We start from the raw sequence: 122,461 nt of genomic DNA, 5'->3' as shown, positions 1-122,461 counted from the left end.
CGTTTTCATGATAGCAAGGTGCTCCCCTTTATTTGAATACCCACCTACAGCTTTGATTGTTATTACTTTTGAGAGCCAACCTTCGTTTCTTGGTGGAGAAGGTGTTTCCTTGTGGGGAAGATCCTCATCAATACACGTATTTTGCGGGATCCTTTCCTTGTAGAGACTTCGCTGATTAGGGTTAGTCTTAGGGCGCAAGACATTTCCATATGAGGTTCCTTGGAGACCACTTAGGCCACATGGCTTCACTAACCGTCTCCCTTGTGTCCGTCTTGTTGGAGTCTGTCTGCTACGAAGAGTCCGTCCACCATCCTGCCCTTCCATCCGGGACACGATCCCTTCTACCAGTTACTTGACTATCAATCCTTTTAGACCGTCCCTTTTCTTAACACCATTGCTTATGACTGACTCAATTAATTGGATCCATCTACCTTGGGTTTTATCCCCTTCAATTTCAATTTTTAATGTGTTAAAATAGAAGATCTAAAAGTTGATTCATGAAAATATGTAAAAGTTAGGTTTTAATTTTTACAAAACCTAGCTTTTAGATCTTCTTTATTCTTGATTTTTTAGTTCTTTATATTTTGAGATGAGAGAGACATAAAAGGGTAACAAAAAAACAAATTTACCCCTATTTTTAACAGAGGTAGGTAATAGGAGACAAACGAAGCTAACCCCAGGTGCGTAAAATGCCAATTTTTAAACCACAGTTAGAAAAAGTGTTTTTCGGGTAAACCATAGGTGGGCTAAGTGTAATTTCCCCATTTTTTAAAGAGTTACCTATTATATGAAAAAACTCAAGATCTTCATCAGATCTATACATATTCATTTATTATGCTAAACTTATCTTGGTACGTGCAACATACAGTGTAACCTTTCTTGTGTTCACTATTGGGTTCCAAATAATATTATCACAAAAACTATCCATTTAAAATAGCAATCACACACAAGAACACAAATATTTAGTGGAAAACCCTTTCTCCTTGAAGGGAAAAACCACGGAACAAATTTCGAATAATTTCATTATTATCAAATCAATTACAATAATTCTTATGTATTTCTCATGGTTAAAGAAAAATCTCTCTTATTTTTATTTACTCTCACACACACTACTCAAAGGCGGCAACACTTTACTCTCTCCTTTCTATTTTTCTTCTCCACGCATAGCTCTCTCTCTCTTGGCTATCTTCTTTTTCTCTAAGCGGCTCCCTCTTGGCTACGCTTTCTTTTCTCTTGTGTGGTTTCTTCTTTCTTTGTTTTCTATTCTATATGCGGCACACCCTCGTTGTTGCTCTCGCCAATTCTTATGGTGCACACTAGTCCTTGCTTTTATAAGCATGTCTACCGCCCCACATGAATCCTAGGAACACATGGATTCCTAACACTAGTTTAACTAGAATTCTTGTCATGTACGTGGATACTTGTTTGCCAACTTTGGACAATCCCATTAAGAAGCTCTAGCCTTATGTGGGATGGATCAATGTGCGTTGATGCACCCAACAATCTCCCCCTCCAGCCCACCAATGGGAGGAGATCTTCATTCTATCTCTTCAATTCAAATCCACGCTAGTCAAGTCAACACAAGGCTTGACCTTCTTCATTATCTTCACTAGCACTAAGAGCACCTTATCAATGTTAATACCTTTCATTCTCAAAGAATTCATCTCATCTTGGATTTCCTTAATCCAATTTCTTGGCTCCCCCTTATCAGAAGCCCAATTATTCTCGAAGCTTACAGTTCAAAGTTGTCCAATAGTCCTCTTCTTATGAGGTTCATCAATCCCTAGTTAAGGATATTGCTCCCATTGCTCAAGACCTCTATGATCTTTCACTTCATCATCATCTCAAGTATCTTTAGCATCTTCATATTCTTCATCACCTATTACTTCCTCATCTAAAGCACTATTAGGCAATGAGAATTTCACCCTCTTGACATCATCACCATCAATCCCAACTCTCATCTTTGGAGTCCTCTCAAAATCTTTAATCTCATTGAGCTTCTTCTTACAAGTCTTCACATGAGTCTTGTACATACCACTATAAGCATGTCCTCTTGCAACAACCAATGGCCCATTAGTAAGTTTCCATCTTCCATTACCAAGGTGGTTACTATAACCCGCTCGATCCATAGCCATTGTAGAAAACACATTCATCCTTAAATCTGGAACATGTCGCACATCATTCAACCTTGTGGTGCTACCAATATTGGTTTCGATGCGCACATCACCAATTCCCACAATTTTTTAGTAACTGGAATTACCCATCTTCATTGTACCAAAATCTCCTACTTTGTACATGGTAAACTACCCTTTCTTAGGGATAACATGGTGGGAGGTATCAACAACCCACTCAACATCATTATTAGCAATATGCTCACACTTTTGCTCTTCAACAGAGAGCACCACAACGTCCTCAACAATCACAGCAACTGTAGTATTTTTCTCACTATCATTCTTTTTATCTTTGCCTTCAGTTTATTCTTTATTCCAATGCCAAAAATCTCTTCTTATGTGACCCTTTTTCTCACAATAAAAGCATTCTCTAATTTCCTTAAACTGAGATCTATCTCTTGATTGTGACCTACTTTTAAATTTTCAATCATTAGGTCCTTTACTTCTACCTCTGCTTTTGTTCTCCATGACAAAAGCTTGATCTTATGCATTGTCTATATTTGCATCTCTCTTGCGAACCTCTTCACTTAAAATCAAATCTCAAATATCATCATACTTGAGTTTGCTTTTCCCTGCAGAATTACTCACTGTCATTCTCATGGCTTCCCAACTATTTGGTAAAGAAGCAAAAAGAATCAATGCACGAACCTCATCATCAAATTCAATTTCCACCAAGGATTATTGATTTGTGATTGTATTGAACTCATTCAGATGCTGCGCTACAGGAGTGCCTTCTGCCTTCTTCAAATTAAACAACTTCTTCATCAAATGCACCTTGTTGTTAGCTGACAACTTTTCATACATGCCAGACATAGCCTTCATCAAATCCACTGTGGTATTTTCTTTCACAACATTGTATGCAACTGATCTTGATAGAGTTAATTGAATAACTCCCAATACCTGTCTATCAAGAAGGTTCCAGTCTTCATACTTCATAGTTTCAGGTTTCTTCCCCAAAAGAGACAGATGCAATTTCTTCCCATAGAGATAATGTTCAATCTGCATCCTCCAATATCCAAAGTCTGTTCCATCAAACTTCTCAATTCGTGAAGCCTTGCCTTCTTCTCCAACCATTGCTTCCACTTAAACCTTAACTCTGATACCACTTGTTGGGTCCTAAATAATATTATCACAAAAACTATCAATTTAAAATAACTATCACACACAAGAATACAAATATTTACATGGAAAACCCTTTCTCTTTGATAGGAAAAACTAGAGGACAAACTCCCAATAATTTCATTATTATCAAATCAATTACAATAATTTTTGTGTATGTCTCACAGCTAAAAAAAAAAAAAAAAAAAAAAAAAAAAAAAAAAACTCTCTTGTTTTTCTTTACTCTCACACACACTACTCAAAGGTGGCAACACTTTGCTCTCTCGTTTCTATTTTTCTTCTCCTCACATAGCTCTCTCTCTTTACTATCTTCTTTTTCTCTAAGCGGCTCCCTCTTGGCTGCACTTTCTTTTCTCTTATGTGGTTTCTTCTTTCTTTGTTTTCTATTTTATATGTGGCACACCCTTGTTGCTCTCACCAATTCTTATGCGGCACACTAGTCCATGCTTTTATAAGCAAGTCTACCACCCCACATGAATACTAGGAGCACATGGATTCCTAACACTAGTTTAACTAGAATTCTTATCATGCACATGGCTACTTGGATTCCTAACACTAGTTTAACTAGAATTCTTGTCATGTACATGGCTACTTTTTTGCCACAACTTTGGACAAGCCCATTGTAGAGAGGGAAAATTCCCGACCTATCACAAGCTGACACGTCACATTACCGAGTCCACAAAATACAGCCAATTACAAAGCACCATGTATTGCTGCTAGGTTTTGCTATCACTATTCAGAAACCAATAGAAATTCGCCAAGTGTCATGCAAAAACCAATCACGCATCAGCGTACGTGTAAGCGATGACTCAAGCAGCATCGTACGTGTAAGCGATGACACAAGCAGTCTAGCACGTGTAAGCGATGACATAATCGGACCAATCAGGCTGTGACATATGTCACCAATCGGACTCCGCCACGTGTTGCTCACCCACCTCCAAACTCCTATAAATAGAAGCCTTCCTAAGACATTTAGGAGGGCCAAGATTCAGAAGGACCAAGATTCAGAGGACCAAGATTCAGAAGTGAAAAAGCTCTGCTGGAATCAAGCCTTGAAGCCTCCAGGAACTTCAAGAACTTCAATCCCAAAATCGAAGGACATTCGAAGCAGAATCATCCAAATCATCTGCCTAGATCCTAAAGTTTGTGGGAATCAAGCTCAAAAGTCCGAAAATATCAACAAATCACAAATCAGTGAAGCTCTACGGATTCAAGCCTCCAAAGCCCCGAAGAACTTCCACCACAAACCTTCGAATACAAAGAACATTCGAAGCAGAATCATCCAAACTACCTGCCTAGATCTCAAAGGTCACTGGAATCAAGCTCAAAAGCCTCCAGAAACCTCAAACAACCACAAATCAGTGAAGCTCCACGGATTCAAGCCTCTAAAGCCCCGGAGAACTTCCACCACAAATCTTCGAAGACGAAGAACACACGAAGAACACAAAGAACGTGAAGAACAAAGGATTTCCAACAAGCTCATAGCTAGAGATTCATTGTAATTCTATTCCAAAGATCTTCGATCCATCCCTCAACCAAATTGAAGGATATCTTGTGTTTAAATCGAAATCACATCACTACAAATCCAATCAACAAATCTTTGAAGGAGATCGAATCAGAGGATCAATCTTTTGTAATCACAGAGAATTGTACCACACGATCATCAATACAAATTCACATTTGTGAAACTAATTTTTCTTGTTTGATTTATTTCGAACCGAGAAATTTAGTCGCTTACACCCATTAAGAAGCTCTAGCCTTATGTGGGCTGGATCAATGTGCGTTGATGCACCCAACATTCACTTCCCTATCTATACTATATATAAAAACGGAGGCCTTTAGCATTAATTAAGATTGCATCATGTTGAGCCAGGTAGGACTCCATGCTCAGTCTTCTCTTAAGAAGCTTAGCCGTGTCTTCTTCTTCAAAAGTTAGTGGTTTCAGATTACCAACCTCTCTTTCTTCTTCATTAAACGGTTGTTATTACGTTCGAGTTTTCTTTTATTAACAATGAAATGAACCCGTTTTTATTAACAGTGAAATGAACCAGTGTAAGGGTCGTTTTCAAAATTTATCTGAATTGAAATACGCCCCCCCCCCCCAACACCCCCTTCCCCTCCCCTCCCCTCCCCTCCCCTCCCCTCTCGGCTTTTCTCATCATCAAAGATTTGTCAAGAAAGCCATCAAATGAGACTGCACAAAAAAAAAAAATGGCAGATGATTACTAGCCAGGAAGAAAGAGAGAAAGAACTTAAAGGCTAAGAAAGACAGTCACAGATGCAGTAGGAGCAATCTTTAAAAACTATTAGTGTTTTTTGGTCAAAGATTCTTTTTCTTTTTAATACAAATGTTGTGTCTCAATTAATATGCAATTTTTAACCCTTTCATTTGCTTATCCTACTTGGAAAATTAACTTCCAACTGACCACAAGCATTGAAATTTTTCCTTTGCTTAAGTCTTGCATCAGTTTTGCTGCTTTTGGGATTTTTTTGTAGAAAAACTGATCCCTTTTTTCTTTTTCTTTTTTTCTTTTTTTTTTTTTTTTTTTTTGGAGGAAACTATTGGTTTCATTTGATAATAAATGAGTTGTTTTGGTTTTATGCTCTAATACATTTTTTTTGAGATTTGGCTGTGTTAAGATTGGACTAATTGTTTTTATTGGTGGTGCATGCCAACAACTAATTGATTGGCTTTCAACTACATGTCAGAATTTGTTATGGTATTATGAGAAGGGGAAAGAATGGTATCGAAAATATAATTGACAGATTGGCTTGAAGGCGTTGATGCTTTGTGGTTGTAGTTCTTTTATTGACAAGGTTTGAGTTCAAATTAAAAATCCAGTTTTGAACAAATTGAAGTAAAGTGAAAGATGTATCTTCTTGGTAGGCCATTTATCATGAATTCTATATGAGCATTGCTCAAAACATCTGCCTCTCTAAATCGGAGATGTACCTGGAAATTACAGTAAACAAAAAAGAAATTGTAAATCTTCTCTTTACTTTTTTTTTCTTTCTTTCTCTCGGGGTTAATAAGGAGAATTAGATTTGGTCACATTTATTTGGAGTACAATAAAAATATCTAAATTTTTTTTATTCTTATACCATTCCTGCATTATATTATTAACATGTGCTTTTTACAATTTTCTCTAAGAAATTTGGGCAAATTTTAACAATGTAGCTGACTATTCAACACTTGGACTATAACATGCTTCTACCTTGCCATTCTTATTTTTGTTTTTCTATCCATTTATTAGGAAGACAATCCTTCTTTTCTTTATTTAAATATTTTTTGTATAGAAAATCCAGTTATCTTTGTATAGCATTACTGAAATTTTGAATTAAAGACGAATGTGTTGGTGATCAAGTCTTCAATTCTTTGATTATTGATATTACGAACATTGATATGTTTGGCTTTATATATATTTTTAGAATTAAATTTGTTAGAAACTGAAAAGAATATGAATGGACACCCAAAGTGGGCATGTCCTTCTGTATACCTCAGATTGTAACATCTAGGAGTTATGGAGTAATGGTTTAGACCGTTACTCTACCCCACTAAGTCCACTATTCCACTCAATATTAATGGAGTGGTGTGTATATAAACACCCTGGAGTGGTGTGTGTATATAAACACCAAGAGTGGTACCCATTGTACAAAAAAAAAACGAATTCCACATTTCTCATAGTGTTTACAGAGTGTTGTGAGGCTCTTAGATTGTGGGTAATGTTTGCATCACTCTAGTAGTGTGTAACACCGTCGGAGAAACGTTTTTGGTTCGTGGGTTGCACAAACTGGAATTCAAAACGTGTTTGGATAGCTGGTCTTCGTGGAGGCTGGCCCTAAACTGCATAAAACAATCTCAAAGCTCCTGTGTGATCATCGGTTTAGGCCAAGAGAGGTATGCCGAAAAACCGATTACTTATATTCCGCTGCAAGTTTCTATTTCTTACATTGGTATCAGAGCATTCATAGGTTGTTCTCAATGTCATAGGCATATATGATTAGTTCTTAATACGTTTTATACTTCTGTGATGTGCTATGAATTTCTATGCACCTCACATGGCCTTCAATGGCAAGTTTTGATTCAGAGCATTTCGTGCCTTGAAATTAATATATGTTGATTATATTACATGTATTAATATCTACCTTAAGTTTTGTAGCAAATCTCTTAGTGTGCCATGAGATATAGTTTCACAAAGCTTAGAACACCGAAACTTTAAGGACAAAACTGCTCTTATATGATTTCTGTTTTCAAAATATGATTTCATATTATGAATCTATATGTTATAAGCTTAAATCGGTATATGGTACGTTAAAAATGGACTTGAAATGAAGAAGATATAAAACTTTGAAACTCATGTCTAAAACACGTTTTTTTTTTTTTGTTGAAAAAAAAAATTTTGAGCAGAGCGGATGAAGGTTGAAGACAACATCACGTGTTTCACTTTTTTTTTATGGGACATCACGTGTTTCACTTGCCAAATGGGCTGGAGTGATAGCAAATTAAAATATATATATATATATATATATATATATAATAATCTATATATATATATATAAAACCGAAGCTTTTTAAGCTCCCACAATTTTCCACGTCAGCAATATCTTAATAAATAATAATAAATCTTTAAAAAGCTTCCACAATTTTCCACGTCAGCAGTACCTAAATAAATAATAATAAATCTTTTTTTTTCCACCAAATACAGATTACAAACCGTAGGTTTCAGCCAATACTTAAATAAATAATAATAAATCTTTTTTTTTCCACCAAATACAAATTAACCGTAGGTTTCAGCCGCAACTATCTCAAACCTATCTCTCAAATGCAAAATCAGCCCTAACAAAATACAAATTACAAACCGTAGGTTTCAGCCGCAACTATCTCAAACCTATCTCTCAAACGCAAAATCAACCCTAACAAAACCCTCGATCAAACCCTCTTTATTTCAAGCTCACTCCCATCTCCTTTTTCTTCTTCTTTAACTCTCTCATTCAATGCAGCTCCCTCCTTTTCTCAGCCACAACTCCTCTGGCTAATGTCAATTTTGATTCATGGTTATTTTGTTCCCATAGGTGTATAAAATTTGTTAATCCTGACAAACTTTAGTCGTTTTGGAAATCCTTAAACATTTTTGGTAGTTATAAATAAACAGTTAAGTTCTTTCTCAATCTAACATTTTAATCTATTTAGATTTTTATAATTTTGGGTGTGTTATTCATGGTTGATATACGTGCCAATTTGTTTGGTTTGTTATCCACTCATCTTGTAACTCCCTTGATATCCTTGCTCCAGGAGGTATAAAACAATGCAAGAAAGCTTGGCAAGCTAAAACTTTTAGAGTTACTTCCTTTCCAATTGAGTCTAAAATCTTAACAATTTATGTTAGGTTTGTTAATTCTGCTCCCAACAATCTCCCTCTATGTTCTTGATATTTGGTTCTTCATTTTGTGAATTTTAATTATTTTTATTTTGCTTCATTCATCTCTCTTCAAATATTATGATTATTTGTTGGTGATATTTCTACATTATGGTGTTTTTAAAATAAGGCTGCTTTTGAATCAATTTGTATCTATGCTAATGGTGTATATATTGAGAATTTTAATAATAAAGGCATGCAAGATTTTGATAAAATCATGAATCTTAACTTTTGTTGAGGGCTGCAAAAGTAGGAAATGAAAATTCTGGAATTCTACTTTTGTCTGCACAGTTTTGCAAGGCAAGAAGCTTATGATGGGGGAGCTTTAGTTGTAGAGCACAGAGAAGAATGAAGCAATCCAAGAGAGACTCTTTGTGATACTGTGTAGAGTCAACAACAATATGGTTGCACCTATTTTCTCATATTTAATATGATAACTTAAACAAGTCTTATGAAGAAAATAATTTTTATTGATAAAATATAGTTAGTGAAGCTGCCCTCAGCAATTTAATAAGATTTTGTTTTTGATCTACAAAACTCTTTGAATATTATGATCATTTGTTATTAGTGCATGTCATATATTTTACTTTCTGTTAGTGTTTCTTTTAAATGTGATATGTAATCTTTTGATTTGAAATTTTGCCCTTTTTGTTGTGAAGGCAATAACCAGTGATAGAACATCATATTATTTTTCATCTACTCAAATTGTAAATCACAACAACAAAAAGTATGTAAGCTTCTGCCTAGAATGAACATTGTAAATTGCTTCAAATGAGCAATAATTTGCTTTGTTGGCAGATTAAGAAATATTTGACAAGGTCACTATATATATATATATATATATATATATAAAGACACACGCACACCTACCTTGGTTGACCAGCTCAAATCCTAATGAAATTTGTATATTCCTTTTTGTGAGAGTTATTCCTTAAAATCCAAAGCGAAAGGTTCATTTAAGTTGACTAAATTTTTCTCAACCCGACAAAAAATGCATTTAATTTGATTAAAAAAAAATATTTAGCATTTCTAAGAACTTTCCCGTGCATCACACGGGTTAGCGACTAGTAATAATAATAATAATAGTAAAGAAGAAGGAGGTCCCAATTGCTTCTTAAACACCTATTTTTTTTCTTTTGGTCTATTAATGTGCACTACTCAGCGTGCACATGTTCTCCGTCTGTTCCACCATTATTTAAATAAATAAATAAAAAGGGGTTCCACAAACAGTTTATTTCCTAAATGCATGACACGTGAATGGTGTTTAAATATCATGACGATTCGTTCTTCTTACATTTAAAGGGCTGCTGCAATTTACTATGGTTGATGCGGCTCTTTATTGGTGGTGTATATTTTTTTTTTAAGAAATATTTAATGATATGGAATTGATTGATTTAAATTATTTAATTCTGTTATTATTTCTTAGTGAAATATGGTATTAAAAATATTTACACAACGTTAAATATTATATTTAACACGACAAAACAATAATTATTAAAGCAATAATTATTTCTTAGTGAAATAATGATATGCCTATATGATTTATTTTCATGAGTTTAAATTGTGATAGCATGTTTGGCTTAATAGTTAATTGACAAAATTGGTGAATTATTTTCAATACATATATTTTGCAAATATGTTTAGAATTGAAATATGGAATAATGGGAGTATGGTTGAGTTGCGTTATCTCCCATACATAATTTTGCACGAATAGATTAAAATTAAGCTTAGTAATAAACACTAGTGGCACAAGAGATGATTAAGAAGTTTAGCGAATTTTTGATCTTGTGACATGTGTTGATTATCTAAGTTTATTTTAGATCGAACGTCAAAATTTTTGAAATGTGTGTGTAATGTCCTATTTGTGAAATTTTGTAGTGAAATGGCTTCCAAAGGTATAGTTGCTGATCTCAATAAAGGAGAGAAACTGGATAGTGAAGATTACAATATTTGGCACCGCAAAATCCAGTATGTGCTGAATGAGCAAGAAGTCCTAGAGACTCTAACTCATTCGTTAAGTAAACCCGATGAGGGAAGCACTGAGCAACACCAACGTGATCTTGCTGCCTATGAAAGTTGGCGCAAGAAGGATTTGTGTGCGCGCTTTACAATGATAAGCAGCATGCACAATGACTTGATTGGTGAATTTGAGCAGTATACAACTGCACAAGACATGTGGAAAGCTCTAAAACTAAGATATGGAGGGACATCAGCCACTAGACTGCGTGGCTTAACAATGAAATTTGATTCATATAAGATGCGCTCTGAACATACGATGAAGCAACATCTTAGGACGATGTCCTCCATGATTCGAGAGCTCAAATCAGCTGGAAACAATCTTACTAACGAACAACAAGTCCAGGCAGTGATTCGTTCACTACCAAGTTCATGGGAGATGATATGTCAAAACTTGACACATAATGAGAACATCAAAACATTTGATGATGTGGCTCATCACTTGGAACTTGAAGCTGAGCACCTTGAAGCAGCCAAGCCGATTAGTTCTGTGCACATGGCTGAGACTAGCTTGCGTAAGGCATCTAGGCCTAAACACAAGCAACCTGATTACGCTCCTGGACAAGAGAGACCTAATGGGCCACCGTCTAAGAAGGCTAAGTTTGTCAAGCGCAATACTAGAGGAAAGTGCGCAAAGAAGGACACAAGTCTAAGTTGACTTGTTATAATTGCGGAAAGAAAGGACATTTTGCTCGTGAATGCACTAAGCCAAAAAAGGTAACACCTAATCCTACATCTCACCATGTTTTTGTAACTAGTCATGTCCTTGTTGCTAATTCTGCTCCTATGTGGACTGTAGACTCAATAGCAACAGAACATGTAGCAGGAGATAGAGTGGGATTTGTGGAGTACTGCCAAATTGCTGTTGGGTGTAGCGACATCAAGGTAGGAAATGAAGCTAGTGTGGAGGTACTTGGAATTAGTACCTACAAGCTAGAATTGCGAGGTGGTCGCACTCTGTTGCTCCATGACGTGTTGTATGCTCTAGAGATCCGGAGGAACTTACTTTCCGTAGTTACTTTGTTAAGACTTGGTTTTCAGTTTATTTTTTAGAATAATTATGTTTTATTGCATTTGGGAACAGTTTATTATGGCCGTGGTTTTATTTCAATTGGTTTTTTAATTTTGGATATTGAATATTATAATAATGATAGTTCAGTTTTTTTGACTTCATCTGATAATGCTTCTGATAATTCAATTATATGGCATGCTAGGCTTGGTCATATAGGGTAAGAAAGGATGACTAGGTTAGCTAGAGAAGGCCTTATGGGCAATCTCGCTAAGGTCACTTTGTCCACATGTGAACATTGTCTTGTGGGAAAGTCAAAAAGAAAACCATTTGGAAAAGCCACAAGGGCATCTTTTCCATTGCAACTAATACACTCTGATATATGTGGTCCAATGAATGTGAGGGCAAGGCATGGAGGTTTCTACTTCATCACATTTATAGATGACTATACACGTTACGGTCATGTCTATTTGATTTCTCATAAGTCTGAGGCTTTAGATTGCTTTAGACAATACATGAGATTGGTTGAGAATCAATTAGACAAGAGCATTAAGGCTCTCAAAACTGATCGTGGGTGTGAGTATCTATCTGAGTAATTTAAGGAGCTCTGTGATGAAAAGGGAATTGCAAGGCAGTTAACGATGCCTTATACACCGCAACAAAATGGTGTGGCAGAAAGGAGAAATCAAACACTGCTAGAGATGGTTAGGTCAATGATGGCGCAAGCAAACTGTAAGGTTGAATTTATTCAACCATCTAATTGGCTTTATTCCGTGCCAAATTTGCTTGTAATTCAGCATTTAGTAACACTGTATTTAGGTGGGTTTGATGTAAGGGTAGTGAGTGAGATAGAGTGAAGTTTGCTCAAGAGTGTGCAAGAAAACAGAGACTCGCGGCTTGGCCTCGCGGGTGACTCGCGGCTGCAAGCCGCCAAACGCAGCACACGTGCCAAGCATGCCAGAAGGTGAACAGTCATGCTAGCTGGAGCACTACATAACAAAACAGGACAACTGGCCATACGGTTATCTCGCGACTGGATCTTGCGACTTAGTCAAGCCGCGAGCCACCCCTGTTTTGTAAATCCTGACGTTTCACATTCCTCTCCCACTCCAGTATAAATACCCCTTTTACCCACAAATGTAAGAGAGCTTCCAGAGAGAATTTTGAGAGAGAAACCCTAAAGAAAAACAAGATTGATTCACCAACAATCTATACATTAGAGTCTCTTCAAATTCCTCAACTCTCTTCCTCTCCATTGTCAAATCCTTGAGAGGCATTTTACCAAACCTGATTCTCACCATTTTCATTACTGTGAGAGAGCTGTTTAGATTTTTGGGAAGCAGTTAGGAAGGAACCAATCTTCATTGGTTGATGCTACGGTCTAGTAGCGGAATCCGGGAAGCTAGAAAAGAAAAAGGTTTGGCGCAACCTCGTTGGAGCAAGAAGCTTGGAAGGCTTAGGTGCACTAGGTAGATTAGGCTTGGAGGGTCTATTGCTGTCCATGTATCCCAACTATATTTTCTAGTGGATTGTTTACCGCTTGGAGGGCGGCGGAGAGGTTTTACGCCGAGGGTTTCGGTTTCCTCTTCGATAACACATCGCGTGTTGTCTTTGTGTTTGCATCTTCCTTCCTCTTTATCTTTGCCTTTTTATTATCTGCTGTGGGTTGTAATTTTAATTTGGCTTAGATAGTTTTACCAATTCCATATTATAGCTTATGTTAAGTTTCCGCACACTAGTTGTTTGACATAATGCTTGAATTGGTTAAGTTGTAATTTGAGAGTCTAAACGTTCAAGGGTGTTTACACACATATTTGAACTTTCACAAACTTACCGATTTCGTATTTGGGGGATGCACTTTTGACTGCAGCCTATATACTTAACCGAGTGCCCTCTAAATCAGTATCTTCCACACCTTATGAACTATGGACCGGCAAGAAACCTGACTTGAATAACTTGTGGCCATGGGGTTCAATAGGTTATGTTCACAATACTTCTCATAGACATGGGAAGTTGGGGCCTAAAGGAAAGAAGTGTATCTTTATAAGATATTCTGAGCATTCCAAACGCTGTGTTGATAGGTGAACAACCTGATGGAAGTGTAACTAAATTGGAGTCACGTGATGTTGATTTCATTGAAAATGAATTCCCTAACATAGGTGAGGTTGAAAAGAACTTGACTCTTTATGAAATGATGAATCAAGAGGTAGGCACCCCAAGTAGACTAGTAGAGGACAAGGAAGAAATTCCTGAAACTCCTAGAGACTGTGGGAGCGACTCACAACCTAATGGGAGCATACCACTAGAAGTTGATCCACAACAACCTCAGCCACGTAGAAGCAACCGTGGAAATATTCCTCGTCGTCATTTTGAGATTGAGGGGGAAGCTTTCATTATTGCTTCACAGGATGATGATGAGCCAAAAACTGTGCAAGAGGCTTTCTCATCTTCTGTTAGTGATGAGTGGATGAAAGCAATGAATGATGAAATGGAGTCTATGAGGACTAATCAGGTCTAGGATCTGGTAAACCTACCATCAGGGCATAAAGCAATTGGGAAAAAATGGGTTCTTAAAATCAAACGCAAGGCGGATGGGTCAATAGAAAGGTATAAAGCTCGATTAGTGGCAAAAGGATACACTAAAAAGGAGGGTGTTGACTATGAGGAAACCTTTTCTCCGGTTGTGAGGTTTGCCTCTGTTCGACTCATTTTGGCCATTGTTGCAAACTTGAATTTGGAATTATACCAAATGGACGTTAAGACAGCTTTTCTCAATGGAGAACTAGATGAAGAGATCTATATGGATCAACCTATTGGCTTTGTGACCAAAGGTCAAGAGCACAAAGTGTGCAAACTTAAGCAATCCATATATGGTTTAAAGCAATCATCTAGACAGTGGTATATGAGATTTCATCGAGCCGTTCTATCGAATGGGTTTACGATGATCGAAGAAGATCATTGTGTCTACGTAAAACGATCCAAGGGAAGTTTCATTATTTTTTTCATTGTATGTCGTTGACATATTACTGGCTGGAAATGACATGGAGATGATTATCGCCACAAAAGGGTGGTTGTCCTCTAACTTCGAGATGAAGGACATAGGTGAGGCAAATTATATTCTAGGGGTTAAAATCCTTAGGGATCGCTCAAAGAAACTTTTAGGTTTATCACAACAAAACTACATTAAGAAAGTTCTTGAGCGTTTCCAAATGCATAATTGCAAACCCATAAATACTCCAGTCACAAAAAATGAGAGCTTAAGCCTTGATATGTGTCCTAAGACTCAAGATGAAAAAGAAAAGATGGCTCGTGTTCCCTATGCTAATGCAGTTGGAAGCTTGATGTATGCAATGATGTGTACTCGGCCTAATATATGTTATGTTGTTGGATTAGTAAGCAGATTTCAATCTAATCCAAGACTTGCTCATTGGAAAGCTGTCAAGAGGATATTAAGGTATCTAAAAGGGACAGCAAACTACGTCATTTGTTATCAGGGTTCAGATTTGCGTATGATTGGCTATAGTGATGCTGATTGGGGTAGTGACCTAGATGAACGCAAATCTACATCTGGATATGCTTTCTTGCTAAATAATGGTGCCATCACTTGGAGTAGCAAGAAACAACCTTGTATAGCATTATCAATAATGGAAGCAGGGTATGTAGCATGTTCAACAGCTGTTCAGGAAGCAGTTTGGTTAAGGAGGTTCTTTCAGAATCTTGAGGTTGTCAAGGATGCCTCGGATCCCGTTACGGTACATTGTGATAGCATGGCAGCACTTGCCTATGCTAAAACACATTTCTACAAGCCTCATGATTGTTGATCCTCTTACAAAGCCTATAGGAAGGGATGTCTTTCAGACTCATGTTAGGAGTTTAGGGCTATGTAGAATATGATGATATGCTGTTTTTAGTTACCATTTATTGTACTTTTTTGGGTTTTTTTTTTTTTTTTGAATACATATGATGTTATTTAGTTAATAATATGTATGTTTACACACACATATACCATATGATGAGTTCTGTGGTATGAAAGGTATGTCAGCAGGTTTAGGTCGGCTCACTCACACGAGCGATCGCCTCTGGCACTTGAGTAATGAGCAAAGATGAGACATTGTGTCATTCAATGCTTATGTAGCATATATAGATGGTTGACACAAACAGATGTCGCCTTAGTTGGGACTAAGATGAGGTCTATAATATATTTATCTTGATTAGACCGTACATGGATAGCCCATGATCCATGTAGCCTATGGTTAGCCAAATGCGAGAACTTATTTAATGCCTAAGGTGGCAAGCGAATAAAGGACTTGAGTTAGGCGCTTGAGTAGCGACTAGACTAAGATTTGTACGGTGTATTGAGTTAAGACATAAACTCTTGCTTAAGAGAACTCCACCGTAACATGTATTTCATACTACATGTGCTTGCTTGACCAAAAGCAGAGGTGAGAGAATAAATCCGTGCTTCTTCACCGTGTGAGTCCCATGGATCTTTCATTAAGATCCTACTTATGCCCTTGTTACTTTTGACTATGTCATGAAGTTGAGGTTTTGATATCTGCTACTATGGCATGTTACCCATGGCCATGTTGGATTTGGTCTAAAGGGACATTGCTGGGAAAGCGATTGGACCAAAGTTGAAGGACATGAGTGCAAAGGGAAGACTATTTTTTTTTAACACATCCTTATATTTGTACTCACTGTTAACAGGTTATAGCGCTTAAGGTAGTGAAATAATCGTGAGTACATCTAGATAGTTATGATGGATCAAGCATAAGTCTGAGTATTAAACTCAAGAGGGGTTAGAGATGCTTGATTCGATGTGTTAATATATGTCTAGGGCATAACGAGACATTTTAGGGATGTTGCTATGCTGGTCTTGGTATAAGATTCAGTATAGTGCTCCCAAATTTGTTTTTTTTTCAAGTGTGCTCGGTAGTTGTACAACCTATTTGCCAATATGAACGCACTGAGAAACACATTGAGAGATGGATAATAGGGCCATGCCCACAGTGGATGAGTGGGAGATGTTAGAAACTGAAAAGAATATGGATGGACATCCAAAGTGGGCATGTCCTTCTGTATACCTTAGATTGTAACATCTAGGAGTTATGGAGTAATGGTTTAGACCGTTACTCTACCCCACTAAGTCCACTATTCCACTTAATATTAATGGAGTGGTGTGTATATAAACACCAAGAGTGGTACCCATTGTACAAAAAAAACGAATTCCGCATTTCTCATAGTGTTTACAAAGTGTTGTGAGCCTCTTAGGTTGTGGGTTATGTTTGCATCACTCTAGTAGTGTGCAACACCATCGGAGAAACGTTTTTGGTTCGTGGGTTGCACAAACTGGAATTCAAAACGTGTTTGGATAGCTGGTCTACGTGGAGGCTGGCCCTAGACAGCGTAGAACAATCTCAAAGTCCTGTGTGATCATCGGTTTAGGCCAAGAGAGGTATGCCGAAAAACCGATTACTTATATTCCGCTACAAGTTTCTATTTCTTACAAAATTGATTGGAAGTGGAGAGGTATTTAATGAGGACCTTTTCCAAATGATATATGTTAAAGATATAGTAGCCCAATAGTATAGGCTCAAGCTCTACCTACTTTGTGTCCTAGCCAAATCTTTTACTTGTACCACAAGCCTATTAACCATAGATAGTGTATGGTTAGTCTAAGATTTAGCCTATTATAAATACCCATAATGGGTTCATTGTAACACATGATTTGTATTTAACTATTATAATAAAGATGTAGTTCTTTTTTATGTTTCTTTAGCAATTTAGATATGAGATTTACAACCAAAAAAAATCTGCGAGAACTACTCATTTCATTTGTTTGAATGATAGCAGTTGCTACTTTTACATTTTGCAACATTCTTGAGGATATCATGCAATATTATGTATCATATATCTTGCATAAAGTTAATTGTGGGTCATCTGGAGGCGTTTATTAATTAGTTGCTGATCTTACTGGTGGCACTATAGCCAAATAGAATTCAGAGTTGGTGAAGGAACTTTATGTGGGGGGGGGGGGGGGGGGGGGGGGGGGGGGGGGGTGGGAATGGTACAGATTCTTAATATACATCTCCTTAAGTTTTTGGCTTCAGATCAGGTTGTTATGAAGTTAAAGGAGATTATCAACTAATCTGTCCCAATGAAGACCTGTTAAGTTAATAGGCCAAATAAATTAAATGGAAATTTCATAAAATTTGGAACCTCGAACTTCCTTTTAAGGTTATGACTTTACTATGGAAGATTTGCTCTGATGGTCTTCCTGTTAAGGCTGAAGTGGGCAAGGGAATTGCTTTGATTGAAATCTTATATCCATTATGCTCCTCTAATACTAAATCTCAAGACCATCTGTTCTAAGGCGTAATTTTGCTAAAGCTCTTTGGTATAGCTTAAGTAGTGGGCTTAAAACTAATACACTAGGTGTATGAGTGATTTTGCAATAGAAATGCTAACTAGATTGATTCTTTAGAATTTATTACTTCATGTGCTGCATCATGTGGTCAATCTGGATTACTAGAAATGAAGTTGTATTTGCAAGGAAAATTGTTTCTCTGAATCTACTTTAGCTATGAACAGAAGGTGCTTTGTTGGCAAGAACAGATGGGGGGAAATATGGTAGTAGGGTGTCATGACGGGGAGACACAAGACAAAAAGCTGACGACATGCATCAAGATCAGAGAGCTATTATCAATTCTGCAGCGAGGCAATTCAACCATCATCTTCCTTCTGTTGAATAACATTGTGGTGGAATTTTGCAAAGGCAACAAAATTCCCTGATGGATGCCTCATTTTCTCTTTAGTGACGTGAGACAATTTAGTTGGTAAATAGATATAATGGCTTTTAAGTAGGTCAGACTGTTTTCTAAGAGCCCCATCAGCTAGCTACTTCAATTTGCTTTGAATTGAAGTAATTTGCTACTATATTATTATATGATATATGTATGTATGTCTAACGTAGACTGTTTGTACGATTGTATCCTAGGCCTTCATGCTGATGGTTACAATCATTCCATATCATTGTAATTTTGAGATGAATGTTGTATATATGACCAATTTCTTTAAATCTATTTTGTCAACCTTTATTTGAACTATAATTTTTTAATCCATTTGCCTTCATGTGATTTTACCATTGAGCAAAGTGATTTTTAATATTTTACAAATTGGGTTTTAATTATTTGTGAATTGGTTGAGCATTTCTTGAAACTCTGATCATGAATTGGGGTTCAATTACTCTTTCATATTAGTTCAATGGGTTTCAGTTACATAATTTGTGATTTTAGTTTGAGGAAGTTTTTTGATAATCTGATTAAGTGTAAGGTTGAATTTAATCAACCATGTGTTGGCTTTATTCCATGACAAATTTGCTTGTAATATAGCACTTAGAAACCTTGTATTTAGGTGGGAATCATGTAAGGGTAGTGTGTGAGAGAGTGTGAAGAAATGCTCAAGACAGTGCAGTGAAGCAGAGACTCGCGGCTAGGACTCACGGGTGGCTCGCGGCTTGCAAGCCGCCAAAAGTTGCTCACGTGCAGAGCATGCAGGGGAGATGAACAGTCACGCCACCTGGAGCACTACACGACAAAAATCCAGACTGGCCATTAAGTTAGCTCGCGACTTAAACTCGCGACTCAGTCAAGTCGCGAGGTCAAGTCGCCAGCCAGCCCTGTTTTTTTGAAAAACTGACTCTTCGTATTCCATTCTCACACCAGTATAAATACCCCTCATTCCCACAAGATATGTGTGGCTATTCAGAAAGAAAAAACCCTAAGAGAGGTTTCTTCAAAACACCCACCCAATTAGAGAGAGCTACTCATTCCTAGAGAAATCTTTGTAGTCTCTTCTCATTCCCTCTCTCATTGTCATACCTATTGAGAGGAGATTTCTATCCAAACACTACCCACACCCATTCAGAGTGTTGAGTGTTTTTGGAGCTTTGGGAAGCATTAGAAGATGCCAAGGATGGCGGATGCTACGGTCTAGTAGCAGAATCCGGTAAGCTAGAAAAGAAAAAGGTTCGGCGCAACCTCATTGGAGCAAGAAGCTTGGAGGGCTTAGGTACATCGGGTAGATTAGGCTTGGAGGGTCTATTGCTGTTCATGTATCCCAACTACATTTTCTAGTGGATTATTGACCGCTTGGAGGGCGGCGGAGAGGTTTTACGCCGAGGGCTTCGGTTTCCTTTTCGATAACACATCGTGTGTTGTCCTTGTGTTTGCATCTCTCTTCCCTTTATCTTTGCCTTTTATTTTCTGCTGTGGATGTGATTTATAATTGGCTTAGATTGATTTCCAATTCTGTTTATAGCTTATGTTCATTTTCCGCACACTAGTTGTTTGTCATAAAACTTGAATTGGTTATTTTGTATTTGGTGGTCTAAACGTTCAAGGGTGTTTATACACATATTTGAACTTTCATTAAGAGTTGGATTACTTATTATGTGAAAATTTTAAAATTATTTATGAATTTTGATTTGCAACCAAATTTTTTTTTTTTTTTGAATAATATTCATATTATTTCAATGGGTTCAATTGCATTTTTTTTTTTTTAAAGAAGAAGTTTCTGTTTATGTTTTTTTTTTTTCATTTAATATTTTATAGAAAATTGGATATCAAAATTGTCATGGGGAAGAACTCATGTTTTCTTTTCATTTCTTTCCCTTTTTATTTCCGAGCTTCCGTGTGTGTATGAACATAACATTAGATGTCTACATTGTAAGATAATTATTGGTCATATAATTTTGCCGACTAATTGAATCAAATAACAAGTGGGTGGTGCCAAGAACAACTAGATGTGGCGGATTGGTTTTATTTTGGAGAAACTCCGTCAGATTAGATGCGGTGGATTCTCATAGATACTATATTGATGCGGTAATCAATGCTGGTGGGGATGATGAATGGAGATTTACTGACTTCTATGGTGAACCAGAAACAGCAAGAAAAGGTGAGGCATGGGAGAAACTGAGAAGACTTAGCCGAAGCATAAACAAACCATGGTTATGTGCAGGGGATTTCAATGAGATTATTGGTCAAGATGAAAAATTGGGGGGTGCCTTGCAAAGCCACAATCGAATGCAGTTATTTAGGGAGGTAATCGATGAATGTAGCTTTACGGACATGGGGTTCGTTGGCTCTAAATACACTTGGAGCAAACATTTCGATAATGGGGTGTCTATTTGGGAGAGATTAGATAGGGGCTTGGCGAATAATAGCTAGTTTCTGAAATTCCCAGGGGCCAAAGTACACCACCTTTCATGCAACACTTCGGACCATTTACCCCTATTTTTCAATCTATTTGGTTTGGAGATTCCTGTAAGGCGGAAAATATTCAGGTTTGAGGAGATGTAGTTGTCTGATTCAAGATGTGGGAAACCGTAGAAGCAACATGGAGGCATTTGGAGGGACAGAATTTTGATAACATAATTTTACAAAAAGTGGCAAAGTGTGAAAAATACCTTACCTGGTGGAATAACAATTGTTTTGGGAATGTCCGAAAACAGTTGGAGAAAAAAAAAGAACAACTGGCAAAAGCAAAAAGAATAGCAATGGTGAGTGGAGATAATTTTTTAGTTCGAAAATTGAAGGGTGAGATAAATGTTTTGCTTGATAGAGAGGTTAGAATGTGGAATCAGAGATCAAGGGTCTTATGGTTGAACAATGGGGACAACAATACTAAGTATTTTGATAGCAAGGCCATAAAGAGATTTTGAAGGTATTCTATAATGGGTATTCAGGTTCAGGATGGAAGTTGGGTGAATCAATTGAGGGATATTGGACAATGCTTCATTCGGTACTATATTGAGATGTTCACCAATTCAAACCCTCAAAGAGTTCAAGAAGCAATCCAAAATATTCCTCCAATGGTGACCGAATCCATGAATGCTAATTTGGTTGGTACTTTTCATGAGTGGGAAGTTGTGGCAACCCTTAAGCAAATGGCTCATTTGAAGGCACCAGGTCCCGATGGAATGCAGCCCTTGTTTTACAAGCACTTTTGGCAAACGGTTAAGGGTGATGTAACCAGTTCTATCCTCTTATGGCTTAATTCATGTACTCTACCTTCACCTGTTAACCATACTTTTATCACTCTCATCCCTAAAGTTGATAGTCCTGAATTAGTCACTGAGTTTCGGCCTATTAGTTTGTGCAATATCTTGTACAAGGTGTTTTCAAAAGTTTTAGCAAACCACTTGAAAAATTCTTACCAACCATTATTATTGAAAATCAATCAGCTTTTGCAAAAGATAGGTTGATATCTGACAATATCCTTATAGCTTTTGAGACCTTGCATTGTATGAAAAATTATAAATCCAAGGGAGATGGTTTCATGGCGATAAAATTGGATATGAGTAAAGCCAATGATAGGGTTAAATGGGGGTATTTGGAAAGTATTATGAGGAGAATGGGTTTCTGTGACAAGTGGATTAATCTAATGATGATTTGTGTTAAAACAGTTACTTATTCGATTTTGGTGAATGATGAACCCCATGGGCTTATCCAGCCTACTAGAGGGATTAGACAAGGGGACCCACTATCCCCCTTCCTATTCCTTTTATGTACGGAAGGACTGCATGGGCTTATCACAAAAGTAGCAGCTGATGATGATTTGAGGGGCTTTTCTATATGCAAGGATGGTCCTAAACTAACCCATTTGTTCTTCGCAAATGATAGTTTGTTATTTTGCAAGTCAAATAAATCATAATGCCAAAAAATTCTAAATTTGTTGGATATGTATGAGACGGCATCGGGGCAGAAAATAAACAAGGAAAAAATAGCACTTTTTTTTTCAGTAAGGCGACTCCTTCGTCAATGAAAAATGCCTTAAAAAACCTTCTTGGAGTACAAGAAATAAATTTTTATGAGAAGTATTTGGGGCTGCCATCTTTGATTGAGAGGAGAAAGCGTGCAAGTTTCAATTACATCAAAGTAAGAGTTTGGAGAAAGCTACAAGGGTGGGAGGGAAAATTACTCTCACAAGCTGGGAGAGAAGTGCTCATTAAATTTGTGATTCAAGCCATTCCAACTTTTACAATGGGTTGCTTCAAATTGCCAATAGGGTTGTGTCATGAAATTGAAGCCATGGTGAAAAAATTTTGGTGGGGACAACGTGGGGAGAGAAGAAAAATTCATTGGATCCAATGAGAGGAGTTAACAAAATCCAAGTTTGTCAGGGGAATGGGCTTCAAAGATTTAATCCTATTCAATGATGCTCTACTTGCTAAGCAAACATGGCGCCTCCTCAACAACACTGATTCTCTCTTCCATAGAGCCTTCAAAGCAAAGTTCTTTCCAAATTGCTCTATTTTGGATGCAAAGGAGTCAAAGGCAAGTTCTTATGCATGGAGAAGCATCCTCAAAGGGCGAGATGTGCTTCTAGAAGGCGCTTGTTGGAGGGTTGGCGATGGAAAGTCCATCAAAATTTGGCAGCACTGCTGGCTACCTACAAAACACCCAACCAAAATTCCATCCCCTATCCTGGATTTAATGGAAGAAGCAACGGTGGAATGCTTGATTAATCAGAACAATAGAACTTGGAATCATGAAATGATTGATGGGATTTTTGCTCCACAAGAGGCGGAATTAATCAAAAGAATTCCCTTAGCAAAAAATGCAGCCAAAGATTCAGTGTTTTGGCCTAGAGTTGAGTATGGGCAATACTCTTGCAAGTCCAGGTACCAATTTTAAAAAATCAAGGTGCTGGTTTCGCTCATCCAGATCCACCAGACCCTGCTCAATCTCTTTGGAAAAAAAATCTGGGCTCTTGATGTTCCAAACAAGGTGAAACACTTCATCTGGTCTGGCGTGCCTGTAGAAACTCTCTACCAACGAAATGCAATCTGGTTCGTCGACAGGTGCTCACTGATCATCACTGTGACAGGTGTTCAACATCTCAAGAAATGCTTCATGCACTTTGGTCATGTCCCGAATTGGATGGGGTGTGGGATGCTACAGAATGGAATTTCAGGTCTTGGGTACATTTCCAAAACTTCAGGGAGCTACTGAACTAGATTTTTGATCATGGCAAGCGAGCTGAAACTTTTTCAGTGACAGCGTGGTGTATCTGGCAGCAGCGAAACAAGGTGCGAAATCAACAGCCCCACCATCCTATTGATCAGCTGTCTCGGGTTGCTGCAGAATGGCTATCTGAATTCGTTGTTGCCCAGCCAACCACACGTATACGGACTGCACAACCCAGTGGCATAAAGTGGAAGACCCCTCCTCCTAGTTCCTTCGAAGTCAATTATGATGGAGCTGTTTGTACAAGCTCAAATTGTTCAAGTATAGGAGGTGTTATCAGAAATCATGATGGTTTGGTTATCGCGTCACTTGCTCAAAATCTCAGTCAAGCTTACAAACTGGTGGAGATCAAAGCTATGGCAGCAACCCGAGCCATTGAGTTTGCCGCAGAAGTTGGTGTGGATAGAATTGTGATTGAAGGGGATTTGAGTGTGGTTACGGAAGCATTAAGGTTCAACAATGCAAGATTAGCATCATATGGTTAACTCGTTGAAGATGCTAAGCTATTAGAGAAGAGCTTTTCAGAATTATCCTACTCTCATACAAAGAGAAAGGGTAACAAAGTGGCACATGGTTTGGCGAGATTAGTGCTTAACTTGTATGGATGGAGGATGTTCCACCATCAATTTCTCATTTTGTCCAAACTAATTTTATGTTTCTTTGGAATAATATAAATGAACTTCTTCTTTCTCAAAAAAAAAAAAAAAAAAAAAAATTTGAATCGAATCGAGTTTTTTTTTTTTTTACTACCTCTGTCCCATTTTATTAGGCCTGTTTAGAAAATCTACATTTTTAAAGAAATATCTTTAATGCATTGTTTTTTACATAAAAATGTACAAGTTTCTAAAACTACCCTCCCTAATTTAAACTTTAGCGAATGAGAGGTATTGATATATATATATATATATATATATATATATAATAATAGCTAAAATTCAAAGAAAATCTAATTAAATTTTAATAGGATTCTCAATTTTGCACCACATATCCGGTTTAATTTTTAATTTTGTGCAAAGTGAGTATTGACTGTAAAAATTGAAAATTCCAAGTCCAGTTAGATTTTAAATTGAATTTTCAATTGAAGTCCAATTTTCCATCATGTATCCATCTAAGTTTTTAATTTTTGTTGTAAGTGAATTATTAGGTGCAAAAACTGAAGCGTCTAAATCCAATCAAATTCTATATATAGAGAGACAGAGAGACAGAGAGAAACCATTACATATTTTAGAAATTTATGGTTTAAAAAAAATGTAAACTAATATCATGTATAATTTAAACCTCTTCTCAAAAAAATGTATAATTTGAACTGTATACTTGTGATTATTTTTAATTGTACTCATATATATACACGGCACTACAAACTAGTTTTAAATAAAGTGAAAATTATATTAAGAAATTTATTTTTTGACTGGAATAGAAGCATCACTCACATCAAGAATGCTAAAAAATATAGCATTTAGCAACTCAAAACACTATTTATCTATTTTAACACCCCACTTTATAATATACCCAATATCAAAAGTTTTATATTTTTGACCACTTCGTTCAAATATTATTTCTTTATTATTTTGTAATTATTTTTTAATTTCAATCCCATCTCTACCTCTCTCTTTCTTCCTCTCTCTTTTTATACGTGTATCTCTCTTCTCCCAAAAAAAAAAACACCCAACCCACTGCCACTAGCCACCACCGCCCAAACCACACCCACTACCACAGCCATCACCATCGCCACCCATAACCTCAACCCTCAACCTCCAACCACCAAAATCACAAACAAAAAAAAAAAAAAAAAACCCAAAACCAAATCATAACCCCAAAATCAAATCACAAACTCAAACCCAAACCCACACCCACACCCACTGCCACCAGCCACCCTAGCCACAGCCATAACAGTCACAACCATCACCAACGACAATGAACCCACCCATACCACAACCAACAAAAACCCACCCACAAAACCCAAACAACCACCACCATTCCACGCCGAAGACCCACACCGATCTTCACGCTGATCTTACCTCGACATTGATGCCCACGCTGGTCAAAGAGTTTCAAGCTTGGGTTTGGTCTTAGGCATGGGAGAAAGGAAGGGATGGGTTGAGGGAGAACCAACTAAAAAGATGTGGAACAGGGTTTAGTGTGAGAAAGAGAGAGAAGGAGAAACTTAGAGGCACGCTTGAGGGATTAAATAAATATTTGTTGGCAACTCACTGTAGCTAACTGTCAGAATTTTTAACATTTGAGAGCTTTAATGTAGTAGGTATTTTTGTGTGTAGGTTGTTAAATGGCATTTTAGCATTTTTAGCACTCTTGATGTGAATGCTAAGAGCACTAGCATTGGGGGTGTAAAACCCCAAGTTGCTATTTTACAACCATATTCACTAAAAACTCACTCCATTGGGGCATGTAGTTGTATAAATATATGCCACCTTGATACAGTAAGTTTGCATATTTGCAACTTATTGTAGTTGGGTGGTAAACTTAAATATTATTATTTTAAGTAGTGTGTAGGTTTGGTGGAGAGAGAGAAAGACAAAAAGGTGGAGAGATGGAAGAGTTGTATTATTTTTTATATTATTTGTTGGTATAATTTATATTATTTGAATGAGTTATATCTAAAAATAGAAACTGAGATGTTAGGTGAGTTGTAAAATAAGATGGTAAAATAAATAAAGTAGTGTTTGAGAATGTAAAATATATGTTTTTTTACATCCTCTATTGCTAGTGCTCACAATTTAGTACCGATAGGGTATATAAATATAAATTAGGCCTAGAGAAGAGGGATAAATGAAAACAAATTAAATTAATAGCTTTTTTTCTTAGAGAGCTTTAATCTATGGGGCGTCCGCTCCTGATAATAACTTTTTATCATCAAATCAAGATACCAATTAATTTATGGAGTAGGCGGTGATCAAACTCCAAATCTCTTATTCAGTCGTAACAGACTCTATTGAACCACAATTAAATTAAGGACAAAGTTTAGCTACAAAACCATTTGTAGCCTAAGGCTACAAACTGTTTTAATAAATTGACATGTGTAAAAAATGGTATGTGCATTGCACATGATTACTTAAGTAAACTTAACCCAAATAACCCTAGTTAACTACACCACCTATTAAAAAAAATAAAAAACTAAAATAGATACGTATTCTATCTCTCTCTCTCTCTCTCTCTCTCTCTCTCTCTCTCTCTCTCTCTCTCTCTCTCTCTCTCTCTCTCTCTCTCTCTCTCTCTCTGTGGCTTCTCTCCAAACCCGAAAACCAAATCCCTCTCACTACTGGTCACCCCCTAATCTACCACGTGAGTCTCTCTCTCTCTCTCTTTCTTTTATTCCTTTCTGCATTTATTTTTCAATGCCACCAACTGTTTTTCAATGCCCAACAACTATTTGAAACAATGACTAAATCAACATGTTTTTATTTTTCATCATTGTTATTGATTGAAAACCTTTTCAAAGGTGATTATGACACAATTCAATGGATATTAAAGGTTTTGATTGGTTTAATGGATATTGTATTATTGTTGTAGAATGGGTCGTATAGTGGCTTCAAGGGTGCCGAAACTAAATTAATATCTAACTTTGGGAAGAAACTAAAATCATATACACTGAACTTTTAATTGATAAATGTTGCTAGCATTGAAAACTGAAGCCTCAATGATGGTTTGTTATTTTGTATACATAACGAGGAAGTATTTCTTCTTCTCTAATGTGTAATAGTGCTGTTATTTGCTGTCTTGTACTGTGGTTTTGTTGTAGTTTTTGTGATACTAAATTTAGCTGAGTTGTAGAAATTGTATTCCTTTTTCATTTAAATTTGAATTTATCTTTGATTCATCTAAAAAAATTTGTTTTTCTTCTTCATATTGACTTGATTTTAAAAAAATATAAGCAACTAAGGGTAAGTAAACTTTATAGGCTTCTAGACTTAGACATTCTAAAACTGTAATGTTTTTAAGTAATTCATTAATAGTATTCTTTAATGGGTCCAAAATATTGGAATACTACATATTTAATATTGTTTATAAAATTTTCCTTTTTCTGATTTGATTTTGAATATGTGTTTTGACTATAGATGATGGATACTAGTCAAATCATTTTATTGGAAGATGAATTGAATGGTTACATAGCTGATCAACAAGAGAAGGCTCAAGTAGAACCTACTCATGGAAGCCCAGACAAATCAAATACTCCAAGTAAATATAGCAAAGAAATTGTAGAAGTTCCAGAAATTGTGTTGGAAGATGAATTCATTGGTTGGATACCTAATCAACAAGAGAAGGCTAAAGTAGAAATTACTCTTGGAAGTCCAAACAAATCAAATACTCCAGCAATTCGCATGAAATTTGATTGTGATGATAGTGCATATGAATTTTACAAAGACTATGCTCACCGAATCGGCTTTAGTGTACGAAAACATTCTGTAAAGCGAGGAAATGTGGGGCAAATTATAAGGAGAACATTTAGTTGCTCAAAAGAGGGTGAACGAGTTTTTGACAAACATCGCGAAAATGCATCTTATCATCGTCCAATTTCACGAACAGGTTGTTTAGCACAGATGACCTATCATCTTCAAAAGGATGGCATGTTACATGTTGTTTCTTTTCACGGCCAACATAATCATGAGTTTGCTCCTTCGCCAATGAAACATATGTTAAGATCGAAGCGAAAAATTTCACTTTCTCAAAAGGCCATTACAAATGATGCAGAGAGGTCTAGAATATCACTAAAACAAACCATTGAATTATTGAGCATGCAAGCTGGGGGTCGTGAAAATCTTGGGTTTATGGATGTTGACTATAAGAATCATGTACATAATGAGAGGAGGATGGCTTTAAAGAAAGGAGATGGACCTGCAATGATGGAGTTCTTTCATAAGATGCAATTGGCAAATCCATCTTATTTTTATTCAATACAAGTTGATGATGATGGTCAAATCATAAACATTTTTTTTGCTAATTCTAGATCAATAGTTGATTATGGGAACTTTGGAGATGTTATTTGTTTTGACACAACTTATCGAACAAATAAATATGATCGTCCCTTTGCTCCATTCATTGGGGTTAATCATCACAAACAATCAATTATCTTCGGTGCAGCTTTACTTTATGATGAGACTATAGAGTCATTTAAGTGGTTGTTTGAAACTTTTTTAACTGCAATGTCAGGAAAGCAGCTAAGAACTATACTTACAGATCAATCTGCTACAATGGCTAAAGCAATAACAGAGGTATTTCCTAAATCTAATCATTGTTTGTTTGTATGGCATATTTATCAGAATGCTGCTAAGAATCTACATCATGTATTTCATTCATCTAAGCAATTTGCAAAAGATTTTAGTGATTGTTTATACGAGTATGAAGATGAAGATGAATGGCTTGTTTCATGGGATTATATGCTTAAGGAATATGGTCTTACTGATAATAAATGGTTGCGTAGCATATTTGATGTGAAAGAAAAATGGGCTATTGTATATGGTTGACACATGTTCACTGCTGATATGAAAAGCACCCAACGTAGTGAGTCAATAAACAATATGTTAAAGAAATATTTGAAACCAAAACATGATTTTGTGCGCTTTTCAGAACATTACTCTAGAGTTTTGGTGATAAGAGACATCAAGAACTACAGGCAGAGTTCAAAATGAGGCAAGCAAAACCGATTTTACAATCTAATGTAGAGATGTTGAGACATGTTATAGAGCTATACTCCCCAGAAATTTTTCAAATGTTTCAAGATGAATATATGAAGATTGCTGATTGTACTATTTACAAGGCTAATAAATCCGATACTATCATAGAATACAAGGTCAAATATAGTCAAAGAATTCAAGAGCACCTAGTTAAATATGAAGCCTCAACTACTTCGGTGGAATGCAGTTGTAAGAAGTTCAGCTTTGTAGGAATTCTGTGTGCCCATACTTTGAAAGTTCTTGAACATAAAAATGTTAAGAGACTTCCCGTTCATTATGTATTGAAAAGATGGACGCAAGATGCAAAGGTTGGTTCTATCAAGGACTATCATGGCATTGATATTAAAGGTAATGCTCAAGAGTCAATAGGAAAACGCTACTCTTATTTGAGCCACAATGCTCGTGAAATTTCTACACTTGCAGCAGAGAATGAGATAATGTATGAACATACCAAAGAATCTTTTGAAAAATTAATGAAGGAATTGCAAGAGATAAGAAAAAAATGTCATTCGAATAATATGGAAAGTTGCACAGAGGTCCATGGTGATGTTACTACAGATGTTTTACAAGGTGATAGCATATGTAGGATTAAAACAAAACCTATTGTTGGGCATCCAAAGAAAAGGTTGAAATTTGCATTAGAGAAGAAAAATGGTAAATCTCGAAGCAAAACAACACATGCTAAAAAACATGCCAGTGGCTTACAAAAAAAGGTTTGTGAGGCGAGACAAGTTGAATCACTTGGAAGCCTAAATAAAGTAAGATATGTTACATTCCACTATAATTTGTCAATCTTGTAGGCACATAAATTTGTTTACAGTTTGTGACAATTATTCTTTGCTATTATTTACAGGTTTCAATAGCTACTTCTGATGTTATCCAAGAAGAGCATCATATTGGCAAAAGCACTAAATAGACTGGAGTTAGGGTGCAAGAATTTTGGGTGGAGATTGAAGACTATGCAAATTTATTTGTTAGAGATTGAAGACCATTTATTTTTGTTAGACCATTGGCTGATTGAAGACTATTTTTTATTGTTAGACCATTGGCAAATTGTTAACTTTTTAGCATTTTTTTTTTTTTAAATCGTTAGACCATTGGCAGATTAAAGCTGGTTTTTCAGAACCATTGGCAAATTGTTAACTTTTTATTATTTTTTTATTGTTAGACCATTGGCAGATTGAAGCTGGTTTTTTTTATTGTCAAACCATTGACAGATTGATGACTATTTCTTATTGTTGTACCATTTGAAATGCATTAAGTTATTGTTTGATATAAAGTTTATAGATACAATTTAGGCTGAATTTATTTTGCCTATTGTGAGAGATAAAGTATGTGGTGCAAAATGGTACCACTTTTTCTGCATTCCTAGTTCACATTTGATAGGAAACCAAGAAAACTCTATTTGTGTTTATTAATTTCCCTACAAATTACAATGCTGTCTTTATGTGCACATGACTTGGTGCAGATTATTGGAAGCTTGATTTTTATTTAATTAATTATATTATTTTATCATATAGCTGTGTGGATCCTCTAGAATCTGTCGATTTATTGTTTGTAGATTAATCAGAATTGGTCTAGTTCTATACCCCAGAGTCTATGTGCTGTGAACCGGTGAGTTTGAAAGGAATTAGTTGTATTCAAGGTGACAACCCTCCAAGAAATTAATAGACGAGAAGAGAATAGTTTAAATGGAAAATATTTGCTGCCTTTTATTGTTGAAGTTGTAGCTTAAATACAACCATGACTAATTCTTAAAACATAGCACTATGGAGGGTGCTTTATCATAAGTGTTATCTTCAATCTAGAAATATTACAACCATTCCATTATCTTCAATCTAGAAATATTACAACTAATGCCGCAACCAAAGCATGATCATCAGATCCAGGAAATATGGTTAGTCGAAATTTATTCCTTTTAGCATAAACTGCTGCAACCTGTACCTGCATCAAAACATAAGAGTGAGACCTTATGTTGAAAACCACAATGAATAAGATTGTACTTATAAAATTAAGAGAAAAAAAATATAACCAATCTACAACACTTACATTGCAGCAGCTAGTGGCTCTTAACAAATCTATGAGACATAACTTTAAGGAACGAAAAATAAAATAAAATAAAAATAAAAATAAAAATCATGCATGAGAAATTAGATGAATCTATTGAGAGATGAACAAGACCTAAAAATCATGTCATTCTGTAACCTATACATATAACTAATTCCCTGGCAAGAGTAATGTATTTCAACTGTTCAAGTCAAGAGATCAACAAGATAAATTAAGGCCACAAAAGAAATCATGGTTTAAAAGTTCATAACATAAAAGCAAAAGTCATGTATCTTATCTTAGTATAGCTAACTAAGCAATTTGTTGAGCTCTTAGCAAAAAAAAAAAAAAAAAAAAGGAGAGTGTTGGGCAATGCTATTAAGTTTGTACCAAGTACATATTTCTTTGTCCAGTCATCAAATGTATGTTGTTGTTAAAAATCTTCAATAATTTCTAGTCTATACACAAATCACACACACTAATCATGTACTTAAACCTCTGGTAAATAACAAAATATGGTTCTGCAAAGTTACTGATCAGGCTTAAAACAATATATCTTTGTTGCATTTTTCAGTAAATTCCACAGAACACAAAGCAAATCTGAATCATTGAGGCTTTAGTTTTCAATGCTAGCAACATTTATCAATTATTTGTACCTGAGCCAAAATATCATTGCCTCTGTAGATAGTGCAGGACTTCTGGAAAGAGGAAAACCTTTCACCTTTAACTTAGAGGCTGAGTCTTCCCATCCTCAACAATAGCCCATTTTTCTTTCACATTTTTCAGTGTATATTCAGCACATATGATTTTAGTTTCTTCCCAAAGTTAGATATTAATTTAGTTTCTGCACCCTTGAAGCCACTATACGACCCATTCTACAACAATAATACAATATCCATTAAACCAATCAAAACCTTTAATATCCATTGCACTGTGTCATAATCACCTTTGAAAAGGTTTTCAATCAATAACAACGGTAAAAAATAAAAATATGTTGAATTCTCCAGATCTTTCCCTGAAGAAGCGATCATGTGGGACTCTCACTCTCTGCCTCCCGAAATCCTCCTCGATATTATCATACGACTATCCATCAAATCCATCATAACTTGCATCTCTGTTTGCAAAACATGGAAATCTCTAATCCAAAACCCTTCTTTCATTTCCGACCATCTCCGCCATTCCACCACCAAATACCTCCTTTTCAGCCTCTACTCTAAGACCGCCTGGCAAGTATATAAAATCCCCCACGAACAAGGAAAAGAGCACTACGCTTTGCATTGGGACGACAACCGAGATTTCAATGAATACACCAAGTTTTACTTCCCTCTTCTCCATGGTCAGGAAAGATTCCGTGTGGTGGGTACTTGCGACGGCCTCATCTGCCTTGCCAATTATATATGTTGCGACACTTTCATCATCAGAAAGTTCGTCCAAGTGAGTAAAGCTCTACCTCTACCCAATATCCCACCATTCAGATACAGTGTTTCTGTTGGGTTTGGAATTGGTTCCAAAACCAGTGACTATAAGGTGGCGAGGATTCTGAGTTTTCGAGATAGAAAAAGCGCGTCTCCACCCAAGCTTGAGGTTGAGGTTTACTCACTTGCCACTGCTGAATGGAAAACGCTTACTACAGCCTTGCCTCCCACAAGTACTGAATGCTACGGTAACCCACATGCTTCTGTCAATGGGGCTCTGCATTGGGTTGCTTCCAGAAGAACTAAAGACAATATACTTATCAAGTTTGTTATGGTAATTGATTTGGAGGATGAGATTTTCAGTGAGATAGCCCCTCAACTATTTGCCAAAATTTGCCGAAAATGAACGTAACTTGCCCTCAACTATTTCAGCATATGGGAATTCCCTTGCCTTGTATCAAGAGGTTTCTATGAACTATCTCAGATATTACAGACCAAGTGCAAAAGGTTTTAGGAAGAGTGGTGAGGTTATATTGAAAATGAATGACACAAAATTCATCTCGCGAGACCTTGAGACCCAAGAGATTAAAGATATTGGGAATGCTGGATATTATCATACTTATGTTGATTATTATGTCGAGAGTGTAGTTTTGAATGACAAAAAATCCCAACTGTGCAGTTACTGAGAAAAATTAAAGAGGAACAACAATAGGCAAGGTAACATTCTATTTTAATCCTTATTTTTATGATTTTCCATTTTGTTATTCATATATACTTGGCATTGATTATGATTTGGATGTGAATATATATGACACTGTTCTTTAAATTCTTATTTATGATTGATTACCTGAATTGAGTGGCTTTATATTTAAAATAGATAACTTATCATTTATCTATTTTATTATACTTGTGAAACAAAAAACAAAACAAAAAAACAAACTGTTTCATGTTGGTTATTAACTTTTGCATGCTTAATTATCAAGTGCTTAAAGATAAATGGATTGTGTGAATTTCATGTTTCCTGCCACTTATAAATTACATTTTATAGATAGATGTACTCAACTTTTTCTTTCTTGATAATGTTATGGTGACTTCTTTTTAACTTCATATTCTTACACTTTTACTGAATGCTCTTCATGGATTTTTTTTTCTTTTCAAATTTTTTTTTTTATAAAAAATCTTAATTTGTTACTTATCAAAAAAAAAATCTTAATTTGTCAATTGTGATCTATTTATGCTAAAGATATTTCATATACATTTTAAATCTTCCATTCCCACATCTTATTGAAAACATTCAAAAGATCAATGTTCATTGACAAACCGGCTAAACGGTGGCTATTGCTTGCTTTGGATGTTTAAGAATTGAAACTGACTTGTTTATGATCCTTGTCTTAAACTATTTTTGTTATCTTAAGCTCCTTCACATAATTTGAAAAAGAATTTTAACCCAATATTAGTGAAGCCATCAATAGGTATATATTGATACTTGAATTAATCATGAAGAAAATGAGGAAGCTCTCTGTACATGGATGCACTTTTTTGTAATTCAAGTTTCACTACAAGGGAATTTTTTACGGAGTTACTTGTTATGTGAAAAAACTCAAGATGTTCATCATATTTGTACATATCAGTTATTATGTGAAACATATCTTGGTGCATGCAACATACCGTGTATCCTTTCACGTGTTCACTTTCCTAGCTATAGTATATATAAACAAGGAAGCCTTCAGCATTAAGATCACATCCTATTGAATCGCATAGGACTCTGGTTCTGCCTTCCCTTAAAAAGCTTACCTGTCATTTCTTCTTCTTCTTCTTCTCAAAAGTTAGTCGTTTACAGTTGCCAACCTCTCTCTCTTCTTCATCGAATGGTAGTTGCATTCCACTTTCTTCCATTAAAAGTGAAATGAACTGGTGTACGGGCCATTTTCAGAATCTATCCAAATTGAAATAATCTCCCCCCCCCCCCCCCCCCCTTTTTTCTCTTGGCTTTTCTATTCATCAAAGATTAGTCAAGAACAAGATCCGCACTAGTTAGATTGTGTAAAAGGCAGGCCACAACAAGAACAGCTCTTCGGAAATGGAAGAAGGAAGTTTTCGAGCATTGTCAAGATAAAATCAAGAGATTGATGGATAAGATATCTGACATTCAAAAAAACCCACCTTCTGAGAACAATGGCAAAGCAGAAGAGACTTCAATTGGAACTATCAGAATGGTTCACAAGGTGCGAAATACTCTGGAAACAAAAATCTAGAGAATTATGGCTGAAAGAAGGGGACAGAAATACAAAGTTTTTTCATCTCTCCACTATAATCCGTGAAAGGCATAATAACATAGATGCTATCAAATCTGGTGATGGCTCATGGGTCACTAGTTCGAAGGATATTAGACTTCTGTTCTTCAACTCCTTTAAAAGTATGTTCACAAAAGAAGTAGTTTCCTTCCCGGATCACTTGGAAAATCTTATACTCCCCTGTATCACTGAAGAGGAAAATGCTACCCTTAGAAGTATCCCAACACCCGATGAGATCAAGGCCACTCTTTTTCAAATGCAAGATATGAAAGGACCTGGTCCAGACGGTTTCCCGGTGCTGTTCTATAAAGAGTTTTGGCATATTGTTGGTGAGTCAGTTACACAAGCAGTAACCTCATTCTTCGAGGTTGGAAGGTTGCCTAAAGAGGTGAATAGTTCTCTCATCATGCTCATTCCTAAAATTTCGAACCCCTCCTCTGTGAATAGCTTCCGCCCTATCAGCCTTTGCAACGTTGTGTATAAGATCATCTCAAAGCTATTGGTTGCCAAACTTAGACCTGTGCTCCACAAGCTCATCTCTCCTTGCCAATCCGCATTTATTCCAGGAAGATGGATTGCAGAAAATCAGGTTGTTGTTCATGAGCTTCTACACAGCTTCAAGGTCAGGAAAGTTAAAACGGGTTTCATGGCTATTAAATTGGACCTCCAAAAGGCTTATGACAGAGTTAACTAGCGCTTCATCCAAACTGTGCTCACCAATTTTGGATTTGACAGGGGCTTTATAAGTTGGATTTTAGCTTGCATTTCATCAATGTCATTCGAAGTTCTTGTTAACGGTGGCAAGTCTGAACAATTTAAACCTAGTAGGGGTTTGAGGCAAGGAGATCCTCTTTCTTCATACCTATTCATTCTAGGGCAGGAGGTTCTTTCAAGAATGCTGGATAAGGAACTTTGCTCCGGAAACATTAGCGGAGCCAAGGCAAGCGCTAGAGGACCCGCTGTGACACATGTTATATACGCAGATGATATTGTCCTCTTCTCAAAAGCCACTAGAAATGATGCGGAAATCTTGACGAAATGCCTTGACAGGTATTGTGATTGGTCTGGTCAAAGTATAAATAGAAGCAAATTTGGAATATTCTTTTCCAAACATACCTGTTCGTCAAGTAGAAGAGCCATAAAGCACCAATTCCAAATGAGGAACCTCAAAAAGGAAGCTATATACTTAGGAGCACCCCTGTTCCTATCTAGATCCCCATCAAAGGATTTCAAATTCCTTCAAGAAAAGCTCGAAGTTAAGCTGTCAGGATGGAGAAGCCGTTGTCTCTCCTGGGCAGGCAGGTGTACCCTCATTAATTCAGTTGCCCAAGCATTACCAAACTACACTCTCTCCTCTTTTAATATCCCTGAGAAGACCTGTGATAAGCTTGATTCCTTAACTAGGAGGTTTTGGTGGAAACCAAAGGAAAAAGAAGGTAGATTTTTAGCTTGGAAGGCTTGGGATGTTCTGTGTCGTCCTAAATGTGCAGGCGGTCTCAACTTCAAGAAAACCAAGGAAATGAACTCAGCCCTCCTTGCTAAACTAGTATGGATGGTTTGTTCAGGTGTGAAGAGCATTTGTATGGATCTTCTCTGTGCAAAGTACAAAGTTAGCAATGACTGGCTCCGAGTTGAACCACCCAAAACAGCTTCACCTACATGGAGAGCAATTGAGCGTGCCAAAAAACTTGTTGAAAAAGGAGCATGCTATCAGTTTGGTGATGGCAGAACAATTAATGTCTGGACAAATCCGTGGGTCCCATGGCTAGAAGGTTTCAAGCCTCAACCCAGAGTGAACACATTCACTCAACACCCTCTGAAAGCATTTCAGCTGATCAATCAACGCTCTAATTCCTGGAACTTCAGTATGATCTCCAATTTGTTCTCTACTGAGTCAACCAAAGCTATTTTAGCTATCCCAATTCTTTATAATCCCGGCAAGACAAGCTCATTTGGGTGCCAGATTCTAAGGGTATGTTCTCCGTCAAATCTGTCCATGATTTGTCCTTCAGACCCGCTATCAGTAATAACCCTCAAAACAGCCGCTGGAAGAAGCTGTGGAAAGCAAGGCTGCCTGAGAGACTAAAGATGTTGTTGTGGAGGATTGGAGTAGACGCCCTCCCTACGAAGGTGAATCTAAACTGAGAGCTTAATCATATTGATCCTACATGCATCTTATGTAACTTTGGAGAGGAAACTTGTGTACACCTCTTCTTCGAATGTCCATTTTCGAGGGCTCTTTGGGATTCAGCTTGCTAGGGTATTAGATTTAATGGCTCCTCCGTTGTTTCCAATGAGGATATTGTTAAGCTCATTATATCTCCCCCAAGCTCTCCACTCCCAGCTCATGATCAATGGACAATTTCACTCAAAATGGCGATAATTATTGATGAGATCTGGAGGACAAGGAACCTGATCCAATTCCAAGAAGGTAATGCCAATATTCACAAGTCGAAGCATATTGTGCTTTCAAGATTTGTAGAGCTGTCTAAGACCTTCTCTGTCTTGAATACTACCCCTTTTGTGCAACCCAGTTCTGAGTGGACCCCTCCCCCCCTAGGCTGGATCAAGCTCAACGTAGATGCCGCACTGAACAACTCCAGATCTGCTTTAGCTGTAGTTGCCAGGAATTACGCTGGTGAGATTCTGTTTATTTGGGGATCTGGTTATCATCTTTGTGCACCATCTCAGCCAGAAGCAGCGGCTACTCTGTGGGCAGTCCACCTTGCAATACAAGAACATTGGAAGTCTATCATTATTGAAGGGGATGCACAAGTGTGCTTCAATGCTCTTTCATCACCTGACTTCGCTCCTGACTGGAGCATTAGCACCTCTGTTAGTAACATTTTTAGTTTACTGCCTTATTTTGTTTCTTGCAAATTTAGATGGGTTAGGAGGAACAGCAATTCAGCAGCACATGCAGCTGCTAGATTTGCACTCACTTCCCCCCATCCGTTTTGTTTCAATAGAAGTAATCTTCCCGGTTCTCTTGAGTCGGTTTGTAAGGGGGATTGCTCACCATGTACTTAGTTTGTTTAATGTCATTGAAGTTTAGCAAAAAAAAGAAAGCCATCAAACGAGATTGTAAAAAAAAAAAAATAAATAAAAAATAAAATTGATATGATTACAAGCCAGGAAGAAAGAGAGAAGAACTTAAAGGCTAAGAGAGACAGTCACAGATACAGTAGGAGTAATCTTGAAAGACCATTAGTGCTTTCAGGTCAATGATTCTTTTTCATTTTAATACTAATGTGTGGGTGGGGGGGTTGATGCTGTAATCATGTTTATGCCACCGTTCTTGTAACCATTTTTATTAATCCATCAATTATTACAGTTGTTCAAGCCATTCTAATAGCTTTTTTTTTTTTTACTAAACTCTTACCTTTGAATTTTTTTTCCCCTAAACCAAACTAGTTCCATATCCATATTACTTGGTAACAGACTTTGCATTCCATATAAGATCTCATACCCATCCCCCACAAGCAATCTTTGTCTAATTGCATTCCATGGTTATCTACTTCTAGACCTCCCTGAGTTTCCAAGTTTCCAAATCACTATGTTCACAAGCCCCTCAAGGACCATAAAATTGAAATATTGGTCCCTTAATGAGCCATCTATCACCTTCCATTGTTTTTTCCTTTCTTACATGGAATATTTCTGTTTTCTGGTTGTTGAAGAGGCAGTACTAAACAGCTTAATTTCTTGATTTAATATTATTAGAAAAAGAGATTGGTTTTTTTCTTTTTAAGGTTGGTGTGTTTGTGATTTGGCTTTATTTTTGTATTTTGGTTGGTTTCAAAAATTAATATCCAGGACTTCTAGTTTGGTTAAGTAATGGAATTATAGTAGGGTATGCTTCAAGTTTCAACTCTTCAATACAAAACAATGTGGAGGATTCTTTCAAACAAGAAATATAGGTTAAATAGAGTTCATCTTTTAATTATAGTACTGAGATCAGGGAACTCCTCCACTAATTGGTATCAAAAGGAATTAAATTCTTAAAATTCATTTAAGCTAATTTCTAATTGACCAAGTTTGATAATGGTGGGGTATGTTTCTGTGGCTGTCTCTTCTTTTACTCAAGGATTTTGAATCCCATATTTATGGGAGGAATTTTCTAACATAAAATATCTTCCAACTTTTTAAGCATAGCACAGGGAACTCCAAATCTGCTGCAATGGTCACAATCTGGACTTAAATTTGTGATTTTTGAGTGAGGTTGGCTTTCTTTTTTATATAAATCAGTCTCTAATTCAGTTTATGATGTAAGCAAAGCCTAAAATTTTCTTTCAGTTTTATAAGCTCCAATAGTGAAGTGGTGCTTGTCATTTTAAACCCAAACGCTAGCAGCTGTAGTGCAGAGGTATTAGTAACGAAATTCTGTAGTGGGACTAGCAGTAATGGTGGAGAAAGTGAAGGTGGCTTATCTGTCAGATATGACATGCAACCTATGTTTGTCTTCTTCAGTCTTCCTATAATTTTCAGAAGCGGCCGAAACATGATGGACCTGGCTGTAAAATACTAAACATACCCAATTAGCCTTGTTGTGTAGATCCCCAATGCACGTTTAAATGTGTAATTGATGATTCTCAAATGGAGTCTGATTTTCTTATCAATTGGGTGCATAAAGTTCAAACTCAATGGAGATTATCTTGAAATTTATTGATGTAGTGAAGCATTTTTCTCATATAATAACCTGATCTCTCATCATCTCAAGCTCTCCCCTCTTCTGGATTTCAATTTTATAATGTCATTCTTTATGTGATGTATATAGTTTCTTTGTTTCCCCTTTTTCTTTGTATATAAAATATATAAGTGAAGTCTCATTTCAAGGTGGTTCCATAATATCTTGTTTTTGTATTTGCGGTGGGGGCTGTGTTTCCTGCTCTGTGAACTGGAAGATTTGTATCAACTAGTATATGCCAAGAATGATTTATTACGTAAATTTGCTTGCTTGTAGGGATGTTTTGATTTTCTTGTTTGTTAAAAAGAAAGTCATATTTTTTTATTTGTTAATAGATTAATTTTTCACCGTATATGTCTCTTATTGATCTTCATATTCTGTTTGTTAACTAGCAGTTTTTTTATGATCTGAATTTCATACAACTATACAAGTAATTTTCTTGATCTTCATATTAGTACTTATCTTTGATCTCTGAACAGGTGCAGTTGTTTGCTTTGTTGGATCAATCTAACTCAGATTTCAAGGCTTATAGTGAGACATCTTCTCAATGAGGGGAAATCATGATAGCGCTTAAAGCTCGCAACTGTGGCCCTGTTGACACTGATAAGCTTTATGCAGTGGTGATGGCAACAGAAGCTTTTGATGAGCAGATGCTTGCAACTGCTTATGATCATTTGGTTTATGATGAATTGGCAGGAAGATTCTTTAGGGCTAAAAATGCTAAACTGTGAAAATTTTGGTTAGAGAGCTTTTTCACCAAAAATGGTGGTCACTAAACTTTGTTAAGCATTATGAAACAATGTTAATGGTAGTATTATGGTTATATATTAGGGAACAATGTGTCTTTTGAATAAAATTGGATGGTAGTAGTGTTTTGGATGGTTATGTATTAAACCAGGATGGGAATGGTATAATGGTTGTGTTATGGAAGAATGTTAAGTGTTTGGATGATTATGAATTATAACTTAGATGGTGGGGGTATTATTGTTATGTATATGTATTACAAATGCTTTCATTTTACCTAAGTGTGTCAAAGTATATGTTTCAGAGGTAGAAGTGCAATCAATCTATATGCCTTGTAAAAAATAACTAGACTAGTGTTCAAGATTAAAACAAGGCAATGGACCTTAATGTCCCTCTTGTGTCCTGTACTGCAATTTTTCAAAAAAATAAATGACACAACTGGAACACGTGTGCAAATGTCTCAGGTTGTCCCATGTCCTACACGGTACTGCACCTCGAATAAAGTTTTCATGTTTTCTAGCTAATAATTGCTCAAAAATTGTAGTACTATTGGAGATTTCAAAGAGAGATATAGAGCAAATAATTATTGGACTATCAAATCATTGTTTTCAGATTTGAATTTTTATTATGTAGTTGTTCCAAGTCCATAGCATTGGAAATAGTTGAATAGGTAACTGAATAGTTTACGTTTTTGTCATGTTGCTTATTTTTAACACCATTTTGCTTCCAATTGATTTATCCAAAAGAAGGCAAACAAGCTCTCCAACTGGTCTCTCTCTCTCACTCCAAATATTACTGTTAAACTCTTCTATTTACTGCCTCTACATTAATCTCTAAACCCTTTTCTCTCATTTCTCTCTCTTTGAAGCTTGAAACAAGCAAAGAATAATATCAGACTACTTGCCTCCTAAAGTCTGCAAATCTTTATTCACCAAAGGAGCGATGTGGGACCACCGGGCCTTCTGGCCTAACTGGTACCCGGTTATCCTAGTGACCGTCAACTCAAGAGTTCACAAAAAAACAAAGAAGCGATGTGGGACTCTCTACCTCTTGAAATCCTAACCCATGTTCTCATACGTCTACCTGTCAAATCCATCGTAACTTGCACCTCAGTCTGCAAAACATGGAAATCCCTTATCCAAAACCCTACCTTCATTTCCATGCATCTCCACCAATCCTCTAACAACAACAACCATCCCTCCTCCTCTTCAGACAAACAACTGACCAACATGAAAAAGAACACTACGCATTGCATTGGGACGACAACGAAAATTTCTATGAACACACTAGGTTTGGCTTCCCTTTCCATGATCGAAGCCCTTGCGAAATATACCGTGTGATGGGTACTTGCAACGGTCTCATCTGCCTTGCTGATGATTTTTATATAGACTATTATAAATTCATTCTCTGGAACCCTTGTGTTAGAAAGTTTGTGGAACTTCCTCAACCCAATATCACCTTCCACACACATGGTGGGCACGATGCATCTGTTGGGTTTGAGTTTGATTCCAAAACCAATGACTATAAGGTGGTGAGGTTTCTGACTTTTCTGGATAAAGATGACTGGGACTACGAGTCTCCACCTGACGTTGAGGTTTACTCACTTGCAACGGTTGAATTAAAAACGCTTACTACTTTGCCTCCCACAGGAGCTGTAAGTTTTTGCGACCCACAGGCTTTTGTAAATGGGTCTCTACAAGAGATTAAAGATCTTAGGATTGTTGGAAATTGTCATACTTTTGTTGATTCTTATGTTGAGAGTATAGTTTTGCTCGACAAACCAACTGTGCATTTACGTAGAGAAGAAAATGTAGGAACAACAACAGGCAAGGAGCAATTTATTATGGTCCTTACATTTATGTTTTTCGCTTTGATGGTACCTGTTTTCATTGCTCTCAAGCCTGAGGACTCTCGCTTATAGACCATGTTTCAATGTTTATTGAGTCATTTTCTTTTTGTTTTAGTTTGTAATTCCTTAGGCCACTTTATGCCATTTGTGCATGAAGTAGTCTCTTTTTATAAAATTTTATTACTTATAAAAAAAATTAGAACATATATGGCACTTTTCTTTAATTCTTATTTCTGAGTGATTGCCTTAATTGAGTGGTTTTATATCTAAAATAGATAGCGTATCAGTTTTATTGATGAGATAGTTGAGTAAATAGCATTTATTACATGTACTGCAGAGTGATTACCTTAATTGAGTATGTATTGGTACTTGAATTAATCATGAGAATAAAGAAGTTCTATCTACACGGATGCAAATTTTTGTAATTTAAGTTTCACAGCAAGGGATTTTTTAAAGAAGTCAAGATCTTCAAATATCTGTACATATCGGTTTTTATGTGAAACAGATCTTGGTGCAGGCAGCATACCATGCATCCTTTCTTGTGCTCACTTCCCTAAAACTTTAATCTAAATCAGAATAAGTTTCCGGGAGACCAGCAAATTGGTATTTTCTTGGTGAATGATTAGATAAAAATGCGCATCTGTTAGTTATTGTTGAAAATTGAATGATCTGGATCTGCTTTTGTTGATGGGGAGTGCATGTATAGTATAGTCAATATTGTAAAATCGTAACCTACTTTTCATATTGACTTGTATCTAATTACATGTATGTGTTCCATCAGAAGAAAAATTATTGCATGTATGCGCCTCGGGTATGATGCCAGTACGGCAGTACTTGTCTGACATAGATGAATTCTGTTGGTATCTCACACCCTTGATCTGATGCCGGTACTTGTCTGATATCAGATGGACTAGTACAGTCAACAAATGCACACAAACCAACCAGATGGTAATGCATTTTCACAAGGTCAGTGGTTTTATTCAACAAACATGATAATTAAAAGCAATAAAGAGTGTATCCTATATTATAATACAGAAATTGAAGAAGGCTTACATTCAAGAAATGGTATAAAGTCCAAAAGAGCTGTATCATCTGCATCATTTTTCTTCCATGGCTTAACAGGAACAAATTTATCTTGTTGAAGGCAACTTTCTAGTGCATGGCCACTCAAAGAAAAAATCTTTGCTGGCTCTCTATTAGGTTTTGAAAGATCCTACCCAGAGAAATTACATCTTATTATCTGCACTTTCTATCTGGTCTAGCATCAGACTTGATATATTGACATGGATTCACTGCCTAATTTGATTCTCTACAAGTATATTATACAAAAATGCATCAAAAAAAAAAAGTATATTATACAAAAAGATTAGTTGCTAATTAATTCCATATGAATGTTATATTCGATTTTTTCAGTCATTTCTGCATTTTTTACAGAAAAAAAAAAAAGCTAAAACTTAACCCCTGTTCATCTTCTTTCACTGATGTGCTCTTGACCTCCAACCTGTGGTCACTTAGAATCCAGGCTACTGATTTGTAGCTTGTTGTTGGTAGATTTGAATCTTATAAGGTATAGTAGACCTATAGTCAAAGTTCTCCTTGCATGCCCAATTTCTCCAATGTGACTAGATTTTGATGCCAATAGTTTGGATTTGAAATCTCTCTCTCTTATTTGGATATGTACATGGAAGTGGAACTGCCCTCCCAGGACATCGATTTATTGAAATGCTAAAAATGACACAACCCTAGCACATGGGAAGCATAAAAGGAGAATTGTGTAATTATAATAAAAAATAAAAATAAAAATAAAAAAATCAAAGTTAACCCCGAATAAATTAAAGGTCCAAATAAATCATGGAAGAAGAGAAGGAGAAGCAACTAGATCCAGCTATCACTCAAAAATCGACCACAAGTCTATGCTTCAACTTATCACAGAAAGATGGAACCCCTCAAAGGTCCAAACATGTATATAACTGCCTTACACCCTTACCAAGGCCAACTGCAAGCAGCTGACATAAATCTACACCTGCAGCTGTCTTAAGGACCAATGTAAATCACCTGTGTTTGCAACTACACGTTCAAGTTGACTATTGACAGATTATCACAAATGGAATTTGAAGTGATAATTGATTTATCTATCGACATCTAAGGACCTCCCTAGTGACACAATTGTGAGAGGCTGAGAGTTCAAGCCACCCAACTATATTTTAGCAAGAAATGATATCTGGGAATTAATGTAATTCACTGATTACCTTGTGCACTTGAAAAAGGCAGATAGGTTGGCGGGTGAAGGCAATTAAAGTTACAAGACCAAAAGTACTCACCTCTCCTTATGTTCAAATCTGCCATCTACATGGCAGCAGTAGGTAACTCTCAGAGATTCATGACAATATCATTCTGTGTGGCCTCCAGTGTCCTTAAACACTACTATTCAGCAATTTGATAGCTCACCAAAAATAATTGACTTTGTCAAACATTTTAAGTTACCTGGTTAACTTTACATGTTGGAGCCAGGCATAGAAATACAGAGAGATATTCAAAAGTAATGTTCAAATAAAATATTGAATTAACCAAAATAATTGAGATAAATCAAGAACAGATATTTGATTATATGGCAATCCAATTTGGCTCAAGATTTTTATTATTGTTACAGCCAATGGCATACAGCAGAGGCCCCTTTCAACAGGTGGTAGAATATGCATGGCAAAATTCAGGCCCTGCACCAGGTATTATCAAGTCAAAAGCTTTCAAAGCCTGAAAATGTATTGAAGACAATATACAACTAACAGCTGTGAATTATTCATTTTTCATCGGTTAAAATTGTTTTAAGTGATATATCATATATGAAATGTCATGGCCAACCACGATTGCAGGTAGAGAGGACACTCGGCGGACGTGCTGATTGATACCTAAGTTTTCTTTTCTTTGGTGTTGATTCCAAACTAACCTATATTTTATTTTATTTTTAGTTCTACAATCACACTTTGCCATAACTTGGCCCGCAATTTGATATTATATTAATATTCGCACTCATCGGACTGTAATTAGTAAACCATCACTTTCATGTGAACCCCAAAACTCACAATCTCACGTGTATGCCAATAATCCAATTTGGCCAAGGTTTGCATATTCACCCTGTTGTAGGCCATATATTCCCTCTTCTTCTTCTTCTTTCTTTTCTTGTTTTTTCCCTCTTGTTAAAACGTTTAGAAATATTCTTTCGTTCAAAACAGAGGGGAGAGCGAGAGATAACTACTATCAGAATGAAAAGCAAAGGCATGACCACCCTCAAGCTCTCAAGAACAACACACCACTCCTTCTATTCATCTTCAGCCTGGTACAAGTATACTCCTCCACCATCACCTCACCAAGAAGACCCTGTACTCTCAGCAATCTCTAAAGCCATTCTCAACTCCAAAACCAAACCACTCCACCACTCCTCTCTCAGAAACCTCCTCACTTCTCTCACACCCCAACATGTTATCAACCTCATCAACCACAACCCCTACTCTCTCCCTCCACACTCTCTCCTCTCCTTCTTCCAATGCCTCTCTTCTCACCCCACTTTCCGCCACACCCTCCATTCCTATTGCACCATGGCCCACTTCCTCTGCTCCCACAACATGTTTCCTCAAGCTCAGTCACTCCTCCACTTCCTTGTCTCTCGGAAAGGCAAGGACTCGGCTTGCTCTGTTTTTGCTTCCCTCGTCGAAACCAAAGGTACCCATTACTCCAATTCTGTGTTTGATGCTTTGATGATTGCGTATACGGATAATGGTTTTGTTTCTGATGCTATTCAGTGCTTTAGATTGGTTAGGAAGCATAATTTTCGAGTCCCATTTCGAGGGTGTGGGTCTTTGCTTGATAAGATGATGAAGTCGAAGACAGCCTCATCGGCTTGTGCGTTTTATATGGAGGTTTTGGATTGTGGGTATCCACCAAATGTGTGTAACTTCAATGTTTTGATGCATAAATTGTGTAAAGAGGGTAAAATTAGGGAAGCCCAGCTTGTGTTTGAGGAAATTCCGAAGTGGGGTTTGCGTCCCACGGTTGTTAGTTTCAATACTTTGATTAATGGGTATTGTAAGTGTGGGGATTTAAAGGAGGGGTTTAGGTTGAAAAGGGTTATGGAGGAGAGTAAAATGCATCCTGATGTTTTTACTTACAGTGTTTTGATTCACGGGTTGTGTAAGGAGGGTAGCTTGGATGATGCGAATAGGTTGTTTGATGAAATGTGTGAGAGGGGGTTGGTTCCAAATGATGTTACTTTCACGACATTGATTGATGGGCAATGTAAGAATGGGAGAATTGATCTGGCCATGGAAATTTATCAGCAAATGTTGGGGAAAGGTGTGAAACCTGATTTGATTACATATAATACACTCATCAATGGACATTTCAAGATTGGAGATTTGAAAGAAGTGAGGAACCTTGTTGATGAGATGAGTGCGAGGGGATTGAAGCCTGACATGATCACATACACTATTCTTATTGATGGGAATTGCAAGGAAGGAGATTTAGAGTCAGCCTTAAAGATTAGGAAGAGAATGAGTGATGAAGGGATTGAACTTGATAATGTGGCTTTCACAGCTCTTATTTCAGGGCTGTGTAGGGAAGGAAGAGTTGTTGATGCAGAAAGAACAATGAGGGAGATGTTGAGTGCTGGTATGAAACCTGATGATGCAACATATACCATGGTCATGGATGGTTTTTGTAAGAAGGGTGATGTTAAAATGGCTTTTAAGTTGCTTAAAGAAATTCAGAGTGATGGCCATGTTCCAGGTGTTGTAACATATAATGTACTTATGAATGGCCTTTGTAAGCTAGGGCAGATGAAAAATGCAAATATGCTCTTAGATGCCATGCTTAATTTGGGAGTGGTTCCAGATGATATTACATACAACATTTTGTTAGAAGGGCATTGCAAGAATGGAAACCCAGAGCATTTTGATAAATTACGCAGTGAAAAAGGCCTTATTTCAGATTATGCTTCTTATACTTCAATAGTTAATGAAATCAATAAAACTTTAAAGGATCGCCAAAGGAGATGATTACCGTATCTCTTGGAAAAATTACAAGTATCAAGGCTAGTTGGCTCAATAGACTGGTGAAGGCCAGTCTGGAACATGAACATGGGAGACTTAGATGATTTCTTTACTTTCCATCTGCTAAGAGAACAAAAATGAATAGAGAGACTTAAGATGATTGCCATCGTAGATATGGTTTTCGGTCATGGACATGGTTGCAGCTCTCTGACAGATTTTGAAACAGGAACAGAGAGTTGCTTTCATTTGGCTGTATCATCAAAATAAGGCAACGTTTCCTTTTGAGCCAAAGACACTATCTTGATAATTTCTTGATGTGTTTTTTATTCTATGGATGACCAGAAGCACTTTGAGAGATTTGATCATTGTCTCAAAATTTTCTGAGACGGAGAAAACTTTCTCTAAACACTCTCAGGTTTGTTGTGTATACATCTTAGAAGCTACATCTCACTTTCATGTTCTAAGCATCTTCATTCCTTGTATAATAGAAGGCAAGGCATATATATATGAGAATTGACAGATATAATCAGTAAATGACTATATGCAATTACATGGATCTTGCTTGCTAATTGATTTGTGCTACAGAGATGATGATATTTATGTGGCACCTCAAGTCAAATGGCTTTTAGATTATGTATACAAGAACTTGGGGGTTATCATTGAAATAGGCACCAACATAGATGCTCAGAGAGTTCCTGAACTAGGACTGAGACACCCTCAAAAATCCCTTGGTTCGCTAGAATTTTAACCAATAGAGCACTACAGGTAACTTGATTTTTAAGTTGTTCTAGTCTGACAAACATATGACTTGTTACTTTTCCCTTTTAATTTTAGTCTCATAATTTTTCTTATAAAATAAATATATTAATTATTTAAAGCTTCATGGCTGACATGGTTTTAAAGGAAATTGGGTACTTCTAAATCCTCTCATTAGTAGGACAGGGAACAAAAGTAAGAAAGGTATGAGAACATTAAGGAGTTTAGTCTCTTCCATTAATTATGATAGGAAGGCTGGTACAAACTCTAAAGGTAGTTTGAAATCCATTGGGTTGGGCTCAAATCAGTATCCATGAATTTAAAAATCCTATCCTAGTATGTGAGGGGTTTAAATAATTTTCATAAGAGGGGTGAAAATTTTTCTTAAGGAGTGGAAGGGTGATGTTATTTGTTTACAGGAAACCAAATTGAACAGTACAAACTCTACCGTTGTGAAAAGTTTATGGGGCAGCCCATTTGTAGATTGGGCAGTTTTGGTCCTTTTGGATGCAATTCACACTTGCTGGGGGTATTTGGTTGGCATGGGATAGGAGGTTGTTTGAGAAAGTTGATTTTTTTGTTGGTAGATTTTCTGTTTCTGTTTTGTTGAAGGGAATCGTAGACGGTTTTGAATGGGTGTATCTGGGAGTGTACAGTCCATTTGATGACAGTGCTAGGAATGATATGTGGGTGGAACTTGATTCTATGAGATTGCAGTGGAGTGTTTGATTGGTGATTTTAACATCATCAGATATCTGGTAGAGAGGCTTGGTTGTAACTCTTTTAGCTCAACCATGTTTAAATTCTCTAACTTTATTTCGAAACACAATCTAGTTTATCTGGCTTTGGAGGGAGGTTATTACACCTGGTTTCATGATTCTAATAATCCTTCCATGTCCAGAATTGATAGGGCTCTGATTTCAGCTGATTGGGAGGATCATTTTTTGGATGTGACACAGAAGTCTCTTCCTTGGGTGGTGTCAGATCATTGGCCTATTTTAGTGGAGGCAAGAGGTATGTTGAGGGGGAAGAGTGCTTTTAAATTTGAAAATATGTGGTTGAAAGTGGAGGGTTTTGTGGATCGAGTTTGGCAATGTTGGAGGGGTTATCACTTTGTGGGGCCTCCAAGTTATGTTTTAGCTTGTAAATTGAAGGCTTTGAAAGGTGATTTGAAGCATTGGAATAAGCATGTGTTTGGGGATGTGGCTTTTAGGAAAAAATGTCTTTTGACTAAGTTGTTGGAACTTGATATGAGAGAAGAGCTACAAGTTTTGTCTCTAGAAGATAGATCTAGAAGAACTGTGATCAAAGTTGACATCGAGCATTTAGCTTCTTTGGAGGAAATTTCTCGGAGGCAAAAATCCAAGCCTTGTTCATAAAAGAGGGGGATAATAATACTCGGTTTTTCCATAGGTTGGCTAACTCACACAGGCGAACCAATCAAATTAGGGGAGTGGAGGTTGAGGGTGTGCTTTATGAGGATGACAGGGAGGCTCAAGCTCAGGTAGTGAAATTTTATAAGAATCTATATCAAGAGCCTGAATCTTGGAGACCTACTATTATTGGCCTAGAGTTTGCTTGATTGGATGAATTTGAGAGGCTATCTTTAGAGAGGGAGTTCGATAAGGAGGAGATTCTTGCAGTTTTAAAGGAAGCTGAAGGTGATTAGGCACTTGGGCCAGATGGTTTTACTACGGGTTTTTTCCAAACGTGTTGGAGTGTGGTAGAAGAAGATGTTATGGCTTTTTTGTGGATTTTCAATAGAACTTGCATCTTTGAAAAATCTCTTAATGCCACTTTCTTTTGTCTGATTCCTAAGAAGACCAATGCTATTAACATTAAAGACTTTGTACTATTAGCCTTGTGGGTAGTTTGTGCTATCAAAAGTGTTGGCACATAGGCTTCATTGTGTTTTGGATAAACTTATTTCTAATTCTCATAATTCTTTTATTGGAGGGAGACAAATTCTTGATTCCATTCTCATTACTAATGAATGTTTGGATAGTAGAATGAAGAGTGGAATTCCAAGTGTGATTGTCAAGTTGGATATTGAGAAGGCTTATGATCACGTGAATTGGGATGCTTTGTTTTATCTCATGGAGAGGATGGGTTTTGGAGAGAAGTGGTAGAGGTGGATGAAGTTTTGTGTTTCTACAGTCCAATTTTCAGTTCTTGTTAATGGCTCTCCAATGGGGTTTTTTGGTAGTACTCGGGACCTTCGCCAAGGGGACTCTTTGTCTCCTCTCCTTTTCCTGTTGGTGATGGAAGTTTTGAGTAGGCTGTTGAAAAGAACAGAAGGAGGAGGCTTTCTTAGGGGTTTTCAAGCGAATTCCCATTCCCATTCACAAGGATGTTTGCATATTTCTCATCTTCTTTTTGCTAATGACACTATCCTTTTTTGTGATGCAACTAGGGAACAACTTTTATATATTCGGATGGTGATGATTTTCTTTGAGGCTATCACAGGCTTGAAAGTTAATATTGGTAAGAGTGAGATTGTTCTAGTGGAGTTGGTAGGGAGTTTGGATACTCTGGCTAGTGTCTTAGGTTGCAATGTTAGTAGGCTACCCATGATTTACTTGGGTATGCCTCTTGGAGCTCATTTTAGGGATCCATCAATTTGGAATCCTATTATAGAAAAAATAGAAAAGAAGTTTTCTAGTTGAAAATGTTTATATTTGTCGAAAGGGGGTAGATTAACTTTATTGAAAAGTACTTCCCACCAATTTCTTATCTTTGTTTCCTATCCCTCCAGCTATAGCAGATAGATTAGAAAGGATCCAGAGAAATTTCCTGTGGGGAGTTCTGAGGAAGCTTTCAAATATCCACTTGCTGCTTGGAATAAGGTGTGTTAGCTAGTTGAAGTAGGAGGTTTGGGGAGAAAGAGGTTTGGTTTGTTTAATAAAGCCCTAGTTGGAAAATGGTTATGGCGTTTCGGAAGTGAAATCAATCATTTATGGCGTTAGGTTGTAGCTACCAAGTATGGGGAGTCTAATGGAGGTTGGTGCACTAGAGTTAGTAGATGTGCTCAAGGATGTGGAATGTGGAAGAACATTAGGAAAGGTGCTGAGAGTTTCTTTGGTCATGTGTTGTATGTGGCGGAAGAGGGTCTTCGTATTCAATTCTGGTATGATCTTTGGTGTGGGCACATTCCCTTAAAGGATCTTTACCTTGATCTTTTTTCTCGTGCTATAGGTAAAGAAGCTTGGAATTCTGAGTTGATTAGTATTTCACCAGATGGTGGTAGTAAGAGTCGGAATATTCAATTCCACAGGGCTCCTAAGATGGTGGCAGTAGGAGTCAAAATATTCAATTCCACAGGGCTCCTAATGATTGGGAGAGTGTTTGCTTTTTACAAGCTTATTTATTCCAAAATACCTAGGGGAGAGGGGACTGATAGTTTGTTTTGGAAGTTAATCCCGAATGGTGTTTTTGATGTGCGCTCTTTCTATAATTCCTTATCTACTCCTACCTTTCCTTTCCCGTGGAAATGAATTTGGAATAGTAAGATACCTAAAAGAGTGTCTTTCTTTTTATGGACTGCAACTCGAGATAGTATCCTTACTATTGACAACCTTGTAAAATGGAACTTGTCTATGGTTAATTGGTGTTGCTTGTGCCGTTGCAATGGAGAAACAGTGGATCATCTTTTACTTCATTGCATGTTCGCACACACCTTATGGAGTGAAGTGTTTTTGATGTTTGGTTTGCAGTGGGTGATGCTAAGGACGGTTGTTTCTCTTCTTTTTGCATGGGAGAATTATTTGGGGTTACACTCTTCTTCAGTCTAGAATATAGTTCCAACCTGTTTGATGTGGCTAATTTGGAGGGAACGAAATACCCGCACTTTTGAGGATGTTGAGAAATCTACTAATTTTTTGAAGTCTTTGCTAGTTGAGACTTTGTTTGGGTGGTCTCGTATATGGGGCTTTACACAATGTATTTCCATTTCTGATTTCGTGCATTCTATTTCTATTTGATTTGTTTGTATTTGTTTCTAGTACTTTATGTTCATCATTGTGAACGTACTTTTTTTAATGAAAATATCTATTACCTATCAAAAAAATAAAAAGTTTAGCTGACATAAAATTTTCAACTTTCCTTCTGCCACAATCCTGCTGTAATTGATAATTTGATGTAGTTGATGTCATAAAAATAAATTCATTGATCAATTCTATATCCTTTGACCATAATTCTTCTTGTTTTTTCTTTGTTCCAGTTCATGAGTTTGGTAAATTATAAAAACTTGGACCTTCCACATGATGTTCTATCCTTGACATATCAGCAACAACAATTGCTCAAGATGAGTCGAATGTTCAAAAGATCCTATCTGCAGAGAGTAAAGGTCTGCCAGTATGCACCAAAGATTATATACTTTTGTCAGTTTATCATCTGTAATGCATCATTAGCATATCCTCCCTCAAACCTACATTCCACTTGCAGGTTTTCATTTGCATGAACTTCAGCACAATTGGGGAACATTCTCTGGCTTTTCATAAAATGATTTCATAAGAATCAGCTATATTGAAATATAATAAATATCACTTACTGGTCAAAAAGGAAAACGAAAAAGAAAATAATCCCCTGATTTACTAAAACCGTTTTCTTTCAAAATGTGTTATCTCTTTACAACAAGACCAATAATGTCTGTTTAGGAATTCCAGGATAGGTCAAAGGGCAATATGGAAGAGTTAATTGAATGAGTATGCCCTGGAATGAAAACAAGTTGTACTTCTTGTTTCATCTTGTCTATTGATAAACCTAAATGAGTTTTATGAGCATAAAATTGCTGATATGGACTTTCATCTCGTTTCTTTTCTGCCATACATTTATGCTTCAACCCAAATTACTCATTTCCTAAGCATATCTGATACATTAACTGAAGGAGCATTGTTGACACTGAATGCCAACCTTCAAATTGTGTAGGTAAAGGAGATACTAGTGGGAGCAAATGAGCTTGATCGGTTGAGAGCACACAAGAAATCAGTGCATAACCCCAGAATTTTGTTTTATTCTCATTGATTTCAAGTTTTGGATGCTTGAGGGATGAGTATTACAATACGAGTTTTCAAAAAGAGAGCCTCATTTGATGAAGCTTCTAGGATGGGTTTCAAACCCCACCCCACCCTCCGCTCACATGCTCTCCGGGGAGCCACCAAAAAATAAATCTGTATCGATGATGTCTGACAACCGAGTGTTTGACCCAAGATTGTCCAATTGCACGTCAAAGCATATCAGTCTGGCAAAAATTGAGCCATGTCTACAGCTTCCCTGGTTTTCATAAGCTGTTTGATACATCAAATAGATTGGATTGATGTTATCAACACGTTTGACTTAATTGCAATAGTAAACATTTAAAAGTCATTTTATATTTATATTGTCATCCCCATATCTTACCATCCCATCAACATATCATATTTCGTTCTCGATATATGCAAATGTAAATCAGGTAAAGTTGGTAAACCACCCGATGTAAGATGAAACAATGGCTTATGATCAAAGAATTCAAACTGGTTATGAAACAAGCAGAAGGCCAACCCCATAAATAGCAGTAGCTCTAAAATTTCAAGGTCACAAATCCTGATATAAATAATGTAATTGCCATTGTTCCCAATCATAGCATGATAAGCTTCCTGCCTTTTAAAATGCATGAAAAGCCAAATTATTTAATTGATTTCCTTGAATTAGATTGTTGGGGGGGAAAAACAAACTTGCGGTATAATATAATTAGGCATTGTAATTTGATATAATCTGTAATTAAGACAAGCTCCCAGGTATAAATACTCAAACAAAATTTATTTTAGACATACAAAACTGCCCAGACTACAAAAATTGATAATCCCTCCGCACAAAAACCTATGACTAACTAGCAGGAAGCTGGCCGGCAATCTACCCTAGGTTGCTGGACAAAGTTCATGCGTATCGCCCTTGGCATCTGAGACCTGCTTGAATTTCTCACCCCCTTCCAGCTTGTCTGTGTCTCCCCTTAACTCGTTCTCACTGAAGAGATCCCTTTGAACAGGGACAGACATTTGCTGCTGGGAGGAAATAACATTTGCAATAGCTCTGAAAGCTGCTGCAGATGCCTGACTGCTACCCACTTCATCTTGGTCAGCACCAAAAACATTGGGTTCATCTGCCAACTTGTCTTCTTGTCGTGGGGGGGGCACAAAAAAGGGTATTTTACCTCTCTGCCAGTCATGGAGGACCATCTTTGCCGCAGTCATCAAGTCAGGTTCACCACCCTAGACAGCCCATTTGTAACATAGTAGTGTCAATAATGAACCACAGCTGTTAATTTCAAAAGCAAAAGTAAAAACATCAAGAGCCGAGTTGCCACTAATGGATTGGTGTTGTACGTATAAATCTAATGGCACATATGCTAACCATTCAATGTTCAATGGCGTCAGAGTTATGGACACTTGTTTTATGTCTCTTGAAGTAAAGTTGGGTGATGCTGAGTTCAGTGATTGCCCACTTTATATGCTGGAAAGGGGTAAGCATGACAGTAAAGAGGCTTGGGAGTCAATTTTTCTGTGCTTAATGAGTAACACTGTATAGGTATACTTTTGAGGGAAAGGACATGGCACGTCTGAAGTTTTTGTTCCTCATCTATGAGTGGATGTTGACTTTCACCTCTTTTACCACCTAAACCTTGTTAACTTCCAAGCTGACATGAAGTTTTCTCAATACTATTGTAATTTTTTTTGTTTTTCTTTTTGGCTCTTCCTTTGTATACTTCCCATGTACTAGGGCTGTGCCCCTTCCTGTTCCTTTTTAATGAAATTACTTATAAAAAAAGAACCTCAAAGACACATAAGAAAAGGCACTAGAGTCTTCTAATCTTGTTAAAAATCATATCAGGCTGAATTGAAGAATAATTGCAAGCATTTGACAAAAGTGGTATCCTAACATCACCATTAAGCATTATAGCCAATATAAGTACCTTACTTATCAAAAATAATATATATCTCTATAAAAATTGTACCTTCAAAAGCTTTCCTGTCAATTTGCATAGCTGAACTAGAAAGTCATTATCATCATTCCTGAGATCACCACCAAACAAATAATTAGCATTCTGCAAACAATGTTGTATATTTCTCTTAAAGAAAGGAAAAGAAAAACATTGCAAATAAAGGAATTAAGAGTCTCATACAGAAGCCTAGACAAAGCAAGCAAACAAAATAATACACATGCTATAAAATCCTAGAATAAAAACCAAGGAAAATGTTAAACTGTGCCCTTTTTTGTATTTACTTATTGTCAAATTCACTAAAATCAGACTCAAGGTAGCTATTACCTGAAATCCATTGATAGCAATCATTGATAATGATCCATGTGACTTTTATATCTAATATCCAATATTTGGTATTTTTAACACCAAGAAGACCCAAGAAATGATGGTGTATAATATAAAAAGCAAGAATGAATTCTGATGATGTGAAGTTTTAGAACTTTGTTCATAGCTGCAGTTTTAACCTATGAAGCACAAGTGCATTTCCGGATTCGGGTGCGGTGCAATTTTTGAAAAAGTAGCGTGCGGCAGGGTGCGACGATTAAAAAATTATTAAAAATATTTTTATTTATATTTTCTATATATTTTTACCATTAAAATATTCTTAAAAAACACATTACTATGGCCTTGGTTCACAAAACAAAGAAAGAAGGCAAGAAACACAAAACAAAAAAGAAAACACAAAAGAAGTAACAAATATTCAAAATCAAATTGAGGAATGACAAATTTAGGATGTTTGGGCCTTGTTCAAAGCTGATTTCAGCTGTTCCGGCATGATTCAAGGCCGATTTCAGCCTTTCTCGACCATTTCAGTCAGTTTCGGCCGGTTTTGACTGCCGGCCGATATGATTTGATTCGGCCGATACGACCAGATTCTAGCTGAATCGGTCCAGTTCGGCACGAATCGAAGCCGAGTCAGCGCGAATCGAAGCCGAGTCGGCGCGAATTGGAGCCGAGTCAACGTTAATCCCAAAAAAAAAAAAAAACTCAGACACTGTACCAACACGGCATGGGCAGCCGCGTCAGTGGCCACACCCCGCGTCAGACTCTGGTGCGGCAGCCTCCCAGCCGCATCGGTGCTTCCTAGGATTTAACACCAACAAAAGCCCAAGACATTCAAAGTGGAAAGAGACCACTTGACAATGAGCTCTAGCCCATCTAGCACCTCCTCCCCTATTAAATACTACATGGAGGGAAAGATCTTGGGTTCAAGACCCACAAAAAATAAAAGTGCAAAAAGACCTCTTGCAACGAGACACATGGAAAGGCAGGATGCTCTAGAATGTCTCATTAGAATCATGACATGATATTTTATTAAAATTAAAACTATATAAGAGAGAGACGCACCAATCTTTTATCTTATATGCTCTTTCCAAGTGCTCCTTCTTCACACGTTTCAAAACTTCTCCAATGTGTTCAGAAGCATCCTGCAGGTTCGTGACACGTACCTGGAAACAGGGGCAAAATCCTTATTAAAAACAATATAAACGACTTATAAAATACCAATTTGCTTAATAAAAACACACAAGCATTAATATGAAATAGAAAGAGAGATACAATGGAGTTCTCTACAGAATCAATAAAATAAAGAGGCGAGATAGCAATCATCAGGGAGAAGGACCTTATATAACAAAGCAAAATCCAAATAGGCTAGCCCCACGTATAATATGCAACAATAAGGTAAGATTAATTTACTGACATGATGACCGAATTCTCATAGATCAAGTAAAACAGATACATCATCTAAAAATTAAAATTAAAATTAATACAAAAACTTCAAACATATAAACCACAAATAAAATTAAAGATAAAAGGCACATGAAAACATGGCAAGATAGCAATCATTAGGAAGAAGGATCTTATATAACAAAGCAAGATCCAAATAGGCTAGCCCCATATATAATGTGCAACAATAAGGTAAGATTAATTTACTAACATGATGACCGAATTCTCATAGTCAAGTAAAACAGATACATCATCTCAAAAAAAAAAAAAAAAGTAATAGAAAAACTTCAAACATATAAACCACAAATAAAAATAAAAAATAAAAGGCACACCAAAACATGGATAAAAGCAAAACTAGTTTTAGAAATGTTTGTGGAATTGTTATACAAGACTGATACCAAATAAATAGGATGAATAGCTATTGAAATATATATATATATATGAGGAAGATGTTTATTATAGTTGCATGAGCTTATATCAGCTTCTATGCCTAAGATAAACTAAATTAACCCTGAACAGTTTCAAATCTAGCTCAAGACAGTTTGAACATGATGCCCAATCACATGGCACATACAATACAAGTTTGACCACAACTTTATTGCATAATGTAACTCAATCATGATGATATTGCTTCAATGGCTCATTCCTGTATTCTACAGTTTAGAAACCAAAGGCATAGTTGAGAACAAATAAGGATAATTATAACAATAGCATCAGCAAATCAATGTTTCGAAATTGGTTAAAATTTATCATGGAAGCACATAATTAGAACATACCACGCCCTTCAGTACAACATCTGTTTCAGAGTCACTGCTCTTATAAACAACTCCAGGGCTGTCAATCAAATGGATCCTATTTGTGAGGGTAATATACTTCCACACTTTAGTCTCACCAGGAATAGGAGCAACATTGCAAACCTTTGAAGAAGAACACAAGTATGTTAGTAAACCAAACCATTAGCACAACCTTGTCACATAAAAGCAATAGATCACAAACATCATTAAAATCAAAGTCTTCCTTTTTCCTCATATCAATAAACTGGATGCTCTCTCTCTTGACCAGATAAATTGGACTCTCTTGTTTTATGGATAAGAAATATTGAACTTGTCTTTCCTCCAGAAGGAACACAAGGATATAAATCCTGAGAATGGGACCCTTTACCAATGTCCTTTGCCGGCAAGCTTCTTGGTATTGACAGTAATGGTAAAATGTGTATGCAAACATCCAAAGAAATATTCTTGCAATGTAAGATTGAGATTTAATCAAAGAAGACACTACCAGAATTGCATAGATTTTACATGAAAAAATAACTTGTGCTGACAAACAACAAAAAAGAAAAGTCATAGCTTTAAACCACCATCACAAAATGCACAAAGCTTATTGCAGGAATTTGATTATGCTTTCTTGTTTTGGCCTCCCAAAACATAGCTCCACACTCATGCATGTGTTTCAGGCAGTAGGTTGAGCTACAGCCCGGCAGAATGCCACCGCAAGCACACAGTAGGGAGGTTGAGGATGTTGTACGACAAGCTACATATCTCAATTCTAAATAACATGTTCATATCCTAACATTATGGGGCATTCAAAGTCTACTACAGCATAAACAGAACAAATCACAAATAAATCCAAAAAATTTTGAAAAGTAAAATGAGTCCAAATTTAAATGCAATCTACTTGCACTGCACAAAAGGTAACCAAATTGTTTAAGTTCTATTTTATAATCCAGTGATCAAACTACTATAATATATCAAACATAACATTAAGAGAAATAAATATATGAATAGATCCTTGTTTATACAAACAGGTCTTGTATATACAATTATGCGTGTGCCCGCACACCCTTAAATTAAATTAGCAGCTGTAGAAGAATAACACATTTTAGGCAGCAAAGGAGAAGAGAAATATTACATTCTTTGTGCGAAGTGTATTGATAACCGACGACTTTCCAACATTGGGATACCCAACAAATCCGACAGATATGGATTGCTTGTCACTTTTTATGCGAGCAAATTGTCTCAATACTGACAGAAGAGAACCCTGAGTCCAAGAAAGATATAAATTTGAAAAAGAACATATTAGAACAGCTTTTTAAGCTAAATCACACTAAGAGTTACACATATACAATGTGCCATTTATATATTCAGTGAATCCTAAACTTTGAGTATAAGGTCCTTCCATATTAATCATGTTAAGTGACTGTTTGGAAACAACTTATTTAGTTAAAACTGAAAATTTTTTGCTAAAAATACTGTAGGTAAAGGTAAAAGTTAGCTGAAATAGTAAAGTGGGACCATAAATAGTAGCAAAAATAAGCTAAATAGTAAAATAAGCTCGCTTTTTAAGCCATTGCCAAACGTAACCTAACAGTTCCTTTGGATGTAGCTTGAAAATAAAAGAAGGAAATGAAAATTAAAAAAAAGTGTGTGTGTATATTTGGCCATAACATTATATGTCTACATTGTAGGATAATTGTTGGTCATATAATTTGGCCAAACTAATTGAATTGAATTGAGTTTTTTTTTTTAGCTCCCTCCATCCCATTTTATTAGGCCTATTTAGAAAATCCAATTTTTTAAAGGAACATCATTTAATGCGTTGTCTTTTACATAAAAGGTAAAATTTTCCAAAACTACACTCCCTAATTTAAACTTCAGTGAAAGAGAGGCATTGACATTTTAAATAAGGTAAAAAAATATGATAGGAAATTTATTTATTGATAGTAATAGAGGCCTAAAAATTTAAAAGGGAGGGAGTATATAAGTTAGGCCCCAAGGGGAGGGGGGAAAATGAAATACAAAGTAGTGACATTTGCTTCGTGAGATGTATGTAATATAGTAGTGCATATAAAAGGGGAGGTAATATTATAGGAAACATCTGGAATTTGTAGTAATAATAATAAGTTCTGCAAAGCATACCACACATTGTCAGATATCAAGAAGTTAGCAGTTATCACGACCACAAAGTTACATGAGCCAATAAGGGTACCTTGCCAAATGACTTTTTGATGCTTGCATGGAATGCTAGAGTTGGATATTCCTTCGATAACACTCTAAGCCATCCTTTTGTAGCCCAAGCAGGAATAAGATCACACTGAGAAAACCGAACATTAGAATGTTCAAGCAGCAGGAGGGAACATAAAAGAATAAGGAAATCCTTATCATCTCACCAAACTCATGCTGTATAAAACGCAACAAACCTTGTTTAACAAAAAAATCAAGTTTTTATGCTTGCAATGCTCTTTCAAATGCTTCTCTAGATGGTAACATCTCGTACCTAGTGGGTCCCTCCCATCCAAAACCTGCAATGCATAAGAACAAATTGAAAGGAACAAAAGAAATTAGGAAGGGAAAGGGGAATGTTCAACCAAGCAAAATGTGTCCTACCAGCAGTATTTTGGCATGAAAAGGCATGGCAAGCAAGCATAAGACAAAATAAATCACAAAAAAAAAAAAAAAAAAAAAAAAAACTAAATTAGAACATTTGATAATTCCAACCATAGTAGTCAAAATGTAGATCATATCATGAATTGATTATTTATTTTTCTGTATCGTGTATAATAAGATACACAAACACTAATAAAATTTATACAAAAATTATATTCATTATAAATTTAGATTATATTCAACTAATTAGTAATTTAATATCACTTTATGTAATAATATTTAACAAGTTGACTAAATAAATCAAATTGTGTATAATATACATATTAAAATGATAATACATGACAAATAACCCAAAATAATAATTTATTTTCATCATATTCTTCACCTTGCCTAATCAATTCATCTACATCAATATTATCATCATGTTTATCATTTTGCAAATTTATTTATTCATTGAAATTTTATTTATCATCATCAACTCTCTTATTGTTCTTTTATTTTGATAAAATTTTTTGTTTTTTTTTTCTTTTATATTTCTTCTTGGCGTACTAACTTCTTCAACTTATAATAACAATGACAAAAATTAAAAAAATCATTATATTGCCAATTAATAACTTACTCATAGTATAGAAAGAAATTTGCAAATATGAAAGTAAAGTGTAAGTGTGTAGTCCAAATTTTGTACAAGAAAGAGAGAGAGAGAGAGAGAGAGGGAAAAAAAAAAAAAAAAACCTTATGATAAATTAAATAACCTAATATTTTTGTGTTAAAAACAAATCTAACAACTTATTGGATTCAAATAAAAGCACAAATTTTAACCCAAAAAAAACCATTTTAAAGAACACGTCTATGTATCGTACAATTCATGAGCACTTACGATATGCCCTTACAATACAGAACTTTTTATACACAATACGATACTTATTGCACGATACATATCGCGTATCGTACAATTCTAACCACTATGATTCCAACCACCCATGAACAAGCTCCTTAAAAAACATTGTCGCCAATAATTAACCATCCAAAATAATGCCTAGGAGTACAAAGCAAGCAATACCCTAAAAATAGAACAAGAATCAAAGCAGCTTGCCTGGAAGGTGAAATTTTATACATTACTTTTTTTATAAGAAAATAAATTTTAATAGTGTGTAGGCACCAATAGACGCAATCTGCTGGAAATCAAAGCAGCTTGCCTGGAAGGTGACCCTTTAATAGTTGATTTTTGAGAAGGGCCTCTTAAAAAGGCTAAATCCTATGCCATTTCCCTCTTCTCTCCCTTCTCTTTCAAACCCCACCCCCCCCCCCCCCACGACACAAAATAAATTTATATAAATAAAACCCTAGAAAAATATAATGTGTGAAGTTCAGAAAGCAGATTAGTCAACACTCTCAGCCTTTTTTTTTAACGGTAACTTCTCTCAGCCATTTGATATGGCAACAGATGCTTGGGCAATTCAAGATCAAGGGCACTGATCAAACTTCTCAACCTTCCCTTGGTACATGTAGCCACCCAATAAATCAATATCAAGATTGCAAAGGGCTAAAAATTAAAAAAATAAAAAAGCTAACAAAATAAAAAAGAGTGCCTATGATAATTGAGAGAGAGAAACAAGACAGATATAATTTTTTTTTTTTTTGATTAGTAAGAAAAAAAAAAAGACAGATATAAATAGATTTATACATTTCAACCAATCAACAAAGAAACACTAACCTGGACAACCACATCAGAAGAGTCTACTACTTTATAGAGCTCACCCCATATACGCTTACTTTGACCCTTTTCAAACATTGTATGCCGAACCAGGTCCCGAAGTCCATCTTCTTCATTTCCTTCAGCAGAGGCATTAGCAACATGCTTCTGCTCAAATGCATCTAAGTAATCAATAAAAATAAATTAAATAAATAAACGTTTTAAATTCATAATATACTGAGGTATCACATGAAACTGCAAACACAAAATGCTTTTTTCACATTCTAATCATGGCCCAGTCCAAAGAGGCCAACCAACTAAATGGAAAGAAGACCTAGAAGAGGGAGAAACGGAGGAGAAAGAGAGGAGAGAGGAGGGAAGAACATTCATGTACCCTGAGAACCATCAGCTTTCTTAACCAAGGAATCATAATCTGCTGCCATGAGCTTTGGACGCTTCCTCTTTGACTTAGGCCCAAATGTATTCTCAAATGGCTGAGTGTCAAGAAGATGAACTCTGGCTTGCTTCACAGATATATAAAGCACTCAATTAGCAAATGAAAATAAATAATACTTTCATCAATCTAAAACTGTGACTACAAAACTTGCTTGAATGGTAAAACGTGTTACTATTTCCACTAATAATTCACAAGATTTAGCATTTATCATGACTGCATGAATCAAAACCAACTAAATCTTGTAAACCAAATTGTTCAATTTTTTTTTGATAGGTAAAAGTGTAAAACCAAATTGATCAATGATTTCAATGTTTGATCATGTATGCACTGCCAAATTGATTTTGATCAGTCTCGTTTTAGCAGTGACTATAGATATTTCCATTGTATACTTCCCATGTAATAGGGCAGCGCAGGTTTTTTTTTTTCTCTTTTCTATTGAATATTAATATTACTTATCAAAAAAGCTGTGACTATAGATATTTCCAGGGTGTGGAAGATAAATATGTGACACCAAACACAATGGAATAAGCAACTATAGTCAGCTAAAAATGGTGTAAGTGATTTCCCTTTTTTTTGTGTACCAGGTGTAAATAATTTTATGTTTCCTCCACAAAGTAGAACAGAAAGCTAAAATCTAGAAAGCTCAATACCTTTTGGTGATCATTTACGAGGGACCAGGGAACACTCTTCGAATTCACTATGACATGGTAGCCACTAGACATATGGTTTTGAATCTCTTCACGGCAAACTTCAAGCTTTTTCTGATCCACCACACGAGTATTCCCTGCAAATTCAGCCAAAAATTTTAATGAGAATTGCAAGTTTGTTAATTGTCCCCAAATTAGAGATTAAGTGACAATCACTGTGTAAATAAAAATTGCTATTTGCAAATACTTCTACTAACTTTGATCTCTTTTCTTTTCAAAATTACTTACATAATGTTAACATAATACCTACGATGTATGATATTATTTCTCTGAACCATAAATGCGGTATAGAGCTCTCCTCGTCACAAATCACCAACAATGATGGACAAAAGAAATGAAAAGATAAGACCCCCCCCCCCCCACTAGATAGGGCTTCTTTCGCTCTTTTTACAGAGTTGTGGATTGACAAAAGAAACAAATTTACACCTCATTTAAACTCTAAAACTAACCTAGACCTTAACACACAGAATTTCCATCAAAAACCAAAACTTCTTACTACCATTCCTTGGTTTCTAAGCAATACTTAATTTGAGTTACCAAAACGAATTCTAAAGCCGAAAAAACTCAATACAATCTATAAGCAGAAACCAAACCCTAATTACATTAATTCAAAGCATACGATATGATATGCAATTCAAACTGGGGATATTTACCGAACCACTGGCGGTTGGGTTGGATTCGAGTGTCGGGCAACTCTTTGGATTGGAGGTCGTGCTTGAGGATCTTGCCGCCGCTGTTACGCTTGGGCCTGGTGTTGTACATCTTGAGGCGGCGCACGGTGGCGGCGCTACGCTTCGACCCATTCTTTCCGCCGTCGCTACGGTTGGCGTCCAGCGAGTGCTTCGGCTTTCCCGACACGTTCACCTTCTTCTCCTTCTTCTTCGCCATTGTAGGGAGCTTTAGGGATTAGCAGCTAAAAATTGAGGTCTAGGGTTTAAGAAGAAGAGAGAGGAGGATCGGTGCCTCGGAAAGATGGATGGAGCTTTAAAATATATGACCTGGTCCTCAGCTTTTAGGTTATTGCATTTTGGTACTAACAAAAATTTAAATTTGTGGCAATGTATTCGTGCTCCTCTTTAAACACGGTTCAATGTGGTCCTAGTCATTTTTCTAACTAAAAAAAACTGTTGAGTTGTGCTAGCCTAGGTCACAAAAAATTGTCACAGCATTTGAGATATCAATCTCTCGACAAAGTTTGGTTATAAACTTGATGGTAGCCTAACTTCTTTTTTAAAAAAATTACATTATTACATATTTTGAAAATTTAACCATTGGATTACATGTTGTAAGGTCTCGTTTCGGGGTCCAGGCCCAACAATTATGTGGTTCCGACCCAAGGAGCCCTAGACAATGAATTTGTAAAGGGTGGGTTACAGAACTGGGCCCTAACGAAGTGTGTGCTAGTTATCTTTGGGCCATACAACAATCGAAAATAGGAAAGTCTCCTTCAAGTCCATTGAATATACGGTTCGAGGAGACGTATGGGGAGTATCTCTGTCTCTGGTCCAGAACTGTGTTTCTTCTCTCCTTCTTCTGTTCTAAGTTCCTCTCCTTTTCCTGTCCCCTTCTTCACGGGGACTCCCTTCTCTTATATAGCCTCTTTGAAGTCATCAGAACCTTACACCTGTTGATCATCTGGACCTTCACTTGAGTGCCCGTCCCATCGGACATCTCCCCCATCTTTCTATGAGTTGTAGTAGCCAAGGTAACACTGTTTGCCAGTCCTCTCCACATTAATGCGGCCAGAAAAGTAGCTGTCATGTATTTAATGTGGCAGCTGTAGTCTCTCCCTTGACATCCTATACTCTCTTCCCTCTCACGGGCTTGTGGGACTCATCCCTGCTACTAATACTCGTTGGAGTGATTCTTTATTACTCGTAGGGTGCATGTTTGAGCCATACTTGGTACATCCGAGGAGACATTTCTCCTCGGACTGCCTTTTAAACAAGTTTGGGCCCATAAGAATTGGGCCGGGAGCCCTTTTGGCACCCACACCTTCTCCTCGGACATGGTTGAATTCTATATGGGGCCCAAGGCCCATTGTTTCATCCTGGGGACTTTACCCCTACACATGTTATTTACGCTTTTAACACACATGTTAATTTTTTCGTCAATTAGATGTTATTTACTATATGATCCATAAATTTATTTTTTATGCATAATTTTAGATAATAAAACTTGCAATTTAAATAATTAATTAATGACATGGCTATTGAAATTTTGCAAGCATGGATTTGTCAAAATTCACATTCAATAAAAAGATATTGAGTGAAGTTGTAGCATTGGACTACAACTAAATTTGTAACTAAACTTTATCCATCACTCGTAAGTCAAAATAAAATAATTAAATATTATGAAAAAATTTTTGACATTTTGTTGTGTACCTAAAATTTCTCAAAAACTATTGATATAGCTAATAAATTGCTTATATGTCACTCAGCCACAATATTAAAAAATAAAAAAGGTAAAGCTTATATAAAATATATTAGGTACACTACATTAAATTTCTCACTTGAATTCAAGTATTTTGGTTGTTTTAATTTTAATTATTCTTATAAAAAAAATAACATTGTATTATTCTTATATTATTGGTCAATGTAACCAGGTGTTTGAATTCAATTAGAAAACCTAATATATTGCATCTAATGTACTGTGGGTCTGTTTGGGATCTACTTATTTTTCTAAAGCTAAAATGTTTTTATTGAAAGTACTGTAGATAAAGATAAAAATTAGTTGAAATAGTATAATAGGACTCATAAATAGTACCAAAAAGTACAGTGAGACACATGAATAGTTGCAAAAATAAGCTAAATAATAAAATAAGTTGACAAAATTAATCATGTCAAACGGACACTATATATAAGTTTTTTCTTTAAAAAACATGTCAACAAAAAAATGCATAAGTTAAAAACCACACTCATAAAATGATAAATCAATTTACTTTCCATTGTTGTGCTTCATGTTCTTACACTTTATTTGCAATCAAACACCAACACACATGGCACATAAGTTGTTGCAAAACAATTAGCCTCACAAGTTGCATTGCATAATACCCCAAACGCTCACTTTCTTCACAACCAAATGTAATACTCATGTGGTAGATCCACTTGGTCCGGGTGCACTCCCTTCGTCCAGTGCTCTCATGCTCCTGTGCTTGTAGAAGCAGTAAAGTGTCTTGCAGCTACTTGTAAGAGTTTATGTATCCTCCATAGTGCGAGGGCTTGTGGTGGTCCTCTCTCCCCTGAGAAGGGCCCCTTTTCACATTTAGTGGAAAGTCTCGGTAGAGGAATAGCATGGCTAAGGAGCTAGAAGCGTTATGGAGTAAACTGTCCTTTACAGAAGAAGAAGCTAAAGGAATAAAGCTGGATTTTAAAAGTACAAAAGCTGCAAGGGAACTAGGGAAGAATTGTGTGTGATGAAGATCATGTCTCATAAATCCATAAGTATTGATGCACTTAGAAAGAATTTGAGAATGCTATGGAAGCCAAACAAGGGTCTCCAACTCTCTAAGGTTGACGAGGACCTATTTTTGGTAGAATTTGGGGACAGAAAGGATAAGAAAAATGTGCTTGATATGTGCCCATGGAGTTATGAAAAGCAGCTGGTCCTAATGCAAGAGTTCGATGGAAAGCAAACTCCGAAGGAGATAGAGCTTAAGTGGTCACCCTTTTGGGTGCAAATATTCAACCTCCCCCCTAAACTGTAGAACGAAGGAAATTGGATGGGCAATCGGGTTCAAGCTGGGAGAGGTGTTGGATGTGGACGTCCCGGACTCTAAAGTTCAATGGGGAAGGTGCTTACGGGTGAGGGTGCGCCTAGATGTGTCCAAGTGACTGGTCCATGGAAAAAAGATCATTGTAGAAGGAGGGGAATGTAGGTGGGTCAATTTCAATTATGAGAGACTCCCTAACTTCTGCTATAGGTGTGACCTCCTTTGTCATAAACTAAAAGACTGCCCTGCAAACGGTGATGGCAACAAGCAGATTGAGAACATGGAGTTACAGTATAGGGCATGGATGAGAGGAGATATTATGAGAAGAAATTTGCAAGAACTGACAAAGTTTGGCATGGGGAGAGGAGATGGTATTGGTACGAGGCTGTGAACCATCGGAGTTGAACCTGAATGAAGAACGGAGCCGATAAGGATACCGATGGTTTCAGCAGAGTTTGGTGGGGCTCACGAACCAAGAGTGACATGTACAGAGCATAGTCCGCTAACACAGCTAAAAGTAAAGGATAGGGCTTCGGTCAAGGAGCCAAACAATTTGCATGAAAAAGGAAGGGTCAATGGGTTGTAGGAAAACAAGAGGGGAAGTAGACGGAATTAGAAGATATTGCCTCAAACTGTCCCAAATCCCAGGCAAAAGTGGCAGAAAGCATGCAGTGGGAAAAAGGTGTTGGCTTTCTAAAAAATGAGGAAAAGGCGAGAGGATTAGAGGTCTGTCCTAGCCTGGCTAAGCACGTTGGGCTTCATAATATTGATGTTAATGTACCTGAATCCCCTCATATTGGGCTGAACCTGGTGGTGCCAATGCAAGCCCAACTCGGTGTGGTTAAGGACAAGACTGTAATGCCCCATCAAGCCCTAACTATTAGGCCCGAGCCCCTTAAGTCTACACCAGAATTACAAGGGAGAAAATGGGTTAGGATTAACCGCCCAGCCCAGGACTCTTTTAATAAATCTTCAAGTGTTGAAGTTCCACGTGAATGACCTAAACTTGAAGCTTCAGAGACCCAACCTGCGAAAAGAATAGGGGTTTGCAGCAATGAAGTCTCTACACAGTCTGTATCATCGGCGGTGGCTGAATCCTAGCCTCGCCAGTCACCATGAATTATGTGAGTTGGAACTGCCGAGGGCTTGGGAATCGTCAGCGAGTTCAAGAACTTTCGAATATTCTAAAAGATAAAAGGCCCAACTTGGTTTTCTTAATGGAAACCGAGACGAAAGCTTCCTATCTAGAGAAATTGAGGTGTAAGCTAAAGTTTGATCATTTATTTGTTGTGCTGAGGAAGAACTGGGGTGGTGGTCTTGCCTTGCTGTGGATGAATGATTTAAATCTGCACATCAAAACCTTCTCGCCTAGACACATTGACGCGGTGATAAATCCAGGAATCAATGACGCCTAGCACTTCACGGGATTCTACGGAGCTCCTGAAATGGCCAACCAGGAAGATTCTTGGTTAGTGCTTCACCATCTTGCATCTCAGTTAAACTTACCGTGGGTGTGTATCGGCAATTTTAACTAGATCGCCAAAGTTGAAGAGAAATCGGGAGGAGCTATTCGGCCTGAAAAACAAATGCAGGATTTCAGAGATTGTCAAGATTTCTGCGGGTTAAAGGATGATATCGCTCCGAATCAGTAAGGTGGATGATCTGGCTTCGGTGGGCTACTGAAGTGGTTGAAGGCCTACAAGAAGCGAAAACAATCAAAGAGGAGACCAGAGAATACCGGCCAAACCCCCTCCGATGGAAAAGTTAGCCTCGCAGAGAAGGGAGTTCCAAGTATTTGGAAGTAGTATCTCAAAAAAGTTCTTACTCTTGTCGGGTTCAGACCGGTCCTTTATATAGGGATCCTAGGGATGGTTATTTGTCCAATAACCTCCCCAAGATTTGTGGAAGCCAACGAGTCCGGAGTTAACTTCCTCAACAGCTACTAAAATTGTAACCGCTAATGGAAGTTAACTTATTTGATGGATTCGTTAAAATAGTTGCGGGTTTAGTAACCGCTACAGAGAGTCGAAAGTTCTAAGTGTTGCGTATTCGTCCGTCTGGTCGTCCATGGACATCTGAAGGTCGTCCATGGAAGACCTTCACCATGGACAACTTTATCGTCCATGGGAGATTTCACTGATCAAAAGTAGTATTATTGTCCATGAACATTTTTACTTCTTCTAGGGTGATTCTTGGTCGACCTTGCTCAATTGGCTCTGGACGACACATTTGGACGAACCGGAGTTAGACTAATTTTCTGATCCCCTATCAGTTGCCCCTTTGTTCAAAGGGTCGTCCAGGATATTGTTGTGATTTTAATAAAATTTTGCTTTTTGTGAGCCACGTGTCGCGAGGCTATTGGTTGGCCTGTCGTGTCGAACCCATTTCCCAAAGGAATCGCCACGTGTCAATTTTTGAATGGCGAACATCGCTTCAGTGACCTTGCTGCTGGGGCCTATAAAGAGTGCATTCTCATTCATGCCCCTTACTTTCCTCTCATTTTCCCCTCTGTCATCTCGTCCAAGAGCCTCGTCTAGCCCTCGTCCCAGTTCTATCAGGTATTTCTTCTTTCTTTTTAGGTTTTCATCTTAAATATGTCTTCGTCTAGTAGTATAGAGAGGGAGATAGACGAGTATCAAAACGTTTCTTCTGGGAGTGAGGTTAGTGAGGATAGTGTAGATAGCTCGTCCTGTAGTGATTCCTCAGACGAGCATTACTCGTCTGGGGTTCCTGGCATTCCCTTACAGGAATTCCAGGAACTACAACGTAAGATGGCTTCTGGATCTGGGGCTAGCTTGTCTAGACAGCCATCTAGCCCTCCTCAAGACGAGGAAAAGGACGAGGAGGACGTCATTTATAGTTGTGCCCCAGAGGTAGCATCCACCTTAGACGTTGCCAAGTTAAAAACTCTTGTAGATAGATACCAAATTCCTAAAGAACTTAACCCTCGTCTACCTAAGACTGGAGAATGGTGTTGTTCTCCTTCCTTTGGTTTAGGGGTATATACTTCTTACCTTTTAGCTGGTCTTAGGTTTCCTCTAAATTCCTTCTGTAGAGACCTTTTCCAAAGGTTGGGTATTGGACTTAACCAGCTTAACCCTAATGGTTGGAGGACGATAATTGCCATGCAAGTGTTATGGCGTGAGGCATTGGAAGGGAACCGTCCAATAACGGTGGACGAGTTCTTTTACTGTTATAAGCCCTCGGAGATAAAGAAATCTGCTGGTTTTTACCAGTTCTCGTCCAGGGGCTCTTATTATAGTTTAATTAAGGGTCGTAGCTCGTCTGACTGGCTTTGGAAAAAAGAATTTTTTTATTATTTCTGGAAATTGGGCTGGGGACCCAGCTGATGTGGGTAGTCCCCCCTTCCCACCTTTTACCAGCCCTCTAGGTCGTCTTCGTCCTGAGGGTATGTTTTCTTTCCATTTTATTTCCTTTCTCCTTACTTTTTTCCTATCTTTCAATCGTCTAACTCTTTCTCTTTGTTGATGCAGCTGTTGCTCGTCCACGCTTGGACAAATTTTACCTGGACCAGATAGACGTGGTTCGTGCCTTCCCTGGGAGGACTTTCCACGATTTGGTTACTCTCAATCGTCTAGCAGCTTGGGAACTTGGCCCAGTGCCTACTGCAAAGAACCTTAGTCACGAGGAGACTACTCGTCGAAGTAAGTATCGTCCACTTCATTTCACTTCCCTTTTTTTTTTTTTTTCCCTTTAAATTGGCTTTCCTCGTTGCAGAAATAACTACAATGAGGGAAAACAAGGAGAAGACAGTGACTAGTGGGGATGAGGATGTTGCTGCGCCTCCGTCTGCCCAAGTGGCTTCAATCCAGGCTGGGAAGAGGAAGTCTAAGCCAATATCCAGTGCTGTAGACTTAGACGACCTACCAAGTCGTCGAGGCCCTAAGAAGCAAAAGTCTGCTAAGACTTCCCTTCCCAAGGTCCCCAAGTTTGTACCTCTAACAGTGAACTTGGACGAACCTTTAGTGGATGTGGAGCCCGTCCAAACATTCCATCCCGTCCAGAGCGATCCTTCCCCTCCACCCAAAGCTTCTCGCAAGCCCAGCTTGTCGGAGACCTCTGATCGTCCTTCCAATCTAGTTCTGGACGAGGGTTATGCATGGAGGACGTTCAAAGGAATCGTCACTGATCGTGAAGTGAATGAGTGCTATAACATGTCAGTGAAGGAGTTTGAACGTTCTGGCATCCATAACCTTTTTAAGGTAAGTCTTTCCCTCGTCCTTGTGAATTTTTTTTTTTTTTTTTTAATTTCAATTTGAACAGGATGTCTAACTCCCTTTCGTCTATATGCGGGCTATGTCAAAATTTTATACAGCAACTTGCCAAGCTAAGGAGCTCGCTGCAGAGGCTAAGACGGCTAATGATAAAGCCAAGGAGTTGAACAATGAAGTTCTGCTAAAGAAGGGGGAGGTCCTTAGGTTGACTGAGGATTTTAATCGTCTACAAGGAAGTGAGACGAAGCTGAAGAACGAGGTGGAATAGCTTAAGGCTGATAACTTAGAGAAGGATACCCGCATCGTCCATCTCGAAGGACAAGTTTCAGAGTTTGCCTCGTCCTTAGAGAAGGCACGTGAAGAAGCTATTGCGGCCTTTAAGAAGTCTGACTAGTATAAGAATCGTCTAGACAGTCATTATGCAACTGGCTATGAAGACTTCCGTGCTGATGCTAAGGAGGTATATCCTGATTTGGACTTCAACTCCTTCAAGCTTCCCCTTACTACAGAGAGTTCCTTATTGCAGACGAGTTCCGAGGACGTCAACATAATGGACGATGCTAATACTGAAGTCTCTCAGGACGACCCCAAGGCTAGTTTGCCCAAATGATTTGCAATTTCCTTGGAAAATTTGTTTTACTTTTATCTAGAAGTGCCCATTGTTTTGGGCTTTGTTTCTTCTCTTTTTCTTTTTTTTATTCCAGTTCATATAAGTACAATTGTCTCGTCCAAGATTGTGGACGAGTTTTATATACAGTTTCATTTTCACAATTTAAGGGGTTTTTGGACATGGGTCGTCCACCCTTCTTTAAATTTCATGAAAAAATGAATACTTCTATTTTCATCTTCCATTGTGTTTGAATACATACATTTCCAGCTTTATGTATGAAATTTTTATTTTCATAAGTCATATCATTTGAGACTATGTGGCTCGTCCACCCAGGAATTCAGTTCGCCTCGTCTTGAGTATGGGGGTGAATTTTTTATTACATCACCAAGATAGAGCATTCCTTTCAGCTTATGTATAGTTCGTCTATGAATGACTTCCTTTTTTATTAGATTTTATTCATCATTCAAAATTATGGACGATCATTTTGTCGTCCTTGATTAGACTTCCTAGCGATTTCTCGTCCAATGTAATGGATTGTTAAGCTAGTTTTGAAGTCTTTACTCGTTCGTGTCTTGGACGGACACTTCGCGGATTTCATCTCGTCTTGAATTTTAGACGGATATACCCTTAACTTAGGTTTCATCTCGTCTTATGCTTTGGACGGATGTACCTTTGCTTCATTTTTAGCTCAAGTTTCATCTTGTCTCATGCTTTGGACGGATGTACCTTGTTTCATCTTTCCTTTTGAGGAAAGCTTATGGACAATATATCCTCGCGTCCAAGGATTTCATTCGTCCATGCTTATCTTTCTTTTCTGTGGATCAATCTGAATGAACATACAAAGGATTCCAATAATATACTTGAAAACACATCATATATATATTTGAAAATCCAAACTTATGTAAACATTCGTCCACAGGCATGGCACATGCTCGTGAGCTAGTGCCTTATTGAATTAAAAATACAAACCAACTCGTCCATGAATAGCACAAAAGTGAAAACACTAATGTACTTTCTAGGGGATTATTAAAATACTTAAAACACACAATAGTAGTAAACAAATACTTCTGCTCGTCCAGGTATCTCGTCCAAGGACACTTTTGTCAAGAGTCAGCACTTATTGATGGTATTTCCTTAGGTACTCAACATTCCAAGGGTGTTCCAGCCTCCGTCCATCCAAAGCTTCCAAATAATAGGATCCTTGCCTCTTGCAGTTGATAATCCTATAAGGTCCTTCCCAATTTGGCCCAAGTTTCTCGTAGGCCAGGTTTCTTGTTGCCAAGGTAACCCTTTTCAGGACGAGATCCCCGATGTTGAAACGCCTAGGCTTTACCATGGCATCATATTGTCTTGCCATAAGATTTTTGTACCTCGCTGTCCTCTATTCTACATCCATCTTGACTCGTCCATAAGGTCAAGGTTAAGACGAAGCTGTTCTTCGTTTTCTTCAGGTTGATACTTCCTCACCCTGTGGCTCGTCATGTGTACTTCTGTCGGTATAACTGCCTCACTTCCATAGGCTAGTTTAAAAGAAGTTTCCCCTGTTGGAGTTCTCACTGTCGTTCTATAAGCCCATAAAACACCTGGTAACTCATCCGACCATACTCCCTTTGCCCCTTCGAGCCGAGTCTTGATGATCTTCAACAAGGATCGGTTTGCTACTTCTACCTGACCATTGGCCTGTGGGTGGGAGGGTGAGGAGTAATGGTTCTTCATTCCAAGCTGTTCACAAAATTCCCTGAAAGGCATGTTGTCAAACTGTCGTCCATTGTCAGACACTAGTACTCTAGGTACCCTGAATCTGCATACAATGTTCTTCCAGATGAAGTTCTTGACATTCTGCTGCGTAATTTTTGCTAAGGGTTCGGCTTCCACCCATTTTGTGAAGTAATCTATTCCTACTACCAGAAACTTCATTTGTCGAGTTCCAGTTGGAAAGGGCCCCAAAATGTCCCCATTGCGCGAAAGGCCAAGGGGCCATCATTGACGTGAGATACTCTGCTGGTTATCTGGGAATGTTGCTGAAGCGTTGATATTGATCACATACTTTGACATATGCCTTAGCATCAGCTTGGATGGTTGGCCAATAGAATCCGCTACGGATGACCTTATGGACGAGTGATCTGGCTCCCGAATGGTTTCCACATGCTCCTTCATGAACCTCCTTCAACATGTAGTTTGCCTCATCTGGAGCCAAACATCTTAAGAGAGGTTGGGAAAAACCTCTTTTGTATAACACTTCGTCCATAAGGACGTACCTGGCTGATTTGACCCTGAGCTTCCTAGCTTCGTCCTTCTCTTTTGAAAGCCTTCCATCCTTCAAGTATGACACTATTGGGGTCATCCAATTTCCGTCACCCTCTATCTATAGCATTTCTGGAAGGTCTATACTTGGCATGTATTGTACTTCATCCAACTCGTCCAACGCTTCATTTGCAGACGCTTCCTTCGCCAGAATATCTGCTTCCACATTCTATTCCCCTGGGATTTGAATAAAATTAGCTTTTTTGAATTTCTTTACAAGGCGTACTACCTTCCTTAGATATTTCTTCATTCTGTCTTCCTTGGCTTCGCATGTCCTATTTACTTGGCCTATGACCAATTGAGAGTCTCCCAAGACAAGTATTGAGTCTGCTTCTACAGACTTGGCCAACTCCAACCCCTTTAAAAGGGCTTCATACTCCACTTCATTATTAGTAGTCTGGTATTGCAAACGGGCCTTGTACTTTAATTTTTCTCCTTCTGGCGACTGCAAAACAACTCCTATTCCTCCAGCATACAACGTAGACGATCCATCTACATGGACGACCCATTTGTTATTGTACTCTCCTTCCCCAAGATCTTCATGACTCGGAGTGAACTCTGCGATGAAATCTGCTAGGGCTTGAGCCTTTATTACATTTCTCGGTTGGTATCGAATGTCGAATTCACTAAGTTCCACCGCCCATTGAATCAGCCGTCCTGCGGCTTCCAGCTTGTTCATTGTCTTTTTAAGCGGATGGTCTGTCATGACATTGATGATATGAACTTGGAAGTAATGTCTTAACTTCCTAGAAGCTGTTATCAGTGCAAAAGCCAATTTCTCTATAAGCGGATACCTTCCCTCTGCTCCTCTGAGTGCTCGGCTAGTGTAGTACACGGGTTTTTGTACTTTCCCTTCTTCTCTGATTAAAGCTGAACTTACGGAGTGTGGGGACACCGCTAAGTATAGGTACAGTTCTTTTCCTTGCACGGACGGACTTAATAATGGGGCAGTAGTGAGATAGTCCTTCAGGTCTTGGAAGGCCCTTTGACATTCGTCCGTCCATTCAAATGCCTTCCTGAGGACTTTGAAGAAAGGTAAACATTTGTCTGTGACTTTCGAAACAAACCTGTTCAAAGCGGCAACTCGTCCAGTGAGGGATTGGACTTCCTTGATATTCTTCGGTGGCTCCATGTCCAATATGGCTTGAATCTTGTCTGGATTCGCCTCGATTCCTCTTTGCGAAACCATGAACCCCATAAACTTTCCCAACGATACTCCGAATGCACACTTACTTGGGTTCAATTTCATCTTATATCGCCTAAGTGTTTCAAAGGTTCCCTATAGGTCGTCCAAATGGCCTCCCTCATCTATGCTCTTCACAAGCATGTCGTCGACATAAACCTCTACATTCTGTCCTATCTGTGGATGAAACATGTGATTTACCAACCTTTGATAAGTTGCCCCTGCGTTCTTCAAACCGAAGGGCATCACTTTGTAGCAAAACAAGCCTTAGCTGGTAATGAAGGAAGTCTTTTCCTGATCAATTTCGTCCATCTTGATCTGATTATATCCTGAGAAGGCGTCCATGAAGCTCAGCAACTGATGGCCAGCCGTAGAGTCCACCAACTAATCAATGCGTGGCAAAGGATAATTATCCTTGGGACAAGCCTTGTTCAAGTCAGTGAAATCTACGCACATTCTCCACTTGCCATTTGCTTTCTTCACCATCACAACATTGGCTAACCAATCCGGGTAATAGATTTCCTTAATGAACTGTGCTGTGGTCAGTTTCTGAACCTCTTCCTTGATTGCCTTATCTCGCTCAGGGGCAAACACCCTCTTCTTCTGACGAACAAGCTTAGAAAAATGGTACACATTCAATCGATGAGTGATTACACTTGGGTCGATTCCCAGCATGTTGTCATGGCTCCATGCGAAAATATCGATACTCTTTCTCAGGAACTGGATGAGGTCTTTTCTTGCCTTCTCCTTCATACTTGTTCCAATTCTGGTGAATTTCTCGGGATCATCTTCTTGCAAAAGAACATTTTCCAGTACTTTTGTAGGCTTTGCAACAACCCTTCTTTCCTCAATGCTCATTGTTTGCACCTGTTCGTCCAAAACCATCATGGCTAAATAACATTCTCTAGCTGCCAACTGATCTCCTTGTGCTTGCCCTATCCCGTACTCTGTAGGGAATTTGATTGATAGATGGTAGGTAGATGTTATCGCCTTCCAACTGTTCAGAGTTGGTCTTCCAATAATGGCATTGTATGAAGACGAACAGTCCACCACGAGGAAATTGACTTCCTTAGATATCTGCTGCGGGTATGACCCTACCACTACTGGTTATGTAATGGTGCCTACGAGCTGCACCTTCATTCCTCTGAACCCTACCAATGGTGAGCAAACTGGACGAAGTTGATCCCGCCCAAGCCTCATCTGTTGGAAGGCTGGGTAGTAAAATATGTCTGCTGAGCTTCCATTATCAACTAACACTCTTCTGGTTGTATAATCTGCAATAAGCAGAGTAATGACAATCGCATCGTCATGCGGGTGATGGATCCTCTCAGCATCTTTGTCGGTGAAGGAAATGGCCGGCTCGTCCATTGTTCTCGTCCTTGGTGATCGTCTAGAGAGCTGGACGTTTTGCACCACTTTGAGATACGTCTTCTTTGACTTGGAAGATTGCCCCATCGAGCTTCCTCCAATGATAATCCTTATCTCTCCTAGTGGGGGCCGGGACGATTCCTCCATTTTTCCTTTCAACTTCTCATCTCTATGATCCCTTCCAACAAAGTGCCTCAGCTTTTCTTGTCTAATAAGGTTCTCAATCTGCTGTTTCAGGTCATAACATTCATCCGTGTCATGCCCATGGTCCCTGTGGAAGCAACAATATTTACTCTTATTGCGCTTATTGGGATCTCCCTTCATCTTCTTTGGCCATTTTAGGGAAGGGTCGTCTTTGATTTGCATGAGCACCTGATCAAGTGGAGCGTTTAGGGGTGTATAGTTCTGGCTTCTTCCCAAAGGACCCGTCTTCCTGTTATCTCGTTCCTTCTTATCTTCTGTCCGTCCCTTCTTTGGACAAAGGCCTTGTTCTGAGTGGTGTGCTGGGTGCGCTTCCATCCTTTCAGCTCTTTTCCTCTTCTTGGCTATGATCGCATCTTCTGCATTCATGAAGTTCTGAGCCGAATGGACGAGCTCAGCTATAGTTTGAGGCTCTTTCTCATATAGCTTGTGGATAAATAAATCAGAATTAATCCCGTTGTGGAAGGCCACCAATAGAAGCTTGTCGTCTACCTCGTCCACATTAAGGGCTTCTCTGTTGAAGCGAGTGATGAATGACCGCAGGCTTTCATTCTCCCCTTGCTCTATGGTCAGCAAGCTGGACGAAGAACGCTTGTGTCTTTGTCCCCCGATGAAGTTGTTAACAAACAATTTGCTTAACTCTTCGAAAGAACCTACAGAACTTGGAGGTATTTTGCTGAACCAAACTCGCGCCGAGCCTTTAAGGGTGGTAGGGAAGGCTCTACACATGATTTCATCAAAGACCCCTTGAAGGTGCATAGTTGTCTTGAAAGTAGCAATGTGGTCAAATGGGTCACGCGTTCCTTCGTACGAATCTAGGGAAGACAGTTTGAATTTTGATGGTAGAGGATGACCGTTGATAGAAGCCGTAAAGGGAAAGTCAGTTCTGTGGACCAAATCTTCTATAGGATTTGTCCTCCTCATGTTCTCTTTCATTTCCTCCATGACTTTTTTCATTTGGTCCATTTCTTCTTTCAAGTGTGGTTCCATCTGTGAAGTGGTGCCTCTTAACTGACTTCCAATCTCAGGATTTTCTCTGTCGCCATGACCTTGTGTTTGTCCTCTTCCTTCACGTTCCTCACGTGTCTGTCTTCTCTGATTGATCTCCATTCTTAACTCTTGGTTTTGGCGAGTCAACTCCGCCATTGCAGCCGCCATAGATTGCATATGCTGAACAGACGATGTCTGCATGACTGGTGCGGATTGGCGATCACGCTGGGGATCACTTGAAGCGCCTCTGCTTCCCTGACGGCCTGGGCTAGTAGCCCTCGACCTGGTCCTGACCATCCTAACCCTTTGTCGCGGAAAAGAAAGTTGCAAAACAATCTGTTCCCACAGATGGCGCCAACTGATATCGCTCCGAATCAGTAAGGTGGATGATCTGGCTTCAGTGGTCTACTGAAGTGGTTGAAGGCCTACAAGAAGCGAAAACAGTCAAAGAGGAGACCGGAGAATACCGGCCAAACCCCCTCCGATGGAAAAGTTAGCCTCGCAGAAAAGGGAGTTCCAAGTATTTGGAAGTAGTATCTTAGAAAAGTTCTTACTCTTGTCAGGTTCAGACCGGTCCTTTATATAGGGATCCTGGGGACGGTTATTTGTCCAATAACCTCCCCAAGATTTGTGGAAGCCAACAAGTCCGGAGTTAACTTCCTCAACGGCTACTAAAATTGTAACCGCTAATGGAAGTTAACTTATTTGATGGATTCGTTGAGATAGTTGCGGGTTTAGTAACCGCTACAGAGAGTCGAAAGTTCTAAATGTTGCGTATTCGTCCGTCTGGTCGTCCATGGACATCTGAAGGTCGTCCATGGACGACCTTCACCATGGATGACTTTATCGTCCATGGGAGATTTCACTAATCAAGAGTAGTATTATTGTCCATGAACACTTTTACTTCTTCTGGGGTGATTCTTAGTCGACCTTGCTCAATTGGCTTGGACGACACATTTGGACGAATCGGAGTTAGATTAATTTTCTGATCCCCTATCAAAGGATTTGGGTTTTACAGGCTTGCCATTTACTTGGTGCAACAAGTGTTTCAATGGTGATCTTATATGGGTTCGGTTAGACAGAGCCCTTACCTCAACTGATTGGATCCTAAAATTCCTATAAAGTTGTCTCCACCACTTGCAAGGTTTGTCTTCTGATCATAAACCTTTATGGCTAGCCTCTAATGATGTTAATACTCGTTTTTATCGAGCTCAGAAACCTTTTTGGTTTGAAGCCATGTGGCTTAAAGATGACCGTTGTGAAGATATGGTCCATTCGGCATGGGATAAGTGCTTGGAGGGGGATGCTATGGGTAAAGTGTTAGCAAAGGTAGTTGATTGCCAAATTTAGTTGAAATTCTGGGATAAATCCACCTTTGGCAATATTCGCATTGAACTTGCCTGAAAGAGAAAACAATCGTTGAAGGCAGAAGATGAATCAATGGGTGGAAGAGGGCATACTCAGGTTAAGGCTCTCACTGATAAAATCCAAAAGTTGATGGACAAGGATGAAGTTATGTGGCATTAATGAGCAAAAAATGATTGGCTCAAGTTTGGGGACCAAAACACTAAATACTTCCACTGCAGTGTAACAGGGAGGAATAAAAGGAATTTCATTTCGGGATTAGAAAATGAGCAGGGTAGCTGGGTGGAAAGGGAAGATCAAATTGGGGCATTGCTTACAAGGTACTATTCCTCATTATTTACTTCGGCAAATCCACACAGTTAGACCCTATGTTAAATGTGGTTGAGACAAGGGTATCAGCTGAGATGAATACAGAGTTACTCAAGCCTTTTGTAGAGGCAGAGCTGCAGCTTGCTCTTAAGCAAATGGATGCGAATACAGCTCTCAGATAGCCTTCCACCACTCTTTTACAAGCAGTTTTGGGGAAAATTGGTTGGGAAGTCACAAAAGCGGTCTTATTAATCCTAAATACAGGTACTATCCCTACCAACCTCAACCACACTTTTATTACCTTGATTCCAAAAATTCAAAGCCCTAGAAAAGTCTTCGAGTACAGGCCTATTAGTCTGAGTAATGTTCTGTATAAGTCAATAGCAAAGGTCCTAGCTAATCGCTTGCAGCCGTTACTGCCCAAGTTGATTTCAGAAACCCAAAGTGCCTTCATGTCAAAAAGACTAATCACAGACAATATCCTTATTGCCCATGAGACGCTACATTACCTAAAAGAAAAAAGAACAGGAAAGATGGGTTACATGGCCTTGAAACTTGATATGAGTAAGGCCTATGATCGCGTTGAATGGGTTTACTTGGAGAGGATTATGGAGAAGATGGGGTTTAGCCGAAGGTGGATTAATATGATTTCTATGTGTATAAGGTTTGTTACTTACTCAGTTATGCTTAATGGTCAACACCATGGTCTGATTACCCCAACTAGAGGACTATGTCAGGGTGACCCATTATTGCCTTATTTGTTTTTATTGGTGACAGAAGGTCTAAACGCTTTACTTAAAGAAGCTGAGTGTGGTGGAGAAATAAGGGGAGTGTCTTTGTGCTCGGTTGGTCCTAGAATTTCCCACTTGTTGTTTGCCGATGACAGTTTGGTCTTTTGTAGAGCTATAGTCTCCAAGTGTGTGAAGATTCAATCTCTCCTTTACCTTTATGAACTAGCTTCAGGTCAGTCCATTAATAGAGGGAAGACTAACATTTTCTTTAGCTCTAACACTCAGCCACATACTCAGGATGCTATCACTATTTTTTTGGGTATTCTGACAACCCTAAGTTATGAGTATTACCTCGGTCTACCTTCCTTGGTTGGAAGAGCAAAAAAGAAGTTTTTTAGTCTTATAAAGGAGAGAATATGGAAAAAATTGAAGGACTGGAAGGAGAAGTTGTTATCACAAGTGGGTCGTAAAATTCTTGTCAAGGTAGTTATCCAAGCAATCCCCACATATACCATGTCCTATTTCAAGTTATCAAAAAGGCTTATTAATGAGATTAAGACCCTCATTAGGAAATTTTGGTGGGGATATAGAGGTGAGCAAAGGAAAATTCATTGGGTTGGTTAGGAAAAGATGTGCCGGCCTAAAGGTGAGAGAGGTATGGGGTTTAGAGAATTAGGGAAGTTTAATGATTCACTTTTGGCTAAGCAAATTTGGCGCCTAGCTAATAATGAAGATAGTCTTTTTTCATAAAGTTTTCAAGGCAAAGTTTTTCCCAAATTGTTCTATCATGGAGTGTAAGACTTTGAACAAAGGATCTTATGCGTGGAGGAGTATCATAAAAGCTAAACATGTTATTGATATGGGAAGGGTTTGGAGAGTTGGAAATGGTGAATCTATCCAGATTCGTGGTGACAGATGGCTACCCTAAGTCTCAAGTGCTAGAGTCTTATCTCTAGTCACAGGGTTGGCCTTGGATGCAAGGGTTTGTGATATTATAGACCAGGATTCACATATGTGGAGGGCTGGTTTGATTGACCAATTTTTTTTGCCTCATGAAGCAAAGTTGATAAAGGCATTCCCTTGAGTTGGCAGGGTGTTTCGGACAAACAAGTGTGGCTGCCTTCCAATCATGGAGAATTTACAACACATTCAGCTTACCATTTACTTATGAGACAGGAGAGGAATTTGTTGCCAAGTAGTTCATCAAGTGGAGGTAATAAACAAATCTAGAAGGGTATATGGAACTTACAGGTTCCACACAAGGTTAAGCACTTGATGTGAAGGGCGGCAAATGAAGCCTTGCCTACCTTGCATAACTTGTGGCACTAGAAAGTAGTGACATCAACTTACTGCCCATATTGTAAGTCTGGTGGTGAAGATACGATCCATGCTTTATGGAGTTGTAGAAGGTTGTTTGTGATTTGGGAAGATGATGTAGAGTTACGAAAGTGCAGTGGGCAGAAGTTCCTTCTTTTTGTTAATCTCTTAGCATATTTGTTCATGAGGAAGGATAGTCTGGATATTGATTTGCTAGCTATGATAATGTGGCTAATTTGGGGCAGAAGAAATGCAGCACATTTGGATGAATTTGTCCTTGAAACCACCAAATTCGGGCCAGAACTAAATTGTACTTGTTGGACTTTAAAACAGCACAGAAGGATGGCAGAAGAATTGCAACAGTTGTTATGAGAGCTCCCCGATGGATTCCTCCCATTCCAAATTATTTCAAAATCAATTTTGATGGGGCTGTCTTCTCGGAGTTGGATGCAGCGGGATTAGGTGTGGTCATTCGTGATTCCTGTGAAAGGGTGGTGGGTGCTTTGGCTGACCGAATTCCAATTCCAACTTCAGCAGCTATAGTTGAAGCTTTAGCTTGCCGAAGAGCCTTGATCTTTGTAAATGAGTTGAATTTAATGGATATTATGTTTGAAGGAGATGCAGAGCAAATTATAAAAGCTCTACTGGCCAAAGAGGTGCATCAGCATGAGTATGGACATGTTTTACAAGACTCTCTTGTTTTAGCTTCTGATTTTCGGGTTTATATGTTTACCCATGTTAAGCGTGTAAGCAACTTTGTTGCTCATTTTCTTGCTAGACGCTCTAAATCAGGTAATGAGTTATAGGTTTGGATGGGCTCTATCCCTGAAGATCTAGCCCCCTTTGTTTCAAGGGATGTTTTGTAATTTTCTGTTTTTGAATGTTATTTGGCCCCTGGGTCTGGTTTCTCAAGAAAAAAAAAATGTAATACTCATGCATAGCCATTGTAAAATCAACCAAACCCCACACCTACTGTCAAGTTCAAGTCGCACCCACCCAATGACCATGAATTTACACCTGTCGTTGTGAACCCTTAGCAAAACCACCATAAACCACTAGCCATATCCCATTTCCCAAAAAAATCTAATTGGCTCTATCAACATCAAGCCAAGGCTAAACCACACAACCACCATGAGTGATCCTAAGTCAACTCTATGAGTGATTCATTCGTTGCCACCCAAATCCCCCTTCCTTGAAGTCCATATCAACCCCATCCACTAGTAGTGCTATGTGTATGATCAATTTTGTAACAATCCAAAATTGGAATAGGGTTTCAAGCAATCTTGGCATAATCTATGCCATTTTGTTTGTGGCAATCAAGGCTATAGTGGGTGTGCTAAAGTTGCAATATGGGTGACTATAATAAGTAATCATTTACTTTAGTCCAACCAACTTGGCCCATTGTTGGCCATACTATTATGTGCTTGCAACATTTCCTTACATAAAAAGATAGGTTTATGTTCAACTAATAGCACCTAACTTATGCCAATTTTGGTGGACAATGCTCTACAATGATGAATCATATAATTCTAACATACCGAAAGGCCATAAACGAATTCATTCATGGTCCATAGGACCAACACCATTTAAAGGTAGGGGGCTCGCCCCACATTAATGAATAATCACGATTAAGATTTTTATTTTAATTTTTGTGCTTTAATAGCTATTTTTATATTTATTTTCTCCTTCCACTTTTTTCATCTAAAAAAAGTTATTTTCTTAAGTGTTTAATTGACTTTTTATAAAGATAGAGGGCCAATGGGCTTGGTAGACCAAGCCTTAACCAATTAAGAGTTGTTAGAATCATCAGAATAAATGGGGGGAACTGTGTTTCGAAAATTATGATCTTTGTAGTGGGAAGTGGCATACACCTTATTAGGTAGAGTCTCCTTTAAGGTTTTGTATGAATGGTCAAGCCTTTATAACAATAGATTTTGAGATTATTCTTCTTTGAGACCAAGAACTTGAGATTTAAAGAAATACAAAAGAGGGGTGTCTATAGTAATGACTAATTGAATGATTTTTAGATAATTTCACAAATCTCATAAATTGCACCATAGGTCTTATAGTTTCATATGTAGCAATTGTTGTGTTTAGATAGGTTTTAGTCATAACTTATGTGAATTTTTGTCACTTTTAGTTAACAAAGACACAAATAGAGTGTGAATTGAATTGGATTACAAATTTATTGGTTCTAATTAGAATTTTTCTAGAAGTTGAGAATTAATTTAAAAACATGCAAAAGTATAGAACAATTACGTGAATCCAAGGTTGTCAAAATTGTTATCCTACTCAGGATAGTTTGAGGGTCAAATTGGATCAGATTGTAAGATTATAAGATCCCACTCATTTTCTTATATATAAGAAAAAAGGAAAATTAAAGTAAACCCATCTGTGGTTAGGCCCGTTTTCACTTTGCTTACCCGTTGTTCAAAACTTAACACTTTGCCTACCTGAGGTAACTTTCGTTAAGGATCTATTACCTACATCTCCCTTTGACGTTAGAAAAACATATTTTTAGGGAAAAACAAACATAACAAAAATAAAAAAGTTAGGGTTTTTGATTGCTTAAGAACTTTAATGAGAACAAAGTGGAGGAATGGCACACAAATCAAAGGGCTTAATGAAATCACTTTTAATCTATATCAATATCAACAATCTCGTAACAACTCAAAATTGTGAACCAATTTTTACAAGAAGACCAACAATCTCAAAACAACCAGCAACGTTATTAACAAAAGAAAGTGAGATAGAGATAAGCAATTAACAACCAAAGAATGAGGTAAAGAGAAATCCATCCGTGGGTTTGGATTGTGGTAGATCAACCATGAGTTTGGTGGTGTGGTGGTGACCTAGGTGCTGCTTGTGCCTCTCCTAATTCTCAGTCCTTTTTTGTACAACCAAACACAACCAATCAAGGAAAGGGAAGGAACCTTCCAACTTCAAACCCACCCCCACCCCCAATTCCAACTTCAAACCCACTTCGAATCTCAACCACAATAGCAAACCCAACCCCAATTCCAACACCCAACCCCAATTCCAACTTCAAACCCACTATAAATCCCAACCACAGTAGCAAAACACTTGAATAAGCAATTAGGGGTGTCAATGTTCGACCCAACTCGCGAACACGACACGAACCCAACACGGGTTTTTTCGGGTTAGGGTTGGGCCTTAATGGGTTTGGGTCATAAACAGGTCGACCCGAAAGCGACACGATAAAAAACATGTCACAAGTGGGTAAACCCGAGTAACCCGCAATAGACACATTTGACACGCCAATTTATTTGCGTCAACTCGAAATGACCCACTTAATACAACCCGTTTAACTCGTATAACAAATAAATATTTATTTTATTTTAGATATGTCAAATACCTTTTATATCCAACATATATTTTAAAATTTAAAAAGAAAAATGAGTAATTAAAAAAATTTATAAGGGATATAATTGAAAATTGAAACTTTACAAATCCTAGAACTGCTAATACTTTTTTTTTTTTTTTTTGGCATAGAACTTGCACAAATAAAATTGGATGAGTTTATAGAAGATGTTATGAATTTGGATATCAACAAAGAATCTATGGATGATAATTGTGGTCATAGTTATGATTAGTTCACTATTTGCTCAATTTTTTCAATATTGATACTTAGCATTTGGCGAGCTCTAAAGATATTATATTTTTGTTGAACTATATTATTTTATTTTTGTTAAATTTTGTCATTTTGAATTTGGGTTGAAGTGTATGCACTTCTTTTGGAGTGTAAAGAACTTATTTCAAGATGAATGTTATATTTTTGTTAAACTATATTATTTTGAATGTGGGTTAAAGACTTAAAGTGTATACACTGCTTTTTGAGATGTAAAAAAAATTATTTCTAGATGGATGTTATATTTAATATTATGTAGGTTGAAATGGGTTGTGTTACGTTTGTGTCAACCTAACATGACTCGTTTATTAAGCATGTCAAATGGGTTGGGTTAGGTCAGCCCGCCTTATTAACAGGCCGGGTTAGGGTTGAAGGATCATGACATGATTATTAAATGGGTCGGGTTAGGGTTGAGCCATTTAGTCGAATACTCCTACCTCAACACGACACGAACCCGACACGCTAACCCAAATTGACACCCCTATAAGCAATCCGACGAAACCAAATCCGATGACTCGATGAATCCGACAACTCTCCTTGAACCTCCTCAACCTAGATCATGATCATGATCATGATCATCTTCGGCTTTAGAAAGTAACGTCTGGGGCAACGACAACAAGAAAGAAGCTGGAAGTGGACACAACGAAGTTGTTGGATTGCATGAGAGGGAAGCATAAAAAGATTCAGGAAAAGGTGTTCAAGTACTTCAACACGAGGCCTGAGCTTCAGACCCCATTGGAGATCTCGAAAGACGAGCATAGAGAGCTGTGTATGAGGTAGCTAATTGGGTTGGTGAGATAAGCCAATATCAAAGTGAGATTTGTGTGCTATTCCTCAACTTTGTTCTCATAGAAGTTCTTAAGCAATCAAAAACCCTAACTTTTTGTTTTGTTTGTTTTTTTTTTTTTTTTAATGTTTGTTTTTCCCTAAAAATATGGTTTTCTAATGGCAAAGGAAGAGGTGGTAACAAATCCCTAACAAAAGTAACCTCAGGTGGGTAAAATGCTAAGTTTTGAACCATGGGTAGGCAAAGTGAAAACGAGCCTCACCACAGGTGGGCTTACTGTAATTTTCCCATAGAAAAAGGAAAAAGCTATAAACAAATTGGTGGCGAATTTGTATGTTGAATAATCACATAAATTATGAATTTATCCATAGAGAACAAAATTCTGCAGCAATATACATGTAACTTGTATATCATACATCACTACATCTGTACTAAAGAAAAAATATATATACTTAATTTTTAATCCAATTTATCCTAAAAGTCCAGTAAATGTTTAGTTAACAACCAAGTACCAAAGCTGCAACAAGACCAACCATACATCAAGATACATATTCTGGCTCAAGTTATGCTGAATAGCAACAGTAAAAAATATAGACTGAATTACCAAAAAGAAGAAGAAGAAGCCAAAGACATATTCAAAAGAAGTAATCTATGGAATCATAAAATAGGCAAACTCCTAAATAGACAAGGAAACACAAGAGCATAGTGGCAACTTATGTTGTAGTCACGTTAGCAAAATGTATCATTCATTTATGAGTCCAATTGTTTTTTTATTTATTTTTATTATTCAATTAAAGTTAATTATGAGTCTTGTTGGTAATTGCTCTAGCCTAATAAATCTAATCATTAGGTGATGTGAAGTCAATCTAGAGAGTTGTCATTTGCAATTCTGCATTAATTTTTCAAGCATTTAATTGTAAGCATTTATTTAACATGTAATGTATTCACCTGTAAATATCAATGAGGAATCAAAAGAAGGTAGGGAGTTTTTATTTAGAAAATTATTTGCAAGTGTCATTGCTTTGGAGTTAAGTGACTCCTAACAATCAAATGTTTGACTAGGTTGCGTTGAGTGACATCCTCAATTAGTAGTGTTGAACAACATCTACTACCTCATGTTATGTGGCATTTTGGAACTATCCATCTTATCATTTGGTTGAATCTTTGATTTAGTCAACCCAATGGGTCTCGGCCTGCATCAAAACAAGCAAACATGATATATAACATCCAACACCAAGCATAAATGTTGTCACAATCATTTGAAATAAAAATTTTGAACCCTTAAATAGACAAGAAGCAAACATAATAAAATTATTTATTATAAAATGCAAACACTAAGCCTAAGCAAATTCACAAGAAAATTAATTCTCGATCCAATATCCATAAGTTTTCTAAGTAAAAAGCCAAGCATAAATGTTTTTCATTTATCCTAATAAACAACACGAACTCAATTTTGGGTTTCCTAATTTAGTGATTTGGATTTTTGAGAGGAGAGAAAGAAACTAAGAAAGGGATTATGAGTATTGATATTGTCATTGAGTTTTTTTATTTTTAATTAAGATATTTTTTATATTTTCATTTTTCAAAGGGGTACACTTCTAAACTTACAAGGGCCTATATATTGGATGGTTGTTTTTTTTTTATTGGGGTTAACTGGACTACTAGTAGCCCAAAGAAAATTTGGTTTTAAGTGGGATTGTATGATCGGATCCTACATGCTATCCTTGAGTTCAAACCATATGCATTGATCCTAAATTTTTTGGACAAGTAGGATTCTATGATCTATAATATGGATCATGATTTTAACAACAATGCATGAATATCTACTACTTTTAGGTAAAAAAACCTCTTTCGGGGTGTTTGGTTCGTCGTGATATTACATTACACTGTAATATTACATTATTAAAATATTACATTAATTGTAATATTTAGAAAGGTTATAAATTAAGGTGATGTAATATATTTTGTAATTTTAAATTATGGTAATGATAGAAAAAATAAAATAAACAAAAAATCACAGAAATGTTCTAACATAGAGTAGAATCGAACATAGTAAAGCTTAGTTTACAACATGAAAAAGGTGGGTGCCTAATTCCAATACAATAGGGATCCATCAATGTAAGTCAGCTGAACATTGTGATTGATGAGTGGGTAGACATTACATTAAAGACACATTACAGCGAACCAAACGCCTAATTGAGGTTATGAAAATAAAATGATTTCGAAAAGATGATGTTCTTATAGTTATGAGAAGTGCTTTCTCAAAAAAAAAAAAAAAAAAAATTATGAGAAGTGCTATCAACACAAAATTTTCATAATGCTTTCATAACAAATTATAAGTAGCAAATTGTTATGAGTTGTTATTAGTGGACAAAAAAGTAATTTCAGTGGTTGGTTCAAATTAGAACCAATAATAACTTATCACCTATGATTTGTTGTAAAAATATTGTGAAAATATTATGAATATAACACTTCTCTATAATTATTATATATACTAGCCTCTGAGCACATGCTCACGCGCGTACTCAGAGGCTTTTCTATTTTTTGGTTAAAGATTAATAATTTTCATTTATTATAATTTGAGATTTTTACTTTTTCCAATCACAAAAAAAAAAAAAAAAAAATGTGGGGTGAGTTTTGTAGATTAGAGGAGCTTTAAAACTAACAAAAGAGTGATCCTATTTTGTAGAGAGTTAGTGAGTAGAAGTAGAAAGACATTTCAACGTAAAAGTAAGAATATATTATTTTTGTCAATTTACTATTTTAACTTAATTTTTAAGTTTTAGGTATGAATATTTTTGACAATAAAAAAAGCAATAACTAACTTTTTTTTACCAATTTACTATTTTTAAGTTGTTGGTTAATTAAAGTTAAGGGTATTTTTGATAAAAAAATATTAATTAATTTTCTAAATACTCTTAATATATATAAAAGATAATATCATATTTTGTAAAATAGGTCACTGATAGGAATATTAAATACTAAAAAAAAGAAAAAAAAAATAAAGAGGAGGACAAATATATTTAAAATAAACAATGGAAATGTCCGAAATACCCGGTTCAAAATTTCTATCTGACACTTCTGATCTGATAGCAAAAACTCAACTGCCATCTTTCTAAAGTAAAATCAAATGTACCATCTCATACTTCTGATCTGAAAGCAAAACTCAAACTGCAGTGCATGTGCGAGGAGCCTTCTCTTCATGGATCGGCTGCTAAAAGCTGCACGAACGTCCGGCTCTCTCAACCTATCAAATCGCTCCCTCAGGCAAGCCCCCACCAACCCATAACTTTTTAATTCTTCAAAAAAAAAAAAAAAAAAAAAAAAATCAAATTCAACCAAATATTTCATGACTTTTCATCACAGTCCAAGAAAGTTCAGAAAAATCTATATCCATCTAACATGCAATTGTGCTGTGTATGATTTTTTTTTTTTTTGAATCACTCTGATTTTTTCGTGGGTTCTATCAAATGCATTACGAAGTAAAATGCTTAATGTTATTTTATGCTAATCTGTTTGATATTTTAGAGTTAATTTTGTAAAGTTGTAATTTATAACTATGTTTTATATTGGCATTATTCCATGACAAAAAGTAAAAGTGTTGTAATTGCTTTAATTTTGTTCCTTGTATTTTGTGGGATTTTATTGTATTGGGTTTAGTATTAAGTTGGTGAAGAATTGAACATGAAACGAAGATCAGTGTATTTCGTGACTAGCTCGCGAGAAGTTTGCGAGAAGGGTTCCTGTGAAAAAGGCATGTGAAGCATATGATTGGAAGTTGAAGAGTCATGCCAGGCTGTCAATTTCGCGGGTATTTCGCTGGAAGAGTATTTCGCAGGTAAGGCCTTCTAGCGAAATACCCGCGAAACTCTCTGCCTGGAGGATTTTTAAGTGTGATTTTCTTATCCTTCACTCATATTATATATACCCTTATTATCTACAAATGTAAATGAGGCCATTCAGAGAGAAAAGCTCTAGATAGGTTTTCTACAACACTCACCCATTTCTTAGAGAGAAAGCTACTTATCTTTAGTGAGAAGTCATTGTAGCCTCTTCTCCTTCCCTCTCCCATTGTCATAATTTAAGAAGAGATCTGTACCCAAATACAATCCACACCTATTCAGAGTATACAGAGTGTTTTGGAGTTTGGGAAGTTTTGAGGATTTGCTAAAAAAAGCCGGTGAGGTTTGGCGGATGCAATCGGGTATATAGCAGGATCCGGAAAGCTAGATAAGATACGGTTCTAAGAAGCCTTGTTGGAGTAAGAGTTTGAAGGGTTTAGGTACATTGGGTAGATTAGGATTAAAAGGTCTCTTGCTATTCTTGTATTTCAACTTATTGTCTAGTGGATCGATTTATCGTTTGGAAGGCGGTGGAGAGGTTTTTCGCCGAGTTCTTTGATTTCCTCTTCGATAACACATCGCCATATTATCTTGTGTTTGCATCTCTCTTACCTTACTCTCGTGCTTTATTTTTATTGTTTGTTGTTCTTATTTATGCACTAGAGTAGTATCGGTTGATTGCGCTTCATTTACTCTTGTTTCTGCACTTAGATAAGTTAGAGTAAAAGCAATCTAGCTGTAATTTTTAATTGGGGGTCTAAACAAGTTCTTTTGTTTTAACACATTTTTGAGCTTTCAAATTTAGATTGCATTATCGACTTTTTAAATCGAGTCTTGATTTGGGATTTTCGATATGAAGTTATTAAAGAATGTTAATTCTTAATTCTTTACAATACAACCTGTGAAACAGGGAGTTGGATCCTCCAAAGTTCTTACAAGGATAACTCAACTATGGAGTTCCTAAAATTTTATCCATTCATATTGAAATGAGTAGATTGAAATTTGTTACATCATCAATAATTTGAATAGATACCAAAATTGTGATAGTCAATGTTTTTTTTATTTTATTTTATAAATGTTGATGACATGGGTAAAAGCTAATTTACTCATTTTAAAATGAATGGATAGGATTTTAGGAACTCCAAGGTAGAATAACCCTAAGAAATATGTTAGGTAGGTTGGCCGCCTTGTACCCTAGAATGCCTAGAAGATTTAATATAAATTGATGATGATTACTTAAAAATATCATGTATGTAGAGATTGTGGTCCGTGTGAAAGATAAGAGTGGAGAGGTCTCAACCACTTTAGAGTATCAAGTACGTAGAGATCGCAATCCAAGTGAAAGATGATAAAACCCATAACCGCCTAGTTTCATGAGTATGTAGAGGTTGCAATTACAGTCACAAATGATGGGAGAGTACTTTTTTTTTTTAATAAGTCACAAATGAGGGAAGATAACTTACTCGCCTGAGATGTAGCAAACACCTATCGATATTTAAAATTAGAGTGCTCAAAGCAAGCATACACTTTGAATACATCAGCATGGGATAACATCATGTGATTTTGGTTCTATTGTGTTGGCATTTAGGGTTGGGGTAATGAATAATAGGGATAGTCTACCTAGTGGTTGGAGCCTTGAGATGAGTTGTAGACTCAAACATCTTGGGTTCAATCTGCACTACAGTTCCCCTGGATTACCTAATACATGGTTTTGGCGGGTGGGGTCGTGTATCTGTGGTTTACTCCTCAGGAGTTGGTGCAAAGGGCCCTACCTTGGTGAGGTTCCACATCATAAAAGAAAAATTAATAAGGACAATCAAGGGCAGTTGTATTTAATAGTTATAGGTGAAATTTAGTTTTATGAAAGCTGAATAATTGTGAAAGCAATTACCAATGATGTTTTCATTAATCAAGAATGTAAGTTGGTGACTTGAAGATGATCAGGTACTGTCCTAGTCTCAACCTAAGGATGTCATCTCCCTAAATGCTTTGGGGGGTTAGGAAGGTGCAACTCTAGTGGCGGAGCCAAGATTTTAGTTTAGAGGAGGCAAGATGAAAAGAAAAAATTGAAAGTAAAATTAATCTAAAAAATATTAGTAGATATAAAAAAAAGAAAAGTAATTATATGCTAATGTAATTGTATTCATAATCTCAATTAAATAAAATGAGAAAATACATCAATATAACCTAGAATGCTTTTAAAATTTTATGTAGAATTCAACCTTTCTTCCTTTATTATTCTCTCTCTTTTTATTTTTTTAAACTCAGCATTTGAAATGGTAAAAAAGTCAAGAGATGGAAGAAAAAAAATATTAGTGGAGACTCTAGAGTTTTTAGAACTTTGTGTTCAATAATGCTACGAATAGAACCTTTTTCACAATAATATTCTTGTTATTTTATTTTATTTTTTACTTATCAAAAAAAAAAAAAAAATTCATGATTTCTAAAGTGGTCAAGTGTGAGTTGTGTTGAAAAGTGTTGAGTTCATGAGTGTCAATTGTGTCCATCATTCTCAGTCAACCACTTTAGTAATTGTGAAATTTGTTGTGAAAAAAAATGATATTACTATTGGTTTTGGTATACTAAGATACATTTTTTAAAATTATTTTGTAGGACCAACTAATCAAGACTTCCCGTGAGAAGAGTGACAACAAGCAAATAAATTATTAAAATATTAGTTTTACATGGACCCATTATCACCATCTTTTGATTAGGAGACCACAATATATGTGGTTGTTTTATGGCAAGTAAATTGCTGTATGGGAGGAGGCCAAAGCCAAATACTTAGAATATACTAAGGCATCGGTGTATATATCAAATTTTGGGGAGATCAAGGGGGCAATTGCCCCCTCTCGCTTGGATTTGCCATTGTGCACCTCCACAAACTCAAGAAAGGTGCCTTTTGTTTCATAGGACTCAATGACATGGGGCAAATGCCGCAAATCTATCTATTTTACATCAGACACTGTCAAGTAATGGTTATACTTAGCCGCTATTGCAAAGTGATAAATGGTGCTAAGCTCTTCAAAGGGCTATATGCCTCACTCTTGCCCTATGATGGTAATGTGCATGCAATGCAAGCTTTTTGCGAATGTTGGTGCCCTGCTACGAACATGCTGCATACATTTATGGGAGAAATCTCCTTTACCTTTTGGGACTTACATATGATTGGTGGATTTTCCATTTGGGGTTCTTTCTATGATGAAGTAGTTCCAGGTGAAAAGGAGATGCTGTCCTTTCCCTAAGTTGTCAACATCTGTTTGTAACATTTGTATTTGTTTGTATTAAAGTACCTTGGAGTTATTTGTTTCATTTTGTCAAATACTAAGAGTAGAATTTACTTTCCTTGTGCATTTTTCTTTTATAATTTTTGGTTTAAATTCTTTGACATGTTGAAACCACAATTATTTTCTTCATAGAGGATAGGCCAATGGTTCATTATTTACTTATTCTCTTTACCATTTCCAAAATGACAAGAATAATAAAAAATTTTAGGAAAAATTTATTAAGCGTTGCTTCATTGCAGTTTGCATAACCACAATTCATCATAGTAGAGCATGATGTAATTAATTCTGTATTACTAACTTTTATTTCTTTGTGCTTCTGTTACCAGGGATGTGCCAAATGAGGTCTACCAAAGTTTGGATGCCGTTGGAAAGGATGAAAATTGGTGGGAGGTAATTTATTTTGATGTTTTCATTTTGTTCTTCCTTAACTCATTTCATTAAATGTTACCTAGAGATTAAGTTGCAGACAATTATGAAAGATATGTAAATCCAACTGACGGCTTCATTGCTTGTATGACAGGCTGTGGAGCTACAAAAGCTCATTTTGGCTCATAATAATATTGAGTCATTGAAAGAAGATCTTAGGAATTTACCTCAACTTACCGTATTGAATGTCAGCCACAATAAACTTTCCGACCTTCCAGCTGCAATAGGAGAGTGGGTTGTCTGAACATACTTATTTATCATATTTTTCGAGAATGTTTTCACATTTCTTACTGTTTTTTACTAATGTTATGCATTTTTTATTGTTTTTTTTTTCTTTGACACATCTGACAGGCTTCCTATGCTAAAATCATTAGATGTGTCCTTTAACTCAATACTAAAAATACCTGAGGAAATTGGATCGGCAACTTCTCTTGTCAAGTATCTTTCTTTCTTTTTCCTCTTCTTCTTATTCCCTTTCCCCCTCCCTCCTCCCTTTAATTTTATAAAATCTGGTAGATTTTCTTCTTCCTTGTAGCTGTTTTTATGTGTCTATGTGTGGATTTCTGTTTCTTTATGGTTCTTAGTATTTGATATATCTGAGTGAAAAACAAGAAATGCCAAGCGTATATTATTTGTGAGCATCTCTATAGCAATAACCTCTTACTGATTGAATTTGAGGTGGCTGCATGTCTTTTTCCGCTCTGTTTCCCTTTTGTTTTGTTTTTCTTCTGTCTGTGTGGGTGGGTGGGTAGGGTGGTGGGGTGGGGTTATATAATGCAGCCTAAAGAATTACAAAAAAATGGAGGGGATTTCGTTATATTTCTTTATAATTAGTGAATTTTAATGGATAAATGGAACTACTTCTGCACACATTGCATGCATATAATACATCCTAAGGTTACTCAAAAAAGGGAATTACAATTGAAAAGAGAGAATCAACAAAATCTACAACAGATTGGAAACTGACAAGACCCAAAGCAAGGGACCATTCAATCAATTTTCTAATGAAAGATGACTTCAATTGAACCACCAAGGCTTCCATATCTTCAAATGGACAACAATTCCTTTCTCCGGTGTCCACAACAAGCATAGGGGTTAAATTCCAGATAAAGGAAGGGTGTTTACCAAACCAATTCCTCCAACTAAAAAAAAGATCAACGGCACTCCTTGGCATTACCCAATGAATCCCAACATAGAGAAGACAAAACTCCGAAATCATGTGCAACAACAAATGTTTTATAGTCTCCCCACTTTGCCTACACATGTAGCATCATTTAGCTAGAGTAAGTCCTCTCTTTATAAGGTTATCACAAGTAGAATCTTCCCCCTACTTGTTGTCCACGCAAAGATGCAACCCATTTCAGAGCCTTGGCACTCCAAATGCTTTTCCCCAGGAAAAGCACATCACCTAAGCCTCATAATCCCTTGTAGTATGAAGTACAAATGAACATCAAAGTTGCCATTGCAACCTCCACCTCTTGACTTGATTTGTTGGATTACAAAACATCCAACAACTAACCAACTCTAATGATCATTGAAATCTCTTATAAACCCAAGATTCCATAAGTCCATCCTCCATTTTGACTCTCTGCATAAGAATTAATTGAGGCATCTTATCAGCTGCATATACAAACAACTTCTGGTTTATCTTCGTCAAAGATTGACTTCTATCTTGCTTGTCATGTCAAAATCTCACTCAGTTGCCATGCCTTACCTCAAGTTACTTATGACCGATAAATACCTACTCAAATATTCCTCCATAAACTACAATCGTGGGCACTTCTAACCTGCTTCGTTGACCAACCACTCCAAACCTCCCCATATTTTAAAACAACAACCATTCTCCACAGACCAGTATTTTCCTCCCTAAAATGTCATATGCAATAGCCATTTAAATTGGGAGATTTGTCTGTGTGGTACTGGTGGGCTTAGGTTTAGGAGAATTTGTAGATCTCAGGTTTACAATCGTTGAAGAAAAGGTGATTAAGGGTCAAAATTGACTAGGTTTTGATGAGCTTTATATGGTTATTTGATAGAGAAGACACATGGGTTTTTAGGGTTATGATAGCTAAAAGACAGAGCTTGATATGGGGTTGTAAAGAAGAAGAAAAGAGAGAATTTTATGCTGTTTAGGGGCTGTATCAACAGCATTGGTGATTAGTACTAGAACAAAGAGGGGTTGTAAGGAAGAAGAAAAGAGAGAATTTTATGTTGTTTAGGGGCTGTCTTAACAGCATTCGTGATTCGTACTAGAAGAAAGAGAAGAAGAAAAGAGAGAAGAGTAAGGGAGAAAAGACCGCACAAAGGCCAACATGCTTCAATGCTTAAAATAATTAATATTTTATTGATGAACTCATTTCTTTTTTATTTATTTTTTGATAAGTAAGATAAGTGTATATTAAAAATGCTGCTTTATGCAAAAAAGCACAAAGAAGTCAAATAGTACAAGTGGGAAAAAGAAAAGAACAGAAAACTAGTTACGAGAGAGAAGAGAACTAATGAATAGAGGTAGGCAATCACTAGATGCGAGTCTCAAAGCCCGAGACCAATCAAACGGATAAACACCAAATGAAGCAAGCAACTGGTCTCTCGAGCTATCCACATTATCAAAAGTATGTCTATTATACTCTCTCCATATACACCACATTAGGCACAACATAACTAAATTCAAAATGTCTGATGAGTGCTTCCCTAACCAATTCCTCCAATCAAAAAGAAGACTTGGTACTGTTCTTGATAGAACCCTAGAAACTCCAAAGGATCTAAAGACAAAACACCATGATTGATGAACCTTCTCACAATGAAGCAGTAAATGATTCACTATCTCCCCACAACAACAACACATAACGTTCCAGTCAACAAAAGCGAAACCTTCCTCAAATTCTCACCATTGAGCATCTCATCCCAAACTCCATATCTTTTTTAAGATACTAACTCAAATTTTGGCTTAAGTGAAGGACATTGACGTGAAAGTTAAATCCAAACGCTTCAAGATTTTAATGATTTAATTTTCCAATGAACTTAATTTAACTTTTCATTCATAATCAATATGACATTTTATTGATTTCAAAATGATATTGTGATGACATTCCTAGCCAGGTCACTGTCCATTGTTTCTTATTTACTTTATTACAAATACATTTTGATGAAACAAATTTGTCGTATTTATATAACAAAACCATGGTGTTCTCAATATGCAGGACTGCCACTTGTTTTTATCTGTACACAACTTTTTATGTTTTCGTTTTCCTGGCAGTGAACATAGAGTTGATTTTAACCTTTAGCAAGTTTATTTAAAAAAAAAAAAAAAACTTTAGCATTTGATAATAATGTTTTTTATGTGATCATTCCAGGTTTGATTGTTCTTGCAATCGGCTTAAGGAACTTCCAAGCTCCATTGGACAGTGCGTAGAATTATCAGATTTGAAGGTAATGCTTTAATGTAATTGAATTGCAACCATCCAGGAGTGGCTATGCCATTGGTAAATTAAAAAAAAAAGGGCTTCTGTAGAGTTTAACCTTTGGACAGAATCAGGTTGAGTATTCTAGATGTGGATAAGTTGGCATTTGGTTAAATAGTCCATGCATTATACCATACTAACAATCAGAACATGTTATATTTGTATTATTAAGTTCAGAAAAGGAGATACATAGTGAACACAATGATTATGTTATCTTCGTTATCTCTCATTATGCCTCCTAATGCCTGTTACAGTTATACTGTACGTTGAAGGAATATCATCTGTTGAATTTAATTTTGACCTTGTTGGAACATTTTTGTTTTATATGAATCACAAATATAGAGCAGATCCTGACACCTTCGTAAGTGGATGCAACCTCTGAGATTTTAGCTAAAATCTTTTGTAGGGTTTTGTTAGCACTGTATCTGCATTACTTTCCTTTTATTTTAAAATAAACCCCTTTCATACTCTGAAACATGGTCCTGAGACTGTTGCTTATGTATGACTAGTAAAGTTGCTCTAAATTGGGATATTCTAAATTTCTAATTCCACTAGTTGATTGGTTGTCCCTCCCACTCAGCCTTTGAAACATCAATGAAACCTAATGTTGCGCTTTGCTATTTTTATGATCTGCTAAGCCTTCTTGACATAAAAGTCTTTTTTTTTTTTTTTGGCTTGTATTTTCTGATGACATGTGCCTTATGATACTCTCTCTCAGGCATCAAAAAATGTTATCATTGGCTTGCCAGAAGATCTAGTAAACTGTTCAAAGTTGACAAAACTAGATGTGGAGGTATTAGTCAGGTTTATAATCTGAGGAATTAGATGACCGGTCTGCTTGTTTATATACTGTAAAGTAATTATTGTTGATGTATTTGTGGCTACATATGCGTAATTCATCTTCTATCTCTGCCAGGGAAACAAGCTGACTATGCTTTCAGAGAATTTGATTGCATCATGGACAATGCTTACTGAATTCAATGCATGTAATTATCTTCTGTTTTACCATCCAAGTGTTAAGTCATACACGTACATTTATGGATATGTTGAAATGGTGCTTGTTACTGTATCTTTGCAGCAAAAAATTTGTTGAGCAGTATACCAGAGAACATTGGGAATCTTTCACATCTCATTCGTTTTGATCTTCATCAGAACAGTGAGTAAATCAAGCAAGAAGTACCTTCTTTTTTATCCATTTTTTTTTGTTTCATTTAAGCTCATTTCTTCCATGTCTTCTAAAAATTTCTCTATGTAACGATTTCTGCAGAAATTTCTTCAATCCCACCATCGATAATGGGATGCTCTTCTCTTGTGGAGTTCTATATGGGGTTTTATTCTCCTTTATTCTTAATTGATAATATTAAAATTTTAGTGGCATTTAGAGTGTATGGATTTTCTTCTCCTTGAAAAATCTGCATCTTTGATATTTGTTTGGCATTTGTGGCATCAAATTTCAGGAATAACTCACTGTCTTCATTACCAACGGAGATTGGGGTGCTTTCACGTTTAGGGAATTTAGATCTTCACTCAAATCAGGTAACTTTTTTGTATGTAAAATTAATTCTATTCCACATGAAGACTAAAAAAAAATACAAAATATGTCTTGAAATTTACATATTTAAGTTTAACATGCTAATACAACATGAGGTAGTATATCCTAATACAATCATTTAATTATACAAACATCGTAACATTTTTAGATGGGGATAGTCGACATTCCAAGCTTTAGAATATAGAGATATTATTTGGGAAGATCTCCCTTCTATTAGTTTGTTAAGGTAGATGGGCTTGAGTAATTTCTTTATTTCTTTTTTTATTATTAACAAAATAAAAGAAAAATCTCCATAGGAAGAGCTTCCCAAAGAATACAATCATTCTGTTCCCTCCAAATTATCCTCACAACACAATGAGGAGTTGCAGACTAAACAACATTATTGCTATGCCTCCCATATAACCTTTTCCAACAAGGTAAAATATCTGTCACCTTGTGCAACATCACCCAATGCAACCCAAAAACAAAGAAAATAAAGGTTCACAAATTATGAGCAACTGGACAATGAAGCAGAAGATGATCCACATATTCTCCACTATCCTTACACATGCAACACCAGTTGACTAGTATTTTGTTCATATCAGTAATTCCTTATGTTTATTTATCTTCGAAATCTGTTGCTCATTTGGTAATAGTTATTTTGCATGTAAATTCTTTTGTCCTTCCTAATATTATATGTACTCTATTGATTTAATTGCTTGAGTGGACTTGTGTGTAGAATTAAGTATCAGATGGTGGAGACAATTTCCAGTAGTGCAGAGTCAAAGAGTGATTTTTAATAATTAAAAAAAAAATGCTATATCACAAATATTTAAACCATGGTTTTGTAGAATACCATGGTTTATAGTCGTTTTGCAATACCATGAGCTATTGCAGTTTTAGGGTTACCACGTTGGGCCCTAATATTATCCTATATAAGCCTATGTTGGGTCCATTGTAATTAAATTAGTCTATATAGCAAAGATGTAGCTTTTTAGAACTTGGATGTAGGTTGTTAAGCTGAACCACATTAATTTTGCTTTTGCTCTATATATTTCTCTATTCTCTCTTAATATTAATCGCAACAACAATTTAAACATGCTATCAAAGTCAGGCCTTTTGTTGGTTCCCCAAAGGCTGTAAACTCGTTCATATCTCTCACTATGACATTTTCCTTTGTTGATGTCTTCCATTTCCAATAACTCTTCTCTTTGCTGATGTCCTTTGGCCAACAGTGCCACTCTCCTACGGTCGTTGGTTTCACCATCCTTCGGTCACTGATCATTGGGGATTTCCTCTATTGCCTGTGTTTGTCTTGATTTTTCCATCGTTTGGTCATTGTTTTTCTGCCAATGTTCTCTAGCTATGGTGCATTCATCCTCCAATCATAGTAGTCATCCTCTAGCCACTACTTTAGCTGTCCTCCAGCCACAACAACCATTTTCTGGCCTCCATTTGTTGCTGACTGTCATCATTTGGTGTCACCTGTGGCTAATTTGTGTGTTCCATCCCATGTTCAGCCAGGTAGCATTTTCTCAATGGTCTCACATTCCAAAATCTAGTTTCCACCTTTGAGTTTAAGATGAATAGGATGTACCATAAATATGTGGACCATGGTTTTGTAGAATACTATGGGCTACAAGGTTTTGCAATACCACTAGCTACCGTGGTTATTACTAGACATAATATTTTAGAGGTCAAGTCTTGGTGCGATGGCAAGTGCCTTCCACCAAATGCAACAGGTCCAGGTTCAAGTCTGAAAATCAGCCTCCAAAACATTGGGGATAAGGCCGCCTACCATGACTTCTTGCAAAGCCCACAAAAGTGGGAGTTTTGTGCATTGGGTACGACCTCTTATACTAGGTATAATATTTTCCCATTTTTACTCTATATTGGGTCCATTGAAATACAATAATTATATAGAGCAAAGATGTAGCCGCTTAGGGCTTTCCATTGTGGATGTAAGTGATTAGGTTGAACCATGTTAAATTATGCTTTTGCCTACTATTTCTCTCTCTTCTCGCTCATTATCAAATATCAATTCCAACAATATTCTAAAAGTATTATATGAGTTGTAATAGATCTATGAATTTGTATTCTAGTGATACATTTGAGTACATACATGGAAGGAGGTCCATGCAAATTGTTGCCCGTGTTTGATTTATTTAATTATTTATTTTAAAGTAGTATGTTACACACACCTGGTAGATATTGAATCCATGAATCCTCCACCTTACTCTTACAATGGGAGGAGGTGCTATATGAACTAGAGCTTATGGCCATTGTTCTTTGGTTTCTGAGAAGAGTAAGTAGTTATGCTTTAATGTGTTAATTATTTATGTTGTTGTTCCTTTATATTTTTGTCTACCCTTGCCATGAATTCTAGTTCAGATCTCACTTTCTCCCCTTGTAAGAATAAGGTGGAGTGTAATGCCACGGATTTAAAAAATTATTAGGTGCATGTCTAACTTACCAATAAAAATTATATTATTGTTTGCCAAACGTCTTTTTTTTTTGGTTGGGGGTGAAGGAGGGGCATTTTAAAATACTCAGGTGTTGGATCTCTAAGTTTACACTTGCCTGCTAATTGTTCATGCAGTTGAAGGAATATCCGGTAGAGGCATGCAAATTGCATCTTTCGGTTCTGGATCTTTCAAATAATTCATTGACTGGATTGCCCCCAGAAATGGGTAAGGTTCGCAAGTTGTAGTTACGTAGATATAAAGTCTAGCTCTGGCATATTTTCTTAGGATTCTTAACTTCCTGAATAGCTTATGAGGCTTTGAAGAGATCTTTTCACTTCTAAATTATTTCAAACAAGATGAAGATATTACAATTTTACTCCAATTGGTCCAAACTGGAAAATCTTTTAGGCCAAGATAAACCCTTTGGTTTAACTTCTGGCTATTCTAATGCTGGATCTTGGACTTTTCTTTTTTCCCTTTATTCTTCTTTTTAAGTCACTCAACTGAGCTCAACAAATCCTTACCCCTTATCTTTTAGAAAGTTCTTTTTTAATGTTAGTTATGAACTTAAGCACTGTAAACAACTCAAAGATTGGGAATTAATATGATCAGTATATAATGGAGAATCTAATTAATTTTTTTTTTCTAGGCAATATGACTACCCTGCGAAAACTTTTGCTTACTGGAAATCCTTTGCGAACTCTTCGAAGGTGTGAGTCATTATGTTGGCCTTTAGCGTGTCATATGTGTCTTATAATTAAAGGATTATCCAACTGAAACCTTTTCTCGTCCAGTTCATTGGTTTCTGGACCAACACCTGCTTTACTGAAGTATCTTCGAAGTCGACTTTCTGAGGGTGAAGGTATGTTGGTTCTTGCTAAGCATCCTTCTATGCGATGGTCTTTAACATACCAAGCCCTTTTTTTTGTCCTTTATGAGTTATCTTCTGTTGTGAGTAATTAGATTCAAAATGTTATGTAGACTCTGAAATTACAACACCAACAAAAGAAGATGTAATTACCAGGGCAGCTCGATTGTCTATCGCTTCAAAGGTATCACTTGTTATAGCTGTAATTTTTTTTTTTCTTTTTTAAAGACAATATTCTTTTTTGAGAGTAAACTGTCTACAATTTCACGTGTTATTGATGTAATTTAGTTGCTTGGGTCTTACCTGGAAAACTACATATTACTGGTACCATATAATCTGATTATAGTCAATAGTAATTTTCGTCTAACTGCTTTTTCTGTGGAGCTTGCTATTTATCTTTCTGCTGGTGGAGGCCAAGTAGATTTGGTGGTGATGTATAGAACCCACAAGAATTGAATATATTGCTAGAATGATCCTTGTGAAGTGGGGAACATCTAATACTGGGATAGCCTCCCAACCCCAAAAGGAAATCTTCATAAAATTTATACAAGGCCCTTGCATATAATGTGAAAATACGGTCATTAGTTAAATATTTAAATTCCATTTTGTAAAAACAAGTTTAGGAGAAAGCAAGTAGAATCTTCTAAATACTATCCATAGCACTATAAGTTTCAAACTATTGTTTTTTGATTGTTAAGTAGCAAATGACAAAATTTCCACTTATCCCAAAAGTGTAACTATTAAGAAATGATGAACTTAAATCATTCAACCATTATTCTAACACCCCCTCATGTGTGGGCCTGGACTCCCCCTAAGTAAAGTCAAACACGTGAGATTTTTAACTTATTAAATGGGGGGTAAAGGAGATAGGTTTAAACTTAAGACCACCTGTTCTGGTACTATGATATATTAACATTTTTCCCAAAATCTTAAGCTATTAGAAAATGGTGAATTTAATCATTATTCTAACTATCACTAGGATGGGTGACCTCTTGGAAAGTCAGTCTTTGTGTTGCACTCATTTGCTTTCATTTACTTATATATATATAAACCATTATTCTAACTACATGCAATACGTACCCATTTGGGTTTTGGACTCATGAACTCACCTTCCACTCATGCATGTGAGAGAAGGAATTGCTGCTTGAGACTTGGCTCATTGGCATTGATTTCAAACCCTATGCCAATCTATATAGAATAAATCAATTTTTGTGGGACTGGTACATACAATACTACTTTTTTTTGTGCGGGGGGGGGGGGGGGGGGGGCAGACAAAATTACTTAACTCAACATTGGCTTGATTATAATGTCACTCAAAGTCGCTGTTAAGATAAATCTTCCAAGCTGGAGTAACCTCCTTTTTGAAGTTTAAGGAGTTTAAACAACAGTAAGGAGTTTAAGGAGTTTAGTCTCTTCCATTAATTAAGATAGGAAGGCTGGTACAAATTCTAAAGGTAGTTTGAAATCCATTGGGTTGGGCTCAGATCAGTATCCATGAATTTAAAAATCCTATCTTGGAATGTGAGGGGTTTAAACAATTTGAAAATTTTTCTTAAGGAATGGAAGGGTGATGTTATTTGTTTACAGGAAACCAAATTGGACAGTACTAACTCTACCGTTGTGAAAAGTTTATGGGGCAGCCCATTAGTAGATTGGGCAGTTTTGGATGCAATTCACACCGCTGGGGGTATTTGGTTGGCAAGGGATAGGAGGTTTTTTGAGAAAGTTGATTATTTTGTTGGTAGATTTTCTGTTTCTGTTTCTGTTTTGTTGAAGGGAGTGGTAGACGGTTTTGAATGGGTGTGTTTGGGGGTGTACGGTCCATCTGATGACAGTGCTAGGAAAGATATGTGGGTGGAACTTGATTCTATGAGATTGCAGTGGATTTCGGCTTGGTGTTTGATTGGTGATTTTAACATCATCATATATCCAGTAGAGAAGCTTGGTTGTAACTCTTTTCGCTCAGCCATGTTTAAATTCTCTGACTTTATTGAGAAACACAATTTGGTTGATCTGCCTTTGGAGGGAGGTGATTACACCTGGTTTCGTGATTCTAATAATCCTTCCATGTCCAGAATTGATAGGGCTCTAATTTCAACTGACTGGGAGGATCATTTTTTGGATGTGACACAGAAGTCTCTTCCTTGGGTGGTGTCGGACCATTGTCCTATTTTAGTGGAGGCAGGAAGTATGTTGAGGGGGACGAGTGCTTATAAATTTGAAAATATGTGGCTGAAAGTGGAGGGTTTTGTGGATCGACTTCAGCAGTGGTGGAGGGGTTATCACTTTGTGGGACCTCCAAGTTATGTTTTAGCTTGTAAATTGAAGGCTTTGAAAGGTGATTTGAAGCATTGGAATAAGCATGTGTTTGGGGATGTGGCTTTTAGGAAGAAATGTCTTTTGACTGAGTTGTTAGAGCTTGATATGAGAGAAGAGTGGCAAGTTTTGTCTCTAGAAAATAGATCTAGAAGAACTATGATCAAAGCTGATATCGAGCATTTAGCTTTTTTGGAGGAAATTTCTTGGAGGCAAAAATTCAAGGCATTGTTCATAAAAGAAGGGGATAATAATACTCGGTTTTTCCATAGGTTGGTTAACTCACACAGGCAAACCAATCAAATTAGGGGAATGGAGCTTGAGGGTGTGTTTTTATGAGGATGACAGGGAGGTTCAAGCTAAGGTGGTGGAATTTTATAAGAATCTATATCAAGATCTTAAATCTTGGAGACCTACTATTGATGGCTTGGAGTTTGTTTGCTTCGATGAGGAGATTCTTGCAGTTTTAAAGGAGGCTGAAGGTGATAAGGCACTTGGGCCAAATGGTTTTACTATGGGTTTTTTCCAAAAGTGTTGGGAGTGTGGTAGAAGAAGATGTTATGGCTTTTTTTTGTGGATTTTCATTGAACTTGCATCTTTGAAAAATTCCTTAATGCCACTTTCTTATGTCTGATTCCTAAGAAGACCAATGCTGTTAACATTTAGGACTTTTGTCCTATTAGCCTTGTGGGTAGTTTGTATAAGCTGCTATCAAAAGTGTTGGAAATTGATGGTCATGATGGCCTTGTTGGATATGTTGTTTGGACTTAAAACCTCTATACTGAAGGCTTTATATGATTGGATGGTTGCCAATTCTTGTTTTACATTTTCTAATCTGTTAGAATTTTTTGATCTTTTTACATTCTCTTGACTTGTTGGGGGAATCTCTTGTATACTTCCTGTGTACATGGGTTGTGCCCTTTTGTGCTATTAATGAGATATGAATACTTATATATAATTTTTTTTATTTAAAAAAAGATAAAATTATCTCAAAGGTTACGAAATCCTTGACGAGTGGAAGAAGTATTCTATATGTTTTTTTTTTCCTTTTTCTTTTTTGGACCAGAAGTATTCTATATGTTTTAGTATAAGAACAAAGGTGACTGCAAGGGTTGCACCAATTATTTTGTCATCAAAGTTATGAATTTTTTTGTTTATCTTTTTGATAGATTTTAATGAATTGCCATAAAACATCATGCCTATAAAAGGTGTGGAGCATAAATGAGAGGTTTTGGATGGTTTCAAGATTTGAGTAAACAACTGAATGGTGTTATGAGAAGTTAGAGGTAAGCTCCGATAGATGATAAGAGCAGTGTTAGCTATGCGTGCAATATGGTTTTGATCGTTTACAAGATCTATACTGGACCTGAGGTGAAGTTAGTGGAATCTATGGCAGCTTCAAAGGACATGAACCTATTAGAGCTGGATGGCTAGCTGATCCCAAGTAGCAAGGTTTAAACTCTGTTGGATTGAATAATTGATACTTTTCCTTTTTCGTTTTGTTAATCCTGTATTCATGGTATTTGAAAGTTTAATTTGCTGTATGATATTGTTTGATACACACTTTCTGGTATAGAATATTGGAAATTTGGGCCTTGGGCTGTGGCTTTGGTACTAAAGGGTGGGGTGGGATTTAAATTGGTCTTAGGTTCAAATTTTTTATTTTTGATATCAACTGTAGGGTTTCCTGTGCTGCCTTTGATTCTGGTCGTCATGTTGTGCTATGCATACTTATCCCTCCATAGTGATCTTAGTTAGCATGGAGCTTCTGATTTGCCTTTCATTTAATCTTTCTGTTTTCAAATAGGAAATTTCACCTTTATTAATGTGGAAATTTCAGGAACTTTCTTTGGAAGGGCTTAGTTTGAGTGCTGTTCCATCAGAAGTATGGGAATCGGGTGAGATCATAAAAGTTGATCTTTCTAGGAATGCCATTCAAGAGCTTCCAGTTGAGCTTTCCTCATGTATTTCACTCCAGGTAAATTTCTTAGTTGATCCTGGTTTGTACAGTTTTTTTTTTTTTTGGTTTTGTTGGGGGGGGGGGGGGGGGAGATAATGATATAGTGAAATGCTATTTGTGTTGGCAAGTCTAAGTGACTGCTAACCTCCTTAAATGATGGACACAGCTGTCTACATCTTTTGATTAAATCCAGAAGCCCATAAACTCTAGATTAAAATGTCAGCTCCTCTCCTTATAAAGAACAAGGTGGAGGGTTATGTCTTAGTTCAAGACCTACCAGGTGCTTATGTAACTTACCAATAAAAAAGAATTCAAGAAATGTTTTTGGTTCCAGAGTATCAGAATCTGAGTCAGTTTTGTTCCTTTGCTTATTTAATTTGTTGTATGTCACTACACTATGCTCTAGGAGGCCCGGCTACCTCAAATTAGCCAGATATTTTGTTCTTTTCATCTTTTCCGATCATATATGGGGGGCTATCGCAATTTCTTCATTGAATCCAAGTTTTTTCAATTAGTTATAGAGGAAGGGGGACGTTATTTCTTGCTAAAGATTTTCGAGCGAGGCAAATACTCTATGAGGTCAGTTTTCATGGGGAAGAATGCAGCACAATGGCTGATGAAGAATATTGAGCACATTGTCGTAGGGGTTAATTCCAAACAGTTTTTTACATTTAGGGACAGTGATATTGCTTATACTCTCCAAAGGAGTGCCAACTCTTTTGGGCAGTTCTTATTATTGACTGAACTCAAAGCTGGTGGCTTTAGGAGGTCGGTCATTATCCCTGAAGGCGGAGCAAAAAATGGTTGGAGGATGTTTGGGATTGAATTAAGAAAGATGATTATCCTTCACAATATGTGGTGGGTGGCTCAAGCCAATTGAAATTGGTTGCTCCACTGCACAGGCAAAATTCGGAGATTCAGAATCTAGAACTTTTGCTGAAATGGTGCAAGGCTATCACATAAAAGTAGAGGATAGAAAGCATCCGATGCAATCATGTGCCACAGATAAGGGGAAGACACAAATAGGAGAGGAGAAGATGGTGGTGCCCGATCCTGAACATGCAAAGAAGGTGGTGAGCGGTAGACCAGTGGTCAATTCTTGCCTGTTAGCTGCTGGTGGAGGGGCTGTGAAACCTTGGAGCATTAATGGGGATATTAATTTGGGAGAGAAAATACCGGCAGGAAATAAACTGAGATTTCCGTTACGGTTTAATTCTAATTCAAAAGAAGCTGTTTATGGAATTGGGAGTGATTTAAGGACTGCATACTGGACAGGGAAAGGGTTGACTGTGGAGATAGATGAGAAAGGAAAGAGGAGGGTTTCATGGGATTATAACAAAGGTGGACCAAAGTGCTTTAATTGGGCTCCACGGGAAACAAGTAAAAAAAAAAGCCAACTGTGGGCTTAAGTTTGAAACCCAAGTTAGCCCAACCTGGTTTGGGATCTACTTAGCTGACCGTAGCAAACTTCTCAAGCCTAAGCTCTCATGAAATGGGTGAGCCATCTGCCAAGGCCAGTCTGACACCCTTGGCCCACTTAGTGACAACAGCAGAAGCTTTCTCAGACAAACCCAAGTCCTTGATGCTCACTGAAGTGGTGGCAGATCGATAGGCAGAGCCTTCGATGGTTGTTCAGCGCAGTTGTTTGTCTGGGACCAGCTCCGATAGTCTCATGGTAGGTTGGATGGAGGTTGGGATTAGCGCCGATAGTTTTGCGGTGGTTCCGATGATGGTCAATAGTGGTTTATCTGTCGGTCTTCACTCCGATAGGCTTGTGATGGGTCATATGGAGGCTGGGATCAGCTCTAATAGAATTGCAATGGCTCTGATAGAGGGTAATAGTAGTTTCTTTGATGGTTTCAACTTCGCCGGTCTCACGGTGACTCAGTTGGAGGCTGGGATTAGCTCCGATGGAAGTGTGGTGGCTTCGACAGAGGTTGTTTGTAGCTTCTTAGATGGTTTCAACTCCGACGGTCTTGCGGTGCCTCAGATGGTGGCTGGGAATAGTTTTGTTTGCCTTGGGGTGGCTCTGATGGAGGTTAGATGTAATTCCTCTGATGGGTTTAGCTCCAAAGGCCACACAGTGACTCAGATGGTGTCGGATAGTGCTGGGGTCAGCTCCGATGACTCCGTAGTGGCTTTGGGTAAGGCTGACAGGGTAGATACGCCACTTCTATGGGTATTTTCTTGGCAGTAGCCCTTCAGAGAATGATGGATGTTGGGTTGGTGGATTTTGGTGTAAATGGTGTGGATAAAGCTGGAAGTGGGAGTAGAGTGCATTTGATTCAGGGGGTGGATGACAAGTGCACCAGGTAGATAGATGATGTTGAGATTGATCAGCCCAATTTAGCATTGATTGAATCAAAGTCAGTTTGTGGCATATTTGATTTGGGTGTCTCGATGGAGGAGGGAGGGGCTATCTCAGAAGTAGCTTTTTTGGGTGAGGAGGAGAGTTTGGCGGATTGTAATCTGCTATCCACTATTGCTCCTCCGGGGCTGGACCTGTCGATGGAAATGCACAAGGATATTAAGGTGTTGGGTCTTGGTAGTAGGCTGGATGTCTCAAGTTGGGTGAAGCATAGGATCCTAGGTTTTAGTAAAGTGGTTGGGCTTTTTGTGAACCGTCATGGGAGGTTGTGCATTGACTATCTTCAAAGGCTAGAAAGGGAGATGGAGGTAGTTAACGAATGACGGAACAAAGCAGCGGTTAACCAAAAGGCAGCCTCCTCTACAAGTAAAGGGAAAAAGGAGTTAAGGAATTTAATTTCCTCGGTTAATTATGATGGGCGATAGAGTGTTGGTAGTGCAGTAGAAGAAGCAGTGGGGAAATAAAAGTATTAATGAAGATGAAAATGATTTCATGGAATATTAGAGGATTGAACGACTCCCAGAAATGTTTGGTAGTTAGAAACTTGTTACGGAAATAGAAGTGTGATGTTGTATGCCTTCAAGAAACAAAGCTTGATGGCATGGATAGACAGATGGTTGGAGTTTGTGGAGTTGTCCATATGTGGATTGGGCGGTACTAGATGCTGATCAGACGGCTGGGGGAGTCTTGATTATGTGGGATAGAAGGGTTTTAGAAAAGTTGGAGGTTCTGGTGGGTTTGTTCTCGGTGTCAATTCAATGGAAATGTGTGGAGGATGGTTTTATTTGGGCATGTTCAGGAGTGTATGGCCCAAATGACAACAATATGAGGGGTTATATGTGGGATGAGTTGGTATTCAATAGTACTGGAATGTTCCCTGGTGTTGTTTTTGGGATTTTAATGTTGTTCGTTTTCCTAGTGAACGGAGGGGTGGGTCTCGGCTTACTCTGGCTATGGATAAGTTTTCTGAATTTATCGAGGACCTAAACTTGATAGATTTGCCATTGGAGGGAGGGAGTTATACATGGTCTAGTGGTACTAACCAGCCATCCATGTCCAGAATTGATAAAGCTCTGGTGTCACATGACTGGGAGCAACACTTTCTAGATGTGATCCAGCGGATTCTACCACGACCTGTTTCAGATCATTTCCCAATTCTTTTGGAGGCAGGGGGTATGGCGAGGGGGAAAAGTCCCTTCCGGTTTGAGAATATGTGGTTGAAAACGGACGGGTTTGTTGATAGAGTTGATTCATGGTGGAATCGCCATTATTTTTCGGGTACACCTAGTTATGTGTCTGCTAAAAAATTGAAAGGTTTGAAAGAAATTATTTAGTAGAATCGCCAAGAATTTGGCAATGTTGGTCGCAAGAAGAAAATTTTTTTTTGGGGGGGGGGGGGCATTAGAGTTATTAGATGCTAAGGATGGGGTTCTTGGACTCACTGAAACAGAGATGAATGAGAGAAATAAAGTGAGATCGCAAATAGAGCATCTTCTTTCTCTAGAGGAGATCTCATGGAGACAGAAATCGAGGATGTTGTGCATTAAGGAGGGTGATAATAATACTAAGTTCTTCCACAAGATGGCTAATTCTCATAGAAGGTATACCATTTGAGTTTCTTAGAAGTGGATGGGGTGATTTATGAGGAAGGAGCAAAAGTGGCTGCTCAGGTAGTTCAATTTTATAAAACTCTGTATCAAGAGTCCGAAGAGTGGAGACCTTTTGTGGAAGGTCTAGAGTTTGATCAAGTTGGAGAGTTGGAGAGGGGCTGGCTCGAGAGGAGGTTTGAGAAGGATGAGATACTATCAGTGTTCAGAGATATGGAAGGGGATAAAGCTCTAGGTCCAGATGGCTTTTCTATAGCCTTTTTCCATCATTGCTGGAGAGTTGTAGAAAGAGATGTTTTAGCAGTTTTTGAAGAGTTCTATCAGCATTGTAAGTTTGAGAAATCTCTTAATGCTACCTTTATAGCTTTAATCCCTAAGAAGAAAGATTTCAAACCTATTAGTTTGGTGGGGAGCATGTATAAGATCTTGGCTAAAGTTTTGGCAAATCAATTGAAAGTGGTGTTAGATCAACTGATATCTGAATCTCAGAATAGTTTTGTGGGAGGTAGACAAATCCTTGATTCATTTCTCATTGTCAATGAGTGTGTTGACAGCCGGATGAAAAGTAAGATTTTTGGGGTGATCTGTAAGTTAGATATTGAGAAAGTATATGACAATGTGAATTGGGAGGCACTTCTGAAATTGTTGAAGAAAATGGGCTTTGGGGAGAAATGGTGTAGCTGGATTCGAACTTGTATCTCTATAGTTCAGTTTTCTGTGTTAGTTAATGGGTCTCCAGCTAACTTCTTTGGTAGCTCTAGAGGTTTGAGAAAAGGGGATCCGTTGTCTCCCATGTTATTTTTAGGATGGAGGTGTTTAGTAGGATGGTGAAGAGAATGGAGGGGGCAGGATTACTTAGTGGCTTTAGGGCAGATGGTAGGAGGGGCAGAGGGGAATGTGTTTCGCATTTGCTGTTTGCGGATGATACTATTTTGTTTTGTGATGCAGTAGTGGAGCAAATCCTACATGTTCGATTGTTGCTACTTTGTTTTTAGGCTGTGACCGGTTTGAAGGTTAACATAGCTAAGAGTGAAATGGTTCCTATAGGAGAGGTAAATAATGTGCATGCTTTGGCAGAGATATTGGGTTGTAGGGTTGGGGCCTTGCCAATGACTTATCTTGGTATGCCGTTGGGGGCGTCCCATAAATCCCTCTCTATTTGGAACCCTATTTTGGAAAAAATTGAAAGAAAGTTAGCAGGGTGGAAGAAGTTATATTTGTCAAAAGGTGGCAGACTGACATTGCTTAAAAGCACGCTATCCAACCTCTCTACTTATTTCTTATCTCTTTTCACCATTCCTACACATGTGGTGAACAAAATTGAGAAGCTGCAAAGGGACTCTTTGTGGGGTGACTCTAAGACACATTTGTTGGGTCGGGATAAGGTGTGTATGCCTATTGCTAATGGCGGTATGGGTATTAGGAAGTTGACCACTTTCAATAAAGCCTTACTAGGAAAGTGGCTTTGGCGTTTCAGGATCGAGGAGAATAGGCTTTGGAGGAGGGTGGTAGCTTTGAAATTTGGAGAAGAATTGGGGGGATGGACCTCTAAGTTGGGAAGGGGTGGGTGTTCATGGGTGTGGTTTGTGGAGAAGTATCCGGATGGGATGGAAAGTGTTTAGCAAAAATGTCCAGTTTAAGGTTGGGGCGGGGGATAGAGTGAAATTCTGGATAGACAGGTGGTGTGGATATCTTCCTCTTCATTTGGCTTTTCCGGTCTTGTACAATTTTGCTGCAAACAAAGAGGCTTCCGTAGAATCATCTTTGATATGTCAAGGAGCGAGGAATAGGAGAACTTGGGATGTTCGTTTCATTCGGGGTCCTAATGATTGGGAGGCAGATGCGGTTGATGATTTCTTTCGATTCTTGGCATCCAATTTACCTCTAAGTTGGGAAGGGGTGGGTGTTCATGGGTGTGGTTTGTGGAGAAGTATCCGGATGGGATGGAAAGTGTTTAGCAAAAATGTCCAGTTTAAGGTTGGGGTGGGGGATAGAGTGAAATTCTGGATAGACAGGTGGTGTGGATATCTTCCTTTTCATTTGGCTTTTCCGGTCTTGTACAATTTTGCTGCAAACAAAGAGGCTTCCGTAGAATCATCTTTGATATGTCAAGGAGCAAGGAATAGGAGAACTTGGGATGTTCGTTTCATTCGGGGTCCTAATGATTGGGAGGCAGATGCGGTTGATGATTTCTTTTGATTCTTGGCATCCAATTTACCTCTAAGTTGGGAAGGGGTGGGTGTTCATGGGTGTGGTTTGTGGAGAAGTATCCGGATGGGATGGGAAGTGTTTAGCAAAAATGTCCAGTTTAAGGTTGGGGTGGGGGGGATAGAGTGAAATTCTGGATAGATAGGTGGTGTGGATATCTTCCTCTTCATTTGGCTTTTCCGGTCTTGTACAATTTTGCTGCAAACTAAGAGGCTTTCGTAGAATCATCTTTGACATGTCAAGGAGCGAGGAATAGGAGAACTTGGAATGTTTGTTTCATTCGAGGTCCTAATGATTAGGAGGCAGATGCGGTTGATGATTTCTTTCGATTCTTGGCATCCAATTTACCTTTAGTGACTGATGGTGATCGTATGAGATGGAAGTTGACAAAGAACGGGAATTTTACTATCTGCTCGTATTACCATAAGTTACACGGTTCTTCTTCCATTGTTTTTCCATGGAAAGGTATTTGGAAGGTTAAGGCACCCCGGTGTGTCTCTTTTTTTGTTTGGACAGCGGCATGGGATAGGATTCTCACAAGAGATAACTTGCGGCTCAGGGGCTTTGACTTCGTTGACTAGTGTATCATGTGTCGTTGTGGGAAGACAGTGAATCATTTGTTGTTACATTGTGGAAAGGCTTATTGGCTGTGGTGCTTTGTCTATAGAACTTTTGGGATTTCATAGGTGCCCTCATGTATGGTGTCAGATTTTCTTTTTGGTTGGTGGAATTGGTTGGGGAAGCATTCATCTCATATTTGGAATTTAGTTCCATTGTGTTTGATGTGGTGCATTTGGAGGGAACGCAATCGGCGGACGTTTGAGGATTGGGATAGATTCGATGACCACCTGCTTGCTCTCTTTTCAGATTCCCTTTTTGATTGGGATAGGGCTTGGAGAGTCACATCTAGTGATTCTCTTCCTTTATTCCTTAGCTCTCTTCTTCTTTGTAATTAGTGTTTTTTTATGTTTTTGCTTTTCCATCTTTTTTTGTACTTTTGATATGCTGGTGCTACTTTGCATATAGCAGTTTTTTGAATATACATCTTTTTTACCTATCAAAAAAAAAAAAAAAAAAAAAATTCAGAATCTGATTCAGCCTATTCCTTGATTTAAAAAAAATATATTTGTATTTCTACCTATCGAAAAAAGAAAAAGGTATATTTGTATTACTTGATTAATGGATTCATTAAATGGTGAATACTAAAAATTGAAATTAAAGCAGTTATTTTGTTGTAATAAGGTGCAAGGGATAATAAATTATGTGGACATGCTTTTTGGAAGCTCTTTTTGGTTGAGAAATTATTCACTTCTCCAGGAGGAGCACCCTCAATGCTGGTGGCTCCTCCACCACCATCCCCAACTCCAATTAGACAAGGCATAGGCATCTCTCCCTCACTCTGTCTCAGATCTGTGCATCTGGGGTGTGTGTTGGTGGAACCTCTTTGAACCTTCTCCAAATGGCAGGAAGAATAGATGGAGCGGGATGGCAGTAACTCGCCTGATTTGAGGATGGGGGCTCCGTGGAGAACTTTCTCCAAACAGCACCATGTGGGGTTCGCCATTATTATACTTTAATTGACCTGCTATTTCCACAGAAATTTCCTAAGTTTTTTATTGCACAGCTTGAAATTGGTTCACCCTCATTTTAATAGTCACAAATTGATACTCACCAAGAAGAAGTTTATGTGAGACTTTCTAATTGTCTACTGTGACCAATAAAATGTCTTTCCTTTGGGCTGTTTGAATGGCTGACTTGGTTGTGGATTGAAGGATATTTCCACGATGGATGGTGGCCTTGTCTGATTGGAGTTGGGGATGGCGGTGGAGCCACTGACAGTGAGGGTGAGGGTGAAGGTTTTTATTTTTTATTTGATTATTATTTTTTCCTAATCTTAAATTATGACTGGATTGGTGACTAGAATGTGACTCAATAAAATTGTCACACATGGAAGACTATTATCTAGTGGAAGGACCACTAGGCATTACTGATGTGGTCCTCCAGGAGTGAATAAATTATCCTTTTAGTTTGATGTTATGCAAGGCTGGAGTTAAAGCTTTAATATTTATCCATGTCGAGGGGGCGGTACTTTGCTAAATCTAGGGCATGCGGGCATGCAAACGAAGAGTTAGATGTTTGCAACCCCCACCCTTACCACCACTGCAGTAACCACACCCACTCCCAAGCCTACCACCTCCACCATACATATACCCCACACCACACCCAGATTAGTTCAAACATGTGCTCAGCTCATACCAAGTGTGAATTCTTGGCAAACCAGGCCATGACATTAGCAACCTAGTCTAATACTCATACCAGCATGTGACTCAGATCTACCCCACACCCAGATTAGTTCAAACACGTGCTCAGCCCATACCAAGTGTGAATTCTTGGCAAACCAGGCCATGACATTAGCAACCTAGTCTAATACTCATACCAGCATGTGACTCAGATCTACCCCACACCCAGATTAGTTCAAACACGTGCTCAGCTCATACCAAGTGTGAATTCCTGGCAAACCAGGCCATGACATTAGCAACCTAGTCTAATACTCATACCAGCATGTGACTCAGATCTACCCCACACCCAGATTAGTTCAACACGTGCTCAGCCCATACCAAGTGTGAATTCTTGGCAAACCAGGCCATGACATTAGCAACCTAGTCTAATACTCATACCAGCATGTGACTCAGATCTACCCCACACCCAGATTAGTTCAAACACATGCTCAGCCCATACCAAGTGTGAATTCTTGGCAAACCAGGCCATGATATTAGCAACCTAGTCTAATACTCATACTTGCATGTGCTCAGATTAGTTCAAGCATGTGCTAAGCCCATCCCAAGTGTGAATTCTCATCCTTTTCTTTTGTGGACTTGACTCGCCATCTGAATATTGTTCTAAATTTTTAGATGCTTGGTTAATTTTATAAAAACAAGAAGAAGAAGAAAGCCTTAGTCCCAAAATTTGGGGTTGCCTATGAATCCTTGCCAAATTAGACTAGGTCGGCCACTTGAATTTTTTTTCTCCATTCTATCTTATCTATAGTCATACTCTCTGTTAATTCCCTAATTGACATGTCTTTTTCTTCTTTTTTTTTTTTTTAAAAGAAGAAGTTATTTTGACCTTTCTCTACCTTTTTTTGTTCCCTCAATTTGGATCAATTCACTCTTTCTTACCGGTTCATTACTCACGACTCGCTCTCATCTTTTCATCAATAGGGGCTACCCCTTTCTTTAAACCTCATTGTGTTAGACATAGTTAATTTATAGCTTGACTTCGTTAATTGATATTTAAGTTGAAAATTTTGATTAGTCTATCATTGAGGGCAAGCTACTTCCCAACCAAAATTGTCTGGCTCATTTCAATAGGATCTTAGTCTAGGGCATTGTTTAGACTATCCAAACCATATTAAACTCAGGGAACCTAGAAACTCTAATGGATGGGTAATAGTGAACATCAAAGTTGAGACATCTAAAGTGAGTGAAGTGTGCGTTGTCAAAACCTAAAGAGACAACAAAAGAAGAGGACTGAAACACTACAAGCCCAAAAGAGTCTAAAAGGGAATCAAACAAAGATTCCATTTTTCCTGAAGCCCAATGTGCACCAAATATTGTCAATAGATCCATAGGCATGCATCTATTTGAAGTGCTTGGTTACAAACTTATGAAGCCTATAGATTTACTCCTTAGTCCCTAGAGATTTTCTTTGAGATTGTTCAAAGTGTTAAATCCTGGTGGAAAGAATGCATATTTCGTTGACATTCCATCTTATAAAGGTCCAACAATCATTCCATAAGCCCCTTTGATGAGTCTTTTCATGACCCAGTTAAAAATTTATACTTGATCCAATACCGCTAAAGTCTAAACCCTCCCCCATCACATAAAGAACATATAGATGCTAATTTGTATGAGCAGATTGTTTTCACTACCTATTATATTGCAAGATGTGACCGAGTTTTGACTACACATGGATTACTAGGGCCTAGTTGTATCATCTGGAACTTGATCTGCTAGAGTACTATTTAGAGCTATACTTGACGGGGTTGTGTCTCTACACTCTGGGAAAGTTGGCGCGCACCAGATTAATACTGATTGATTCCATTAGTCCAAATTATGAGTTTTGAATTAATTTGAATTATTTTGAGAGTTTTTAGGAATTTGACTGCTATCTAGTTATCATTTCATTTTCCTTGATGTAATTTGGAAGCCTATTTAAAGTCCCTAGAAAAAATATTATGGACAAATGATTGATGAATAAAATTTTATGTTGACAATTTTCCAATGGCTTTGTGCCAATTCCTGGTAGCTTAGGTGTTGATTTCTAGGTTTTCCTGCGTAGTGCTGATTCCAAGCAACCCTATGTGCCTATTCTTATGTTTATCCTTGCTTTTCTTGATCTATTTGTTTTCCCCATATATCCTTTGAATTTTGTCCTGCATCACCAGGTCCAGTTGTACAGAAATTCCTCTTTAAAAACTTTTGGTCCATCCCATTTCAGATCAGCTTTGGTTAGGAATTAAGTTAACCAGGGATTCTTCTATACTGATCATTTGGCTTGTTTGAATCTGATATTGTCTATTAATGCATCATTTTTTCCCCAAATGTACAGACTTTGATTTTATCCAGGAACAAGATTAAGGACTGGCCAGGTGCAATTTTAAAGTCACTTCCTAATCTTTTGTGTTTGAAGTTGGACAATAATCCACTCAGACAGGTAAAATAGATCTAATTTTATGCTTCTTTCTTGAACCATATGAGTTAAGGTGTTGCTGTTGAAAAAAATGGACAGTTTGAAACTTTTTTTTTTGCTGTATAGGTATTTTCTGGAATTATTTTGCTAAGATATCCATATTTAGAGAATGTGTTCTGAGACTTTGTTACCTCTATGATCTGACTACCCCCTTATTATTCGACCTGCAGATTCCATCTGATGGATTTCAAGCAGTCTCTAGGATTCAGGTTCTGGATCTAAGTGGTAATGCATCTTCATTACCGGAGCATCCAGCATTTTCAAGCATGTCTCATTTGCAAGAGCTTTACCTGAGGTCAGTCAGCTGGAAGTTCCAATACAATCACACACATTGATGTACATGCACACAGTTTTATGCCCGAGTCTGCTTATTTGCTTCTATGCTTGATCTTATAGTTATTTTCTCTAATGTCTAAGCTATTATTCTTGCATCTTATTCCACTTGACAGAAGAATGCAGCTGCACGAAGTTCCCTCAGATATATTTAACTTACAGCAATTGCGGATCCTTGACCTGAGCCAAAATTCCCTTCAATCAGTTTCAGTGGTAATATATATCTTTCTTAAAAAGAAAATATTTCAACCTGTATTATGACACTTTTTAATTTAGAACTTGTTAAAGTCTATTGATTGCCTTTGATTTAGTATTGGGGCTAGACAGACTTGAAAAAAGATCCATGTTGTATATAACAGGCTTCAGGATTTTATTTTTCTTGATTGGTGGACAGGAATGTGTCTTTTTGGTTCATTCTAGTCAAAAGATTTTTTTCTTGGTCATTTTATTGTGTATGGAAATAGATATGACAGGCCAAGGTCTGTTAGGTTTTACAGGTTAAGAGTTTCAGTTTCAACATTGGAGATGGACATGGAAGTGAAGCGATCATTTTTAGTTTAGTGGATTTAATATTTTTTTGGACACGGTTAGAAGGTTATATTTTTCACAATGACCATATAACTGGCTCATGGTTCATGGTTGTTTTTTTTTTTTTTTTTCCTAATTTTTTTATTTATTGGTAAATTGCACATGCATCTGGTTTGTCATTGGACCCATGACCTCAAATCCATGGGAAGGTGCCAGTTGAACTAGAGCTCATTGGTGTAAGTGATCCCCGAATCTACAAATTGTTGTATTGATAGGAGGTTGATTACTATGGACATGCTAGGAACCCTACAAGTTGACATACTCAATTTTACTGGTTCTATCTATCTATTGTTTACTGAGATGAATCCTGAATTCATAAATTTTGTTTATGGATGCAAACTTTCCTCTTTTGGGAGCATCAACTGCCATCAAATTTGTGATGGTGTTTGTTAATACTGGCATGCAGGAGTTCCAACGTCTTACTTCACTCTCTGAGCTTGGCCTATCTGACAACAACATCTCAGTACTTCCCCCAGAGCTGGTCAGTATATGGAATCCTTTTTCCTATGGTGTTTTCTTAGATATTATGGTACATAAAATCTGTATGGTCCATCTAGTGTTTAATGTCAGCAGCAAGAAATGGGAAATATCATGTTCTCAGCTGCATACATCTCTGAACGTCCACTTGACACCTGTCTTAATGATGAACAACTCATCTCACTGTGACCTTCTCTTGAATTCTCAAAATTTCTGTCTTTTTAATGATCAAATCACAAAAATAACTCATGATTTTTCTATCTGATCAGTGGGCTCATCAAGTTAGTATACTTCTAGCATAATGATTAGTTTTTCTTTTATCCTACTTTTTTTTGGTGAGAAGCAAATAGAACAAGGAAATGCCCCGTACTTTGCCCCACAAAGCATTTCTGGGGGCAAAATTCAGACTATACATTTTCATATCACCAATAAATTGTTCCGTGATGGTTGGTTTAAATCGCATAACATATGGTATAAACAAGTCTGTTATCACATTTTTTTATTAGCTTAACTGATTATTTTTGTTTGCGTCTTTCCTGTCTTGATTTTTAAGTAATAATAACTTGTTCTTCAATGCATTACACACATTAATCAATAAGCATTTGGCTTTAGGATATATCTACTGCTTCAAATGATACATTTTTCTGGACATATTTTCAAGGATTTTTTTACATTATCTAAGTATAAAGAGTTTATTTTGGTCAGGGTTTGCTTGAACCGAGCCTACAGGCTTTAAGACTTGACGGAAATCCAATGAGAAGGTATGCTACATTTTGCTGTTTCTCCAGCGTTTTTTTTTTTTTTTTTTTAACACTATTTAATTTCTTTAGAAGTTTCAATAGCTTTGCTTTAGTTTTCTGGTTTTTGCGATATTATAAGTGATATTGGTTTAAGTGTAAGGGTAATTGTGTCATTTTGTATTGTGTGGGTTAAGATATTAATATCCTCTGTATGTTATAGGGTTAAATTTTGTTTAGGCAATAATTATAGAAGTTGTCTAATTCACAGGCATCATTGTAGCCTAACAACTTCCCAGGTGAAAAAGGGCATTGACTTGATAAACATACAAAGCCTTCCAGTTTCATCTAGCTTTGTTACTTCTGATCTTGTTGATTTGGGTGAAACTTGCAATCTTTTTGTAGTGATGCATCAAGACAAATTATACACATTTTGGTGCCTATGATACAGTGATCATAATTACAAATCAATAATGAAAGTTCAAATAGTGTATAAAACACCCTTGAACGTTTAGACCCCCAATATACAAATTACCAATTCAAGCTTTATATCAAACAATTAATGTGCGGAACATGAACAAAAGCTTAATACAGAATTGGTAAACAATTTATGCCAATTAAAATCACATCCACAGCAGAAAATAAAAGACAAAGATAAAGGGAAGAGAGACACAAGGACAACACACGATGTGTTATCGAAGAGGAAACCGAAGCCCTCGGCGTAAAACCTCTCCGCCGCCCTTCAAGCGGTCAATAATCCACTAGAAAATGTAGTTGGGATACATGAACAGCAATAGACCCTTCAAGCCTAATCTACCCGATGTACCTAAGCCCTTCGAGCTTCTTGCTGCAACGAGGTTGCGCCGAACCTTTTTCTTTTCTAGCTTACTAGATTCCGCTATAATCCATAGCATCCGCCATCCTTGACATCTTCCAATGCTTCCCAAAGCTCCAAAAAACACTCAACACTCTAAATGGGTGTGGGTAGTGTTTGGATAGAAATCTCCTCTCAATATGTATTACAATGAGAGAGGGAAATGAGAAGAGATTACAAAGATTTCTCTCTAAGAATAAGTAGCTCTCTCTAATTGGGTGGGTGTTTTGAAGAAACCTCTTTTAGGGTTTTTCTTTCTGAATAGCCACACATATTTTGTGGGAATGAGGGGTATTTATATTGGTGTGAGAATGGAATGCAAAGAGTCAATTTTTCCAAAACAGGGCTGGCTGGCGACTTGACCTCGCGACTTAACTGAGTCGCGAGTTCAAGCCGCAAGCTAACTGAATGGCCAGTCTGGATTTTTGTCCTGTAATGCTCCAGCTGGCATGACTGTTCAGCTCCCTTGCATGCTCTGCGTGTGTGCAATTTTTGGCGGCTTGCAAGCCGCGAGCCTCCCGCGAGATCCAGCCGCGAGTCCCTGCTTCACTGCACAGTCTTGAGCATTTCTTCACACTCTCTCACACACTACCCTTACATGATTCCCACCTAAATACAGGGTTTCTAAGTGTTGTATTACAAGCAAATTTGTCACGAAATAAAGCCAACACATGGTTGATTAAATTCAACTTTACAAATAATACTATTAGTTTTGGGATAATGATGCACGAGTACACAATAATGCCAAGTGAAGTTAAGGGTCTCATCTAAAGCTCTGAACATAACCACTTTCTGCAACTTGAGTACTTAAAGCATTATGGGGATGTTAAGTCTCATGGAAATAAGAGTACTTAATTTGATCTATGGATTGAAACTCCTATTAGAGACCAAGTACAGCTCTCCCTGGAGCATCTATGAGAATCAGATCCTTAATAATTTGGAATCTGAAGCTCGTGATTAAGCAACAATATTGTTTGACCTGAAGGAGCACAATGGAAAAAAATAAAATTCTGCTAGATAATTAATTTTTTGGTTTGCTTGAGATTTAGAGAGCTTCATATCATGACCACAATTCCTATGTGTTGAGCCCAAAAAAAAGAGAGAGAGTACCCTTCCTATGTAATTCTTGATATATTATTTTCATGAACTTTTATGGACTCCTTTCACAATTAGCTTCCCATGGTCTGTACTCTCTGTGAAAACTATAGCATCTGGAAGAAAGAGTAAAAACAAGTAACAACGTTTCAAATATTTTACTACTCATGTTGCCAGAAATAATTTCATTGGTAAATAATATTAAGATAAAATTATGTGTATTACTAAAAGAGAGTATAGAATGCTGTGATAAATTTTTGTGATGCTCTTTTCTTTCTATATCTTTTACAGTATCCGGAGGACAATTTTAGACAGAGGAACCAAAGCTATTCTGAATTATTTGAAGGACAAAATTCCACAGTAGAAGTTCATTCACATCTTACTCCCTCTCTTTTCTTATTTAATTTTATATTATTATTTTAAGCTTCTTGTTAAAGACCACGTACTTGTACATGTCTTGTGTGTAACAATATGTAACATATGACACATGACTCAATTCTGGTATTCAATACCCATATACTTGTGGGTTTTACTGTTTGTTTCCTAATTTTGCTTTTGGTTTGTTCTCTCTCTCTCTCTCTCTCTTGATGAGTAGGATCCTCGTCATATCAAGTGATGGATAGAGTACATTTCACAGTTAAGAATTTATTTATTGTATCTACCTGTGTTAATGGTCACGCCATTTAAAAGTTTTTAAGGTCCATTAGATGGAATGGATTACGACCTTATTCACCAATTAGATTATGATTCTACAGTAACTTGTTCACTTTGCTAAGGTGTCTCGTTTTCTCCTATTTTGGCAAATTCCTTTCCAGTTTCGATCAAGGTTTAAAATGGAAAAGAATGAAAAAAAAAAGTTGTATATTACATTACCTAGACTGGATTATGCCGGTACGTTATCTAAAGGTCTCAGCTCATGTTTTTGCTCTTGTTGCACCTTTAGTTTCAACTTTCAATTAAATCATTCATAGTTTCATACAGCAGATTCTCAAATAAAATAAAACAAATAAAAAATCATTCATACTCTGGGTGTGGTAAGTGTTGCAATTTCAATAAAGTTCCCAACTGAAAATTAGTGCAAAGTGATAACTTGACGAGTCAGAAGTTGATTCCGCATCGAGGAGTATTGATTAACAATTCATAAGATAGATCAAATTAAAACAATAAAATTTAATTGAAGTGAAATTGCAATTATTGATTCACCTTCGGGGGGGTATTAGCCTATGAGAAAAATGACTAAAGCT

General features: G+C 37.3%; 9 protein-coding genes across 16 annotated transcripts in view; 7 read left to right on the top strand and 2 right to left on the bottom strand.

The window, feature by feature from the left end:
* LOC126696021 (NADH-ubiquinone oxidoreductase chain 5) overlaps window positions 1-163 on the top strand; it is a 720-nt gene extending 557 nt beyond the window's left edge. Inside the window, exon 1 of the mRNA XM_050392811.1 lies at window positions 1-163. This exon is cut by the window's left edge and continues 557 nt beyond it. Coding sequence (XP_050248768.1) covers window positions 1-163 — 163 coding nt within the window.
* Window positions 164-14,773: 14,610 nt separating this feature from the next.
* LOC126696020 (secreted RxLR effector protein 161-like) lies at window positions 14,774-15,553 on the top strand. Its single transcript, XM_050392810.1, has one exon. The coding sequence runs from the start codon at window positions 14,774-14,776 to the stop codon at window positions 15,551-15,553; it is 780 nt and encodes a 259-aa protein (XP_050248767.1).
* Window positions 15,554-27,837: 12,284 nt separating this feature from the next.
* On the top strand, window positions 27,838-30,367 carry LOC126696019 (protein FAR1-RELATED SEQUENCE 5-like). Its single transcript, XM_050392809.1, has 5 exons — window positions 27,838-28,625; window positions 28,725-28,989; window positions 29,038-29,229; window positions 29,358-30,164; window positions 30,305-30,367. Exons 1-5 carry the CDS (start codon window positions 27,838-27,840, stop codon window positions 30,365-30,367), a joined length of 2,115 nt encoding a protein of 704 aa, XP_050248766.1.
* A 2,159-nt stretch (window positions 30,368-32,526) lies between these two features.
* Window positions 32,527-33,598, top strand: LOC126696018 (F-box protein At3g07870-like). Its single transcript, XM_050392808.1, has 2 exons — window positions 32,527-33,274; window positions 33,345-33,598. Exons 1-2 carry the CDS (start codon window positions 32,527-32,529, stop codon window positions 33,596-33,598), a joined length of 1,002 nt encoding a protein of 333 aa, XP_050248765.1.
* A 3,981-nt stretch (window positions 33,599-37,579) lies between these two features.
* On the top strand, window positions 37,580-40,441 carry LOC126696017 (uncharacterized). The gene is made up of 2 exons (XM_050392807.1): window positions 37,580-38,041; window positions 40,370-40,441. The coding sequence occupies exons 1-2, from the start codon at window positions 37,580-37,582 to the stop codon at window positions 40,439-40,441; spliced, it is 534 nt and encodes a 177-aa protein (XP_050248764.1).
* Window positions 40,442-45,545: 5,104 nt separating this feature from the next.
* Window positions 45,546-53,656, top strand: LOC126694960 (putative pentatricopeptide repeat-containing protein At1g09680). 4 transcript variants are annotated; one of them, XM_050391523.1, is made up of 4 exons: window positions 45,546-47,940; window positions 48,111-48,290; window positions 52,501-52,626; window positions 53,208-53,656. In XM_050391523.1, the coding sequence occupies exon 1, from the start codon at window positions 45,576-45,578 to the stop codon at window positions 47,529-47,531; it is 1,956 nt and encodes a 651-aa protein (XP_050247480.1). In that variant the 5' UTR covers window positions 45,546-45,575; the 3' UTR covers window positions 47,532-47,940; window positions 48,111-48,290; window positions 52,501-52,626; window positions 53,208-53,656. The 4 variants fall into 4 exon arrangements, with proteins under 4 accessions (XP_050247480.1, XP_050247479.1, XP_050247478.1 ...); XM_050391522.1 differs by lacking the exon at window positions 48,111-48,290; XM_050391521.1 differs by having other exon boundaries at window positions 45,546-48,290.
* Window positions 53,265-64,292, bottom strand: LOC126694962 (nuclear/nucleolar GTPase 2). Of its 3 annotated transcripts, none has more exons than XM_050391528.1 (11): window positions 63,915-64,292; window positions 63,205-63,338; window positions 62,492-62,621; window positions 62,119-62,279; window positions 60,218-60,319; window positions 60,007-60,111; window positions 58,930-59,058; window positions 57,798-57,938; window positions 56,644-56,744; window positions 55,270-55,327; window positions 53,265-53,566 (listed from the first exon to the last, which is right to left on the bottom strand). In XM_050391528.1, the coding sequence occupies exons 1-11, from the start codon at window positions 64,147-64,149 to the stop codon at window positions 53,516-53,518; spliced, it is 1,347 nt and encodes a 448-aa protein (XP_050247485.1). In that variant the 5' UTR covers window positions 64,150-64,292; the 3' UTR covers window positions 53,265-53,515. The 3 variants fall into 3 exon arrangements, with proteins under 3 accessions (XP_050247485.1, XP_050247482.1, XP_050247484.1); XM_050391525.1 differs by lacking the exon at window positions 53,265-53,566 and adding an exon at window positions 53,928-54,526 and having other exon boundaries at window positions 63,915-64,290; XM_050391527.1 differs by lacking the exon at window positions 53,265-53,566 and adding an exon at window positions 54,191-54,572.
* Window positions 64,293-76,412: 12,120 nt separating this feature from the next.
* On the bottom strand, window positions 76,413-77,192 carry LOC126696016 (uncharacterized). The gene has a single exon (XM_050392806.1). It carries the CDS (start codon window positions 77,190-77,192, stop codon window positions 76,413-76,415), a length of 780 nt encoding a protein of 259 aa, XP_050248763.1.
* Window positions 77,193-89,092: 11,900 nt separating this feature from the next.
* On the top strand, window positions 89,093-121,764 carry LOC126694959 (plant intracellular Ras-group-related LRR protein 6). 3 transcript variants are annotated; one of them, XM_050391518.1, is made up of 21 exons: window positions 89,095-89,289; window positions 93,478-93,541; window positions 93,672-93,808; window positions 93,929-94,015; window positions 96,931-97,006; window positions 97,757-97,831; window positions 97,955-98,024; window positions 98,117-98,194; window positions 98,306-98,366; window positions 98,496-98,574; window positions 101,169-101,259; window positions 101,684-101,744; window positions 101,829-101,896; window positions 102,016-102,086; window positions 106,059-106,196; window positions 116,973-117,077; window positions 117,284-117,408; window positions 117,563-117,659; window positions 118,441-118,515; window positions 119,217-119,272; window positions 121,509-121,764. In XM_050391518.1, the coding sequence occupies exons 1-21, from the start codon at window positions 89,225-89,227 to the stop codon at window positions 121,579-121,581; spliced, it is 1,752 nt and encodes a 583-aa protein (XP_050247475.1). In that variant the 5' UTR covers window positions 89,095-89,224; the 3' UTR covers window positions 121,582-121,764. The 3 variants fall into 3 exon arrangements, with proteins under 3 accessions (XP_050247477.1, XP_050247476.1, XP_050247475.1); XM_050391520.1 differs by lacking the exon at window positions 116,973-117,077 and having other exon boundaries at window positions 89,093-89,289; XM_050391519.1 differs by lacking the exon at window positions 97,757-97,831 and having other exon boundaries at window positions 89,094-89,289.
* The last annotated feature ends 697 nt before the right edge of the window (window positions 121,765-122,461 follow it).

Source organism: Quercus robur, chromosome 8, assembly GCF_932294415.1.
Source record: "Quercus robur chromosome 8, dhQueRobu3.1, whole genome shotgun sequence".
Classification (NCBI taxonomy): domain Eukaryota; kingdom Viridiplantae; phylum Streptophyta; class Magnoliopsida; order Fagales; family Fagaceae; genus Quercus; species Quercus robur.
The sequence above is the reverse complement of the archived record's forward strand: the minus strand, read 5'-3'. Positions and strand labels throughout refer to the sequence as shown.

What these genes read in the sequence shown, in the direction of transcription:
- LOC126696020 (XM_050392810.1), top strand. Translation starts at nt 14,774, where the DNA reads ATGGAGATGATTATCGCCACAAAAGGGTGGTTGTCCTCTAACTTCGAG.
- LOC126694959 (XM_050391518.1), top strand. Translation starts at nt 89,225, where the DNA reads ATGGATCGGCTGCTAAAAGCTGCACGAACGTCCGGCTCTCTCAACCTA. An exon ending in TCGGCAACTTCTCTTGTCAA is followed by an intron (nt 94,016 to 96,930) that starts GTATCTTTCTTT and finishes TGATCATTCCAG; the next exon opens with GTTTGATTGTTCTTGCAATC. An exon ending in TTGCAAGAGCTTTACCTGAG is followed by an intron (nt 117,409 to 117,562) that starts GTCAGTCAGCTG and finishes TCCACTTGACAG; the next exon opens with AAGAATGCAGCTGCACGAAG.
- LOC126696017 (XM_050392807.1), top strand. Translation starts at nt 37,580, where the DNA reads ATGGCGATAATTATTGATGAGATCTGGAGGACAAGGAACCTGATCCAA. An exon ending in ACTGGAGCATTAGCACCTCT is followed by an intron (nt 38,042 to 40,369) that starts GTTAGTAACATT and finishes ATCTCTGAACAG; the next exon opens with GTGCAGTTGTTTGCTTTGTT.
- LOC126696019 (XM_050392809.1), top strand. Translation starts at nt 27,838, where the DNA reads ATGGATACTAGTCAAATCATTTTATTGGAAGATGAATTGAATGGTTAC. An exon ending in TGAAAGAAAAATGGGCTATT is followed by an intron (nt 29,230 to 29,357) that starts GTATATGGTTGA and finishes ACATTACTCTAG; the next exon opens with AGTTTTGGTGATAAGAGACA. An exon ending in CCAGTGGCTTACAAAAAAAG is followed by an intron (nt 30,165 to 30,304) that starts GTTTGTGAGGCG and finishes TATTATTTACAG; the next exon opens with GTTTCAATAGCTACTTCTGA.
- LOC126694960 (XM_050391522.1), top strand. Translation starts at nt 45,576, where the DNA reads ATGCCAATAATCCAATTTGGCCAAGGTTTGCATATTCACCCTGTTGTA.
- LOC126694962 (XM_050391525.1), bottom strand. Translation starts at nt 64,149, where the DNA reads ATGGCGAAGAAGAAGGAGAAGAAGGTGAACGTGTCGGGAAAGCCGAAG. An exon ending in ACCCAACCGCCAGTGGTTCG is followed by an intron (nt 63,339 to 63,914) that starts GTAAATATCCCC and finishes CTGAATTTGCAG; the next exon opens with GGAATACTCGTGTGGTGGAT. An exon ending in TCGTAAATGATCACCAAAAG is followed by an intron (nt 62,622 to 63,204) that starts GTATTGAGCTTT and finishes ATATCTGTGAAG; the next exon opens with CAAGCCAGAGTTCATCTTCT.
- LOC126696018 (XM_050392808.1), top strand. Translation starts at nt 32,527, where the DNA reads ATGTGGGACTCTCACTCTCTGCCTCCCGAAATCCTCCTCGATATTATC. An exon ending in TTTGGAGGATGAGATTTTCA is followed by an intron (nt 33,275 to 33,344) that starts GTGAGATAGCCC and finishes CAACTATTTCAG; the next exon opens with CATATGGGAATTCCCTTGCC.
- LOC126696016 (XM_050392806.1), bottom strand. Translation starts at nt 77,192, where the DNA reads ATGGAAGCGCACCCAGCACACCACTCAGAACAAGGCCTTTGTCCAAAG.